The sequence below is a fragment of the Xiphophorus maculatus genome, chromosome 1 (genome assembly GCF_002775205.1).
Source record: "Xiphophorus maculatus strain JP 163 A chromosome 1, X_maculatus-5.0-male, whole genome shotgun sequence".
NCBI lineage: Eukaryota > Metazoa > Chordata > Actinopteri > Cyprinodontiformes > Poeciliidae > Xiphophorus > Xiphophorus maculatus.
In genome coordinates, this window is record NC_036443.1 from 27,234,595 (window position 1) to 27,378,773 (window position 144,179).

At 37.3% G+C, this 144,179-nt stretch overlaps 5 protein-coding genes across 6 annotated transcripts in view; 4 read left to right on the forward strand and 1 right to left on the reverse strand.

Moving 5' to 3' along the window:
- The first annotated feature begins 3,752 nt into the window (after positions 1-3,752).
- On the forward strand, positions 3,753-66,642 carry acap3 (ArfGAP with coiled-coil, ankyrin repeat and PH domains 3). Its single transcript, XM_005798926.3, has 25 exons — positions 3,753-3,950; positions 31,564-31,621; positions 34,977-35,096; positions 35,676-35,729; positions 46,984-47,042; positions 47,407-47,590; positions 48,232-48,276; positions 48,353-48,448; positions 48,963-49,037; positions 51,081-51,092; positions 55,307-55,419; positions 55,509-55,560; positions 55,905-56,005; positions 56,994-57,105; positions 57,345-57,553; positions 58,774-58,843; positions 58,922-59,016; positions 59,103-59,320; positions 59,861-59,950; positions 60,067-60,159; positions 60,237-60,451; positions 60,609-60,718; positions 61,416-61,526; positions 61,614-61,675; positions 65,845-66,642. The coding sequence occupies exons 1-25, from the start codon at positions 3,904-3,906 to the stop codon at positions 65,949-65,951; spliced, it is 2,508 nt and encodes an 835-aa protein (XP_005798983.1). The 5' UTR covers positions 3,753-3,903; the 3' UTR covers positions 65,952-66,642.
- A 1,172-nt stretch (positions 66,643-67,814) lies between these two features.
- On the forward strand, positions 67,815-81,694 carry LOC102236059 (homeodomain-interacting protein kinase 1-like). Of its 2 annotated transcripts, none has more exons than XM_023336178.1 (16): positions 67,815-68,161; positions 70,275-71,014; positions 71,742-72,115; positions 72,207-72,330; positions 74,025-74,144; positions 74,224-74,310; positions 74,399-74,580; positions 74,667-74,817; positions 75,536-75,740; positions 76,251-76,369; positions 76,460-76,608; positions 76,990-77,142; positions 77,897-78,052; positions 78,511-78,707; positions 79,476-79,606; positions 80,409-81,694. In XM_023336178.1, exons 1-16 carry the CDS (start codon positions 68,122-68,124, stop codon positions 80,784-80,786), a joined length of 3,306 nt encoding a protein of 1,101 aa, XP_023191946.1. In that variant the 5' UTR covers positions 67,815-68,121; the 3' UTR covers positions 80,787-81,694. The 2 variants fall into 2 exon arrangements, with proteins under 2 accessions (XP_023191946.1, XP_014324206.2); XM_014468720.2 differs by having other exon boundaries at positions 67,816-68,161; positions 76,457-76,608.
- An 823-nt stretch (positions 81,695-82,517) lies between these two features.
- sdf4 (stromal cell derived factor 4) lies at positions 82,518-90,135 on the reverse strand. Its single transcript, XM_005798928.3, has 7 exons — positions 89,932-90,135; positions 87,608-87,923; positions 85,397-85,533; positions 85,209-85,322; positions 84,964-85,122; positions 84,063-84,238; positions 82,518-83,777 (listed from the first exon to the last, which is right to left on the reverse strand). The coding sequence occupies exons 2-7, from the start codon at positions 87,913-87,915 to the stop codon at positions 83,601-83,603; spliced, it is 1,071 nt and encodes a 356-aa protein (XP_005798985.1). The 5' UTR covers positions 87,916-87,923; positions 89,932-90,135; the 3' UTR covers positions 82,518-83,600.
- Positions 90,136-91,871: 1,736 nt separating this feature from the next.
- c1qtnf12 (C1q and TNF related 12) lies at positions 91,872-119,176 on the forward strand. The gene is made up of 8 exons (XM_014468746.2): positions 91,872-92,890; positions 109,046-109,150; positions 109,268-109,379; positions 110,319-110,503; positions 112,236-112,344; positions 114,425-114,518; positions 116,495-116,573; positions 116,653-119,176. The coding sequence occupies exons 1-8, from the start codon at positions 92,711-92,713 to the stop codon at positions 116,749-116,751; spliced, it is 963 nt and encodes a 320-aa protein (XP_014324232.1). The 5' UTR covers positions 91,872-92,710; the 3' UTR covers positions 116,752-119,176.
- A 23,920-nt stretch (positions 119,177-143,096) lies between these two features.
- Positions 143,097-144,179, forward strand: part of LOC102226381 (olfactomedin-like protein 3B) — a 10,212-nt gene continuing 9,129 nt past the window's right edge. The window contains exon 1 of the mRNA XM_005798975.2: positions 143,097-143,408. Within this exon, the coding sequence (XP_005799032.1) occupies positions 143,298-143,408 (111 nt within the window). The 5' untranslated portion in view covers positions 143,097-143,297. The remainder of the gene's footprint in view (positions 143,409-144,179) is intronic.

Below are 144,179 nucleotides of genomic sequence, written 5' to 3' on the forward strand. Positions count from 1 at the left end.
TCAACTGCCTTCGGGGTGTGACCCAGTATGCAGAATGTATCTTATTTAAATAAGTAATATCAAGACATTAGACCGGGGTTGCTGTGCTCGTTTAGTGGTTAATGAGGTCTACTGCCTTAAAAGGGTACTTCATTCATTCTTCATGGGCTTGGTGCAGTTTTTTCAGATGTAAAATGAAAAATCCCCCTGTTATACAAGACCAGAGGAATTACGGAAAGTGTGGAGATGTTTTCTATTTGTCTTCAAAGTCAAAAAATGGGATCTGGGAAAGTTTGTTAAATCTAAATTAACAGAGCTCCAGTTGCAAGTCAGACAACATGTGGGTTGTTCATTAGAAGAGGCTGTATAGAACAATGTGTGACCGATTTAAAGTGCAAAAACATGTATTACTGTTACTTTGTCAGTAAGGTTTCAAAAATAAACTTTATATGCACTTATGAAATCAGTCAAAAGCAGAACTTCACAACTTGTAACTACATTCCCTTCATATCTGAATGCTTGAAAAACAGAGCAGTATTTTTTTTTCTTATAGTAATTAGCCTGCCTGCAGATCATAGGGAAATGACTGAAGCAAGACCAGACAGTCACATATTTGCTATGCTACTGTTTTTATATTTACTGTTTGATTTACACACAAGACAACTGCGATCGTTTTTCCTTCCTGTCCAACTAATTAGTCTTTCCAACCAGCACCACACAAAAGCTATTGGGAACACCATGGCGAGAGATCAACATAAATTTTTAAGACTATTTCAGGTATGTTGTTTTAAAAGGGAGAGGGAATGCATGCATAATGCATACTACTTATCTGTCGTTTGTACAAGCTTAATTTGTGGCTTGTACTGTCTTGCACCTTCAGTCAGAAGGGATAACATTACATGCTGCACACCCAGCAGTTTGACTTGCAGCTCTCTCCAGCAGACTAAAGAAGGGAACAAAAGTAGGTCACCATCCAAGAGCCCATGTTTTTCTCAGTGATTCAGTGCTGCAGTGGTGCTTGGGATGGCTATAGGAGGCAGGATTCTGATGGAAGCATATTTGACATCCAAAGGCTTTCTTCTTCATGTACTAAGGCACACAGCACATTTTCAATAGTGGTGGACACCAATAGTACCACAGATATAATCTTAGGGGTTTTTCACACCTGATAGTCCATAAACTCGGTTTGATTGGGGACCATAGTTGCAACATTTGTTACATTTTTAATTAGTGCTATTCGCTTTCACACTGCATTGTCAACCAATACAAACTAATAAGAAAACCTGTTTCTCCCCTCGGCTGTGGAGGCGCTGCACCAAGAACCACAGAAGGATACAATAAGAAAACCTCAGAAGAAGACATTAGTGAAGGTTCCTTCTTCACAAAATGTAAACAAAAATGTATAGTAGCATCACATTTTAGTGGTTATAGGAGTTCTCTTTTGTCTTTGGTAAAAGACAATGAGCAATATCTCAAGCTAGCGCTAGACTCGCATTTATTGTACTTACCCAGAATGCCCTGCACTGTAGTCCGCTTTTTGCTATTGGAGAGCTGTCCGGTCTGCTCTGCATTCACATATGCGTTCTAACTGTGCCAGAGTTCACTTCAACCAAATGGAGACCTGATGTTTAGACGGACCAGAGTTCTATTACACATTCACACCTCCTCAAACAAACTATTAAAGTGGTGAAAGATCGAATTTGTACAACCCACTGGACTCATCCAGTTACTTAAAATGGATCTGAAATTAGATAAATATTTACTTTGACGCCAAAATCACTTGAGCGCATCCTCAAAACATGTCCCATATTTTGGGACAAAGGAAAACATTTAAAGGAAAACTGTTCCTTTTGTTGTCAGTAGTTTGAATCGTGGCAATTTATACATAGACTCTGTTGCAATACTTTTCTGTAGCATCACAGAGTTCCTGTGTGTTACATCCATAGATCATGTACTGTGTTAATAAAATCCATAACAGAGTTGATTAAATGCTTACAACCAACTTTGCCACTAAGTTTATTTTTTCTGCTGCAGCTTGCACTTTAGCTTCAGCCAACCGCTGACTCAACAGATTTCTAAAGAGGCTTTGATCTCAGATTTGTAAAAGTAGCTGAGGGTCGTTAAAAGGAAGTATAATGGTTTAACAGTTGAATTAACTAAAGAACTACAAACATAATACATGTGGCAAAATAGATTTGTAGTAAAGGAAATATTACAAGTATTTTAAAAATTATTTTATGATTGAAATATACCAGTTTTCTGAGCTTTTTTTTTATCTTTTCAGAATGAAAAAATACAATATGGATAGCTTAGATTCTTATTTTGTTTATTTAGTGCTTGATGGATTCATTTGACTAATTTGTAATTAGTGTACAAATAATCTCAGGAAGATTTTTGCAAAAAGAAACCCAACTGTTCTTCTTCTTTTGTCTTTTAAGAAACTAGCACAGGCCACTAATGTCTAAGAAGACATCTATTGTGATGTTTGGCACAGAAGGGAAATCCTTGTACAAGTGGGTCACTTAAAATAGCTTAAATAACTGTGGAGACAATATACAATAGGTTCAACACCAAAAAAGAAACTGAGAATTGCAATACTGTATTCCTTTCCAAGAGAACAAAAAAAAAAATTCTGTTTTTTTAAATTAATGCCAAAAGATTTGTTTCAGGATCCATCAAAAGGTTTAAGCAATATAATTGAATTCATAATAATAATTTGTAGTTTGAACAAAACATCATTGCCTATGAAAGTCATGTTATTTGTCATAAACATGGTTGTGCAAGTGGAGACATTGGTCATGATAAATCTGTCTAAAAGTCAATGAAATCTTTTCCCTTCATGACCTCCAAACAGGCGCAGGAAGGAAAAATGACGCCAGCGACCCATTCTGTAAAATCCCAAGCTCCTGCACTTCCGCTTGGCTGTCCTCCTTCCTGTTAAATAAAGGTAATCTTTCCAGGGAAAAGGATTCACTGTAACAGCTCTGCACAGCTGCATGGGAAAGTACAGAGGGAAAGAAAGTTCATATGAAGTGCTCTTTGACCTGCCAGTGAGTGAAAGAAAAGATTTCTCAGGCAGTAAAAAAGGACATGAGCCCAAATTCTTTGTTTACTGGAGATGTTGAACTGCCAAAGCATAAATTTACTGTCTGATTTTTAAAAAATATAATAATAATAACAAAAAGAAGAAGAAGAGGTGTGGGAAATCAAAACTGCTATTATTCAAATGAGTTTGACGTCAGTGTTCTAAAAATGTTGCTTTCAAATGCAATCCGAAACCTTTCTTCTAACATAATATGTGTTCACGTTGCAGTTTTATTAAATCAGTTTTATTTTAAGACAAAACTAGAGCAAGATTTTGAAAACCTCATAGTCTACATGCAACCTTGAATTTAGTCAAATCGGATATCTGTATACCGACAGTCTGATAATTTACATTTATTTTATTTATTATTTCATATTTTACTTTTATTTGTAATATTTTGAAATAAGTTGGTATTTGTATCAACTGACACTATTTCCTCTACAACTTTAATTTAGCAATATATATATAGAATAAAATATAGGCTATTGCTAATATATATATATATATATATATATATATATATATATATATATATATATATATATATATATATATATATATATATATATATATATATATATATATATATATATATATATATATATATGTCGTGGTTTAAGATTGGAGTTATAAAATACGAGTTTATCATGAACGCAGCAGAGTGTGCTGTACTGAGTGGAGTCGCTTCGGATCATCAGAGTGGCGCTCAGTGAGTAAACCGCCGCTGCAGGGGTAGGAGGATCGCTCTCTGTCGGATACTTACCATCTGTGTACTTCAACCCACTCGGGAGATGCAATCCGTGTTTTAAATCGTGTGGAAACTCCTCACCAAATCCAAGATGACGGTTGATTTTGAAGACTGCATCAAGGATTCTCCCCGATTTAGGTAAGAATGGAGGGGTAAAAACCGCGCCAGACCGATTGTGTTTTTGTGGTTTGAACTGTTGAACGCCTCAGTCTGCTTGGTCTGGATGACATTATTCTCCTCGGAGCTGTGAGCGACCGGAACTGGGACACATGGCTCGATCGGGGATCGGGGACACAATGTGAATTTAGTGGAGCAGGAAAGTTTGGATTGGAGGATCATCAGTCACATTTTAGTCGCGGCTCTTGTCTCCTAACAGTTCACTGCGTTATTGATGAGCAGTCACATGGACAAAACACATGACACTAATTCATCCAAACCTATATGAGTTCAGTTATTTATGCAGATAATGACTTCATCTCTTTAAACTCTCTGATTTCTGTTTTATTTTTGGTCAAACCCATTGAAAATATAAGCTTTCAAGCTGCTAAAGCTTTCACAAATAGAAGAGAAATGTTCTACACCCATTCATCCCATTATGAACCTGTTTGTACAAGATCTTTTTATTCTGTACACTTTGCTTGAAGGAGAAGGGAAAATCTGTCAAATCTGCAATTTTACTGCAGGGGTGTCCAGACTTTCTTCTTTTTATACCAGATCTGATTTCCAATTTTTCTAAAAAAAAAAAAAAAATCATATAGAGATGCAGATAAAGATGCAATTTTACCAGAAAAAAACATATTAAAATTAATAGAAAAACATTGTTTTAATGACTGGAAAAATAACTTCTGTAGTTATATAGTAATCTTTTTTGGAATAGACTCAGTTGTTTCAAAGTCCTGCTACTGATAATAATTTGATGCTGATGTGTTGAAATATTAAGTATTTCTATTAAGTATTAAGTAATCTGTCAAAGTCATACCAAAGCGTAACTTGACAAGATGGTCAGCATTCCTCATTTTATTTTTTCATTTTTTTGTGTTAGAGATCTCATAAAATTACTACTTATTTCTCCAAATATTGCGACAGTATTCCTGTAATATTATCACTTATAACTTCTATTTAAAAAAATAAAAAATTAATAATCTGGCCCAAATATTCAATCTTAGAGTTGACTTAACATTAAAGTCTACAGTAACAGAGGCTGTAAAATATGCCTGTCAAACAAAATGTTAATCCTTGGGTGTGGTGACATCACTCTGAACTTTGGAAAGCAAAGGTGAAAAATAATCCAGATTTTCCAAAAATGAAATCTTTAAAAATCACCGATTATTAAATTTAGACACGTGTTATTCCTACGACTAAACTTGTTCTCGCTAAATAAATAAAAAATAAAAGCATAAAAAATATAAACAAAATGAATCCCCAGTTTTGATGAAAAACTGGGGATTCAACATCAAACGAACAAGTTCAATTAGTCTTATTTACAAGAATTAAGATTTTAGTTCAATTTTTTGAAGGTGATCAATGATCCACTGGTTCATCTATGTTTCGGCCCTCACCTACAGTCATGAGATGTGGATCGAGACCAAAAGCATGTGAACCTTGATATGAGAGGCCAAAATAACCTAATTATGTTGGGTGATCGAGTTTATCTACAGAGATAAGGTGAAGAGTTTGGAGCATCTTATCAGGATGCTTCCTCTGCGCCTCGCGTTTTTCTGGGCATATCGTTCTAGAAGGAAGACCTGGGACCGGCTCATTTCATCTCAAATAGACTTAAGATGATAGGCTGATAGATGGATTGCCTTGATTTAAAAAGTCAAGTACTCTTTGAAACATTTTTTGAAAGAAAAAAATAGAAATATGTTAGCACAGATTTTCCTCTTGATCTCTCAGGTGATCATCATGAAGGTAGAGAAAATTAACAGTATGAATTCATCCACTGTTAACGTGATTAAAGACGATATTAATGAAGGTTTCCACTTAGAGCCAATAGAAAAATATAGGCAAATAAAAGTAAGCTTTAAGAATAAAATTAAGATTTTATTAATTAATTGAATTAAATTAAATTCTTTGATTAATTTGTTATAATTCAGCAACAGGGGTCAAATACTGGTGTGGGGTTGTTTTTCACTTTTTCACTGTTCTTTCTGGGTACTCTTGGTTAATTTCTCTCTTTAAGTTGTAGGGCTGCAACTAACAATTAATTTAGTAATCAATTAATCTATCAGTTATTCAGACGATTGAATAAAAAAATTGGTACATTTGGCAGATTTTTCATTTAACCAATTAAGCCTTTTTTATATATACACTATTAGAAACACGATAAAAGATGCAAGTAAACAAATATTTAATAAGAAAATAAACATTTTATTACCTAAAATGCAATAACAAAGCATTTCTATAGTGAAGACTTTATCATTAGTTGCAAAGGATGTATATACAGTTATAAAACACTGTATATACATGTCAGCCCTTCACATGTCAAGGCTGACATAAAGTTCAGCCCTTTTTGCTTGACTTAATTTCAATACAGTGTAAGGCTGATTTATTGACTTTTTAAAAAATTAAATCAATTAATAATTGGATAGCAAAACAAGCTAGATAGAAGTTTTTTTTAAAACACAATCTTAACCAGGTGAAACTAAAACTCTGCCACATGATGAGTTGCGGCTCAACATTTTCTAACCAAAAAGATTTGTTTTTCATCTTGATGAAAAATGTCTATGTTTTTGCACAGTTTTGGCTTAATTACTGTCGTAAGTGTGTTGTTCTTTCAGCAAATAGCCTTTTTTGAGTCCGAATACTTAACTATTAATCGATTACTAAATTACCTAATAATTATTTCAACAATCAATTCAACATGATTAATCATTTCATCCCTATGCAAAATGCAAACCTTTAAATCTCAGCAACTGCAGTGACTAAAAATGTAACATTTGTGAAACAATGAGGTTCTGAAAGTTCAGAGTTGTGGATCATTTCTTTGCTTTCCAACGGAGCACATGTTTCCTCCTGCAGATAAAGTCTGCTTGGAAATCAAAGACTTCCACACTTGGCAGCAGCACCTTAATCACAGCCATCTGCAGTTGGAGAGAGGCTCATAACCCCAACCGACTCTTTCGTTGTCTCACATGTTCAGCAGAGCAGCAAAGGGCGTTCATGCTCAGGAGACGCCTAACTCATTATTTAAAGCGCTGAGATCCTTCTTCGTGTCATCAGAGAATGGATGGAGCTATCTTATCTTTCTCCTTAGATGTTGCATAGATTTTTCATAATACCCCGCCTGTCAGAGAGATATGCTGTCATGCTTGAACTTTATCCTTCTGCTAATACAAAGTTGAGAGGTTTTTTTTATCTAAGAGAAGCTGAAAGAGACGGCTGCAACTAATGATTATTGTAACATTAGAAATTCATTAAAAGATGCAAACAACTAAATAATTTGATTGCTTTTACAAGTAAGAAAATAAAAATGTTATTGGAAAAATGTTAAGTGCAATTACATAGCATTCCTTTAGTGAACACATGATCATTTGTAGCAAAGCATCGGGAGCTAAAAAATACTGTCTAGTAATCTTTTGATTATTTTTTGGAATAATTAATTATTAATTACATAAATGGATAACAAAAGGTGCTTAAGAGGTTTTTTTTTTTTGTTTTTTTTTTTTTTACAGAATTTTAACCAATTGAAGCTAAAAATAAATGCCCAGGAGTTCTGGGTAGAATATATTTACAGATTATTAATGTTTTTTCGTCTTAAATGCGAAATGTGTATATTTTTTGTACAGTTTTGACTTATTTACTTCTCTAAGTGTGTTGTTTTTTCAGCAAATTGCCATTTTCAGAGTCTGTATACTCCAGGTAATGATTAATTGAGTCCTAGATTAGTTAGCAATTATTTCTATAATCAATTAATTACTATTAATCCGATAAAATAAACAGGCATCCAAGCCTGTAACACGGTTTTCCTAAGGCTTCTTATGGAGCTAAATGCTCTGCTGCAGCAGGCTGTGGAAGGAGGTGGAAGGCTAGAAGGAAGCAGGTTGAAAAAAAAAATCTGGTTTATTTAGCCGTTGGGATTGACACACCACCATTTCCCACGCATGTTGGGAATCAGGTCTGAGCAGTTGTGTCTGGTGCTATTTAGTTTCCAGCTGCTGGAGCATAAAGCACTTAATGCTGGAGCAGAACAACAGGGTTTGGTTTTCTTTAGCTGCTCTTGATTATATTGATTATATTTTAACAGGTAGCATGTCAGATAAACCTTCAAAGGGACGAGTTTCATAAAAGACTGTATCTGGAATTATTATAGTTCAAATATAACAATTTTCCCAACATTGCATTGTGTATTAGTCATGATGCACAACCAATAACTACTACTTTGATGTGTTTTTAAGAGGGCATTTTTATGTGATAGACCAACACTATGGAGTGCATATTTATTATGAGGCTCTGAACCCTCTTTCTCTGGGATTACACCAATATTGAAGCTACAGTAATTCTGGTTTAAAAAATAGTTCAAGCTCAATCAGGTTGGATGGAAAGTCTATGAACATTGATTTCCAAGTCTTGTGACAAATTCCTAATTGGATTTAGGTCTGGACTTTGACTGGGGACATTTGCAACACACGTTTTACAAACGGCTCAGATTTGATCTGAACAAGTGGTTTGCAATCTTTACAATTCAAAGAGCCAATTTTACCTTCAGTCCAGCTGAATAAAACCAGTTTAGAGCCTCAAATGTTAAATAATCTTTTTGACAAAAAGATCAGGCATACTTTTTGATAAGTATCTACTCTAGGAAATGTGTTTTCATTTTGAAAGAACTACTGTTATTGATATTTTAAGGTTATTTTTCATTTGCGTGATGTGAAAAATGTAAAAAAAAAAAAATGTAAAAAACATTCTTTTTTTTTCATCCATGTGTGGAAATTTTCCAGCCCATTGTCAAAAAAATAGATCTAAAAATATATTACTGGTACTTTTAGCATTATTCTGTTTAAATTTAAGGACATTATCTCATGAAAAGACTAAAAAAGCAATAAAAAGCGGAAAAATTAAACATATATTACACTTCTGAATATTTTGCATTCTTTTATTTCATTGTTGAGATTATTCCACTTCTGACACACATCCTACTTTAACATTTCTCCTCACTGGAAGCTTTTTGAATATAATTTGTCCTGAAAGGTTGTACATATTCTCTCTTATTTATTTATTTTTGTAAAGTAAATATTACATTAAAGTTCTTTTACGCCCCCACAGAACAGCAGGATATTGGATTAAATCACATGAAAGTGGACTCTTTGTACTGATTAGGTGATTTCTGAGGGTATTTGTTTGAGTAAAAGCTGAACACAAACATTTACCAAACTTCTCTAGTTTTATCTGTTAAAAAAAAACTTGAAATCCATGTCTCCCACTCCTTTAATTTTATGTGGGGATTTTTAAATCCCAATAAAATACACTGAGGTTTTTCTGGTTCTGTGAAAAAATGTGGAAAGGTTCAATAGATATGTTTACAACTCTCCAGTATCTGTTCCATGTACGTGTTTCTTTTTGCAACCGTTTTGGTTCTCAGCCAGCTTCAACAGAGTTTCTTTAAGTCATTTTTACTTTCACTTTTGGCTCAGGACTAGTTGGACGTGTGTCAGCCGTGTCTCTGCTTGATGTTACCCCAGGAAAGTTTCTCCACCGTTTGTCTCTCTGTGTTTTTATTTTATTTGGAAAAATATATTTGTTGTCGTTTTGGGGATTAGACAGAACATATTTTCTTACTTAACCTGCTTTCTAGAAGAGCTGTTGGTTTACAGTAAAACTGACAGAAGTGTTACCTGCGTGACGAGTGAGCTTCACTGAGTTCCCCAGGCAGGAAAGTGAAAGAAGTTCGATTGTGAAACTGCGGACACGAGTTTTCAAATGATGAGGTAGTTTTATGAGATTTGATTGTATCCCCCTTGTTTTGTGAAGGGGATTCTCATTGCCTACTTCTGTTTCTGTTGATTAGATCTTAGAAACTTACACACAATCACATAAACACTACAGAAACTTCAACCTACTGATCGACAGTGGACCATAACTTCCCACTAAAAGCTGAGACCCCCTCTAAAAATGCGTACAAATGCCTATTTTAATAGTCCAAACACAAAATATAGCAGCTTGAATGATCAACTGATATGTTTTATTGAGAAAACAGTTTCCTTGTAAATGGCGTCTTCTAATTTTAATTTTGAACGCTGCGGATGATAAAAATGTCTGATTTGAGTCAACTTCCTTCAGTAACACCATCACACGCACTGCCTTAGATTACTGTTAAGGCAGTAATCAGATACTGAAATATCTGAATCGAAGCTGTATTTTATAACTTTCATTGTTCAGTGTGGCACACTGACCCAACTCATCAAAGCCAGATGTGTCACTGGAACCAATAGGGCTCATCTGTGCTGAACAGACTCCTGGGTTTGTGTTTAATGTGGCACAACACTGAGAACAGGCAGTTGTTTTCTCTGTGCAAACATACTAATTAGAGGTCACACTCTGAGGAAGATAAAAACAAACAGACATAAACAACATTAGGTTATGTTCACATGTTCTGCTTCTTCTAATCAGAACTTCTCCCAATTTCTCCATATGTTGAGCTACTTCATTCTGGCGGGAGTTTCAGCTCCATTCCCACTGAGCTTCCCAGCCTCCAGCTGAATATAAGTATTGTCCGGTGAGTTTGTAACTTCCGCTGGGAGACACTCCAGTCTCTGTGTGAATAGCCCAGGGCAGGGAGTCCTCCCATGTGGGGGCAGCAGAGATGATGCCGTCATGACGAAGGGCCACACAATGAGTCACGGAGCAGAGCCGAATCCGAGGCCAGTGACCTGTGGCGCTTACTGCCTTTGATTTCTCATTCTCTGAGAGAAAAACGGCTGGACACATAAATTCTTGACCCAAATTCAGATTAAAGGCTGAAGGAAGGTTGCATATTTTAGATGGTTGGACTAATGAGCATGCTTAGTAATTGATCCATTGTTCAAGGAGAAATAAGATTGAGGCCAAATATGTAATCTGGGCTTTTCACTTATCAGAATTAAATAATGAAAAAGGAAAAATGGTCTCTACCAGGTTCAAACATGATTTAACTCTAAACAGAGTCATCTCTGTCTTCGCTAGTTGTTCTGGGCTTAACTCGGACACCCCAATAAAGTGAACCCCCATCTTTTCATGGCTCAGTGTTTGTGGTGTGAATTCACCTATTCACACATTTTTCTGTGGAACATCAAAATTATTTGCAGAAAATCTGCATATTTGTGGATTTTTTCTTAGAGCATTTCTTAAACATCTGAAAGAAAAGCTGAAATACCTGGACGAAACGCCACACACTATTGACTAGTGTTTGAGAAGCAGCCAATCCAGTAGTGCCATTAATTTTCTTTGGGGCTGATTGGATGTAAGATGATAAGGTAGACTGTCGATATTAACGTCTGCGGCAGTGCGAAGACAGTTTCCAGTTTGTATATTAATGCATATTAAAGAATTTTTGGTCTTTCGCGGAGGATCTGCCTCTCCAGCTGCAGGAGGCTGGAAGGGATTTTAACTATGAGATCTTGTTGTTTCTGCTCTAGTTCAGACTGACCTCCTTCTAACTTGAATCTGTGTTAGTGGGCCTTCTGTTCGGTCAAGGGTGCTTTACCCACGACTGTGACTCCATCACTATCATTATTCATCATTATTACATCTGATAAAATAAGTTGCCTCTGACGCTTTTATTCACAAATCAGTATAATGCTTCACATTGAGATGTTTACCATTAATCTAGATGAACAGTAAATACCTGAGTAATTATCTTGGCTTTCCTTCTGCAGCAGAGAAAACAATTTATTCTGTTGTCACAAATCAGATTTTATCCAGCACACTTGCATCTGTCTCCTTGGAAATTTGGTTAAAAAAAAAAAGCAGCCAAGTCCAAAGCTTTTGAGGAGAAAGATAAAACTCGCCATCTGGAACTGATTAGTGATCACTGAGCTATTCTTTGGTTTTGCTTTGTTCAGTAAGGATCAGAGGAGCTTTCTAATGACGGAATGGAGATCAAGAGTGACAACTTTCACTTTTAATCTTTTCCTGCTTAAACAAGGTTTTTGTGAGGGTCTTAAAAAGTTTTAAAAAGTCTTAGATATATGTAGTATTTTAATAAAAGGCATTAAAATACATTTACCTTAGGGCTGCAACTAACGATTATTATGGTAATGTAATAGCTTATTCTATTGATTATTTTGATGATTAATCGGATTTTTTTAAAAGACACATTCTACAGAGACTTCATTTAACCACTTAAGCCTTTTTATACAATATTAGCAATACATTGAAATATGCAAATAAACAATTCAACTCCTCTTTTAAATAAGAAAATAAATGCTATGCGATAACATAGCATTCCTTTACTAAATCTTGACCGAGTGAAGCTAAAACTATTCCTCTCAAGGAGTTTTAAGTAGAACATATTTACAGTCAAAGCTGTTTTTATGTTAGAAACAACATGTATATATATTTTGTACAGATTTGGCTTAATTGCTGCTCTGAATATGTTTTTCTTTTTTCAGCAAAGGGCCTTTTTGGAAACTTTATACTCCAATTAACAATTAATCGATAACTAAATTAGTGAATCGCCAATGAATCGCTTCAGGTATAATTGAGTTACATCTCTAAGTGTTATGTTTATGCAAAAGAGTAAAAAGAATGATGCAGTAAAACTACTCCCAGAAGTGCATATATTTCCAAAAGTTACTCATGTAAATGTAATTAAATGCCACTTACCTCTGGGTGTAGAACTGGCAGAGAAATGTGAGTGTTACAAAGTGACAAAGCACATGATGGAAGCTAATAACCCCGTCCAAAGTACTTTATTACAGAACATTCTGCCTTTCAGTGAAGAGTTCAGCTGGCAAAGACTATTTTAATAGTTGTTTTTAACCAGTTGGGCTCATAACAGACATGACTCTGACAGCTTACCAATTGTGGCATTAAATTCAATTGCTTTATTTTATCCAAATGTAAATAAAATGTTGTCATAACTCATAATATTCAAGTTTCTCCTGTATTAAATGAGATTTACTGAAGTTTTAATACCCAGTACTGTAGAGCCTAAAGTTAAAATCATAGTGGTCATGAAATGGGATCTTAAAAAATGTTTTAATGGCCTGTAATTTGCACCTCCAGTGGGTGTCATTGTTATGTTCAGGTTAAATGTTCACTAAGAGTGAAAGAACATTCTGCTCCTTTAGCTTTTTCCTGCTTGGTTGATTTAATGTCGGTGGAAGCTCAGTGAACTTATTGTTGAGCTTTTCCAGAATGTCTTTTTTTTAAAGGACTTGGGTGAACTCATTGAACTGCAGGTAATGAAAGTGATGGTATTAAGCACAGTGCATGTGAGCGGCGACGTGTTTTAATCAGGGATTGGCCTACATTAGCTCTCTCAGTCCTGTGCACGATAAAGTGCACCACCTGGAGGGTGAACATCTCGTTGTCATACTAATCTATTGATCCCCAAAACAATGGCTTCTTGATTACAGTGTTTCTGCTCTATTGGCATGCAACAAATACAACATCAGTAACTTAATACCAGCTTAGATGAAGGGCTTTTTCCTATTTGCAGCATATGAGCTCAGTATAGGCTGCAAAGCAATTGGGCTCAACTCTAATACAATCTGTGATTTTTCCAAAATTACGTACAACGCAACATTTCATCTGCTTGAAACACAGAACACAACTCTTTTCCTTAACTCAAGATGTACTTCTTTGATCTTATGAGTCATAACATTTTATTTAGGAAGTTACCAAACATGGCAGCAGATCTTTTTTCTTCTTAAAGAAAAAAGTTCTAAAGTCCCTACACTGGCTTCCTGTAGCTCAAAGAATAGACTTTAAAATACTGTTGTTAGTTTATTAATCACTGAATGACTTAGCACCACAATACATTAAAGATCTGCTGTTGTTGCATCAACCTTCCAGACCTCTCAGGTTTTCTGGTTCTGGTCTGCTCTGCATCCCCAGAACCAGAACCAAACGAGGAGAAGCAGCACTCAGCTTCTATGCACCACAAATCTGGAAGAAACTTCCAGAAAACTGTAAAACAGCTGAAACACTGACATTCTTTTAATCTTGAATAAAAATCCCACCTGTTTAGAGTTCTATTTGAAACTTAATCAATTCCGAATTTAATGATGGCATTTGACTTAATGTAATGTTTTGATTGTTGATTCTATGTTGCATGACTTTGTGTTATTGTGTTTGTTATGATGTAAAGCACTTTGAAATGCCTTGATGCTGAAATGTGCTATACAAATAAAATGTAATTGATTGATTAAAGGTAATGAAAGAAAACAAAAAATATCTCAATTATTCACCTCTGATTAGGAAGTAATGCCTTATAGAACAGGTGCTGTAAGATTGGATTTTATTGCTGAAGAAGATATATATCTCCTTTATAAAACCGGTAATAGCTGCTTAATCATTTTTAGAAATTTAAACATTCACAAAAAATGCTCTATTACATAGTAAGTTTTATTTACTCTATAAAACAGCAGTTTTGTAAATCAAAATGATTAATTACATTACACAACAGAATAATGAGCAAAATGGGCATGAATTATAATTATCAAAATAAATGTAAAAACTTTATATGATTAAAATGTAGCATAAACATTAGATTTGTAACAAAATTTTAAAAAAGTAAAATAACGTTATATAAAACATGAAACAATAGAAAAACAGAGTTTATGTCAAGCAGATTATAAAAGTAAATTAAAAGAATAAAATTTATAGTTAGAGTTAATAAAAATAAATATAAGTATAAAAAGTTGAAAAATACAGAATAATTACAGTATAGATTTTTTAAGCCAGCCTTGTCACAGATGGTGGAATATAAAGTTATATACTTGAATTTTAGATCATTAGAATATTGTTTATGCTGAATAGTCAGTGCATCTGTAATCATACTTTTCTAAACTGTTCAAAAAATTACTGATCAGGAATTAGACCCACATAACTTTATATAGTTTTTTTGTTATTTTTTTAGCCTTTATTTATTTGCAGTATTCAGTTGGCAGTGAGAAAAGGGGTTAAGAGATGCAGAGGAGATCCAATTTGGGAATCGATCCCCGGACGCCCCATAATTTTATGTAGAGTTTTTAACTTCTCCAGTTGTTCAGGTAAATTTGTGACCCTAAGGTGACCACATCGCTATTTAATTCATCTGTACTGTGTAAAAATAAAGTAGGTCTATTTATTCATCCTGTCTGCTGCTAAGTCTGCTGCTAAAAAAAAACTTTGGGTTCAGAGATGATGTCACCCTTTTGTGTTGTTTTTGTGTAAAAGGAGGCGATTCCCTGCTGGGGCTCTGGCTGTCCCGATCCTTTCACATTCATGAATAGGAAGACGTTTTCCAGACGGGATACACAAAGATCCATGAAAAAACTTGGCCCTACAGTCTTGGACCTCTTAAGGGGTTGGAGCTGCTTTCAGTGCGTAAACATGTTCAGAATATTGAATATATTAGTTTCTGTTAGCAAAACTTTACAGTTTCCATTCATTCAGGTGTCTTTCTGTCGATTGCTATTACCGGAGTTTGAGTTTGCAGATCTGAATCAGCTCTGTAGCAACATCTTAATGTCTAAATGATGAAAATGTTGGAGCAAATTTAAATTAGTATTCCTTGCAATGGCCATTGTGAAAGAAAACGGCAGTGACTTTTGTGAGGAGCGCACACGTTCTTTGAGTTCCTTTCTCTTTTTCCAACCTTTGGTCTCTTTTCAAAGAAAATTCCTCCCAGCTTGGTTTTACTTTTTCCTTGCAGATTAAATTACGGTAATGGAAGCTGAACATATGATTTCAATTTTTTCCCCTAGAAATCAAATGTCTTACGCTGTTCAAAGATGAAAATCAACTTTTCTTGTAATGCATGGCAGAATGCTCGCAATTAGCTCAGGACATGTTGCATTATGTGTCTGTCAAAAAGAGCAACAAGTGCAGGTTTTTGTAAGTATAAAGAAGCTGCTAAATCTCCTTTTTATAAATCCAGAATGTAATTTTTTTTATTGATTGCATCCTCAAAACGTAGAAATAAACAGAAAATAAAATAATCAACCTTTCATTTAGTAAACTTCGATTATGGCCAACACAATATTTAACTTTTTTTGTATTTGCATGGATATATGGCTTGATTGTTGATTTTATTGTAAAATGTTCCTGTTTATATGTTCAAATGTGATTTTGGTTTGGTTTCTGTTTCCAATCTCTGATTTTGTGAAGGTTTGATTTGCCAATTCTGATTTCTTTTTTTAGGATCCACAGTGGAGTCCCACCAATTCGTGGTTTAGTATTTGTGCATCATCTATTCACAGATATTTTTAAACTTGTACTATGAATAGCCAGCATTGAACATATTTTCTTTTGTAAAAACAGAAGATTGTTTTCTGTTAGCTCTGTAGGACATCTTCAGTTTCCAACTGGCCTGTCAACAGTATCTAATTTTAATTTCAATTTTCTCACATCTTTTTCACTACATCACATCTGAATTGTGACTCATCTTTTAGTAATATCTTTCAACCAAACTGTATTATTTTTCAAACGTTTTCCCTCGTGTGTAAAACAGCATACATCTGAGGTGTCGTTTTCTTGGCTTGGCTCTGTGTCATTTCTCTTCAGAGTCACGTTAACCTGTGTTTGCACTCACACTTTGAATAAGCTTTGCAGCATACTGTATCTGACTAATAGTAAGTTATGACTACCAGATTTCTTTGTTTAGCGTCATATCTGGGAAATGACTTCTCCGAAGAACAAGCTGCCTGGAAAGCCTCTGCCTTTAAGGGAATATGGTTGGGTATTCCGCTGCTGTGGCACTTTGGATCAAGAAATGGGGTAAAAAGTTGTGGATCGGTGTTGAGATTTCATCTCCTCAGCTGTGGCCCTTTGTGGCCACCTGGGGAATAAAGAATGACTTTAAGTCCAGCCACTGAGTCTCCTCCTCTGCTGAGATTTGAAATGCTGAATCACACGTGGTTGAGCATCTGTTTTTGATTACTTCCATCCCTCTCTCCCCAGCCTCACACTCTCTTTGTCTCTTCTCCTTTTTCCTTTTCCCTTTTCCTTACGCTCCTCTGGATGTGCGGGGGCAGATTTCTGGTCATGGTTCGGCTAGAAACGAGTCTAGGGATGGGCCAGGAAATGCGTCACTTTGCTCCAGTATTGAAAGCAGATTCAGACTAAGGAGCTCACATGTCGCTGGGAGACGACGGAAGTGGCTGGCTCTCCTGTTGTAACACCCAGCTCTGAGTCACAAGATCAATCCTTTTGACCTCTTCAAGCACTGATAACATTAAGACAACAGACCACCTCTACACACAAGGGGGGTAATCTACTTTGCATTAGTTGTTTTTTTCCCAATTAGTTAATTTTTGTGTGTTTTTTTTACTTGTTGAGCCATTTTTAACCCTCTATTGATCATATCCTGTACATGTCAAATGCACACTGAAATACTTTAGGGACAAAAAGCTCCCAAATATAAACTAATAAGTTGTTGAGGCACCTGTTGTTTTCATATCTGCTCTCAGTGCTTACCTTTGTAAAAACACCTTCTTCACATCACATTTCAGAGTTTTAGTCATATTCAGGTACGGGCTCTGACTGGGCAACTCCCAAACCTGGTGAAACAGTTCTTTATCTGTATCAGAAAAAGGTTTGGTACCAAGAAGTTCATCAAATACTTTAGGCAGACATCAAATCTGTTTTTGAAAAAACAGATTTCCACATGGAAGATTGAGGTCTTTGACCAAAACCTGGTTCACCTCCTGTTGTTTTCCTTGTGAAACCAGATTTTTTTGCTTTCTTCTGAGGCTGTAATTCTCTAGACGACCATTTTTCTGCTCTGGTGACTGACACCAAGCAGTTATCTCACGGCATGCTTGACCCCACTTTGCCAGTTTAAGCATCTAAAGCTGCAGGCTGTGTTTGGAACACTTTTTTGTTGTGCTTTCCTGCTGGCAGTGTCGCGATACGGTCAGGCCTTTGCTGGTTCACGGTATGAAGGGAGAGGGTTAGAGGTCATGGAGAGGAATCAGAAGTGATATGACGACCAAGGGGAATGCTGCGAACCTCAGATCAGAGGAAACACTTGGAGGAAGTGACCACACCTCCATTGTCTGTTACTGAGTTGATCAGACATGATGACACTCATGTGATGGCCTACTGTTTAACACAGTTTGGGACCTTTGGGCTAAAAAACACAAACGATGCGATACCATCCAGTTAAGGTTATCTAAAAGTTGCGTAAAAGCTGCACATTGCTTACACTTCTGTTTCTAAAGCTCTTGTTTTTCCAAAGCTGCGAGACAGGAAGGAGCTGAATGCTTCACAGGTCTGGTATGTCTTTTTAGTGCAAGCCAAGCTGCATGTTTAACCCACAAAAATGCCGGGAAGACTCCCAGCTCTCGCCGCTGCAACACATCACGTCTGCTCAGGGATTTTCAGTGGGGGGAATTCAACTATTTCACCAAAATGTCAGTATTTCACTGTAGGATTGGCTTACTTTAGCTATTCTGTGCTGCTTTCTTCCACAGTCAGCCCTGGTGTTGTGCCCAGAAATAAGGCAATAAGACGCTCCATGTCTGTGCGCTTTATTGTCTTGCTCTCTTCAATGGAACATTGTGCAGGCTGGTTCTCACAGTCCAGGCCTCCTCTTGTGTGTTCTTTCTTTCGTCTCCATCGCACCGGGCGTCTTCTTTGACATTTTTGTGCATTGCAGTCATCTCAGAGTTGGACCACCCTGTCTTAATATAAACCGTCACCGCCAGCAAAGACCCCTAATACTCTGACCTGTCGTTGCCCTGTCAGCCTGGTGATCAACAGTGGGGCCTCCTCCGCACCCAAGCCTACAGTGGCTGTTGAGACGTCGCCTACATCCTATGCAATAACAAACACACGGACTGACGCTGTAGTTCAGTCTGCTTCCTTTGCAAAGGAAACTCTAACCCATCTCATGGTATAAATAATACACGTCGGTTGTGTTGAAAGGGTTAATCTATGTCACACTTCCTCTATATGACCCTTTTGTTATTGTTCACCCACTGCCTGTGGTGACCTAATTGTGCAAGCAACCCCCCTCCTGCACCCCTTGAATTACTGGAACTGTAACTGCCATTTGTAATGTGTTAAACTCATTACAGACACGATTTAAAGGGAACCTATTGTACAAAATTCACATTTTACAATTTTTTTTTTACTTCCACTTGGGTCTCGACTGCTTCTAAAAACAATACAAGCACTTAAGAAAGCCGCCCATGTGTTTTGTCAATAATGTGTTGACTTACCATTCAGAAATCACTTGCTGAATTCTTGTTGGTTGTGCAGGAGGCTCTGCTTCTGCTTTTCAAAGATGTATGGTTGTATAAATTGCGCATCTATTTGCAGCCATTTTCATGTGGCTGCAAATAGATGCAGCCACATGCAATGTGGTCCCCCAACATTTGGGGGGCATTTCAACGCCCCCCAAACGTTGAAATGGGGGGCGTGGTATGTTCACTGACTGGAAAAATATAACATTTTTTAGTTTTGTTCAGGCCAAAGTCAGATTACTTACAAGTAGATTTTTAAGCCCTTCATTGTCATATGTTCTACTGGAAGCCTTATGCTGAATTGATCTGACATGTATTTAGAATTATTTAGCTTAGTAAAATTGTGTTGGTTTAATCTATGTTAGATGTTTTCATATTGCATTGTTGACACTGTGTATATATATCAATAAATTATATCATCTCATACTTTATAAACAAAAAATATTCCTGATGTCTCATGTTTTACCCTAAAGAATTTAATTGCACTAATGTATGTTTAGTAGCTGTCAGCTTGCTTTTTTTTTTGCTTATGTCTGGTATTACCAAACCGCTGCTCACCACAGAAGACATAGTAGTGTGGTTAGAACAATATTTACAGCATGAAATTTGTCCAAATGTAGTTACAGGCTGTTGCATCAGTGGCTCTGCTCTCCTTGTTAATCGCTTTGCTCCACTGGCTTGCACACTGATCTTTCATCGAGCAAACGGTGATGAGACTTAGAGTGAGAGCTGGATGTTTGTGTCCTGCTGTTTTCGAGATGCCCTAAAGGACTTCACCGCTGACCCACAACATCTCAAGGTCCCTCAGGATTTGCTGACCAAGTTCCCTTTCATTGTCTTTTTGCATTTTTTTCTCCAAAGTGCAGCAGTGTCAGCAGGAAGTTTAGCCATGTATTTCACTAAATTCAGTCCAGACACTAAATCCTGAAAATGTAATTTATGAACTGGTCTCATGGGATCCTTTTGAGTCTGTCTTCTATGTTAAAGCAAATTGAGCTGTTCTGTTATCTGTGCTGTTATTTGTCGTGCTCTTGCAAGAGAAAAAATTGTCTTCTTAATACTCTGAGTATGGAAAAATGTAAGAAGGAACACAGAAGAAGACTAATGTGTAATGGGAGCGTCGGGCTGTTTATACAATTTAATTTAATCTCCATCGCAGCTCTTTTGGAAAAAGGGCATTTTACATATTTTTATTTAACTATAATTAAATTTAGAAAGAACAAACTAAGACTGTTTTACAGCTCTAAAATAGTTTTAGCAGAACATATATTTGATATGTGCGGTCAACTCCCGCCTTTTAGTTCAGTGTTCGCAGATTTTTCAGTGAAACATACAGAGCTCCAAAATATTCATGTGTATTTCCATAGAGCATATTTAAGAAAGAAATTACAGCTTGGAAAGCTGAATACCTGCTCAGAATGTTACCTGACATGCTTTTTGCTTGTGTTTGCAAAGCAGCCAATCCAGGAGCGACACTCATTTTGCTTGACACTGATTGGCTGTACCCCCAAGAGTTTAGATAAGGACTTCTGTGATGGTGCTAAGATGCTTTCTGCTGTGCGTATTAATGTTATGCTTGCTGACCTTTTGAACTATTAAAATAGACTGTTAGAAGCTTTCTTTAGAGGAGGAAAATAGCGGCAGGCTTGCTATTTCAAGCGATTGTGGTAGTCCCGTATTGTTTTTTTGAAGCTGGGTAGTTAAAGCTCTTGTTTTTACCCATATCCATGTGGCATCCAAATAAAGGTTAGGTGCCATATTTGCCAAATTTGCCTACCATATATTTAAAAGAGCTGCTTTATCCTCTTGTAATTATTCTTCTGACCCTGTTTGACACATGTGTAGCTAATTATTTTCTGTAGTCCACATGATGTGAATGATGTCTGTGTAAGCAATGCTTTAAATTTGAATTGACTTTGAGAATTACATTAGAGCTGACAATTTCACTAAGTTTAAGTTTAATTTGACTTAAAATTAAGTCAAATTAAGTCAACATTCTTCAAGTAACATCACTATCAAAGTATGTACAGAAAACAGCTTTCAGGTTATTAAGACTTAATGAGTAGGCTAATATCTAAATATATAAAAATGTCTCCTCCTCCCCCTCCAGTGTGATGATTAGCTCCTATTTTAAATGAGGAGTAAAGACAAAGATCTTGACCACTTAGTTTTATTCATAAGTGTGATTGTTTTTCACTATGTGAACACTATTTGAAGAAAAATGTGAGCAGTCATGTGTGTTTTCTTCATCAATACTGATGGACATATGTCAAACGTATGCCAAAAAGGACATTTTCTTGATCGAAAATGACATATTTTGGACATATTCTGTCAGTTTTGGACTCAAGCTCCAAAACTGACAGATTTCCCTCAGTTTCCTCGCATATATCAGAGAAAGTTCTTGCCAGGAACAACTGTTGGACTAAACTTGGCTGTAAGGTTTTGGTTTGATTTACAATGTTTCTGCTTGAAAATGTCTCTGTTCCAGTTTGCTTTGTTTGCATGTTGAGTGAATTGGACTCATCTTCTCATTCTAAGTGGGAATGTTATCCTCAGCTCGGGGACTGACTGACTGACTGGCTGCCCGCTGGCCGGTATGCTTACTTTACCACATGTGAAACGCTTGTATGATGGACAGCGGCACAACTAATGTCTCGCAGAGGGAAATTCAGAAAATATGTGCACATGTTGCTCAAGGCCCGGCATGATACAGCCTGATCCTGCAGTGGGAGAAAGCATAAAATTCCAATTTTGGCACACTTAGTGTGGGAAGTTGTTGAACATTTCTCCAGGGAAGTTTTGAATACAACCATAAGTGTTTCTTTTCATTCTTCTCCCTCTCAGTTGGGAAAATCAAATGTTTTTTCGAACTATAACATCTCAGGATTGCAGTTTGTGTTTGTACTTAAAGGATACTTCAAAAGTACTTTAGCATTCGTGCAGGTAGCTTAGAAACACGTCTTCACTTTAAATCTGAAGTTTCCAGGAAGTTGCCCAACATTTCCAAATCCAGCATGTTTCATGACAAACAGAAGTTGAGAACAGAAAGGATAAAACTGAGAAACTTACCTGCTCTCTGTTCTCTCTCATTTTGTTGCAGCTTGAATGAACTGCAGACATGCCTCAACATGTTAGATATCTATTTTTTTCTTTTTTAAATAGTATGTTTCATCTCAATTTTGAAAATAAGAGACACTGACTTTTCTTCCCTCAGTAACGGTGTCCGTTAAAGATGGTGTTGTTGACATGGCATGGTTACATTTAGAATGATGCATTCTCCTACAAAAATAATGTTTTTGAGTTTCAGTACTAGCCAAACATAAATTATCAAGTATTTGTGTTGAAAGATCAACTGGATTTCCCATTTGATTTACTAATATCATTTTAAAATGAAATCCGTAGTATTTTCATGCAAGTTATTGCCACAAAATTATTACATTTTTCTATTTTTATGTAGTAACTTGTAACAATCACTGAATTGAAGCTTTGTTTTTCGGCCTATATTTGGTTAATTTGTTTTTGTTCTTGATAATAATATAGGGTGCTGAGCCATCTGTTCTTCTGGTAAAAATATAAATCATCTAATCCCGACCAAATTTAAACCAGATTTTAAGCTGAAACTCAATGAAACATATTTGTTTCTTAATTATTAGTTTTCTTTGCTTAATTAAACTGTAATTTACTACTCCATATGAAAGTTTAGAGTAAATAATTCTCAGAGAGCTTGAACTTTTAAAGATGACACACATACTGATGTTAATCAATCTCTTACAGTCGGCATTTAAGCAATTCATATGTTCTATAACTTTTAATGTTAATTTGAGGTTTTAAATTCTGCTACAAGATTATTGATGCACTTCCTAAAATATTATTTAGATGCCCAGGCTCCTTCTTTCCTTTGTGGTTTATGAGCTGTGGTCTGTGGCTTTTTAAGAGATTCACCACACAGCTAACATATAAGATAATTAAAGGGATAAGTGGCAGGGGTGTGGCAGCGTGTGAGAAGGAAGAAGTGATAGCGGTGTAAAGAGCAGACGGGCAAAAGTTCATCCTCAGCAGGCAGGCAGGCCATCCGAGGCACAGCACTTAACACGCTGACAAACCAGATATGCACTTCAAACTTCAAAAAAAAAAAAATCCAGTGTTGATTTTGGAAAAGCTCTGTGGAATCACAAAAGACGAATATTTACTGTCAGCCAACTCCGGTTTACCTTTCTCCTCTACTTTCCCGTTTCCCGCAGAAGAACAGAGGTTGTTTTCAGGATGGATGGCAGACGGAGTGATTGAGCAACTTTTTCTTTTTGGCTCGTAAGTTTCCTGTGCTGCTCTGACAGTGAAGAGGTTGGAAATCACAAGCAGCTCAGTTCACTAGTTGCTGACATGATGAAACTTGGTTATTGGAACAGCAAGAAGTGTTTAACACTCATGTACATAATCACAAAATTAAAAAAAGACACACCTGAATATGAAGTATATCGTCATTGTATATTGTCATGAATAGAAATGCATCCATGACTGTTTTTTCTGACAGTGGAGGCTCCTTGTAGAAAATCCTGTGGTGGTCTCTGTATTTAACCCACTGGAAGAGTGTGTGGGCTTGTAGAAACGAAACTTGCCAGTCAGCTGTTCGGCCACACACACAGCAAACTGGCAGAGCAGACGTCCATTGGCGGGCTTTTTATCTAATCCAGGGATCTGCAAGCTTTCCATTTTTTCACTTAGTTCAGCTAAACAGCTAAAACAGGTTTAGAAGCCACAAATATTACCTGACATTTTGAAAAAAAATCCATCTTATAATTTTTGATAAATATCTTTTACAGGAAATCTCTTATCTTTAAAGAACAACAATTGTACTCCTATTTTTAGGGGGGGAAATGGTTAAACAAAAAAATCAAGATTTTTTTTTAAATGGCTGGTATGTTTATATTTGCACATAGTTTACAGGCTTACAACAAGAAAAATAGATCTAAATAAAAAAAGATTGAATGATTTCCTACTTTGTTTTTTTCTCTCACTTTTTTATTTTTAAAAAAGCGAGTTTATAAATTACAAATGACAGAGAATACTTGTAAAGTCTAAATGAATAGTAGCTATAAAACACGTTTCTCAAACGAGAAAGTAGACTTTGGGCGTGCTGACGTCAATCTGCACTATGATGAATGGGTTAGTGACAAACTAAATCTTCAAAAACATAACATTTAATAAATTTAAAAAAAAATTATTTATTGCCCATCCATAATTAGCAATGTCATTCTGTTGTGGGGACAAAATGCAATTGTTTAATAAAAAAAATTAAGATAAGTATAACCTGCCTTTGTATATATCTATTTTTAAAACTTCAACTGTTTATAATTTGTAGTCAAAGTTTTTACGAGCCATTGTGGAAGGTCCCAAGAGGTGCAGGTTGCAGATCCCTGGTCTAACATCTTCTCCTCTAGAAAAGCTTATCTGAATAAAGTTATTTTGTTTTACATGGACTTAGACATGTGTGGTAACACAGTAATGCTTTTCTGCAATTTTCCAAACAAAGAATGCATATTTTTGTCTTCAAGATGAATATTTATCATTTCGCAAAGCTATTAATAATGCAGATGTTACTTCATGTTGGACTTAGTCGGAACCAGAAATATGAGATTCCCATTCCCAGACAGAAATCCAAAGCAGTTTTATTATGAAGGGCATGTTTGAGCTTTCGAGCTGAAATAAAAGCTCAGGAACAATAGTAAGAGGGTGTCGAGGAAATTTAAAACCCATCCATCTTAAACGTATTATGATTGGGTTAGTTCAAAGTAGAGTGCAGGGTGAGTGCACAGTATTACAAGGTGAGGTAATGTGACGCCAACTGCTTGAGTGCATAGATTTCTTTTAAGGTCATTAGTTTAAGGCTAGCAATATTTTTTGGTAATAATAATGTGGTAGTAATGTGTAAGATTCAAGAAAACCAGGGGGAATTGCAATGGCAGCATGAAGTAAAATACACCTACTGCTTGATTTGCCAAGAAGTTACTGATGGAATAACTTTCACAAATGACCTGAAGGAAAAATATTAAGTGCAAAGTTAGTCCTCTATGTAGTCCTGTTTAATCTCTGTCTGTCTAGTGCTCTACACGGAGAAAACGAGCATGAAGAGGGTCAGAAGGCATTAGCAAACAGCAGACTAAGAATAACTCAAGCCTCAAGGTGAATATTGAGTTCTTCCACCCACCTGCTCCAGTGAGCCATCCAGCTCTCTATTCCACCCTCATTTAAGGTACAAAAACATCAGATATCCCTCTCAACATTCTCCAGCCCCTCATGGACCCCAAAGTGTTTATATTTGGTCCCTCAGGGAGGTTGTTGGTCCTCCCTGGGGTCTAACTCCTATAGATAAGAGTGCCACCTATATGCCAAGCTTTATTATACCCTAATGGCTGAAAAGCCAAATTCATCCCCTTATTTTAACGGGTCATAGTTAGGGATGCACTAGTCCATTTGTTTCACTTCCGATACCGATATCTGAGATTTAGTATCAGCCGATAACGATCCGATACAGAAAAACAGTTCTAAATTGAATTAAATTTTAATTTTTTTCAAACACAGACATGAATGTAATAAATTACAAATTTATTTCATAACTCTGCACCAATACCACACACTTAAATATACCAATAGCTTCACAAACTTGGTCAAACATGTAAAACCCGTAACTGGGCCGTTCAAATTGCTGTGAAAGAGTTGGATATGGTCTGGTGTCGCATACAGGCAAAAAACGCATTTGCTTGCTGATTGAATGTAGCCCAACAGAAATACATCATCTGCAAAAAAAGTAAGACAGTTTATTCAGTTTATTCACTCACACAATTTAATACATTCTATGATGAGCTTACAACATACTGTTTTACCAGATAATACAGATCACAGATTAACAGATCATAACTCGTGTTGACAGACTCGTGAAGTTCCAAAGCAGACGCTTGAGATTCTGTCGATGAACACCACAAACAGGACCTGGCACCAGGATTGGCACTGGTGGAGTCCAACCCACATTGGGAACAAACTTGACTTGAATTCAAAAAACAAATCATGTTTTGATTGCACAAGGACTGCCAAAACATCCCCTGCACCACATACTCACTCGGCAACCCATGTTAACCTCCGCTTACCAGTAAACGGTCGTAAGACATTCCTGGATCCACAAACCGCATGTAGACAACAACAGAACTTGTTCAACCTTTTTTGTATTCATTATATTATGTTTTTCCTCCTTCCTTCTGCAGGGAAAAAGGGGGGGAAAGCAGAATGATGATGAAATTCTGGAATTGTTAAACTTTTAACCCATTACGGCTTTAACCCATTACGACCCATTAAGGCTCTATTTTCCATCCTTACTGTTATCCTGGCCTACCCTGCAGCATCTCTCATCTGTTGCTAATTTGATTTGAATGGCAGCTTACGGCTACAGAAATCTACAGAATGTTTTTGGGGTCCTAATTTTTTTTTGGAGGCACATCCTGGACCTGGTGTCTGCTTGCTGCTCAGAATCCCATCACCAAATCACCAGGCAGACAGATTTGCTAAGACATCTGCTTCACATACAGCATAAACTCATGCAAAAACGTTAGAGTTTTAGCTTCTTTTTAAAAACAGTTCTTTCTGTTTCTACTCCAATATCTGTATTTTCTGCTGGTTGCTGCAAAGAAATGCTCCTGTTGTTTACTTAAGGTATCGCAGATCAGAAGACTTGAGGACTCCAGGCTTTTCTTTGGATTCCCAGTCAGCATGTCGCCGGCCAGAAACCACCAGAGCTGCCGCTTGCTCAGCAAATCTATTTTTATTATGCTGTTCATGCACTGCCTAACTTCGCTGCTTTCACACATGCAGGCCTGTTTGGCCACTTCTGCTTTTAATGCCATCTGTTAAGTCCTAATCATCCATTAAGGACAGGGTGTGCAGGAGTAGATGTGTGAAAGACAGGAGGATGTACAGCAGTGTAACAGGCTTTAACTAGCCACCTGCCACAGGAGCCCTGTTGATCGTCTTGTCGTTGCCTGTGCAGTTTGTGTGAACGGGGTTCAGCTCGCTTGCACGGCTGGGAGATCTCCGTCCCACTTAGGAGGCGGTTGCCATAGCTACGGGCCCAGGGCAGCATGTGCATCCATTATGGGAGGCGTGTGCAGTGAGACAGAGGACACAGCCTGAGGGCAGCAGCTGTCCTGTGAGTCAGAGAGCACACATCTGCTGCACCGCTCCGGCCGAACCGAGTGTCGTCCACTGAACGCCCCGACTGCTAACAGGTGGGATCCTTGTTTGCCACTGCTGGAAAAACTAATGCTGTCCACAGTCTTGTTCTTTTTCTTTTACAGTATAAAATGATAATCTTGGAATTCAGATTGTCTTGCAAAAGAGAAAAGTATGAAGAGGATTAGAGCCACTTAAAAAAAGAGAATTTGGACTTTAATCTAAGATCTCAGATTTTTTTGTCAGAATTTTGACTACAATCTTCTGAATAAGTAAAAAAATCTGAGATTAAAGTCATAATTCTAAGAAAAAAAGTCCAAATTATTTTTTTTCCAGCTGCCCTAATCCTCTTCCGTAGAAAAGAGACTCCTATGTAGTTCAACTTCCCAAGCTACCTATTCTTTTGAACACATTAGTTGTACTTTCCAAAAAAAAAGAGCAAATTGAAAAATAAGCAAAGAAAACTTTGTGACTCCATAAATTGGCAGATGTCCATGCTTGTAGACGTCTGTCTGACAAAGGCAGAAACAACTTCTTGTGACTTTAAGAACCTTTTTCAGTGCAAATCTTGAGATGAAGTCAAAAGGTTCTCACAACCCTTTTTAAAAATATCTACTATATCTGAAAATAATATGCCTTCTGATTAAATACAGGAGTTTTTCATGCATAATTGAACTTCAACTACTGGATGATATGGCTACTGAGAGGCAATATTAAGCAGCCTCTGACAAACTGCTGATCATCTGAAAATAGTAAAGCTTCTGAAAGCCAGTGTTGACATTTGGAAAATAAAATCTGACATTTCAGAATCAGCTGGCAGCAGTTGAGAGGCATGAGGACAACGGGTCCAAAGAAAAGCCAGTGGCTGCTAAGGTTTCCATTATCACATAAAAGCAGTAGTTTCACAAAAAAAATTGCTTCAGCAGTGAAAACGGCCTTACACACTGTGACCATACCCCAAGCTGTGGTTGGTTCAAAGCTGTTCAGTGGGGATCAGTCCAGTTTATAATAACAAGCATCCACATGTGGAATAATATGGGATTGGTTATTTAAGTAATGCATATCTCCAGTCTTTTTGAGTTACGACTTTTGACATGGATTTCCTCTCTGGACGATTCCTCCTTCCTCTCTCTCGGTTCATGTAAAAGGAGATGGAGGGCGGTGGAAGCTGTGGGGGTGGACAACACGTGCCAGCCTTTGTCCCCTGAGCCGGCCTGAGCGGGCTAATCCAGCCGGAGAGGGAAGAGATGAGGTCCAAGTTATGTCTGGTGCCAGCCGTGGCCGAAATACGCCACAAATGCTCTCATCAGGAGACTGCTACATGATTCGCAGCATAACCTCAGGATCAAATGAAGTCAAGTGTGTGAAGGAGTGCAGCTGAAGGAGTTGCCAGAAATAGTCACCCTTTTCCTTCCAGATGAAGATTTAGGAAGAATTTCTGAATCAGTTAATCAGGAATTAGGTCATTAATTATTGCTCTGTTGAGCTCCATGAACATTTATGCAGGTGTCAGCAGATTCCTGCCCCGATCACAGATTTAGCCCGCGCAGCTGACCATCGCTTTAGTCTGGGCTTAAAGTTGGTGCAAAAAAATGGAAAGATAAGAATGAACGCAATGACAGGTGTATTTAGAATGGGGCTGGAACTTACAATTATTTTAGTTATTGACAATTAATCAATTAATCAGATTTTAAAATTGGTCACATTCTGCATATTTTTCATTTCAGACTCTTTTATGCAACATTGGAAATACATTAAAAGATTCAAATAAATAATTCAATTCCTTTTTAAAGAAGAAAATAAACATTGTATTGCCTAAGAGGCAGTAACAAGGCATGCTTGATCATTTGCAGCAAAAAAAAATAAAAAAATTCTTCTGTCAGTAAGTGAATATTGAGTTCTTTCTGCTTTTACTTACTATCAGTACGGAGGGCTGATATGTTGATAATTTCTTGGATTAACCCATTACTAACTGGACAGCAAAAAAAATGCTTAAGAGATTTTGTTTTTATGTATTTATATTTATATCTCCTCGTTAGTATAGTGGTGAGTATCCCCGCCTGTCAGGGAGAGGCCAGCCGCGAATAGGTGTAATACGCCGACACCATGCAAAACAGGACATGCCTGCAGACCCGAGTTCGATTCCCAGTTCCGGCAGAAGCTTATGTTACTTTACCCAATCTTTTCTATTTTTAAGTGTTTATATTCTAAAAAATAAATATTTATAATCAATAATCAATGCCAGTCATGCAAAATTATAAACCATTACTTCCACCCACTCATGGAAAAACCACATAACTCTTATGAAAAATGTATAAACAAATTTATACATTGTTTCGTTATTTATTTATTTATTTATTTGTTTCCTTTTTTTATATTGGTTTATTACCAATATATGGTTCCATTTCTGGAACTGATCTTGTTTTCGAAGACCAGTTCCAAAACAATGCATTATTTTGGAACTGATCTTAAATCTTGTATAAATGTACATTGACAGTCAATAAATTATATTCTATATGCATAGTGTAAATTGATCTCACATCATGTGTAATTTAGTAAAAAAAAAAAAAAGAAGCACATTTGTTGACATATTTATATTTACTTTGTATTAACAGAGGCAAACAACAGTTTAAATATTTACATATTCAACTTTTTACAATATAAAATCTTGCCATATTTACAGCATATTTAGATTTTTTTTATCTATATAAATATATGGAATATAGAATAATAATAGAATACCTAAACATCTCAATAGAACCATGTAATATTTATTTTTTCTTTTCAGCCACCCATCTTTGTCGCTCTGCCTCATAAAAAGGTGATTTGCAGAATTCCTTCCAAGTCATCTCCTTAGCCATACCCTGAGACTTGTACATGGACAGAACCTTTGCAGGACAATATATGTATTTCCCTGCCACACCAGGGAACCCAGAGTGGATGTGTGGGCTGTTGGGACCTTGTTTGAGGTCCATGTGGCAGAACCTGCAAACCCGGCCAGTTGGCTGAGGTTCTGTTCTTTTTCTTTTCTTTTCAGCCCTCTCATCCACCCGCTTCTTGGTTTCCAGGAGTTCCTTTTGGAAAAAAGTGGTGGGGAAGGAGGAGGGGGGCGTGTCACTCCCGGACATGAGATTGGACAGCGCCACCACGGCATAGTGGTCAAAAATATATTGCGTCCGTAGTGGTTTAGGACTACCATTGGAAATGAATGGGAAACGGTTTAGGGCCGTTTAGCTAAACAATTCTCAGCTGCGCGCGGGAGACCGGGGTTCAATTCCCCGACGGGGAGTGAAGTTTGTTTCAGGTCCCTCTTGAAAACGAGATCTAGATCTCAACGGGGTTTACCTGATTAAATAAAGGAATATTTTTTTTGTTTTTACAGAATTTGAACCGGGTGCCACTTGAGAAGTTCTGAACATCTTCACAGATTAAAGCTTTCACTTAATTACTGCTCTTAGTGTGTTTTCTTCAGCAAAATGTCTTTTTTTGAATCTGTATGGTCCTGTTAGCAATTACCGGTAATCGATTACTAAATTAGTTGATGATTATTTAAATAATTGATTATCTGACTAATCACGATAAATCTGATTAATCATTTCAGAGGTTATTCTGAATATTGTAAAAGTGAATCCATATGGTTTCTCTGCACGTCAGCTGCTAGTTCCCCCACTCTGACGTCAGCAGTGTTTTGTAAGGGCTGCATCATGGAGCAGCATGTGTTCATAAATCACATCTTTCTCTCTCTCAGGGGCTGGGGTGGGTTCTCCAGATGCGGTTGGGCGTGGATTCGGTGGTGGCGGTGGTTTCAGCAGTGTGTAGGTGGTTTGTGTCATGAAACCGCCGTAGACATGTTTCACCTCGCTGTCCCGAGACCACGTCTGTCACTGTGTTTTGACAGATCCTCGCTGCTCCCCAAACGGCGTCTCGCCCCAACTCTCTCAGCGGGTGCAGCTCAAACACGTCTGGCTGCTGCTCCACAAAAAGCCGATCTGTCACTGGCAGATTTATGGAGTGTCGCAGAACTCTGTGAGAATGTGGGAAAACACTAAACTGACTGGAAAACGGCTGTTTTACTTTGAGATGAATGACCTTCGTGGAGTTGTGCGGTAAAACATTGCTTTTCAGGCACTGAGTGATTCACGTCTCTGTTTCCTTTTCAGGGCAAATATTGATGAAGTGGAGACAGAAGTTGTGGAGATCGAAGCAAAACTAGATAAGGTAAAAAAAAAAAAACACTGTCATTACTGCTAAATCACTTCATTAAGCAAAAAAAAAAAAAAGGAAATGTGAGATGTGCTTTTGTTTTCAACATTTGTTACATTTTCAGATGCTGCAGTTCACTTTCACAATGCAGTATATCAAGCAAACCAAACCCTTTGAAAAACTTGTTCCTTCTACCCCTCACCTGTGGTGATGCTGCACCAAGAACCACTGAAGGAAACGACACAAAAGTTCCTGAAAAGTACACTGAGCGCAACTTCTTTTTTTAAAATTAGTAAGCAAAAAATGGAGTAGCATCATAATTTAATGGTTGTAGGATTTCTCTTTTGGTTTTGGTAAAAAAGCCATTTCTCCCGCTATCACTAGACTCTCATGTTTGTTTTGGTTGTATTTACCCAGAATGCCCTGTGCTATGGTCCACTGACTGTTTTGGAGTGGCAGAATTCATCTCAACCAAACCGAGACTGCTGCTTTTAGGCAGTCCAGAGATCACCTTTTCAGTCCACATCAGAGTTTGATTACACATTCACACCTCCCCAAACGGACTGGATTTCCAGGAAAACAAATTAGAGTTCAATTAAAGCTGTCTAAACAGGGCTGGTGTGAATGCACCCTTGGAGAACATTAGTGAACACACGTCTTGGCACATACATCAGCCGCAAGCCACAAGGGAAGTTATGATGAACTTACTAGCATGACGTCTGTGTTAACATAACTTGTGTTGTGGCTTTTGTTGTTTTGTTGTGGCTTCTATTACTATTTGTTCTTGGGACTTTTTGTTGTTGTTTTTGTTTGTCTTATTTCATTTCCCTTTGGGATTAATAAATCTCTATTAATTGAATTGTTGCAGTCTGCAAAGGCAGCTTTTACATTTTGTTGACCCGTCAGGATCCACATAAAAACACTTTTATACAGGAGAAAAAAGTTACAAACAGTTGAAGCAGCAGCCTCAAATCTGCTGTTTACAACGTTAGGTGATCAGGGCTGCTGCATCAATCAGATTAAAATAATTCTCTTTCAGTCTTGGCTTCATTTGCTGTATAAGAAAGATCATCCAAATTCTGTACACATGATTGATTTCACATGCTCTGAAGGTTACATGTAGCCCTCTGTCCCTTTTTATGGAAAGGGAAGAATTCCTGCAACATATAGACTTTGTGTTTTGTTGGATTTTTTTTACAATGTTGCATTGATCAGAAGTAAAGCAGCATGGTAGTAATCAAGAATACCAAAAAGGGAGATAAAGGTAGAAGGAGAAAAAAGCCATTTTTTTCATGCTACAGCATGTTGCAGCATACATCAGATACAGTGATCCTGTTAGACTCAGAACTTCCATCCAAGAAGTACCTAATCCCTTACGCCTAACAGTAATCAGTTTCGCCGCTGGCTGCCTTGTTTCTGCTTAATTGACATCAAATGTCACTCTGTCCTTTTAAACAGTTCAGTGAGAGGTCATCAAATTGTGTCTTGGCTTTCAGAGCCTCCAGTTGCCCTTTAATGAGGAAGCCAGATGCTTTTCCTGTAATGCTTGTGTCAGGAGTCCATCTGGTCCTGTCCTGACCCTGACCTTGACTTTGAATCACAGTATGTCGGATGGAGACTGGATTAGTCAGGCTGGCCTTTTAATGCCATCAATACTGGAAACCTCTGTGATTTTTTATCTTCTAATCTTCCATCCATCATTTCCAGTCTTCAAACCCAGGAACATCTTTACATGTAAAATAACTTAAACCTCTGGGGATATATTGTAGAAGGAAAACAGGTTCATGTGTTTGCTACTACTTGGCTGGACAATTTTCATTTTTTGCTATTAGGATCTCCCAAATTCGTAGCTCTGTAAAAATCCTTCAGCTGATCCCAAATGCTGCAGCAATATTAAAATTAAAAGGAGAGATCATCCATCCATCATCTATGCCTGCTTATCCATTCGGGGTCGCAGGTCAGCTGCTGCGGTCTCTTGCGGTCATCAGGCGAAAGGCTTGTTATACCCTGGAGAGATCAGCAGTTCATCAGAGGGCAGAATTCATATTTCTTCATTTTTAGCTTCTATTCATTAGCTATCATGATAATTTTTACATGTGAAGCTCTGAATGACCCAGTTCTATCCTGTTTTATATCCTATTTATACATACAACAGAGCACTGCTATTGGACTGTATGAGTGAATTATATTGGATTGAACTGGATCTCAGCGGGATTTTATATAATTGGATGTGAATTGAAGATTTTTTTTCTAAAAGTAGAATTTGAAGCTGATCTTTTATTCATTTGGCTCCTTTCCTGTGGAACCATCTGCTAGTTTCTTTACATAAAGTCTGCTCCCTGTTTTCTTTTGAGACCATACACTGTAAAACATTTGGAAAGTGGTTTAACTTGAAAATGAAGGTTCACATTCTGCCTTGAGAATGCAAGTAAAGTCAATAACAACATCATTTTGGATTTAAGAAAGTTGATTTAACAGCCAGAGACAAGTTTCTAAACATTGTTTTTTAGATTCTAATTTCTGTGAGACATTTAGACTTTTTAGTGTAGTTTAAACCAAATATTCTTTTCACAAAATGCAAGAAAACTGCAGTCACCAAGTTGAACAAGCACACATTTCTGTATTATTTTCATTCACATTTTCAAGTTAAAATAGCTACTTATTTTAAGTTAGAAGAACTTAAATTGAGCAAAATATCTGACCTGGATTGGGAGAAATGACTTGTGGGCTTTTAACAATGACAAAAGAGAAATGCTATAACTAGCAAAATCTGACGCCACTCTATTTTTGTTTACAATTTGTGAAAAGGGAAGTTGCGTTCATTGTCTTCTTCAGCGGTTTTTGTGTAATTTCCTTCAGTGGTTCCTGGTGCAGCGCCACCACAGCTGAAGAAGGGAACTGGTTTTTCAAAGGGTTTGGCTCATTTGAAAGGGAACCACACCAGCTGAAAATGTAACAAATGTTACAACCTTGTTCCTCAGTTGAACCAAGTCTGCTGGACAATGAGGTGACGGTAAAAAACTTCCTTAGCTTCTTCTGTAGAAAGTACTCCAGGTCGACTGTTTCTGCGTGTATATGTTTCTACCTTCTGCCCTTTCCACACCCAGCTGGTTGCAGTACAGGGACGGAATGATCTGAAGCTGATTTTGGAATATATTTGGGCAAAACCAGTTTCATTTGGACTTAAATAGATTTGAATTCAGCCTCTTCTTGTTGTAGGATTCCCCCTTATGATGACATTTACTTGCAAAGTATTCCAGACTCAAACAACAAAAACTGAATCATCAAAAATACAACTTTGTTTGGACTCCATGAATTATTCATTTGTCGTTTGATTGAACCATCTGGGTGACTTTTCCTCCCCCTCCAGCTGGTGAAGCTATGCAGCGGGATGATCGAGGCTGGGAAGGCGTACATCAGTGCCAACAAACTGTTTGTCAACGGCATCCGGGATCTGTCTCAGCAGTGCAAAAAGGATGAGATGATCTCGGTGAGGTTCTGACAAGTTCACTTCCATTCCACCTGCAACATACAAAACTGTGTCTTTTATTTAGTACTTGATCTTTAAAGTGTTGTCAGGGAAAGAGAAATCCCCTAATGTTTTGGGTGTTGGCCTTGTAGCTCTGTATTTATGTGAACAAATGTTATTACTAACAGATTAGTCAGTGAGAATCAGATCAGGCCTGGAAAATGTGGCTGGACTTTCAGATTGTTTTAATGGTTGAAGACAAAAGCTCTAAGAAAAGTCTCCATGGCTTCTGCCTTGTGATTAATTGTTATTTTCCTATTAAATTCTTGTTCTTGTTTTCACTTTCCATAATAAAGTAAGGAATGATTCAGGAAAAGACGTGAATCAGCTTCAGTAATAGCTATTTCCAGTAGGTTGTTAAAAAACACTTCTGTTACATTCCTCCGCTGTGACGTCCAGATCACTTTCCTACAGCTGGAAGTCAAATAAATAATGTTTTTTTGTGACAGCTTTTATTTGCGTATTTATTTCTCAAAAGGTTAATAATGGTAGAAGAAAAATTTTTGTGTGCAATTTGTATTTTTATTTTATTTTTTTCAGGAGTGCCTGGAAAAGTGCGGGGAAAGCCTGCAAGAGATCATAAACTACCACATGGTAAGTTTATAATGGACTGCTGATACAGTACAGCAACACAATGCGAGTACTATCTGGTGCTCACAGCAAGCATGTTTTCCAATTAGTGCAATGTGATGGCCACATTTTAACTAACTCCACTCACTATCAGTATCATATTCCACACAACAAACATTTAATTTTTTCATAAAAACATACCAGTTTAATAAGAGCAAATAAGTATGTTACTTTATAAATTAATAAAAACAAATGTAATCAATGAAAGATTGTGATGGACTCTCATCTGCTTTTCCAAATAATAAAAAAATAGTCAAACCATAATTTTTATGTTGAATATTATTATTGTGTAATTTGTTCCCGTTTTGGCTTTTCATACATCTACAGTAGTTCTCACTCTGTACTGCTGTAAATTACTGGTAACTAAAACATTTTTACAATGCTGATTTTAAAAAAAACAACAATCTGGTCTTGAAACTCATGTGCATCAATATCCCAGTCACTTGTGCATTGTTTTGGCATGGAGTGCTTTATGTAGAATCTTTCAGTAATTTTTTTTGTTTGCATTCCTTAAAATGTAGTATGCCATATCACAAGATGTTCATCCAATATAAATAACAGTGTCGGGAGGACACAATTTCTGATTTACTGTTATGTGTTGATTTGCAAATCATCAAGTTATTTACTTTAACTGTAGAGGAGGCTGTTGTGAGTGATCCAAAGTGGACGTCACGCTGTGAACTTTACACAGCTTGGCAGATAAGGAGGATTTGTGTAATATTTCTAAGCAAAAGCAATTTGGTGACAGATAGGCTTTGCATCTTATATTTGTGGTTATTCAGTAAAATATTATGTAGACTATAGTGTCAGTAAGTTCATGTTTTTTGGTGTCTGGGAAATGAGCCATTTCAAAAACCTTCCAAATGTAATGCAACAAATCTGCAAGCATTGCCCTTCTAGTAGCAACCCCAGCAAAGCGCAGCCTGTTACCTAGCAACCCATGCTGAGAGCCAGGACATTTGGTGAGCTGGTTTCACTGCTGCAAGCGCTTTACAACGGCTGCTGGAAAAGACAACTGTTTTGTTATAGATTTACCATCCAAAAACTTGCTACATTCTTGCTAGTTATGCAGGAATCTCTACTTATACTTTTCAAAGATGTACAGTTGTATAATTGTGCACATGTTTGCAGCCATTTTTATGTGTGAGCGTAAATGTTGAGTTGGGAGGCGTGGCCAGCAGCAGCTTATTTGGATTTAAAGTGACATGAGGCCCTAAAACAGCTCGTTCTGAAAGAAGTTCAAAATAGACAGAACTGAGCAGACTAAAATCTCATAATGTAAGAACGATTTTGTGCAAAAAATGAATTGAAGATGTTTTGTATTGCCCATAAACCTATCCTACTCTGTTTATTTTTAACAGTGAGATTTTACAGAATCAACCATGATTTATGGCAGACAAAATTGAACTCTTTTAAAAGATGTAACTGAGCAGCTTTTTTTGTCGTGCATTTAGCTTCCTGCTCTCTGCTGAAGTCTCATGACCAGTTTGAAAATAGCAGCATGAAGGAACAACAAATTTGAGTTTGTGCACGCAAACAAGAAAATTGACTTCAGTTCGACATTACTCTCCATAAAGACATTTTAAATATTAACTTAGAGGAAGTGAATTTGAAAAGATGTTAATTTTTTTCTAGAAGCTTCTTACTGTGCTGTCAGTGCAACCTGGTAGTGTTTAGGTATAATGTAGTTACTGCTAAAATAAATTAATAAATAAAAAATAAGAACACACACACACTAAAGATTGTGATTTCAGACTGACCAATCACTGACAAAGGCTGTGTCAAATTCTGGTCAACTCATTTTTTAGTGTTTGGTTGCAGAAAATTTACTTTTTATAGGTTTTTACATTATTTACTTGTTTTTAAAGATATTTTAATATTTTTATGTTTAAACATTGTTCTAGTTTTTGCATCAGCTGGTATAGCTGCTTTAATCTGATAGTTTAAGTTAACCAAGGAAAGCATCGTTAAAAATTTAGCTTTTGAGCTACGTTAAAGCTGTATATTTTTCAATTCTGTTTTAATTTTAACTTTGCTTCAGTGTTTGTTCGAAAGAAATGCTAAGTGTGGAGTCTTCTTATTTCTGGCTTTTGTGTTTTATTTTTACACAAAACAGAGCATGTGCTTCACTGCTGTGTTGTTCCCCCTCCTCACTTTTAAGGCTCCTGACCTCCTTCACCTCTGTGGGTCTTTGTGGTCCTTCGAAGTCCTCCTTGCTTGTGTGTACAGTCTCTGACATTCCTCTCTGAAGCTGCAACGATTGGGAGTCCAAATCAGCTACTCCTTTCTTTCCTTTTGCTCCCAATCTATTGATGTGGAGAGAGGCCAGACTTTTGAACAGCAATTGGAGCTTTAATTGTTCAGGTCATGTTGGGAGGCATAGATTAGATTTAGCTGCTGAATAATAGTAACTTTGCACAACTTTGACATTTTGCAGACTGCATTACAAAAACTGCATGCATGGATGTTGTAGGGACCCCATGAGCTCCTCTGTGGGTTCAAGTTTCTGCTTTAAAAGACCTACGGGGCTTTGGAAAGTATTTTAAAGACTTCAGCTTCATTTCAAATTTTCCTTGGCTGCTGCATGACAGTAAAGTCAGTCATAAAATGTTCCTGAATGAGACTGCAGATTGTTATAACCTTGTACACTAGACTTTGGACACTATCCCTAGTTCAGAATTGTGGATTTATTAGTTTTTTTGGGGGGTTCAAGTCTCACCAATTCAATGTTTTTTATTGTCATGAAATGTAATGTAACTGTAATGAATATAATTCTGGAAACAAGTTGTTGCCACTTATAGATTTCCCCCATTTTCACTTTTTTTATTACTCTTAAATGTTTAAATTCTCCAAACTTTAAAAAAAGATACAAAAAGCTAAATTTCAAACTATGATTATATTTATTAAGAAACAAAAAACTATTCAAACCAAGCAGTTTGCACGGTTTCAATCTCTGCTGCAAATGAGGAAATTGGAGCAACTTGCCAAGAAAAAGTCTTACAGACAAGCTCCTGTAAAAACACAAACTGGTGTGAACGTTTAGGCGGAGAAGAGATTTTTTAGGGGAGGAGGGTGGAAAATGCATGGTCAGCAGTGAGTGGATGTTACAGTGGAGAATGGTTTGACAGAGGTACTGTTTCTCTGCGACACTGGTGATATTTCTTCTTTTTAAACACGGTGACCACAAGAACTTTTGCGTCTGAACCAGTAAAAATATTCATCAAACTGGTGCAAAAGTCTTTCTAGCATGCCAAAAATATAAATGGTGATGTCGAATTTGCATGCACAGCCCTCAAAATGTAATATTTTTACAAAAATTACATCCCAGGAGTTCTTCTCTCAATAATATTGCATTAACAATTGAGGTTTGGCACAATATGAGGCTCTACAAAACCATCCTGGTACCCTTGAAATAAATCTTAACTTAAGAGAAAGAAGGGATGAGTTGGGCTTGGGCCACATGGGTGGTCTTATTATTGAGCTAATTGAACAACAATTATTATTTTCAAATCATTTGTGTGAGCTTTGTAACCACAAACAAGAGTTTTATGCCACTGCTGTGATGACCACTACATAAAATGTGCTTTTATATACCAGTTCTTAACCTATTTTTTTTCCAGAACCTTTTTATCCACCAAAGTTGTTTCGTTTTCCAAAACCAGGCTTTTTACATAGATTAAGTACTCAGACTGTGAGCAGTGAAGGAGTGTTGCATTGAACTAGGAACACAGATTTCCACCAACCACTACAGCGGAGTCCAGAATACCATTCAAATCTGTAAGATCCAGTCAAAACAGCCAAAGTGCAGTTATGGTTTGAAAGCCACAAAGTTCAATACCAAAGCTGTGTGGAAAATAACTAGATTGAATTATAATTGAACTGCACTGAGACAACTCCTGACTATTTATGGGAGAGAGAAGAGGACAGCGGAGCTCAGATAAGGAAAATAAACTCGCTATAAAAAGATATAATTTAGGAAACTTACGTTGTGGTTAAGCACTGAAGCTGAATTAAAATCACTTGTAGCTCAGAAGAGAGCCAAGATGTGGCTTTTAGGAAAATAAGCCACACACGCAGACACAAATGATGACTTTGAAGAACTAAAGCAAAAATCCACCACAGAAAATTAAATAATTTGTTAAACACTGACAAAATCACTGTCTCGTTTCACATTTCAACCAAAAGTCATACAAATGACACCATATACCATTTTCTGTTAGTCAGGTATTGTTCTGTTGTTGTGGCTGATACATGAACAGCAGCACTTCCTAACATTTCCTGACAATAGCATGATCTCTACATCCTTGTCATATTCTGAACTGATAAAACATTTATACTGCTCATTTATCTTGGTCAAGGGAAGCCATTATTCTTTTCTGTTTACTTCTTAACTTGTGTTCCCTATGATACACTGTCCCTCCTTTTAATTAACTTTTTCACGCATTCTGCTGATTTTGTATTTGTTTTCTCGTCTTTTTTTCCCCTTCAAAACCAACACACTAACGGTTCAACAAGTCAATACAATTATATTCTTCACACAATCACACTGAAAAGAGTGAGATAAGTGGTGAGATAAGGCCCTTAAGAAGAACTTTTTTATTTAACCTGCATTACTTCCTTAACTAAGAACAATGCATTAAATCAGGGGTCTCAAACTCCAGTCCTCCAGTCGCTGTCCTGCAGTTTTTAAATGTGCCACAGGTACTAAACGCTGGAATGAGATGGTTTAATTACCATTTCATTTAACGGTAATGAAATGGTACCGATCAGTGAAAATGGTAATGTGTAGATCAGTTCTACACAAGGTAGAAGAACTGGAGAACTGATCTACACCTTGTGTAGATCAGTTCTCCAGCGTCTTGCTAATGACCTAATTATTTTATTCAGGTGTAGTGCAGCAGAGGCACAACTAAAAGTTGCAGGACAGCGGCCCTTGAGGACTGGAGTTTGAGACCCCTGCTTTAAATGAACAGTAAAAAACAACAACAAAAAAAAACATTTAAAACAGAGGTGACTTTTTTTCACAGAAGGAAAATGGGCTTGTTGTGGTGGTAAAGGGGCAAACGAGTAACAGTTGAGCCTAATGCTAATCAGCACTACTAATGTTTGTGCTAATGTTAATGACCTGAGAGACCTGAGAGAAAAAGATAGTAAAAGCTAATATTAGACAATAATAGAGCGCAGTTGCTGGTCCACCCCGTCGCAACCCTTAAATACATAAGTAAATTAGTATAAATACCCAGGAGTCTGCCATCACATGAAGCAGTAACCATGGCAACGTCCCTGTTTGTAGCAGTATGAGTATTTATAATAACAACAATTCTATATTTCACATAAAATGTGCTTTCAGAGCACAAAACAAAAATGATGCATTTTAAAGAAAAACAAATCCAAATTAAAAATAAATAAAGAGATCGTGCAAATGCCTGTTAGAACAGTATCGCGTCCAGCAGGATTTAAAGAATGACAGCGTGTCAGAGAGTCCTTTGAGTGGGATTGTGGACGTTTATTCTAAATAGTAGAATCATGTGCATAAGTTGTACATTTACTGAATAGAGATGCTTTCTGTCCATAAAGGCACATTCACAAAGCGGGCGGCTCGACTAAAGGATGGCTGCAGCTGGACCCGTACCGGTACCGCACGGCTTCTTCTTTAAGTTTTGCTTGGAGCTCCAGGATGATCAGTCCAGGCCATCTAAACGCGAATAAACCATCATCAACATTTCCCAGCAGATCAATATGATCTCTGATCAGTCGCTCCCTCTGAATCCTTCCATTGGCGATGTTCTCCGTCAGAGCCGAAGCGCTGTGACACAATTACAATGTGCAGCTACTTATGTACATGTGATTGTATACACACCTTGATCACCTTAAAATAATCAAACTTGTTTGGATTTAATCTGTTGATCCAACCCTGTTTTCTTTTTTTAGTGAGAAGGAAATGACTCGATAGATGCATTTCATGCACTTCGATGCACGGACCAATGCGTTACATTTGTCACGCATTGTTGCCTCCACCACCACCACTCACCGCAACTCATGACAAATCCACCCATATGGCCCAATGTGTCCCCATATGTATTGCAGGAACCCCACAAACACAGAGGGTTGACCACCCCTCTTGAAAAGTCAATAAAATGCTCCCCCTATCAAAAATCCACCCATATGGCCAAATGTGTCTGTGAAAGAGGTGTATGGAGCCTTGTGCCAGAACCCCATTAAGATGCTGTCTACATCGTTTTAAACTGTGTGATTGTGAGCGTGAGTTTGAATAAAAATAGCAATAGGTATTTTGTTCCATTTAACACAGTAGGAGTGTAACAGGTAAACCTTCTATGGATTCAAACTCGACTAAAAACCCACCTGTTTAGGATTGTATGTGAAACGTAATCAATTACAAATTTATTGATGGAACCTGACTTAATGTCGAGTTTTGATTGTTGATTCTTTGTTGCGTTGTGTTTCTGTGTTTGATATGATGAAAAGCACTTTGAAATGCCTTGCTGCTGAAATGTGCTATACAAGTAAAATTTGATTGATTGATTGATATGTCCTGCAGGACCCCCTCACCCCACCCATTTAACACAACGGAGTTGGGTTACAAGTTTGACACCGCATGCTGTGTTAGGTTTTGAGCTAACATGTCATTTTAACGCAAGCTAGGATTGAATTCAGCAGAAATCCAACAGATCCAACAAGCATTTCTAAATAAGTCATGTATGGGTTAAAAAGAATGATTCATCTTCTGTATAAGCTTTCACTACAGGGTGAAAAACATCTAGAGGCCATTTAAAGTGGAGAATTCACTAGTTCCTGTAGTTTTACTAGTTATTGTGATCAAGTGGAGAAAATGCAAAGTTCATGTCAGCTGATACAACTGTTTTCTGACTTTATTAAATTCAGGTAAAGTTAGGAATGTAGCAATAAAGGGGGGAGAACCATCCATAAAAAGATAATCATCATTTCTTTCTGTGAAGTGCTTTAAAGTTTTTCTTGAGGCTATCTGGTGTCTTGTTGTATTGAACAAGTAGAAGTGTCTTTTGATTTCCTAGTACTCCGTAAGTTTATTATATGAGGGCTTTGAAACTTTAATGTTAAAAAAATGCTTCTTTTTTTTGTTTTCACCGCTTCCCACCTCGTATGAATTGTAGATGTTTGGTCTCCATCCGTCTGTCAGTGACTCTGTCAGGCCGACAGATCTTCTGTTTTGTCTGGTTTGGTGTGTGCGGCTTGGCCTGGGATCAGCTGGCGTCCTCCACCGTTGGCTCAGCTGGGCTTTCAGCCTCTCGTTTTTCCCTCTTCTTCCCCTCAAATCTATCAGAGCTGACAGTCTTAGTGGACAATAATATAATTCATCAAAGGTTTTCTTTGTTTCTCTGATGTAAAGTAGAACAGGGAGGGTGCATGCGAGTGCAGCAGGACGAGGGGATTCCCTCGAGATGAATCAGCGATGTGGAGGAACATTTTTGCCCTCTTCTTCATGCTCGTTTTTCAGTCAGAAAGCGCAGCATCCGTATTTAACTGTGTTGCACTCCAGCCGCGCCTCAATGAATAAGAAATGATGATGGTTATATTTGCCATTGGAGAAGGATTTCCCTCTTTGTGCACGCTCTGCTGCCCTTTTGCAGCACACTCTCAAGAATATTAAATGGCAGTGTGCGCATGGGAGCTCTCAGTGCCAGCCATGCTTGTCGCACCCACGCTTAAATGGCTCTAAAACCCTGGGAAGACAAACAAAAAGCGCATCTGGTTGAGCATAAACGTGCAAAGACATCAGCACTGATCTATGAGAAGTGCTAAAGAGTCTTGGCCCATGCTTGCCTCAATTTCCTGGTGGCTTTTGCCAGTCCAGCACTACGCTCCAGGACAAACATTCTCTGTTGGTGTGTTGGTAGAGAGAAAGCCAAGTCTAGCTCCTTCCTCCTCCAGAGATTTTTTCGTTCGCATGGACAGAAGAGACGGTGTGACCTGAGCAACAGTCAAGGTTCCTACACAGTTAATGACTTGATTTACAGCCACATTGTCTATATGATAAATAACTGAATTTTATTAAATATGTTTTTCAGTACTGATTTTTAGATAAAAGAGGCACGTAGTAGTTTTATTGTCAGGACTACCTAACACAAGAGTCAAAACTAAGACCTCCAGTGGGTCAAGAGATTTTCAAGACCTAAAGTATAACACATGATTCAAGATTAAAGTGGCTGCAAAGGTTCAAACACCCATTTAATTAAAATATACAGCTTCTCACCTTTGGTATGTTGGGACACAACCAAGAAAATCCTTCCTTCCCTCCATCCATCTTTGTTCACAATTTAAGCAGGTTCCATGTTTAAAGTTGCAGTATGTAACTTTTATAAACAATATGTTATTTTAACATATTGTGACGCTAGTATGAGAGCTAATCTGTGAACAAATTAGGATTCTAAACCTCCACCAAGTGCTACTATTGCTGTCTGAACAATTGCAACACTCTGGGTCAGAAACAACTAATAAGAGCCAGGAGAAAGCTTAGCGCTGTCAGTCATGCTCGTGTATGCACTGTTGAATGTCCTGATAGTGGGAAAACAACTTAGCATTACAGGAAAACTATTTGCACAGTGTTGATGGTGGGCCTGCTAATTAGCCTGAGCATTCACTGCAGGGTTTGATGTGGAAAGCTAGCTGTAGCCTAGCAGAGAGCAAGGGGGAGGGTTTGAGCAGCGCGTACACAATCTGGTTGGTTGTTTCTGATCTAGTGGTGTTTTTTTGCAGATGGTAGTAGAACCACAGGGAGAAGGCAGAGCAGCTAAATTTTTTCACAGATTATTTGCCTCTTGTCACAACATAGTCACAGTTTTAACAAATGTTACTTTAAAAAACATTGTTTATAAAAGTTACATACTGCAGCTTTAAAGCCTAAGCTCTATAATTGTCAGAGATCTCTGGAAATATACTGCTCAAAAAAATAAAGGTAACACTTTAAGTGTTAAACACCTGTTTAAGTGTTCCCTTTATTTTTTTGAGCAGTGTATCTTGTAACTTTTTTTTCATTAATTTTAGCTTACTTTGAGTTTGATTAATTATAGATTTATGTTTGACTCTTTCACATGCATTAGTAATGAGGGAGACTGACTCTAATATTCAAATAAAGACTTCCATATGAGCCGCCATCACTTATTCTTGAAAAGCATGGATGTGCAAAGAAAATCCTCATCATTCATTCTTGAATTTCCTTTTAAAAACAATCTTATCTTTTGCTAACAATGTAATTGTTGATAAGACATATATCATAACTGGGCTTTTCAATCTATAAAGTCCATCATGGCTCCACAGTACTTTTCCTTGATCTGAGGACTTTTCTACTCATGTCCCATATTTTTCTTGTATTTTTCTTTTAAACCATTATCTGAGAGCAAAGATATGATTATCTTATTTGTTGACAAAACAGTTTGATGGATAAAAAAAACATTTCTCTAAACTTGCCAGAGTTTAACATAACTTGACAGGCAGGGTGTCTGCCCATCCTTAAAAAGTCTTAAATTCGTGTATCTAAAATTAAGGCCTTAAAATTTCCTAAATTAATTTTTAAAAGTAAGTCGGCCTTAAATAATCACAAGTCTTAAATGTTGTCTTACCATGAGTATTGTATGTTTTTTTTGTTGTTGTTTGTGTTTGCTTCATCTTGACCTAAGATAGTGGAGACTATTGGTAACTAGATTCTAATATATCTTTGCTAGCTAGCTATCTAGATTTTTGTGTCCATCATAAGCCATTTCAAATTTACCGACAATTGGCTGGACGACAGTCATACATTTCTGTGGAGACCCAGATATAAAAGTCCATTCATAATGGTCTTCAAAAGTCTTAAGTTTGAGCTGGTGAAACCTAGAGAAATCCTGTAAAGCACAGGCGTCAAACTCCAGTCCTGAAGGGCCACTACCCTGCAACTTTTAGATGTGCCTCTGCTGCACCACCTGAATAGAATAATTAGGTCATTAGCAAGGCTCTGGAGAACTGATCTACACAAGAAAGAGATAATTAAGCCATTTCATTCCAGTGTTTTGTACCTGTGGCACATTTAAAAACTGCAGGACACCAGCCCTTGAGGACTGAAGTTTGACACCCCTGCTGTAAAGGCAACCTGTTTTCTCTCCATTCTGTGAAACTTTGGTGACAGTTGCCACAAGCAGTCTAAGAATGCAACAAGCTGCAAATTTAGCATAGCCAAGAAGTCTTTTAACACACAAACACCATAGACTGTGGAATGCTGGGTTAGCCGACAGCTCTTAGTGTGTGGTTAACATAGTGCCACCATCTACCTCAGACTCACCACCTCCGTGCTCAAACTAACCTGATGCTGTGCTGTGCTGTTCATTACTGCTGTGCTGCTTGTTTTGCTTTCAGTCACCATGCATTGGGTGGCTTGCATCAGCACCTCCAAGCCATATTTCTTTTTAAAGAGTCTGTTAAACCTCATTTTCCGTAAGAGGCCCATTCTAGTGCTAAGGAATGTAGTTGGAATCTACAATCTCAGTGCTGAATACTTATTTTAATCCAGTTGTTTTACAGGGCAGTACAAGCCAAAATCATCACAAAAATGACACCCTTGGTGGTTTCTGGGAATCTACTAAAACTCACCACTTCCATATTATATATAGAGTTTAAATCTGTCCTGTAGATTGAGGCTGGAGCAGTATGGCGTGCTCATGTTTGGGCTGGATCTTCTGTTCTGCATTGGATGTGACTGCTGAGCGACATTGAACCAAAAGCCTCTCCTCCTCCCCTCCCTCTCTGCCCGAATGACCTATTTAACAGCAGCAGCAGACGATGCGTTAAAGGGGTGCAGGAGACGTTGAAGGGGGCCTGAACTTAAATCCGAAAGCAGCCTGTTATTGTATTAGAGTAGATATGTTTAAATTAGAGAAGCATTCCCCCATTCACTGGTTTCTTCAGGCAGTCTTGATCAATTATGAATCACTTGTATGCATCATGTCAAACCAAACACAAATTATGTTCTTTGGCGCCCCCTATTGGAGAAAACATACAGAAGTGGTCTCCCTTCTAAGTGACTAAATTCGAAATACTTTTGTGCTTTGCTCTTCAGATAGATTTAAGATAAACTAATTTAACAATCCTTTAGTTTTGTTTGATGCAAATTGTAATCAGTCTATTTTTTTCCTCCACAATTCTTTAACAAGTGATTAAAACTTATTGTGTTTTTTTTTTCTTCTTTCAGATACTGTTTGATCAAGCCCAGCATTCTGTGAAGCAGCAGCTGCACAACTTTGTGAAAGAGTGAGAAAATCAGCAAACATTTTAAAACCTAGCCTAATTTTTCTTTCACTTCACATTAATGCACTACTATTGGTTGTTTTAAAATATAAAATCGCAATAAAATGTGTCAAAATTTGTATTTTTAGCTTGATAAAATATAAAGAAGTTTAAGGATATAAATACTTTTTCAAGGCACATGTCTTTTTTACTCTGCAACTGATTTTATTGTGCTCAAAATACTAATCTGGGAACAACTTATGCATCAGAAACATCTGAAATGATCAGCAATGACTTAATATACCCAGAATTTAGAATTTTAGGATAAAGTTTAGTCTGAAGGAATTGTCTGGTTTTATCTATATTTTTTTGTGTCTACTTTTGACAGGGATGTTCGGAAATTCAAGGAGACCAAGAAGCACTTCGACCGGGTGCGGGAGGATATGGAAATAGCGCAGGTAAAGAACGCTCAGGCGCCCAGGAACAAGCCACATGAGGTTGAAGAAGCCACCAGCGCGCTCAGCATCACCCGAAAGTGCTTCCGACACCTTGCTCTGGACTACGTCCTGCAGGTTAGAAAAATGAGCAGTGCAGATCCTCAGACACTTGGATGAAAATTGACCAGTTACATCAACAAAAAATATGGTTTAGTCTGTTTGAAACCAACAACAACTGTACTTCCCTTCAGTTGTTTGTTTCATTTTATTTTAACCCCAGAAATGACAGCCGGCGGGGCATAATGGAGACAGATTCAGAGTGGTCCCACGGGTTGTTCTGCTCATGTTTTTCTGCTTCAGTTTGTCTCCTGGCATCCTTCTCATGCAGCTCTTAGACATCTGACCCTTTTGAACCCCTCATTTAATGTGTCTCTATGCAGAGAAGGTCAAAGCTGCAGGGCATTTCACTGAACATCTAAGTGACAGATTAAATGTAGCACAAAATATATTTTAGGTTTGCATCGGTACGACATGCAGTGCAAAGCTTTTAACTCTGGAAATCCCCCTGGGGCTGTGTTCGCCACCGCAGTGTGAAGGGAAAAAAGTCAATGTGGACATGTGCAAGAGGGCACGTTGAGGATTGTCTTTGTCAAAGTTAACTCCAGTCAGGCTTTATGGTGTTCCTGCACTTTTTGAAAAGGGAAACAAAGGGCTTCCGCTAGAGGGAGTCATCTCAGTAGCTGGATTTCACTAATGTATTTTGTTTTACTCTGCAGATTAACGTCCTTCAGGCAAAGAAGAAGTTTGAGATCTTAGATGCGGTACGTCAGAAGAAATTTGCAGACACACATTTGAGATTTGAGACTTCAACAAGACCTCTAATGTTTTCCCATGCAGATGCTGTCCTTCATGAACGCCCAGTTCTCGTTGTTCCAGCAGGGCTATAACCTCCTTGATGAGCTAGACCCGTACATGAAGAAACTTGCTGCTGAGGTGAGCAAAGTTAATGCGAGTCCCAACCCTCTGCCTTCACAGATGCTAACAGGGGGCATAATGTTATGTTCTCCAAACATAACATTTATAGCATTTAAAGTTAGATTTAGGTTTCTTCACTGCAAATAATTTTGTTCAAGAGCTTTTGATGTTTGTTTCTGTGCTCTTTGGTTTAGTCATAGCTTTATCTGGGGAATCAACCATGGAGCCCGTATTTCTTAAAGTGTCCCCATTTGTAAATCTTGTACAACTGGATTAAAAGCTGTATCAAGATTCAGCTTCACCACTTTTTTCTTGGTTCAGTTGGCCAGCTGAATTTATTAGGCTTAAATTAAACATGATTTCTTATTTTCCACTTCTTCATTAGAGTTTGAAGAACTTTTAATTGGATTTACTAATTCCTTTTTTTTTACATCAATACCTGTGTATATAAACTTTTAAGGACAACTGTTTAAGCAGCATAAATATAGGATGTACTTTGTGTTCACATTTGCCATTTTGAACTGACTTTCAGCTCGATCAGCTGGTCATTGATTCTGCCATGGAAAAGAGGGAAATGGAACATAAACATGCAACTATTCAGCAAAGGGTGAGTTCCTGTTTCATCCTGTTTTCCTCTTGAATATTTGAATAAGTCTGTGTTGAAAATAATAAATTGTCTTTAGTTAATTGTCCTTATCAACTGCCTACAGAATTTCATGCTATGCTGATGATGGTAGCCTGTTTGTACCCAGTATTTTAATCTTTGCATGTCTTCTGTATGTTGTGATGTTTCTGCCACAGGTTTGTATCTTTAAATAGGTGGACAGGTTGCTGCTGAGCTCCTCCTTTTGAGTTTCAGTTGTGACTTGTTCCTTAGCATCTGTTGTGACCGGGAAGGGATTAGACCTGTGCAGCTGGGAGGTGTTTAATTAATCTGCCAAACAAAGTACGCCACATTGATTTAAGCTTCAAATCAGGTGGAACTAAGTGTTTTACGATGTTTTAATCCTACTGTTGTCGTCTGTAGATGGTTGGCAACTGTCAGCACATATGTGTGCCGATCCATAAGCCAGAGCTTAAAAGCAATTTTAGTCTTGTAAGCTACAGACTGCAAAGTTTATTTGTATTTTGATAAAGGTGACCCTATAATAGCACTGACAAACCCAGATTGGATTGAATTAGAAATGACATTAACTTGGTGGTAATTACAAATTGTTTAAATTTTTCATGGACCATTTCTGCTATTTGGGTATGATTTAGGAAGATAATTAGTTTTCAGTGCTGGTGTTGCTGTGGATGTTTTTTTTTTTTTTTGATAGTGCCAATTAATAGCCACCAGAATAATAGGGACACAGAGTTACATCTTGCCAATTGGTGCACCATTTATGATGTTGTCGGGTCTCAGGAAGACATTGTCAGACATCAGACTAAGCAGCTTTCAATATCAAACTGAAGACCTACTACAGACTTTGAACTCCATCAGTCCAAACCCCATCAGACCAAACTCCATCAAGCCAAACCATCTTAAACCAAACCCATTAAGTCTGACCCTCGCAAGTCCAAATCCCACTCGTCTGAACCTCATAAATCCAAACCTTTCAGTCCATCCCCAACAGACCAAACTTCTTCAGACCAAACCACCTCAAACCGAACCCCAACAATCCAAACCTCATCAATCCAAACCTTACAAGTCTAAGCCTCATCAGTTCAACCTGCCTCAGACCAAACATCAGACCTGAGAAGGTACTATATTGTGTCTAATGCTGACCAGACTCCTTTGGGCCAAATATCCTCAGGTAAAAGGCCATCAAAACAAACACCAAACCCAAGGAAATGTCTCCTATAGCAAAGCCATGAAAGTTGAAAGCAGTTCCAATGTTTTATGTTGTATGTTATAATATAAAGTGTAAAATATCGATGCCATTGCGTTGAAAATACTGGACTTGACCTTCCACTACGATGCCCTTATTGGTTGAGGTTTAATGACATTCATGTTGACACTATTTTAGCTACAACACTTATTTTGCATTATAGCAGAGACCAATGTATTGAATAAGATATTGAATAAGGATGTAAATACCGGTAGTTTATTTAGTAATACCAAAACCAGGTGGTTTCAGAAAAGTTTCTAGCACAACTTAATTGAATCCACAAAGGAGGTCCTCATTGTCTGGCATCTCCATCTTAAATAATGTGCAAAGTGTTATTTTCAGCAGGCCGATGTGTGTTGGATGTACACCCAGGATCAGTGGCCATCTGGCAGACAGCTCTGCTATGTTCCCCCTCCAGGCGTTGTAGTCTCTGATATGGACAGACCCAGTGGGAAGGGTTGGGGTTCAGATGTTTAGCCAGTTATTGATGCATTTCTGTCTGAGCTGTTAGGCACCTCACCAGCACCCTTCAAATGGAGACATGTGGACATGTGAAATAGGTAAACTTTGAATGAAGATGTTATTGAGTCTGATGGGTGATGTTTTCTGCTGCTGAAGCGTGATTGAGGCTCGGTAATGAGGATAATAAGCAGTGTGCTGAACCTGAAAGATTATCCCATTATCCCAGTTTAAACCATTCTTCTGCTTCTGGACTCTAATTCTCTGTTATCTTTTCTGTCTCTTCCATCTCCCTAATGGCACCATGTTCATCACCTCAGACCCTCATGCAGGTGAGTAGGCCTCCTTTTGTTTTTCTATCTGGATTTTGCTGGGTTTTCACTGGAAACTTTGGTTTAGCTCATGCGGACTTTTGTCTTAACTTGAAGTCTGCAAACATTTACTGCTTACTCTGTGCTTTATCAAACTGTATTTGAACTTTAGAAGATTTGAGGGCAGGCTAAAGTGGGTCCTGAATAATTTACAATGCACAATCAGAAACCAAACTTAGTTTGAGTGGCCTACATACAGTCAGAAAGTTAGATCTGCCAATTCAAAGAGCAATATAACCAAGGATTAGCTCAAAATGAATTATTCTTATATGGATGTTCATTTAGTGACAGACAGAAATAGTTCTTAAAAGGACTTTTTTCCCCTGTTTTTATACTTTCATCCCCTTCAGCCATGCACAGTAAGACCTAAGTAAACCTACAAAGGAGAAAGAGCATTAAGAAATAAGGAAAGCAGAAAGTAAGATTAGCTCTAAAACAAAAGATTGTTACTGCTGCTGGGTAGGCACGCAGAGAAGCAAAAGGTCCCAAATGTCAGAACCATTTATTTTTAATCTGTGCTTTAATGGAGAAGTCATGTTGGAGAGCGTCTTTGCTTCTGCTACCTGCTGCTCCTGCGCAACCTGGGTTTATTTTTACTGCCTGAAGCTGCATGTTGATGTTGGAATGAAATAATGACAGAATATTTTAGCTTTTATGTTGTGTCCTTTGTTTTATTTATTCATTACCTAGGACAACTTAGTTCTAGTATTGAGTACAAAACTGTCACCGATGATGTAAAAAGGTGAAACGGAAATGTTTCACCTTTGTGAAATGTGGCAACTTTGAAAATCTTCTAAATGATCAGATTTTTTATGTTTGTGTTTAATTGCCTTTAAAATGAGTTTGGAGAATTGGAAAATGGAGGAAATGGGGATACTTTATCTGCCAAGTTCATATATTATGACCAGGTGCCCTTCACAAGATCCCGAGGCATTTGTGAATTTCCCATTAAATGTTGCATTCATCCATTTAAACATCCAAACATTTATCCATTTCAATCTCTTTCCCCTGTGTCTCCTGTAAATTTATGGAGAACTCATATATTTAAACTTTTAAAATATGTCAAAATTTGATTGAAGACTCTTGAAATATGAGCCTGGATGAGTAAAAATGATAGATCCTTTATTGTCCCTCAATGGGAAATTTCTGTACAACAGCAGCAAAGTGACAGCCAATCAAAGCAAGAAGACTCACACAAATGCACAATATAAACTAAATCAAAACATAACATTAAACAAAATAAATTTTTTACTGTTTGATTTAGTCATGGGCTGCACAGTGGTGCAGTTGGTAGCACTGTTGCCTTGCACAAGAAGGTCCTGGGTTTGATTCCCAGCCCGGGGTCTTTCTGCACGGAGTTTGCATGTTCTCCCTGTGCATGCATGGGTACTCTCTGAGTACTCTGGCTTCTGTGTTGCCCTGCGACAGACTGGCGATCTGTCCAGGGTGATCCCGCCTCTCGCCCGGAATGTTAGCTGGTGATAGGCACCAGCACCTCCCGATCTAACTAGGGACAAGGGTGTAAGAAAATAAATGGATGATCTAGTCATGAGAAACAATTTTCAAATCGTAATTAATGATACTTAGAATGGGGTGCTGTGGTGGCGTAGGGGTTAAGCACCACTCACATAAGGAGACCATAGTCTCCTTATGTGACACGGTCGTCGCAGGTTCATTTCCTGGCCTGGTGACATTTGTCGCATGTCTTCCATCTTTCTCATTACCCACCTTCCTGTCTGAGCACTTTCAAATAACGGCCACTAGAGCCAACAAAACCTTGAAAAAACAATTCTTGGAATAATTGTTGTATTTTGGTGATCATTTAGCCTAATTTACATGGAAAGCCATATAAGGTAGCTGTCAGGTTTGGTTAAGTTTTGATAAATTCTTTGATTACCTTTAAATTACATGACAGATATATAAATTAAGTACATAAGCAAAAGCAGAGTATCCGTTATCTTAACTCAGAACAACTCCAAAAGCAGTTGTATGAAAGATGAGGGAAAATAGAGAGCTGAAACTATTCCCAGTAGGATGTGGGAATCAATGAATTCCTAAATCTGAAGCTTTGAATCCAGGGAAATGCGTTCTGATGAAAGTTGTGCTTGCTCTTTAGGCACGTAAAGGAGATGCCAGTAATCCATTTACATCTAAGGGCTTTCATACAATCTCATTTTCCAATTTAAGTATTAACCTAAGCTTGATGATTTTGACTTACTTTTGCATAATGATTTGAAGGTTGTGGATGCTTATATGATCAATATGGGATCTGATATTGCATATTTTAGTTGAGGAGCAGATGTCACAGTGACACATGATATCTGCAGTGATAATGAGGTCCAGGGTGATCCTGCAGGTGATTCACACATGTTGCCAACTGGGCAGCATGAGGTGTTCCAGGCATGGTCTGTAGGCTGGCAGGAGCAGCAGGTGGATGACGCATCGCAGCGCGTTTCACTGCATCGTTCCATGTTCCTGCTTGTTCCCGCCTGCTGCTCAACAATTTTACGTGTTTTGCCCATAACGTTCAGAAGTCTCCTGCTTGTTTAATAATTCACTCGTGCTCTTTTTGGTCTGTGTGACGTTGGGCCGTTAAAAATAGATGATCTTTGTTGTAGAAGTAGAGAGTTTTCAGAGCAGCACAGCAGTGCGTTTTCTGTTTCTGATGTCCTGCTCTTCATTTAAGACAGTGAAGGTAAGTTGTTTGTTTTTTACGTGATCTATTGGAGTCTGAAGCAAGCAGAGTCTCTGTAGATGTTAAATGTAGCTTACTGAGGTTTTTGTTTGGTAGTCTTGGCTGCCGTCCAGGGTGGATTCCTGCTGGGTCACCATGGGGTTGAACATCTAACCTTCAGCAAGAGAGGCACACTGAAACAGCTGCAACTAATGCAAACCAAGCAGATCTGCTACTAGTTTCTGGGTCAAGAGCAGCTGAAGTGTTGCGGTGTAAATTAAAATATTTGCGGTCATGGATACGGTGGCAGCTGTATGGTAATTAGCTGTAATCCCAAGGCTCAGACTGCAGTGCGCAGGGGTCAGAACGTGAGTGTTGGAAATACTCTCCAGAGTCCGGTAGCTTAGAGGTCCTGCAGTTAGAAAGTGGGGAAAGACATGATCCTACTCTCAGACTTCGGCTCCACAGACTCTGGTTTATAGTTGTGGAGGTTTTTGAAGATTTTTTCCATGTTGCTGAAACATATCCAGTGTTTAAAAATGAAGATATTTTGTCGGTGGAATCGCAGCTTGGTAGGTTGACTTGTGTTTCTAAACATTTTCATGTTTCTAGAAGACATCTGATAGTATTCTTGCCTTTTTTCATGCATATTTATTTGATTCCGCTGTTAGTTCAGATTAAACTTTATTTTTTCACTGAAATATTGTTCTTGATTTGTTTTTCAACTTCTGTTCAAAAATATTTTGCTGGAAATTAACAGGAGGTCGTGGGAAATAAAAACAAGAGGACTCTGAGACAGACATACATAATACGGTGCTTTGCGTGAGACGTTTATACTTCTTTAACTTTATCTCATTGCCACATCAAGCCATTAACATCACTGTTTTGTTTAGGATTTTATATATGACAGACCAGCTCTAATTAGTGCATTACCATGAACCAGAAAGTTTTTAAATTTCTTGATAAGTACAGATCTGAAAAGTGTACCCACACTGTGGAGAAAAATAAAAAATAAACAAGTCACTTTCTCTTTGTAGATGTTCTTGTCAAAAGTCACAATTTGCATATATAAAAAAATTTGAGTAAATGTTTTTCTACTGCATATCTGCCTTTTATGACTTTACAACCATAATTTAGGCTTCTGAAACTTTTTAGGACTTTGCATATCCCTCATAGCATTTTGCTAAGTCTATAGCTCAGTGTTGTGGTGCTTGCAGAGGAAATGGGCAATTTTTACAGCAATCTGGAATCAGATAGTCAGGATCAAGTCTACTCATCTGCTACGTTATATCATGCCACCTGTATGAACAAAGAAAAAAAACATCTTTCTTTTTACACATGATTACAAAGTTTAAAATTATTCAGTTTGTCTAATGTGTATAATGCTCAGCAAACAGAGGTCTGCTGGTCTTCTAGGAATCCACCTGCAGCCTCTTCACAGGGTTTTCTGTCCTTTGTTGAGTGTTTAACATCCAGAATTAAAATCCTTTCCCTTCTGCAGGATTTTTCATATGACGACTCGAAAGTGGAGTTCAACGTGGATGCCCCTAGTGGCGTGGTGATGGAGGGCTACTTGTTCAAAAGGGCTAGTAACGCCTTCAAGACCTGGAACAGGTAACCGCCATGGCGAATCATTTATTCAGCAAGTCAAATATTTACAATCATTCAAATCAGAGAGCTTTCCCTCTCTGTTTCTGTTACAGACGGTGGTTCTCCATTCAGAACAATCAGCTAGTCTATCAGAAGAAGTTGAAGGCAAGTCCATTTATCTTTAAACCATCAGCTTAAGATTATAGCAGTAATATATTTTGATGTTGCGGTGATCTTTTCTGACATCTGTGTGTTTGAATTCGAGGAGATAAGTGAAAAATATTTCTGCAGAAAGATTTGAGATACTAGCAGATATCTGATGACACTTTGCTGGTGGGAATTTGTGGATCCCAGTAGAGCTGTTTGTTCTCTCTTATAACTCATTTCAATAGATGGAGAACTTGTAGAGATTTCCTTTTGCAGGAAGCATATCAGGGATAGAAAAGCTGTTCTCCTCTGCTGTTACTGTTCCATGTTAAGAAATATAACGAGTCATTTTGTGTGAACAGGATGTTCTGACGGTGGTAGTGGAAGACCTCCGATTGTGTTCTGTTAAACCATATGAAGATATCGAGAGGAGGTTCTGCTTCGAGGTCGTCTCCCCGTTCAAGTAAGGAATACTTGAAAGGGGTATGCTTGGATTTGTTTTGGGGAAGGACCATCAAGAAAAGAAATTCCCTAGATAATGGTTCAGGGTGACTTTTCTGCAAACATATATTTTTGCCTTTTCTTGGCCTGTTTCTTTCTGGGGAAATCCTTATAATAAAAAGAAATTAAGATCTTCAAATGTCTTAAATTCATTTTAAAAAATTTAAGTTGGCCTTAAATTTGTTAACAACAGGTCTTAAATTTTGTCATGGTAGTACCACTTAATTAAGTTTTTTTCTCGTGAGTCTTTTTGAATCACACCCAAACATCTTCATTGTATTCTGTGATTAAATGCGATTGAAGCACCCAGCAACTAGCTGTTAGCATATTCTTGCAATCTAGCTTTCATGCCTCTATCATGGGATTGTAATGCAGCAAGTTCCCCCAACCATCCCATATATTTCTAGTTTTTTTGCCCTTAAATTTCATTCAAGTTGGTTTTAAGAACTTGGTCAAGGTTTTAAATTTGACTTGCTGAAACCTGCAAATACTTTCTCTTAGCCGTCTAAGAGAACATCTAACAACCCAACCAACAATGAAATCATCCAGCAAAATCAAACAGACCAACCATCTAAGAATCCAACCACCCAAGCTATGTAGTGATAGCTGTTCACTAGATTAACCCATGAACAGCTATCTATTCAATATATCTAACTAAATAAACATCCAAAAGACCAACCAACCACATATTGCTCCTACAATCCACTCAACTAACCATATAGCACCTAACAGAAAAGCCAATATATCAACTAGCCATCTAACAATCCAACCAGCCAACAAATAGTCCAATTAGTCCTCAGACCAAACTCCCATCAAACCATCCATCCCCCTCGCTATCTAATTGAAATCATCATACCAATAATCTAATACTCTTGCAACCCAACCAACCATCAAATTTCAGCACACCAACCTATACACATTCAAAACAGAACAATCAATTTGTGTTGCAGGAGCTGCATGCTTCAAGCTGAGTCTGAGAAGCTAAGACAGGCTTGGATTCAGGCGGTTCAAGCCAGCATTGCTTCAGCGTACAGAGAGAGCCCAGACACTTTCTACATAGAGGTGAGTCATCACTTGGTCATGAATAATTTGAGGGCAACGTTTACAAGTTGTTTATGAGATTCACCACATGTTTGTTTTTCAGGGCTGTTAAACACATGACTCTAATTATTGTAATTAGATACAGTTTTACTCAGATTTTCCTTTTCGTTCTGTTTTAAATGTAACGATTTTCGGGTCACTTTTGGGGTACATCTGAAACATATTTTGCCGCCCTAATGGATTTTCATGTCTAATTTCAGCATCTGGACAGAACTGCCTCTCCGTCCACCAGCAGCATCGATTCAGCCAGCGAGCCGCGGGAGCGCAGCGCCCGGGGTGAGACCATCCTGCAGCGTATCCAGAGCCTGCCAGGGAACGAGCAGTGCTGCGACTGCGGTCAGGGCGACCCGCGCTGGGCCTCCATCAACCTGGGCGTCCTGCTGTGCATCGAGTGCTCCGGCATCCACAGGTGGGAAACAGAGGAACATGCGAGCAGTAGCTAACTCAAACTGTCTTATTAGAACAAAAACAAAACAAAAAAACAGGCTGAGGTTGACTAATGCTGAAAATATTCACTTAGTCATAAACCTGCCGAAGGAAGTTTTCCAGTGTTTTTCTGGAAAATAAAGGAATTCGATTTTAGGGGGTTTATTAGGTTTGGATGATTTATAAGATTGAAAGAAGAAACTTAGAGAATGGGGAAAAAACATTAGGTTAAAACATCCATCAGTCCATCTGTCCATCCATTGAACTGTTCATCCATCCATCCATCCATCCATCCATCCATCCATCCATCCATCCATCCATCCATCCATCCATCCATCCATCCATCCAATGTTGGATTTGTACTTCGAAAGTAGGAGAATTTTCGGTTTTGTGTCTGAAAAATGTAAATTCAAATAAAAATTTTTAGGAATACTATCCTAAAGAAAGTATAAATATAATTTCAAAGTGATTACCTTCAATACTTGGAAGGTAAATAAAAAATGGCACAGCCTAAAAATAAAAAAGACAAAAAATAATAATCCTTACAAAATTTGAAATGCAACTTTTTTTTTGTTCACCAGACTAGAATAATATACAAAAGCGTATGTTTCCAATTGTAGGCAATTAGAAACATAGTTAGGGTTCAGGAAACATAATAAAAGATATACAAGTATTTAGAAAAACCAAGGTTATTATATCACAGGATTACCCTGAAAGCATATCCTCATGTGCTGATTTTAACAGTGTAGCATGGCTGCAAAAAGCAAATTTATGCTCTCTAAATCAGCTTGTTTTTTCTTTTTTTACAAAGAAAAGAGACCTTTTGTTACATTAATTCAGTGTCAGAATTAAAAAAACAAAAACGATCTGCAGGATTTGCATGTTTTCCTTTGAAGTAAACCCATTTTCTTTTTACTCCCACCTGTTGAATATGCATGCGCCCTCTCCAAGCTCGTCCTCTCACAGTTGGGATCAGACGTGCTCTTTTGTCACAATACAGTTTTCTTTCTAACATGCCACTGTTGCCCAGATACTAGACAGTAATTTGCATCACATTAGGCGTCTGGAATAACAGAATATGTGACTGATCTGTTTACCTTCCTTCCTCCACATCCGCACAAAAGAGGAACAACGGCTGCATTTCTTTTCTTGAATCAACGACCATCTCCTGCTTTAACTTATCATGAAATGTTTTTATTCCAGGAGTCTTGGGGTCCACTGTTCAAAAGTGCGTTCCTTGACGCTTGACTCATGGGAACCAGAGTTATTAAAGGTATGGTTAATTCTTTGGATACCTTGACATTTTGTGTTCTTACAGATTATCAATAATATTTATTTTATTTGCTTGCAGCTGATGTGTGAGCTTGGAAACAGCGCCATCAACCACATATATGAAGGCTCATACCAAGAACAGGGTCTGAAGAAACCATTACCATCCAGCTCAAGGTAAATATGTGTAAAAATGCAGCAAGCTTATATTTGAAGTATTATTTCTGAGGCAGTAAAATTAATTGAAACCTGTTTTGGTGCAGGCAGGAAAAAGAGGCATGGATTAGAGCGAAGTATGTGGAGAAGAAATTCCTGAAGAAGCTGGGCTCCACTGAGGCCCTCGTCAATGGGGAGAGGAAGTCGGAGAGGCACTGGAGTGTGAAGAAATGCCGGAGGCACAACAGCGCCACTACTGTTCCCAAAACACAGAGAAGATACAGACAAGAGCCTGGCAGCACGTCCCCTTCTGCTCTCTCAATTGGCAAGTCCAATAATCCAGTTGTTTTTATTTGTAATCATTACAGAATTTAGAAACATTGACGCAGTCTCTGTAAAAAGAAAGTACACCTTTCATCAGCCCTGGAGTCTTATTGTAAGGATATAGTAACAATTATGTAGTTTTTACAAGTCATAAAAAACATAAAAATATATTTGAAAGTAGGGCTGAAACAATTAATCAGATTAATCGTGAACTCCTCAAGTGTCATAGTTTTGGCTTCAGCTGGTTCAAATTCTGTAAAAGAAAAAATCTCCTATTAAACACTTTTTCTATCCAACAATTAGTCAAAAAAATCAATTGATCAACCTTTCTCTATATTGATGTTAAGTTGAGCAAAAAGGGCCGAGCTTTTAATATGTTGATGTTAAGAAAAAGTTGAACATTTTAAAACTCAGACAATTTAAAACTGTTTGTATTCTAAAAGTGGGTGTACTTTGTTTTTACTGTATTGTGGAGAATGGACCACAGAATCATCGGGATGTATAACACTTAACTTGCGTTGTTCATTTGTCTCTATCACAGCAGCGGCCAAATTCAGACGAGAATCTTTGTTTTGTCCTGATGAGCTGGATTCTCTCTTCTCTTACTTTGATAATGGATCTGGCCCTCGAAGTGAGTTTGTTGCTTTTTATACTCCAACATTCAATCATAGACCCACATGGGAACATTGTGAGAATAACCAGAAATCTTGAGAAAGCGGATGCATTAAATTAACTTTGTTTCTGCAGGTTTGAGTAGCGACAGTGGCTTGGGAGGCAGCACAGACGGAAGTACGGACATCCTGGTGTTTGGCTCGGTGGTGGACAGCGTCACAGAGGAGGGTAGGTCTTGTTTGAGAAGGTTGATGTAACAGCTACGGGGTTTGATGAGCAGCTCCATATACTTATATGATCTGCAGAGTGTGAAGTGTCTGAAGAGTCAAGCGGTGAGACTGAGGCTGAGACTTCAGACCCGGAGGACGCGAGGGAGATGGATCCTGGAACGCTGCTCTATAAAGCCTCTAAAGCTCGCAACCTGCCCGTCATGGCGGAAGCTCTAGCCCATGGCGCCGACGTTAATTTGGTTAACGACGAGGATGAAGGAAAGACGCCTCTTATACAAGCTGTTACTGGGGTGAGTTAGTCTAGACAAACTGTTCCTATAATCAACTCTTATTGGTGATAATTTATTTTAAAATGTGACTGAAATTGTCCCTAACTGTAAATATGTTCTGCTATTTTTGCTCTATTGTCTTTAGCAATAAATTTCTTAACTTCTAACTTTGTTTTAGGGTTCTCTGGTGGCCTGCGAGTTCCTGCTGCAGAACGCTGCTGATGTGAACCAAAGAGATGCAAGAGGGAGGGGGCCCTTGTACCACGCTACTTATCTGGGTCACACAGGGTGAGTCAAAATAAACCATTTCCCATCTCTGCTCTAAAATGTGTGTGGACAAGTTTATAACTAGTCTTAACACGGTTTATACAAGATTTAAATAATGTGCCTCATGTGACTCCTTAGCACTTTAATATCAAAACAGCTTTAAGAGATGTTTTTTATATAGATGATAACATAAAGTATAATTAATTGAATATTGAGGTGATGTTTTGATCATTTTGATTTAGTTACAAGTTCTGAGTACTCCACTTTGCACCAAAAAGCTACTTGATTGATAAACTGGAAAAGCAGGAGGGATTCTGACGAGGTCCTCTCAACCGATCACATGTTTATTGGGAGACTGTTGGGCTACTTTGTATAAATTGCCAATAAGCTTCTAAATTAAGAAAAATCACATATGGGGTTCCCCTAGGCTCCCTTGTCAGGATACTTTTAATTACTATCTGCATGTTCTACATAGCTTTTATTTGATAGTTTTTACTTAATCTCTTACAATATCTCTTACATCTTTTACAGACACTGTTCACTCATTTAATGTTAGCTCTTGTCTGTGTAAGGTGTTTGCCTTGTGTATGAACGGTGCTATACAAATAAGCTTAATTTGCCTTAGAAAAATTGTAAGTTTCACCAAAACTAAATATCTAATCTTATTCGCTCAGTTATTGTTTGCTGCTTTTGACTCCAGTTTTTTGTGTATTTCCAGGCAGGTTTGTTTGTTCCTCAAAAGAGGAGCTGCACAGAATGATGGAGATGAAGACGGCCAGGACCCTTTGAGCATAGCCGTGCAGCAAGCCAATGCAGATATAGTCACGCTGTATGTTAATGGACTAAAACACTTCAGATCCAGTTTTGGTGTAAAATTCAGAGTCGGCTCATCCTGTTGTTTTTTTGTTTATATCAGGCTGCGACTGGCAAGGATGAACGATGAAATGCGGGAGTCAGAGGGGCCCTTCGGACAGCCAGGTCAATACCCGATCAGCAGCCCCACTGAGCAGCAGTATAAGAAGTGCATTCAGGAGTTTATCTGCATCCATATAGCAGACTGCTAATCAGGTTCAGTCAGGGTCATTTGGCATTTAGGGTTTTCTGTACTCATCTGAATATCCTTGCCATGCTGTGTCTGAGAGATTTCTATACCTTAAACCGTTCCACAGTCATTTCCTCTCTCACACTTCAGCTGGAACTTAGTGTTGATCTCCAACATTGAAGTCAATCTTGACCAACTAATTGAAAAAATAAAAATTTCAACGCAGATGATTTTTGAGCACAAATAGATTCTGTTCAAGTTCTCAGATTTAAGTCCTTAAGTGGCCACAGAAATTCACTAATGCTTTTAATCAGTCAACAAATGTCAGGTTCATTCAACCAATCTCAGGCTGAATGAAACTCCCTGAAGTTGTGAAGTTCATGTGAAGATCTTAGTTTTTCCTTTCATGCTGTCTTTGAGTAAAGCTTTGTCATCCCTGCAGTCAGAAGACCTGTAAAACCTGATCCTAACTGTGACCAAATGATTCTCAGAGTTGTTTCTATGTATTGATCAGCAAACTGATCAAGTGAAGCTTTTATGATGCACTTTTGTGACAAACAGGGATTTCATTTTCTCTAATTTTATTCTTGTCAAAACGTTCTGAGCAATGGTGCAATAACTTTTTTAGTACTTTTTGTATTGTTAAATAATGTGTCAGGGGAAGTATTTTCTTTTTTTTTTTTTTTTACACAGGGTAGATTTTGTTAGATGAGCACTTACCCACACAGTATTCTGTTTTCATTAGAAAATTTAATTTATTCACTTGTTGGTGGATTTATTTTGCTTATTAAGCTGCACTGGAAGATGGGATTTTTAAAACAATAAATGGATTTTGGAGAAAATCCATTGTATAAAATGTAATCTGTAAAATATTTGTTTCAATGCTTTATTACAACTATACCACAAATGAAGTTGTATTTATTTCCAATGCATGAGAAGATGTTGACTCTGTCCTCCAAATTCTCATTGCTTCCCAGTTAATGCATTTAGTATTGCTAAATAATGTTGGTATTTACATTATTTTTGCCAAAATATAGTGGAGCATGTTTTAAATATTTGTTCCATATAGGATTCTTTTTCCTGCTATTACTGCCTGGATAGTAAATTATTTGGGTTTAGTTTTGACCAAAGAAAAAGAAAAGCCAGCAATTTTTAAACACCTTTTTCTTATTTCTAGTAAGACATGAATGTGTTTTCTTTTAACTGTACAAAAATTGGATGGGGGCTACAATTTGGAGTTATGCTACATTTATTGATTCCATGTTTCATGACACATTGGTACAATCATAACTGAGGTGCAAAATTTGCACATATGGAAACTGAAATGCATGTTTTGGTTTTGTTATTATAAAACAGATCACTGGAACTTTAAGATGGAACTGTTTCAACACTGCATTGTTGCTTTATATTGGATTACCAATTGTCTCTAAGTTTCACATCAAAAACGAACACTAAAGTTGTTTCATCATCTTTAGAGATAATATCCTGCCCTTAGACCGTCGCATTGTACAATGATCATATAATGTTTGCCATTTTGTTTAAAGTTAAATAGTTTACCAGTCGGAATCTTGCTAATAGTTAGCTAGGTTTCTAGTTTTCCAGTTACAGCTTCTTACCATTGGAGAAATTAAAAATATAAAGAGTTTCATCAAATGAAATATGTGGCCAATCATCTCAAAATTGTTTATTATATATGAACTTTATTGTGGCCATCTAATGTATAGAAAAACCAAAAGAAAAGAGCTTTGTGCTGCACAATTAACAGTAGTGATGTTGCTTTTGGATGCTCCAGCTCTAATTTAGCCAAAAAACACACAAATTTTAAAGATTTCATGCTAACGGAAATTAATAAATAATTACACTAACATAAACTGATTTCTAGTTTTCAAATTGTATTTTTCATAAACTGAACTGTTACAACAGCAAATCTGTTAACCAATCTTAAAGGTAGTTAGAATAATCAGGCTAATGCTAATATGTTTATGTTGCATACAAAGCTCACAAGTCTGCTGATTTTCACCTTTTAGCTTTAAAGGCAATTTATGTTTTCCGGTGAGCTTCACTTTTTTTTTTTTTTAGTGCACATTAGAAAAATGCCATTTTCTTATGAAAAGAGTCAACCTAGATCTGCAAAGCTCCCATAGCTAGTCTCTCAGTTTTGGTTTACATAGTTTGCTAGCTGTCAAAAGTAAAGTTCAAAACTGTGAAAAATTGAGGAAAGATCTTCCTTTTATTCGACTGACATTTCTTATTACTTTCTGTTCAAGATGGGGAATATATATTTTTGTAAACCACATCCATATTTTTTTGCACAGTCGCTAGTTTGTATTTACCACCACTAAATATTTTTGCAGGCGTTTGTGGTGACGAGAGGAGCAGCCCACTCATTTTCTCTTCTTTCTCGTTATTGATAGACCAGAAGCACTTTTTCATGCAGCCTTTTTCTAATTTGTCGGCAGTATCTCACAACAAAATTCATAGTTTTCAAGTGAAAAATGTTGTGACTAACAGTCATTTCCATTAAGCCAATGAACGATTATGTGTTGTATACATTGTGGTGTGTGTACAGTGACTGTAGTGAATACTAAATCCTATTAACACATCCTTCTTTTGGCATCTCGATTTCTAACTTCCTTATAGATTTTTTTAACTTTCTGTCTGTTATCTGTAAAACTTATTTGAATAGTGCAAGAAATGTTTCTCTAAATATTCTGTACTTGTGCTTATTAACACTATATATGTATTCCTTCTGTTTCCTTTGAAATGATACTGGAAATAAACAATGTGTGTCTAAACACTAACCTCTTTGTGTTGTGGCTAACCTTATTACTATTTCTTTGCTAAAAGTTGAACAACTATCTTCAAGTGCATGACATAGTGACTATGCACAATTAACATAAAACCTATCTGTCAAAGCCTCCACAAGAAAGTTTTGATAAAGTATTAATTTTCCTTGTAGTTTTCCACATATTGCCATCTTAATTAAAACTACAAACATGTATTTTATTGTGATTTATGTGACAGATCATCATAAAGCATCAGCGTCCCTGTTTCTGCAGGAAAAATCAGACCCACGATATGATGCCTTAACACAATGATTAGTGGCACTGGATTTTATTTAGAGACATCAGATCAAGGAACAACTGTATGCCACACTTTTCAGATTTCATTCGTAAATATAAGTTGAAAACCATGTCACAGCTTCCTGCCATTTTACAAAAGTGCTCCGCTCTTTTTCTCAATCACAAGAAAGTTCTAATAAAATAGTTTGAAGTTTGTGAATGTCTTGTAGGAAAATATGAAAAAGTTCCAAGGTAGAATAATACTGACTCTGTGTCATTTCAACTTAATTCAAGTTCTTTATATTGCACCATTTTACAAAAAGTGTTTCAAAACCAGCATACTTAGTTACAGCAATCCTGTAATAAACTGTAATATAGGCAAACATCATATAAACTTTTTATTACAAGCTTGTAGCTTTTAATATACTTTCTTCAATCCAAACGGGAACCTAAAACAATAACTTAGTATGGAAAAAGCATTAATTATAAAACTATGAATAAAGTTAAATCAAACACCTGATATTTTTTTTGGAGTTTAAGATAAAAGTTTGACTAAAAATAACAAAGAAGTGGGTGGAAGAGTGAAGCCTTGAGTAGCTGAGGTCAAGCATCCAAAATGAGGGAAAATTTAAAAGAAACGGATAATGTGTGCTAAAAATAGGGAGCGGTAAATAAGTAGTAATAGTAAAATCGCAAATACGTTCCTTCTGAGCACCAAGTTTGAAACTTGATAAAAATTTAAAGTTTGTTTCCCTTTCACATTGCAACTCCTGGAAGCTTTTCCAGACACAGACACGGCTGCTTTTGTTGTATGTGTATATATATTCAATGGTTACTGTAGCAACGAGAGGCATGAATGCCAGGTATTTGGGAAGCTGAATGAGGGGAAGCTTCAGGGTGCCTCAAAGCCTTCTTTTCTGTGTTTTCTCTTCATTTTCCTGTTGTATTTTATTTTGTGGCCATTCAAAGATAAAAAATAGAAAGATCCTGGTCTCATGAGATGATTTTTCATTGATGTTTCTTTGTTGTTTGTATCCTACTAGGAGACACAACATACATTGACATCTTCAGGGAGTTTTCCCATATGGCCTCCCACAACCCGGAGAAGCTGAAGCGTAGGAGTTTGCACTTCCGACACTCCTTCAGGTAGTCCTCTGAATATCTGGAGAGGAAGGCTGCCTCCCCTTCATACTTGAGATTCAATAACAAGTGACCTGGAGGAAGAATCTGAAGCTATTCATCATTCATCATAGGGTGCCACTTCCTGTCCCGCCTTAAAAATGTGCTTAAGGTAGATAGATTATGTCTCAGAAAAGACTTTATTTTGGTAGGACAATGTTTTTTTTTTTGAGGATTTGCTGGTCTTCTCCTTTTCAATATAACTATAAAAACATTATTATTCCTTCAAAAGGTTAGATAATTACTTGTTTTTTCTGTAGTATATACGGTATTTACCAATTTATTCTGTCTGGATCATTGAAGGAATCTCATTATTACCTTATTTTTCTACATGCATGCATTACATTTCATACTTAAACTTTCAAATACAGCTAGGAAGTGTTACATTACCCATCATCATCATCATCATCATCATCATCATCATCATCATCATCATCATATTCTTGCAGTGTTATTTAATGTGCCGTCTATTTTTATGAGAAATATCTTCTGTTTTGCATCGACTACGCTGGTCTAGTCCTTGTAAAATTTTGGTTTGAATGTAACTTGCTTTACCACTATGAGATGAGGTCTTTTTTGTCCTGTAAGCATGCTGGAGAAGCAAAATAAAATGTTAATATATCTTGAATGAGAGACGAGTGCAAATAAAAGCTTTTCTTTTACATTCTTGTGCGTTTTTCTTATTTGGTGAACAGCAGCGCCCCTCAGTGGTCATATTGGTCATTCCTACAACACAGATTCAACAGATTTTGAAGTATTGTTTCAAGAACACCCCGCCTCTCGCCCGAAACGTTCGCTGGAGATAGGCTCCAGCACCGGTCCCAACCCCACTATGGACAAGGGTGTACAGAAAATGGATGGATGGGTTTCAAGAACATTTTACAGATGTCATTAAACAATAACCACCTGAACCTGTTGTGTGTCTGTGTGTCAATGTCAAGATGGAAATACATTAATAATGAACTTCAAGAACAAATTAATGGTGTCAGATGGTTTAAACTTTACATGATTATTTCTGGTAAATCCGAAGTCCACAGTGTGAAAGGCTATGTGCGCGGTTCAAAAAAGTAGAAGGTTATTTTTTGTCACTCGTTTCAGAAAGTGAAACTGATGTTGTTTAGTTTCACTAATTATTTTGATGATTAAGGGTTACACATTTTGAAAAGAAACCCAAAATTCAGTATGCATGTATACTTCGCTCTCTCTCTTATTTCCTGCTGCTTTATTGCATAATAAGGCCAGTAGATGCCATAAAAACAATCTCAAAATAAATAAATAAAACAAAACAAACTTTGTTACATTTGTTAAATCAATTAGATAATTCAAATGAAACTTAAAATGTATCAATTCTGTAATAATTTCTTATATTTAAATTAATTAATAAATTGTTTAATAAACTGGAACAAAAAGAGGTGCCAAGCGTTTACGTTACATTCCTAAAAAGTCTTAAAAGAGGTAGAATTTGGTTTGATTATTTTCCAAGTCTCCAGAAAAATAGGCTAATAATGACATACAAAAAATATTTGAATTTCCATATTTCAGAAATTATTAATTCAAGCAAAATGTTGAATTTTTGTTTGAAATAATGAGTTGGACAAATCCTTGTGAAGATTACAACACTTTCGCCTGAATGATTACGACGGATAGGCCAAACTAAGAAAAAATAAATAAAATTACGAGAATCATACGCGAACAATATTAGACTGTATGTTTGATTTGACTGAAGAAGAGACGAGGAAGATGTATGGCTCCAATAGACGATCTTTGGCAGTTTTACTCCCTTCACTTTGCAATGAAGTTCGAGCGCTAAGAAGTGACTGATATGGCTGAAATAGACAATCTTTGGTTACTTCCAGTGCGACTTGCAGTTGGTTTCGTCCGCAAGACAGGAAGCAGGCCGACGATTTGTGAAGATGGTGCTCGGTCCAGGCTCCGCTGCTTATCGTAAAAATATGTGACATCTTCACTGTCACCGTGGAGGTTTTGCTCGCTGGATGCACGATGCGCCTGTGGACTCGGGTCAGGTATGACTCGTAGCCGGCTGTTATTAGCTTAGCTAGTCGCTGCTTTGCTCGCTGCGCAGGGCTCAGCTGATTCGCTACAGCGGCGCAGACTCCGGCTGAAAGATGTTGAGGCCTTAGATGTCAGATTGGCGACGGTGTGCTCGTTCAACAAACCCAGGTAATGTCATCCACTGTTGGTGCTTTATTTTATTCTGGTTCAGTAGACGCTGGAGGCGGAAATTTGTGTAGGTTCATGTGATATTGGTTGAACTTGACACAATGTTTTGGTGTGCATCTCTTTTCTTTGTAAGTATCTTTTACATTTGCTTTGAGCATAGCAACATTTTTTATATAATATATTTATTTGTGTGCATTACTGTTGAATAGCAATAACATAAGTATTTTACTATTTTTGGTTTGTCTCTTGTGGGTTACTGAGGCAAAAATGCAGAGGGTTGCAGAGCATGACTCTTGTGTCTTTTGACATAAATGGCTTATAGCTTATTAAAACATACACTCAGGAAGTTAGCATGCCAATATAAAAAAACTGGAGATTCCCTGCATGATAAAGTCTAAAAGGGATACTGTGGGCTACTTCATTTTATGTGTACAAACACAAACACACAGTAACAACATACGTTAACCAGTTAACCAGAACGTGGAAATTAAATCTGCAGTAGTAAATCAAAGTTTTTTTCTGGTTAGTTCACAACTATTAACAGAAAAAAGTCACCATAACCTGATCTTGCTGTTAGGAGAGGAATGATTTACATAAACACCAATTGAAAGATGGGGGGAAGTGAGACAATTTGGTCATTGTATACATTTAATTGAAGAAACATTATGTTCAACACCTTAGAAAACCAAAAGGTAGTAAACCGATAATATATAGTATTTTAGAAGGACGTATTTCTAATTTTAACTCCGTGGGCCTCAGCTCAGATCTTTTCATCAACCACATCACCTCAAAAGATTTCAGCAGTAATATTTCAACAGGTATTCTGTGCAGACATTTGCAAAATCTACAACAGTCATTTGTTTCTATTACAAATACTACTACACCTCTAGATTTGATTGAACTTGGGTGACAAAACACTTTATATATTGTTCAGTATGGCACTAGAGGTATTCAAAGTTTAATGTAATATGAAAATAAGTTTGAAATGTTAACTTTACAATGTAAGCATATTAGATAATAGTACCTAACACTGTCTGCAATGCTGAAAGTCTAAATTATTTAGACTAATATGTGTATGTCAGCATTTTAGCTCTCAATAATGGGCATCATATGCAATTTTAAAGATTCCGATGCTAGTATTAGTTGATGTGATTTTAATTGCATATCATTATGTTATTTAACAGTAACTAACAATATCTGCTATGTAACCAGCAGATTATTGTCCTTTATACATTGTTTAATTGTTAGAACTCACTCAGGTTTAGAGATTTCTTCTTGCAAGTCAGGTAACAGTGGGGTTTGGTATTTGTTTTCTTGCTTCCTGCTATTGGCAACAACAATATTATTCTTTCCAACTGATATTTACAGTACTACTATGTGCATGAGAAAGAAACCATCAGAAGTCCAGATAAATAGTTTATGTCTGCAATCCGTGCTACATTCTGTGGACATGACTGGCAGCCATATTGGATACAAAACTCAGGGCTGTTCAGGGCTATGCTAAAGTTAGCTTTGGCTACTACAATGCTATCAATAGCTAAAGTGCTACTAATAGGAATTATAACTCCATTTAATAGTATTTATTACACTAACAATAATAATTGGAAACTATATGCTATAAGCAGTTCCTTCTCTCATTCACTTAAATTCTAAAATGCTAACATAAGATTGTTTGCTTTCAATAGTGAACAGTAAGTATTATGCTAGCATTAGCATAAAACTAGTATAATACTTAAAACTTAAAATTTTGTAATATTTTTGCTTTTCCTTGTCCCTACTAGGTAAAATAATATAACAAGATATTAACGATAATAAATGATGTCATATAATAGTGAATCGAAACTGTCTCCTTTAGTTCATTTGTATTGGTTTTTTCTCCAAAGTGTGCTGCTGAAAACATTTGATAAAATGCTGCAAGTACTTGAATTTTACTGTGTGAAAAATATACAAACTCTAGGCAAACTCCTAAGCCCCGGTGCCACTAGCTATCTTGTAGTTAGCTGTATTTTCAATGTACTTGTAGTTCATTAAAAATACAATAATTCTGGCCTTTTTCTGACATTTAAACTGAGTTTTTTCAAAAGTATCCACTTTGTCTCAATCCCATCTGCAGATATGTCCTCGCAGCTCCAGGTGTTCTCCTCCCCCTCTGTTTCCTCCAGTGCCTACTCTCGCCCAAAGAGGCTCAAAGTGGAGAACCCCACTTGGGATGTCTCCAACCGGTTGGCGGACAGCGGCTACTATCAACAGAGCCCTTCGCAGGCAGCTGCCCCCTCCACTTCTGGCTCTAACCTTGACCTGGTGTACAACTCCAATCAGGTCCATCCCCCTACAGCTGGCTCCAGGGAGCAGACGGTGGTGCGAGCTGCAGACAGCACAGGAAGCGTTCGTGGACCTGCTTCCTCCTCCTCCTCTTCCTCTTCCACCTCTTCCAGCCGGCACATTAAGGATGCAGGGTCCTCCTCCCAACACTGCGAGCTTTACCAAAAGCAGTACAGCTTGAAGAGGAAGAGTGAGGAGGTGGACAGCAGCGACAGCGTACAGATACTAGAGGAGCTTTCGGCGCCTGTGGCATCGAACCGCACCGGCGGCGGAGGGGGAACCACCACGGCTCAGTCCATAGCTCACTCCACCTCCACCACCAAAAGTAGCAACTCCCACAGCGAGGGCGATTACCAGTTGGTCCAGCATGAGATCCTGTGCTCCATGTCCAACAGCTATGAGGTGCTTGAGTTTCTGGGGCGGGGCACCTTTGGGCAGGTGGCAAAATGCTGGAAGCGGGGCACCAATGAGATAGTGGCCATTAAAATACTGAAGAACCACCCGTCTTATGCACGACAGGGGCAAATAGAGGTGAGTTTGTTGTGCTGAATATCTCAAATTTGGCAGTGTTGATAGATCGCTTGATCAAATATTTGGTTTTTGAAGATTTAATTTTTGGAAAATTTAGATTTTTCCACCACTGCTCTCATTGGATTTCTATAGTTTAGAGTGATGTCAGCCTTAAGGGCAGCATTAAAACATCACAAGCACCTTTTAAAGCTTCTATTTATTTGGACTTTTAATTCAGGTCAACTCTATATTAAGTACAGGCTATGTTTTTTTATTTTAGTTATGAGAATAAAGTAATAGAAAATAATCTAAATAATGCAAGGAGTAGTAATTTTATGAGAACTACGACATGGAATATAGCAAGTATTTTAAATGAGGATTGTTGCGCATTGTGCTTTGGTATAAGTTTTACAGATAATACTTAATAGAAATACTTAGTCTTTTACACATTGACATAGAAATTATGGAAATAATTTGAACAATCTGACAATACTTTCATAACTGATAATAAATAGAAACAGAAAATTTTCATTTTGTAGAAAGAACCACACTGACTGAGCTGCTTTTGTCAGATCTTGACATGAGCTTTTTCTTATTAAAACAACTTTTTTCTCTTTAGACTTTTTAAGCTAATAACATGACTATATTCTCATAATTAAACTAAACTTCTCACAGCCTGGTCCTAGTAATTATTTTGTAGTCAAGACCTTCTATGAATCTCTTATCCCCATCTTTCCTCCACCGACAGGTGAGCATCCTCAGCAGACTGAGCACAGAGAACGCAGACGAGTTCAACTTTGTCCGCTCGTACGAGTGTTTCCAACACAAGAACCACACGTGCCTGGTGTTCGAGATGCTGGAGCAGAACCTTTACGACTTCCTGAAGCACAGCAAGTTCAGCCCTCTGATGCTGAAGTGCATTAGGCCCATCCTGCAGCAGGTCGCCACAGCACTGATGAAGCTGAAGAGCCTGGGGCTGATCCACGCCGACCTTAAACCAGAGAACATCATGCTGGTTGACCCTCTGAGGCAGCCGTACAGGGTGAAGGTGATCGATTTCGGCTCTGCCAGCCATGTTTCCAAAGCAGTGTGCTCCACCTACCTCCAGTCCAGATATTACAGGTCAGGAATCTGATCCACACCAAAGGTTTCTTTAAGTTCTGAGTTAATTCAGTCTGTGTGTGAATAACTTGGTGTAATTGTGTATATGCAGAGCTCCAGAGATTATTCTAGGTCTCCCTTTCTGTGAAGCGATCGACATGTGGTCTTTGGGGTGCGTCATTGCTGAGCTGTTTCTGGGATGGCCCCTTTATCCCGGTGCATCAGAGTACGACCAGGTCGTCTGCACCACCTGCACATGCTATGCACTGTAAAGGAGTTTTCATGTGATCCTGACCCATTCAGATCATTCAGGTTACATATTCTTTCAGACTGAGGAAGATTGGGACAAATCAATTTGTAATCAACAGAAAAAAATAGATGTTTTTTTGTTGACAGAGGGAATTGTATTAAAGATGACCTATTATGCTTCCTTGAACAGGTTAAGTTGACTCTGTTTTAGGACCTCTTGTCACTTTGATTCCAAATAAGTTCCCCTGCAAACAGAGGCATAATTGTACAAATTTGTATCTTTGAAAAGCAGAAGTAGAGCTTCCTACACAACCAACAAGAATGCAGCAAGTGGTTTCTGGATGATAAATCATCAATAAAACACTCGTCTTTTCCATGACATACAGTGGAAAAACCAGCTGACCACATGTCCTGGAGCTCAGCTTGGGTTGCTAAGTAACGGTGCAGTGCCCGTCAGTTGTGACCTAAGAATTGGGAGGTTTTTGAAAGGGCTTGTTTTCCAGACACAAAAAAAAACACACCAAAAAATTGATTGGTCTGTTTTTAGAAGGAGTTGAGACCCAACTAGAAGTATAACATGCAAAATGTGAATTTTGCATAATAATTCTCCTTTAAACCTGTGGGTTGGGCTTTACTGTTTGTTCTGCAGATCTGAATGGGTCAGTTGCACAGTGTAAAAATGTACTATGCCTGGAAATATTTCCACCCTGGAAAGTTTTCCACATTTTATGTACTTGGGGTGGTTTTGCATGACAAACAAACACAAAGTAGAGCCTAATTGATGTGGGGGAAAACTTGTAATGTGTTTCTAAAATCATTTTGTTGCATGCATTTGTATTTAATGCCCCTGAGGAATGGAATAGTACTACCCTTGACTATGCTAGCGTATTGTTTTATGCTGTTATCCAACTTTAACCGTATTCTTCACTGTTTCTTAGTCATTATTATGCTGTTTTTCAGTAAGATTCGTTAACAAATCTTACTAACAAAACAGCTGTTTTTGTGCTGAGATTGAATTACACCTTGTTGATTTCTGCTTACTAGTAGTTACGTGACTTTTGAAGACAGATTGTTTCCCAGGATATCAGAGTAAAGGGGCCTAAATTCAATGCACGCCACACTTTTCAGACATTTGACAATTTATAGCTGTAACTTGACTTTTCACATTTAAAGTTTGTGGTTGTAATGCAACAAAATGTGAAAAACTTCAATGGGCACAAATATTTTCACAGGGCATTTAAACTTTTCACACAAGCATCTTCTACATTTTTAAAAAATCTTCCTGTCACCTCAGTTGTTTTACATTTTGTTTCTCCATAGTATAATATTTGACAAATTAACTTAAAAGTACATTGTAAAAACACAAACTCTTAATTAATAAGAAAAAAATAACTTGCGTGTAACTTTTCAGCAAGAAATATGAGCTTGTTTTAAGTGAATAATTTCTTAAAATTGATTTTAGTTCCACTGGCAGATTTTTATTCACTTATTGCAAGAATTATTTCTCATGTTATAAAAGAAAAAATGTGCAACTAAAACTATTAATGTACTAAGATATTAGCACTTGAAATTAGACCAAAAATACCTTGTAAGTCTTTGTGTTTTTGCAGTGTGAGCGGCTTTTAATGTAAAAAATGAGACTGCATGTGTGTAAAGCTTCCTTGCACTGCTCTCGCCCCAGATCCGGTATATTTCCCAGACTCAGGGTCTCCCAGCAGAGTATCTGCTGAGTGCAGGAACCAAGACGAGCCGTTTTTTCAACCGAGGCCCCGATGCAAGTTACCCTCTCTGGAGACTCAAAGTCAGTGCTTCCACTGAGTTTTTTCGGCACAGTTTAGATTTGTTTACAATATTTAGGAGTTCTTCTTCTTCCCCTGCAGACACCTGCTGAGCATGAGGCAGAGATGGGCATCAAGTCTAAGGAGGCAAGGAAATACATTTTCAATTGCCTGGATGATATGATGCAGGTATAAATGTAAATATATGATGTGGTCATTGAGCTTCGGGTTGCCAGGATTGCTGTGGGATATTTTACAAATATTGACTTTCCTGCAGGTGAACATGACCAGCCTGGAGGGCACGGACATCCTGGCGGAGAAGGCCGACAGACGGGAGTTCATTGACCTGCTGAAAAAGATGCTTACTCTCGACGCAGACAAGAGGATCACACCCATGAAGACGCTGAACCATCCTTTTGTTACCATGACTCACCTGCTGCACTTTCCCCACAGCTCACAGTAAAGAGATATATCAATTTGGATATATTATAAACTTGTTTTGCTTGCGGATTTTTACAACTATATTTTTCCTTTTCATTTACCAGTGTCAAGTCTTGTTTCCAAAACATGGACATATGCAAACGCAGATGCAGCGCATTTGAAAACGGGAAGAACATGTTTGCCAGTAGCAGCACTCCGAGCGCAGCCGCCAACCTAACTGTCACATTCAGCAGTCAGCTTAACCAACACAATCAGGTGGGAATGTCCGAGCTTTTAATCTGCATCATGTTCTCACACAATAATGCCATTTTGTTCCCACAATCTTAGAAGTACAGCTAAAGACAACTTGTCTAGAGTTGGAAGTGTTACATGACCTTTTAAATAAAGACAAGTTATAGTTTCTGATCAATATCTCCTATAGGAAATTTGTCAATTTTAATCAACCATTTTTTAAATTCATATTTTTATAATTTTAAATAAAGAAATATATGATTTTCTTCAATGGGATGTTGGTATGTCTGAATATTAGTTTCCAACCTAATGACAAGAAAAGTACATATGTAGCAGTTTAATTATGTTGTGGAAATTAAATCCAATTATTTCATTTAAAAATAGAACATCTACTAAAACCAGCTATTGTTATTATATCTTTATTTAAAAACATTAGTTTTTTAAAATTATTTTAAGAACCACAGAACTCTTGCTCATTCACAGGGAAAGCATCCCCATAGCATCATGCTGCCACCACCATCTTGCAGTGTTGATGGGATTATTTATATTATGTTTAAACATTTAATTTGAGCAGGAAGACCATTTACCTAAACATAAGCCAACTTGATGAATATTTATTATTATTATTTTGCAAGGCGCTATATATTTTGTCCTCATCCATCTATGCAGTAATATTTATTTCTCTGTGTTGCTGTGCAGTGCCAGCTGATGTTTGGGAACATTTTTCTGTCGTGTCTTTCAGATGGCGTCCACAGGGGGACAGTCTCTGTCCCTCAGCAGCAACGTCCCGCTGCTCAACTATCAGCCGGGTCTCTACCAGCAGGCCACCATCAACATCCCGGGCCTGACCCAGCAGAGCGTTCCTCTGCAGACCCGACCCACGCAGCTCTGCGCCCAGACAGAACCGTTCCAGCAGACACTCATCGTCTGCCCTCCGACCATCCAGGGTGAGAGAATTTTTGGGTTTTGAAGATTAAAATATTTTTCTTCACCATTGCGCTCTAGCTCAGAAATAATTTGTTTAGCAAATTATTTTTATTAAAAGTGAAAACACAGTTTATATTCCTCTGACAATTATTCTACACCTGAAAAACTGAAGTACAATTGTTTGTAATATTCATCCTAACATTTAGTTTTATAAACAACAATATATCTTTATTCATAGTTTGTTTCTTTAACTTTTGAATCACTTCTGTATGCACTTTTGAACTCTAGAAGCTTTTTTCTTCACAATTTGAAGATGTTCTCCTTTTAAAATTTGTTTCTATATTCTGCTATTTTTATAACTATATTCTTGTAATTACTCAAACATTCTAGTAGCTTGACTAATACTCCTTCGTACAACTCAGAAAGGGTGACTGAAAATCCACTTTTTGAAAGTATTTTAGGTCATTTGTAATTTCCTTTTTAGAAAAGAAAGTGAGAAATGCTGGGATATACTTATTTTCTCCACCTAGGTCTCCAAACCACCAATAAGCCTTCTGGTTACCCAGTAAGAATGGACAGCTCGGTACCATTGGTCGCTCAGAACCAGTCCTCCCAGTCTCTCCACCTCCAGCCCAGCATGCTGACACAGGTAAGTCACCCTGCCTTTCAGAACCGATGTGAACTTCTGTGTTTAACTAAATGTTTTTTTTTTTGGTTTTTTTATGTGAATGAACAGCAGGGCTGGCCGGCAGGAACGCAGCAGATCCTCATCCCTTCTACCTGGCAGCAGATGCCTGGCATGTCCATCCACAACCCGGGCCAGGCCGTGGTGCCCGACTCGCCCGTAGGCGCTCCGGTGCCTGAAGGCCAACAGGCTGCTGGGTGGAGGTAGGTTCAGCTGAAGACTCTGCGATGTACGAGCACATATAGACACGTTGCAATGTGACGTCACGTGCACAAAGTCCCGCAAAAAAACTTGTCGCCGACAATGACTGTCAACAAAACATGCTAAATCTTAAATGCATTCGTGATATAGAAAAGAAAAGGGGATGCAGTGCTTTGCTTCTAACTGCAATACTTACATCTACACTTTTCTTTTTGTTAATGTTCTACTGAGGTAGTGCAATAGTAAAATGGAAAGTGAAATAATCGTCTTTTAGCCTTCCAACGTTGTACGCATGTGGCAAATTTTCCAGATCTAAACAATAATATGCAACTTGTCTATAAAAAAAGTTGTTTATACATGTTTTTTTTTCTTTTCCCCCCCAGGGGTCGTCATGGTAACCAGTACGATGGCGTCAGCCAGCAGGACTCTGGCGTCAACCGTCATGCCGGCGTGCAGAACCACAGCTCAGGGGCTGCTCACGCCAGATCTCAGCAGGGCAAGAGGTCAAAGGGCCGACATGCAGAAAACAGAGCCAGGTGTCTGAGTAGAATGAGAATTTTACTGGATTTAAACTCACAAATATATACAAATCTTACCAATAAATCAGAATAGTATTGATCAGTAGATATAGATTAATTACACACAGATGGATGTTTTCAATCCTTAGTTATGAAGATTTTCTGTTTACAGATAAAAAAACCAAAACATTTACGAATATTACATGAGACCAATAGTGGTGGTTTATGATGTGGGCTTAAAGTTTTATCACCATATTTTGTGCTGCTATTGTCATGACGATAAAAGCTACAATACAATCTCTTTATTACCTAGTTGTGGCTGCGTGACACAGCAATCATACACAAGTCTCATAAAGAAGTTTGACTTAAATTACTAAACTGCACCTTATTCCTTTTGGAATAAAGTATTTTTAAAAATTACATTTTAATAAATAATTTGGGGCACATTTGCAACTAAATATTCATGTTTTCAATCACAATTTATGTAAAATCGGTAGACGTGTGCTTTATCCATTAATTTAGTGCTTTAAAGTGCTTTTTTCCAAATATTTTTGATCCTTTAAGATTTTATGGCTCCCACAGTCCAAAAGCATAATTTTTTAGAAAGTAGACAGGCAATGTTTATACTCTATACAACTGATTTTTCAAGAAAATACCAAAGAGGTCCAAGGGACAGAACAACTGCATTGTGGGTAACAAGAACAGCTTTAGTCCTTGTATCTGAAAAGTTTTCTTGTTGACAACGCGTCATTCTCTTTATCCTCCCCTTCAGGCTGCATTCAGCTTCCACAGTCGTCCACAGCGCTTCTTTCCCCGGTGACCAGTCTCAGCCCATTGTCATCTCTGACACGCCGAGTCCCGCCGTCAGCATCATCACCATCCACAGCGACTCGGAGGACGAGGGCGAGACGAAGGTCATGGCTGCCTGGTGAGCTGAACTTGAGACGTAACCTTCATAAATATGCTTTTCAAGATCCATGTTTTACATGAACTCTCAAATATCCAGAGACAGTTTTGTTTATTTTGAGTTTAGGACTCCAAAGCCAAATGATGTGAAAAGTAAATGCAGGGAATTGGAAAGTGTTATTTTCGATTGAAACCAGGTATTATCATACATCTACTTACATTTCTGGCAAAAAAACTTTGAGTTTTTTCCTAGTTTTTTTTTTTCCAGAAATTTCAAGCTCAGAAATTTCCTTGTTTTATTTCTAGAAAATTTCTGAGATTAATTTCAAAATTTCAGTTTTTTGCCAGAAGTGTACTTCTACTTTAGTTTTTTTTTCTATCTACGATGACCCAAAAAACGCTTCAGAATGTTTGAAAAGTGCTTGAATTCTCCTGTGAGAAAAATATACGAATCTTGTAAATGGTGCTTCACTCTTGCAGCTCCGGAACGAGCCAGAGAACAAACGTGATTAGCTGTGTGACGGTGCACGACTCCCACGACTCCGACTCTTCCAGCACCAGCAGCCCTCTGAGCCCTGAGACCAACTCCCAGCCCTCCAAGTCTCTGGCCGTCGTCGTGCCCTCTGTGAAGCCTCAGCCTGCTGAGAACGCAACCACCAAGCCAGCAGCAGCCCCAGGTCCAGATCACCCTCATATTTCTGTTATTTATTAAGAATACACCCTTTATTTTAAATCTTCTAGCTACAGCTGGCACCAGCTTAGGGATGGGTGACAAATAGATTTGATCAATTAATCAAATTTTTTGATTTTTGGAAAATCTGGATTTCTTTTTTCTCATCTTTTTTCACATACTATTTTTTTTTGACGAGCATATTTTACAGCTTCTGTTTATTTGGATTTTGAATTTAAGTCAACTCCATGACAAAGTATTAGATTTATTTAATTGAAATACGAGGATAAAGTTGTAATATTTGGAAAATATAGAAAGGCATTTTTTGTTTACAACACAAAAAATAACAAAAAACTAAAATGTTATTCTGGTATAAGTTTTACAGATAATACTTAATATTTTAAAACACTAACATCAAATTATTATCTGTAGAAGGACTTTGAAATGATTATGCAAACAACTGAGTCTATTTCACACAAACTGCAATAGTCACGTCAGATCCTGATAACTAAGCTTTTTCTCATTTATAATGTTTTCCCAGATAAAATTCTGCCATTTTCTGCTAATATTGTGTCCATATTGTCATAGATAAACAACCTCATCTCTGTACTCTATCTCACAACTCACACAAAGGATGATTGAAATGAAAGACAATTTTGAAAATATTTTTGCTGACCCTGAAAAATTGATTAAATCGGATCTGGTATAAATAAGATTTTATTTTTAAGCCATATTGCCCAGCCTCTCAGTTTCCTCTCTGGCTCTGCACCAACAGATCCTGCAGTCGGAGCCTCCGCCAAGTCCAAGAAGGCGTCGGCTCAGTCGTCATGCCGAACAGGAGATTCCAGCACCGATCGGCATCAGCGCGCAGCATCCAGCAGAGCTCAACCTCTTAACCTCAGTCAGGTACCAGCGATTACAATACCATCATCACAATTACAAAAATATGCACAACCCTCAAGCTTTGTCATGTTAAGTAAATTATTTTGGGAAGATTTTATGTGATCCACAACACAAGATAGTCCATAATCTTAAAAAGGAAAAAATGCCATCCATTTGCACTTTAAAACACCTAAATAAAATTGAATTAGGCTAATTAAGAAATAGGCCTGTCATAATAACAAATTTTGGTGGATGATAAATTGTCCCAGAAGTTATTGCGATAAGCAGCATGCTTGTTTTAAGACCATTTTCAAGATGTGCAATTATAACGCAAGCACAACCTCTCAAAGAGCAATAAACTTTCATTTCGAAAGAAATTTTAACACCGTAACTGGAAGACATTTTAAATACTCCAAATAAATAAAACAACAGATGCAACAAGTAAAATGGATTATAAAGTCGCTGTAAACAAAATTGTCTTAAAAAAATTGAAACCAAAGCACCAGTCAAAAGGCTTTATTTGTGTTTATTTGTGTAGCACTTTTCAGCCACAAGGCAGTTCAAAGTGCTTTACATCATAAAAAGCACTTTGAAAATAAAAACAATATAGTCACCGCTTGAGAAACCAGTAACAAACATTAAATTTGTCATCTACTTCTTGGTAGAAAGAGCTAAAGAAAAAAATTAACAGTAAATCACACAAGTAAATCAATAAATCATGCAATTGGAAATTATTGAGCTTGTTTTTAATTTATGTATTGCGTATTGTGACAGGCCTACTGAGAGAAGCAGCTTCCCATCTAAATCAGTTCGTTATGAATTTCAGGTGCAGCAGTCCGTGATGCCGTCTTCCCACAGTCACACAGGAAACGGTGGCTCCCTACGCCATCAGCCCACATACCCGCCGCCGGTTTCCTCTCACTCCTCCTACCGCCTTCAAGACGCCGCCCTTTTCAGCTCCACACCGAACCTGTACACCTACCCGGCCTCAGCCGCCCTGGCCTCCGTGTCCCAGGCCGTAGACCAAATGCAGGGCGGCCGGCCGAGCGGCGCCTACTCCTCCCTGGCTCTACTGCAAAAGAACGTGGGTTTGGCGCTCAGTGGGTCTGCAGCCGGACAGTACAGCAACCCTCAACCCCAGCCTTTCCACCGTTCCAGTGCTGCTTACCAGAGAAAGCTTAACCAGTTCCCCCCGTACCTGTGATGGCTACAGCAGCACTCTCCCATAATCAAACTGTGGCTGGAGAGCACAGACCTCGTTTCTGTGCTCTTAGTTTAAACATGACTCCATTTTTATTTTAATCTGCTCCACTTTATTTCTGCTGCATCACTGTGACGAGCGGCTCAGCCCAACCGAAAGTTATCCAACATCCTGAGTTGCAACATTTCATTGAGTAAGAGGTCTATGTTGTAGAGAAACTGATGCTGCCTTTTTTTTTTTTTACAGTATTTTATTCACAAACTCAGCTGCCTTATAAGGGCAGCTTCCCTTATTTTTTAAAAAAATATGTAACGTCTGCACATTGTGGTAAGTTGGATTAAGATGTTCCAGTAATGAATGTAGTGTGTATGTATTTTAACTTTTAATCGAAAACAAAAAAAGTTAACATACTGTGCTGTGTACTGATGTGTCAGTGTTTTATATGTGACTGAATACAACCCTTGGGGTCAAAGGTTAATTGTATTGAAAGATGCCATGTGTTATGGATGAATTCAGGACTTAAACATCCTGTAGAGGCCACATTATGGGAGTAGATCTCAACAGAAATTTGTAACCGGTTCTTCAGTCAGATTTGAAATTTATATAACACAAGTGTTCATTTTTTTGGAAAAATGTTCGTTTTGTTTTGTGAAGTGGTGTCTGTGAAGTAAACTGTCCAAACGTCTTAATTGGGTAGAAGTCTGTGGGGGAAAAAATTTACTGCATTTGATTTGACGCAAACCTGACGATGACAATTAGCTAAAAGATAAATTAATGTTCAGATGTTGCTGTTTCAAAGTGAAGCATCAGTTTGTTAACGTGATGGCTGTCTGTTCATTAATGTGCAACATTAGAGAGAAACACAGTGATCCTGGACCTGTATGTATGCAATAAAATCTCAAAAATATAAATCGGCCTCTGTGATTTTATACTTTAAGGAACAGTTCAACATTTTTTTCATATAGTTAGGTTCTGCAGTAAATATCTTACCTGTGGCTGTCATCTAAGTCAGATATATCTGCTGCAGCTCTTCACTGGTGTATTTTTCTAAACATTTCTTTAAAGTTAACACGTTGAAAATTTTTTCTCTGTAATTGGTCATTCATTTCCATACTGAATTGAAGACTGGGAAGTTTGTGCATTTTGTTTCTACAAAGAATTTTACGTGAATTTGGAGTAAGTATGAATCTGTACAATGGCGTATTAGGAGCATTGAATATTTTTTTTAAAAAAAGTAAATTTCCTCCAAAAATAGAAGTTTTGAGCTTAGATGTTCCTAGAAAAAAACTTGGAAATTTCTGAGTTTGAACAGAAACTTTTGGCAAAAATCAACAGTGATTTCAAAAGGGCATTAATGAAAGTGTGTAAAAATAAGTATTGAACAACTACAATAAAGCCTCACTTAAAAAAACTAACACATTTAACAGAGTGAGTTTACAAATATGGTTTCACTGATTTTCAATTAAAATTGTTACAATTGTTTTTGGGAGAAGTCAGTTAATGGTAGAAAAAAACCAATAAATTTAAACTTGTATTTAATACACAAAAAAATGCATGTGTATCAGTGTATACAGAGTAAATCTAGAATGTTGTCAGTTTTATAACAGAACAAAAGATTCAGATTTCATAAAAAAATGCACTAATTTTTAACTTAACATGTTAACTACAGGATTAATGCAGATTTCTAAAGCTTCATTTAGCAGTTTGCTTCTTTACACAAAGAAAACAAAGCCATTACAAATATTCAGTTGTGTTTTGGTTGATAAATGTTTATTTGTTGTACATTTTAAAAAGCCGAAACATTCTGTTATTATAAATCTTATTTTACAATCGAATCGAGGACAGCACAACCAGCAGCAGGATCCCAAACGCTCCATGTGGACTTCTTTTTTTTCTTCATGCTTTTAAAAATAATAATAATTAAAAAAAAATACCCAGAGAATTTCACAGAAACCTGAATAGTTATGAGGAACCAACACAAGGACACCCACAGTAAATAAGTGCAAGGCATTAAAACATTCAAAATTAAACAGGTCAATAAATAAAATCCATCTTCATCCACATGAATAAAAGTATAAAGAAGTTAAGCTGCTGTTAGAAAAGTCAGAGCTTTAATCATTATGAAAGAAAATAGACATGTTGCATTCAGATGCAATTTATTTTTCTGTTCATCAAAGTAACAACCACTGGTAATATATTAATTTCTTTCTTAATTCTTTTTGTAATTAGCTAGTTTGGATGAAGAGCTATGTGATATATATATCTATTTGCATATATATATATATATATTTTACTGATGCAGCTTTTAGGAACATTAACAGGTTTTCAATCAATCCAATTATTCCTACTGTAGGAATAATTACAGAAGAGCATCAGAAATCAATTTTAGAAAAAAACTCAAAGCAATGACTTATTAATGAGACTAACTGTCTATATTACATCCAAGCAGCTCTGTTCTCTCCAACAAGCATATGGCTATGCAACAAATGTCAATATTTACACTGTATACAGACATGCTGGTGAAATGACTGCACCAGCCAACACAAACAGTACCTTCTGGGCTAAAATACATCATATACACACATTTCACAATTTAAGAAATTTATTCGGAAAAGACAAAATCCCCAAATTACCGTTTGATGTTGCACAGAAAGTACATCGTGTTAACTTTCAATGTTTGGGGGAAAAAAGCCAGTGATGGGATAAAACAAACAACAGATCCAGACTTGTCCCTGAATCAGATTTAGGAGGTGTGTGTAGGCGTGTGCGGATGCGTGTGTGTGTGTGGAGGTGGGAAGGCGTCTGTAAGCTCTGTGCTCAGAATTCCTCGTGCACGTTTCTGGCGTAATCCATGAGCTTGCTGCCGGTGAAGTATTCGCTGTACCTCAGGATTTCTTCCAGCTCCAAGCGGTGGTTCTGGTTCTCGTCTGCAACTGCAATCATCTGCTTGGCCTCGTTCAGAGCGTTGTGCTCGTTCATCGGGTCCATGTACTCCTGGGAGACAGAGACGGGAACATTTAGAACACCATTTTTCAATTTTGAGCTATTTGAGCAAAATTATAGAAAATGAATTTTGAAAACATTGTCTGTGGTGACCACCATGCCCTAAAATTATAGTTATGCTAACCCTGAAACATTAGTGATAAACATTAATTGCACCAATACTAAAGTGCTATAGGAACATAGTAATCAGTGGTAGATAATGTTAAAGCGCTAGTGTGAGTTACTGCAGATAAAAGCATTTTATCTGCAGCACAGGGCTGCCCTTCTGTGACTTGCCTCCAGCTCATTCATGGTTACGATGCCGTCACGGTCCGAGTCGATGACTTCCTCAAACTCCTTCTTTCTCTCTTTGACCCAGTCGTCGTCGATGTCCTGCCCCTGCTGGTTCTCCACGGTGCCCACGGGTAAAGAGATGAACTCCGACAGGGTCAGCTTCCAGTCTCTGTCCTGGTCTGCAGGAGAAACACAGGACACCTTTAAATTACACTCAGCATAGCTTAAATCAGGGATGCACTGATTCACTTGGTTCACTTCTGATGCCAATATCTAAGGCTTAGTATCGGCCGATACCGATCCGATACAGAAAAAAAAGCTGAATTGACAAAAACAAAAACAATAGATTGACTACCTTGGTCAAACAAGTAAAAATAAATTGCAACAAACCTTTCAAATGGTTCAGAAAGTGCAAATAGGAATTCTAAATATAATGTAAAATATCTAATAAAACACAACATCGCTCAGAGCATAATTCATAGAATTAGCCTGAATACTTCTGCACATCGTCACTGACATCTGAGCTAGATTTTTTTCCGATATTGGGACCGATACAGATATTAGTATCAGATTGGTGCATCTCTAGCTTAAATTATCCTTCATTATACAGTAATTATTAAAACCAGATCGCATTTCAACATTTAATATTTTAACTTGATTTATTTATAAAAACTGAACCAGTCAGTCCTTTACTAGTGGTTCGAGGTTCGAGCCAATCAGCACTTAAAGTAGAAAATAAAACATCTAAAAACATTAAAAATGAGAATTTTTAAAGATTGCACAAGTCTGGTTCCTTGATACCAAAACAAAACAGCCTTTTACATTTAATTTCCCCAACAGTGTTAGCTCCAATGATGACTTACAGCAAGTTTATGTAACAAAGATTTAGAAAATGTTAACATACCCAAGTCTCGCACTATTTCCTTCACCATGTATCTGAGCATGCCTTTGCTGTGCTCAGGGTGGAGGAAGGAGAGGAACTCCTCTTCATCCAGCCGCTGGTCAGCAGGAGGATTATCGGCTTGAAACCAGCGGTCCTTTAGGCTCTCCAACACCTCCTGAGCTGCAGGGATAAAAACAAGAAAAACAGTTTATAACAAAGATTTAAAGCCTTTCATCATTTAACACCAACGCATTAAATCTACTTACTTTCCTCGTCCAGTTTCAGCTCTTCCTTCTTCTTTATTTTATCAGTAACTTCTGTTTCATTAAAACCTTTGCTGGCAAGAAACTTGACTTTGTACTCATTCCATGTTACGTAACCTAAAAACAGCAAAAACAAACAACTATTTAGCTCATGAATATATTTTAAATATTTATCAATCTGAGACTCTCACCGTCCCCATCTGGATCAACGGCCCGGAAACTGTTCTTGTTCTCCTCCATGGCCTCCTTGAAGTGCTCCTTCGTCTTCTCCACGATCCAGTGCTGCATCTCCTTGGCACTCACACTCCGATCCTTGTTGACGTCGACTCTGGAACGAGAGAATTCACAAAAGAAAAATCTTAAGTCTTAACTTTTTCTTAAGCTTATAAAACAAAAATAGCAACAATGGGAACAAAATGCCCTTCCTGGTTCAGAGGTATAAGAGTTTCATATCAGTTTGTATCGATAATATCTGAAATACTGCCAAACTGGTGGTATGACCTTTGCTGTTTTATCCACAGTTTTCACTCTACACTGTTTATTTTTAAGCAGCTATGAGGCACAGTGGCGAAACCTTAAACTGCTGCTGTGCCAGTTACTCAAAAGGTTGTTACTAAGTAACCAAATAGTGAGTGAGTTGTTAGGTAACCAAAGAATGAGTAAGTGAGTTAGTTAATGTCACTAACCTGGCCATTAGAGGTTGCGCTATTAAAGTTTTCCCTCTGCCTACATCTCCCAGAATGCTATGTGGCTTTCGATCAGAGTTCAATGACTATTCTATTGACATCACCATATGTTTATATCAATATATATTGTTATTGATTTATTATCCAGTCGTAGGCAGATGAATAAAACTTTGCAGGGTTTGTATACTTTAATCATCAGAATAAAATCGAATTAGTTGCCGCCCTCGCTTGATTGCACCTTTTTACATCATCACTGCAATTTGTCGCTGTTTCTTGCCATGCTGGTCATTTTACTACCTCAAATATTTGACGTTAATGTGGACGCTCCACTGTCAGCAATTAACTGTGTTTGCCTGCTTCTATAAACCTGTTTAGTCTGTCGAAATGGAAAACATAAAAATTTAAAGTATAGGACATGAAAACCAAGCAAGACAGAGGAGCAGTGCCTATCTATTTTATATCTCTTCTTTCTGTTGCTCGTTCCACCGTCTTCCCTGTTTAAGACACTCTTAAATTCACTAAAAGTTCTCCTCACAACTCCAAACTTTTTGTCATATTAGGATTTCTCTTAAAGCCTAAGATGCTTTGTGAATAAATTTTATCTTACCGAGGTAAAACTCCAAGAAAATTTGTCAAGTTTATTTGTTCAGCACATTTCATGAACAAGACAGTTCAAAGTGCTTTACATGATAAAAACATAACACAAGCAATTATGAGACACACAACATCGCATTTTGTCAAATGCCATCATCAAAATCCCTACGAATAGTTAAATTTAGATTATTACAATTTAGAAAATTCAAATAACTGTCCTTAAAAGAGGCCAGTAGAAGCTACTTTTAGTATTTTTGAGAATACAGGTCCTAAACTAAAGTTTCTTTGGTTCAAGATTTCATCACTTAACTGTGTCATAACTGTGTCAGTTTTGCAGAGGTGTAACACACTAAGAAAACAAGACAACTCACACTGTAGAGGTTTGAAATGCTAGTAGTTATTAGAAGTGAAACATTACTTTGTTTGTTTGCTCTGCAGGTCATTCTTGGACTCCAACAAAACAATTCTTTCTTCTGAAAAAATGCACAAATCTCATTTAATGGCGTCATCTGTTAGAAATCCATGGAATCCATTTAGGTTCAAGATGCCATCAAGTTTCAAAAATGTGTCTTTTTTTCTATCTTTGCTAGACTGATTTCAGCTGAATTTAAGAGAAAGTTACACATTTTTTTTGTTTCTAAGTTGCCACGTTAATTAAACATGAACCAACACAGCAGGTTTACCTGGAATGCAGACGTACGTGTGTGGTTACTGAGCTTGCTCTTTAAATTTTTCTCCACCATCATCTTCTGTGCAACATAAAGAAGGCCTGAAGCGAGCATAACTGTGACTCTGCATTTACAAAACCACAGTATTTCTGCAGTATTCCAATATTGCAACACACCCTTAACTAGATTCCTCCTTGCAGCATTTTTGGCTGTATTACAGTTTTTATGTTGTATAACTGACCTTTCTGCTGTTTTTATCTTATTGGTTATCTTTCAGCTTCCATCACTGATTACCACCATGAGGGACAGTAAAGGACACTCTTTTGTTTCAGTGTTGAAATATTTAGCAATTTCAGCCTTGACCTTCAGCGTTACAGCAAACTGATCTTATCACGTCTAGCTCAGGAATGCAGACTCCAAGCTGACTAGAGAGTGCCAGAAATACATTTCTTACTTGGTAAAAATCTCAATGAGCTTCTTCCTGTTCTGCTTTGGCTCTGAATCCTCTTCAAAGTCGTCCATCTCTTTCCCCAGGAACACTTCCTGATGGAAGTCCTTGTTAAGGTGGCCATCCATTTCCATCTTTAACCCATTCAGGTGGTCCGGTGGAAGGATCTCGTTCTCGTCCTTAGTGGCCGGAGACTTATCCTTGGAGGATGACATGTTGGCGGGACGCGCGTGTACATCCAAAGTTAGCAGGAAGTAGAAGAGCAGAGAGAGAGCCAGGAGGTTCCTGGACCACAGATCTCGGCAAAGAGCCATGATCGCTTCTGGAAAAACATGAAGGCAAAAGCTTAACCAGATCAGCTTTGAGAAATTGAACAAAAAATATATACAGTTTTTAGAAAAAAAAATAGAATCATCTCTAGACATGCCTCAGAAATTTAAATAAACTATGGGTTAAACAGAATAATTGTGATTAATCAATTACTGAAATAATTGTCAACTCATTTTGTAAATTGGAGCTTATAGACATAAAAAGGGCCATTTGCTGAAAGAACATCATACTCAGAGCAGCAGTTAGGCCAAAACTGGACAAAAATATAAAGATTTGCTGCTTTTACCAGAAAAAAATCTAGATATGTTCTAACTAGAACTCCTAAAATGGACTGGTTTTAGGTTCACCACATTCAAATGCTGTAAAAAGAAAACAAACCAACAAAAAAAAATTTTTAACAATAATTAATATTTGCCATCCAATTATTGATCCAAAAATAGTCAACAGATCAGCCTTGAACTCTATTACTAAGGCAAGCAAAAAAGGGGCTTATATTTTCACGTTAGAAGTATATATATATTTTTTTGCTACAGATGTATCCTTTGTTACAAAAGGTACAACTGTAAAGTAAAGCTGTTATTGAGTTTTAGGCAATAAAATGTTTATTTTCTTATTTAAAAACAGTTTAATTATTTGTTTATTTGCATGTTTTGTGTATTTCAAACACTGGAAGGATCCACATCTGCATTTATCTGGTTAATCGTCAGAATAATCAATAACTAAACTAATCGTTAGTAGCAGCCCTAAAATAAATATCCCTTTTATTCCAGATCAATATTTGAAAAAAAATAATAATAATTTGCTTTTATTTCAAAACCTCTCCTCCTGTGAGTTGATGTGAATTCAGAGTCTAAGTAAATTGTAAAACTAGATGGTAGACTCTAGGCGGGCTGACATCACTCTTAACTGCGGACACCAATTTTTCCAAAATTTAATCATCAAACAGCTAAATCAATAAATTTTCAGTCATTAACAACAAACAAGAGTTCAGGAATACGGGTAGGACAGGTTATTATTTCTAAAATGTCTCTGTCTAGTTGCAGATAGACATTGAAATAGTATTAATTCAATTTCTCCAAAGTTTATAGTTTTTATTAATTATTATTATTTTCCTTCAGAAAGCTGGAAAATAATTCATATCTAATTCAATTTAAAATCTACGGATGTAAAACTGAAAGTGCTTTAATACATTCAAAAAGCTATATGTGCAAAAAAAAAGTATTTAAGTTTTCTTTTTGGTTCCCTTAAATCTTTTAGTCATTTATGTTGTTCATGACAGCAATATATTATTATTACTACTCTTATGGTGTTTTACACAGTTAGTGTTCAGCTTTTCATAAAATAGTTATTTATATAATTAAATTTTTGTAAATTGTACATTCATCATTGATCAAACTGTTGCCTCAACTTTAATGCCGCATTCACGTCTGTTCGGAGTTTTCTGTACCTCAACACGCCCACTGGAAAATCCCACTTGTGAACCCTTATTCAGACTGTCTTAGAGACAGGAAAAAACTTAAACAAACAAACAAAAAAAGCAAAAAACAACAACAACCATGAAAATAAATTTTAAAACCTAAATACTCCGACCGTATAGGTTTTAACTAAGTAAAGACGCCTTTAATGTCTTGTTTGTGGTCTAATTTACAATCAATAATTGATTTTGAACATTCGAGATGTGACGGGTTTTCAGCCCAATTCACAAGGTCAAAACTTAAACTTTTCCTCCTACTGTTTATACAGTACTGCAGTAATAAACAAGCACAAAAAGAAAAAATAATTGTAGCACGCAGTTCGAATTAGTTTCACCCGTAAGTGAAGTACAATCGTGGTCACTAGCTACTACATTAGCGCCTTCTCTGTCAGAAAATAGTCTCAAATATCCACCTGGCACTAAAATGCCATTTGCAATGATAGTAAAAGTGACTTTCAACGACTCTACGGAAGACTGGAAACACATCAGCAGCTAGCTAGCGTTAATGTTTGATAGTTCCACAGACCTGCGGTAAGTCAGTCAAGATGTCACTCTGCGATCCCGGAGTTAATTGATCCTCCGACACAAACCCTCTAAAAAGTGTGGTGCAGTTCTGTCCACGTCAACAGAAAAGACACACAAGAGGAAGCGTGAAAAATGGTGTCGATTTCCCGATAATTTCCCAGGTCACTCAGTTGAACTGGTTAGCCGCTAACACTGTTCTAATGAATTATGTAACCACTCGCATTCTGAGCTACCACTTCCGGAACAGCATTTCAAAACAAAATAATGGTAAATTTGAGTTCAACAATTTGTAAATGGTAGTATAAATGTTAATATGATAAAAACTAACTATGTGCCAATGAAAAAAATTTGCGAGACATCCTTTACGTAAGAATTTGATGATAGTTTTAGCTCACATGGTTGTTTACGGGCCCAGGAGGCAAAAATCTCAGACAACTGTCATCTGGCCTCAAGTTACGGTGGGTATTTATGTTTTCAGTTTTGTCGAGCAGTAAGAATTTTGATTTGTCGTTCTCATGACAAATTCAAATTATTGAGGTTTTAAAAAAAGACAAAACAAACTGGCAGCATTGTTGGAGTCATTCTATTTTCTTACATGAAAGCATCAATAAATATTAATAAATTCAAAAATATGGTTAATACAGTTAGTTTGTGCACTTTAGTGATACAATTCTCACTTATTTATGTGACTGGTGCAACTGATGTTGTTTTTCATTATTTTTATCATAAATAGTTCAACAAAATATTGTCATATCGTCCAACCCTATTTCAAATTTTTAAAAATAATAAAAATAATATATTTGTGTTTTGTTAATGAATCATAAAATGAATGAAAATAAGTACCAAATTTAAACATCTTTGAAATCAACATTTTCGTTCTCCGTACGTCTGTAGAAAATAAACTTTGTCCAATTCATGTTCCTTTTTTTCAGTAAAAGAAATGAAAGACTGCAGTTTTTTAGTACTTTAGAATGTGGCTGTTCTTATTTTCTTTTTTTTTTTTTTTGCCAGTTTGTTGATTCTTGCGTTGTGTGTGAATTGTGAGACAGTTATTTTTTGTTTTTGGGCATGTGCACCGACTGATGGCACCCTTTGAATTTCATTGTCCTTGTGACAATGACAATAAAGATTTATCTTATCTCTCTATCTTATCTATCTACTCTTATTTTATAATATAAAACTACTTCCGGTTTTCTGTTGCATAGGCGAAACTTGAAACTGTACTTTGTACAGCTTCCTACTACGTTTACCCAGCTGTGCCAGCGAATACAGGAAGAGATGACGCAAAGTGTGGCCGGACTGTACTTCCATTGGCTTCCTCTAGATGTCACTATTTTCAAATTTAATGCCATAGGAGCAAACAGACAAGCTGTCTGAAATTACACGTTAGAAAGTGAAAACCAATACACAAATTATTCCAGAAGCATTTCATTTATGCAAAAATAAAAGATTATTGTATCTGAAAAACACACATAATTTCCTAAGATTAGAATTATATTCAGAGAAATTTATAAACTGTGTGTATTTTCTAGAGAAAGGTCAATGAGCACCATTAGGGATTAAACATAAGGGCTCAGGATGGAATATGCTCCCATGTGGATCTCTTTGGAAGTTTTTCTGAACTTGTGGTCACTTAAAACTTTATGTTTGTTTCTATTTCCATCCCAGATCTAAACACAAGAGTTTGAAAGAGTAAGCTAATACTGAGCCAAAATGACAGATACAATAATTCATACAAGCAACACACATAACTTTATTGTCTGCCAAAGAGCCTTCTCAACTCGACCATTTCATCTATGAGATAAAGCAGAGCAGAATAAGCTTATATGGTTGCCAGCAGAGAGAGGCAAAGCAAAAAGAGAGAGAGAGCGAGAGAGACTAGGGCAGGGGGTGGGAGGGAGAAAGGGAGATGATAAAACGCCACAGTGAGCCCTCCTGCAGGCTCAGAGCAAAGGAGCGACTTAGACCAGACTGAAAAAAGGGCAGAGAGTGCAGTGGAGCAGGCAGAAAGCAGCCGGGCAGACTCTGGGGCAGACTCTCTGCACATTGACTAGTTGGAGCAGTGAGCAGCACCTGAGCGGCGTCAGGCATCTGCTACCTGTTGAGTTTATTGTGGAAGCAGACAGGAGTGACTAATTCTTCAAGGAGAAGTATCAAAAGAGCAGTTCTGGACCTTAGACTAATTGATTTAAGTGCTGTCCCTGCAGCTTTTTGAAACATTTTTTTAAAGGAAACTGATTTCTTTGGATCTTGCACCACTTTGTTGCATCCTGGAACTTCTCCTCAGTGTCAAAACCAGCAGGAGGGAAAAAAAGAGAACTTAACTATCCATCTCCAGCGGCTCTCACAGCCCACCCTCTTGGCTTTGGACACCCCTCCTCTCTCTTTCTCTTTCTCACTTTCTTCTCCTCTTTTGCCCCCTTTGCCCTCCCTCAATCACCTCACCTCCCCCCCAACAGAGCAGAAAGCGTGAAAAATCTCACTAATGGCTTTATTTGCTGTCAGTTCTGTGCCTCTCTGTCATTCCCCTGGACCATTCTGCTTCACACATTTCATAGTTGAGTAAGCCTCCTCGACTGTCTGGCTAGACTTAGCAGTGCCCCTGCAAAGGCTGTGCTGGCTTGGAGCTCATCAAGAGGGGAGGAAACACAGCAGCACCACTCAGTCTGAGAACTTTGTGGACAAGGACATTCAGATACTTAATTCCTCACGTGTTTTTTTTTTAGCCTTTAGCATCTTTAGCATCACCAGGCGCCTTGGTGCTGATTTGAAGTGTGAAGATGAGGTGTGGATGTGGCCCTCTGGCAGTGGTGGCTGCCGTGTTTTGGACTCAGTGCATTCTTCTGGATGGGGTGGAAGCCAGGAAGGAGCGAAAGAGGCCAAAGGAGGCTGCGCCGCAACACACAGAGTCGTACAATGTGACTCTGTCCAACAGTGAGGAGGTCGGCGGAGGCATCAAGGTAGGGAGCAGAGTTTCACACTGCTAGTCTTAAATCTGCACACTGTAAAACATTTTATTTGGATGGTACACTGCAAAACACAAAATCTCAAGTATTTTTGGTCTAGTTTCTGGTGCAAATATCTTAGTGGACTTAAAATAATTCAAAACTAACATACAAGTGAATTTTCAACAAGATGTGGTTTGTTTTAACTCAACACTTTTTTAACCACATTATTTGACTTTTTTTCAAAAGCATAAACTTTTGGAAAAAGTTTTCCCTTGTTTCACGTGCAACAAGGGAAAAATATCTGCCGAAGGAATTACTACTTTTTCATCAATATTAAGAAATTATTGACTCAAAATGAGATCATGTTTCTTGCTGAAAAGATCCTTGTAATTTAGTTTTGTTTTATTTCAAGTCTACCAAGATATTTGCACTAGAAACTAGTTCAAAAGTACTTGGTACGATTTTGTGTTTTTGCAGTATATTTGATTCACCAAGAAAGTTGCAGATATTTGTGATGTGAAACAGAAAAACCCATGTTTACAATTTTCTTCCTTTTTTTTTTTACTAAGAACCTAAGAAAAGTTTGGGTTGTACTTGAATTCAGTCCCTGCTCCTGAATAAAATCACCTCGGACACCCCTGCTCTAATTCAAACGAGAGTCTAAGGTTAATCCGCAGATGTGAAGGTCTGGTTAGAGGAAGTAAAGTGCGACAAAAGGCTGAAGCATCACAGGACAGGTGTGCCCCTACAGGTCAAGCTTCAGGATGTGTGACAGACGAAAAAAACGTGTGAATCCCTGAATGGATGACTACCGTAGGCATGCTAGGAATGTGGACATCCAAAGGCTGATCTGTGCATCAATTAGTACACGCTGTGGGTGTCTTCATCCAATTTTCCAGCCCAAGTAAACAAATAAAGATGCTATTACTTGCAAGATAATTTATGCATTAGAATGAGGAATTGAAAATAGCTAATGTTTTCATTAGATACAGGAACTACCAAAGGTATTTACACCAGCGCTACAAACTATGTATTTCATTGGGATTTTATTTGATGGTTGAGCACAACCATCAAATAAAATGAACAAGTTTGTACTCAGACCCTCCTTTAATCTAGTCCCCGCAAAAATAAATTCCAGTTTCACCAAATGCCTTTAAAAAGTTCCCTAAGCAGAGTCTAACTTTTTGTAATTTAATCTCAGTTTAAATCCAGCTCTTCTGTAAAGTCTCTGAGGTTTATTAGAGAACTTTAGTGAACATACAGCATCGTGAAGACCGAGTAGCACAGGTGAGAGGTCAGGGGTAAAGTTGTGGAAAATATTAACGCACGGTTATTTTTAATAGAAACTATTAAAAAATTTACATATCTTAAGGAAATCTGTTGAGTCATCCAAAGATAGAAACAGAATGACATAGCTCCAAACATACTAAGACATGGATAAGTCTGGGTGAGCTGAAAAGATGTACAACTCAGGTGGGAGAATCTGTTGACTGGACAACTGTTCCAAACATAGAGGTGATGGGAGCATCAGGCTGTGGAAAAGCTTTTCTTCAAGAACTGGGAAGCCAATCCGACTAAAAGGGAAGGTGGATGGAGCTTAATGCAGCACAAGCCCAAAGACTGGAGACTGTGAAAGTTCTGAGACTTTGGCAGAAATTCACTTTCTAGCAACAAAATAACCCAGAAAATATATCTAGAAAATAATAGAATGGTTTAGGTCACAGCATGTTTATAAACTTAAATGTAAGTTTGCAGGCACCTTCAAATGTGATTGAGCTTGAGCTATTTTCCAAAGCAAAGTAGGCAAGAATTAAAGAAGACATTTCTTTAATTCATTTCTGAAATTACAAGACATTTCAGAAATGTCTTGTAATTGCTGCAGAAGGCAGAATATGAATGTACTCCGTACTTTCCAGATATTTAATTGTAAAGTAAAAGAAAACAGAAAACTGTTTTGTTTTACATTTTGTTCGTCTATTGCACAAAAAATCCATTAAAATACTTTGAAGTTTGTGGTTGTAACTTCAGTGAAAAAAGAAGAGCAACGGTTGCCCAACGACTTTATATTTTTGTTTTTCTTGTTGGTGTTGCATATTTCTGATGGTTTCCAACGTTTATTTATTTTGCTTTCAGCCCACCCATTATGTTGGCATTCTCATGTAGCTCTCACTGCCCTATATACCAGTCGTCACGTCTCGTGGTAACCCCTCCTCCCGTCCTGAAACCACACAGTCAGGTCTCCTTTGTATCTTTAAGAACACTTTGTAGGTGGCTGTGGCCTGCCCCTGTTTATTTGACTTGGTTAGCCCTGTAAAAGCAGCAGCTATGAAGGATGACCTTATGTCAGACCCTGCAGCCTGTTGAAGATTGAGCCTCCGCGATGTCTCACCTCTGTGCTACGTCCTGCACGGTGTCTTTGCAAACCCCCCTATCACCATGGTGCCTCACAGGATGTGGCAAGGCTAGGAAAAGCTAGGTGGGAAGATATTAAAAATGACATTTTATTAAAAATTCACATTTTGAATGCTTTTGTATTTCCATTTGGGTCTCTGCTACTTCTAAAAACAGCCCAAGAACTTAAAAAACCCACCCAGTTGCTTTTTGTTACTAAGTTAATATTTTTGTGTCTGGAAAAAACCTTCTAAGTATAACATCATAAATCAACAGGCACTAACCCTCAACTAGCAACCCCAGCAAAGCCCAGCCCGTCACCTAGCAACCTACTCAAGCACAGTTAGCCAGTTGTGTTTTTTTCTTTTTCTTTTGAAACAAGCTTGTTCTTCATTTTGTGAAGTTAGAGTACCCAAAACTGTACTCAAGTAACAGTAGAACTACTTTACTCAAAAAAAAAAAAGTAGTCATCCAAGATTACTCAAGTAAGAACAAAAAAGTATCATCACACAGACCAAAATATAAAATTTTGCTATTTTGGTATTGGTATTTTATAGACCAAAATGAAAATAATTCATATTAATAACATAATTACAAAATAACAAAATAAGACAAAGGAAACATATTTCAAACTTCTGAAACTTTACTATGAAAGTGGTGAATGCTTGGTGAAAACAATGGTGTTCTTCATTCAGTGAAGATACTCAAGGAAGAGTAGTGATGCTTCATAGTCAAATTACTCAAACAAAATTAAAATGTACAGCATAATAAATATACACCTAAAAGTACACTTTTCCCAAAATGTTATTCAAGTAAATGTAACAATAAATCTTACGACCAAACTGTGGGTGGTAAGAGTTGGGAATTGCTGTACAATATTGTACAGCAATATTGTACTGCTGTACAATAGCTGCTGGAAAAGACAAGTGTTTTGTTGATGACTTAGCATTCAGAAAGCTCTTGCTGCATTCTTGTTGGTTGTGCAGGAGGCTCTACTTCTGCTTTTCAAAGATGTATGATTGTATAATTGCACATCTGTTTGCAGGCATTTTCAAGTGTGCTGGGGGGCCTTGACCAGCAGCAGTTTATTGGGTTTGAATTGACAAGAAGCCCTTAAACAGCTTGTTCTGAAAGGCACTCAAAATAGGCAGAACCGGGCAAACTAAAATCTCATTAGCTTGATTTTGTGCAAAAATGTTATGAACATGTTTTGCATAACTCATAGACCTATCCTAACCTGTTCAAGGAAGCACAATAGGTCACCTTTAAGAGACCCAGAGCAATGTTGTTCTCAGCACATCGATTCTGTCATGCATGGACCCAGTCTGCCTCCACTGTGTCTGGGACATCCGATAGGAGCGGCATGGTCCTGAAAACTCGGGCAGCATGCCATGTAAGCCCCTCACAAAGCCCCGTAGAAAAGGCCCTGAAAGGGAACACCTGAGTGAGGATTAGGCCCGGGTGCCTCCCCCTTTTCTTTTCATCTCATTTTCCGCAATCAGACGTTAATGACATAATCACTCTTTGGGCAAACTGACAGCACCTTGAAATAGTTCTCAGACAATTTTTCATATTTTGCTGTTAGAGAACCTCTACCACAACATATTTTATCAGAATTTTATGAGACAGACCAAAGCAAAACGTAAATAACCGTGTAAAGGAAAGAAAATGATTTACTTTTAATTATTTACAAGTAAAAATCAAAAGTGCAGGGTTGTCCAAAGAGTGGCCCTTGGAACAATTTTGTGGGGCCCGACTTGACTGCTGTTCAAGAATGGCCCTCCAGTGAGCACTTCTGTTAATTTTTAGCATGAAAATTTGAATGACAAATTGAATTCTTCTTCCAGTTCAATTCAGTTCAGTTCAGGTTTATTTGAATCCCAATAATCTTACATCAAGAAATAAAGGAAAGACATAAAGTCATAAAAATGACCAACAAAACATAATCAGTACAACACTTTTCTTTCTTTAAAACATTATTCTTTTAATAAACATGTATTTTTATTTGAATTTAATAGTATATAGGACTATAAACATCCAGTTACTTTTTACTGAAAAACAAAATAATATGAGCACATTAATTCTTCTATTAAACTTGGTTAATCCCTGCTTTTCCCCCCAAAAGTAGGGAAACTGTCTGCTTTTTATTGAGACAAAAATAATTCTACTTTGATTCATTAAAATATTGCATGTTTGACTTATTGCTGAAACCTGAGTCACAACAAAATTATTTTGCATTTCAAGTTGGAAAAACAATGTGACTCCTGAGTACTTTCAACTTTGGGATTCTGGCCATTGTTGCAAACAGTTTGGACTCTGCTGATCAAAAGATTAACATGAATTCTTTGCAAAATAGCTAAGGATCAGTCAAATTAAACAGACAGCATCTCTGAACTCATATTTTAGAGCCTTAGCATAGATTTTCAACTGGATGTAGGTTTAAACTTTGACTGAGCCATTTTAAGAGTTAAATATTCTTTTGTTTAAGCTATTAGCTTGTTGCTTGGCTCTACAGACATTTGCTAATAACCCATTTGATTCATGTGTGCATGTAAGCATCTTTTCCCAAATTTACAGTATCCAGTATGGCAAAAGCAAACTTTAAATGCAGTAACTCTCCTGTCAGAATCTCCCACCAGAGATGTGGATCTCTGCAGCTCCTCCAGAGGAAGCATGTATTTACTTCCTCCCATTCACAATTACAGATCACTTTGTACCGGTCTGTCTTTTAAAATCCTACTAAACCAATATGAAACTTGTGGTTGTAAAGTGGCTGAATGTCAGCAAGGATGCATTGTTATTTGTGAAGGAATATAAAAAGTTAAGCACCATGCAATAGTATTATTTTGGTGAAATAAATTGTTGCACACATTATTAAAATATGACAAACTTTGTTTTAATGGTAGTTTGTATGTTTATTCTCTCACGCTTCTGTTAGGTCTCGGAGAAGAAGCTCATCCAGTTGCGGCTGTCTTGGCGTGTCATGTTCTCTGACCAGCCAAACATTTACACCCGCATTTACATTTTTTCCCCTTTGTGGCCAGTGGAAACCGTTCTAATGATGGCATGTCTATCTGACCAATCCTGTGTGTGGGCTGCTAGCAGCGTCCAGTTGGATGCAGCATTCTTCTGGAGATTTTCCGTCTGAAACGGGTCCCAGTAGTCGTCTTTGTAACAAGAGGGATTCTTTCGTGCAGAGAATGAACATTTTAGACAAGTCTGACCTTTGTAACCCGTCGTATTCCACAATTTTAGAGCACAATGTCAAATATTTAGGCCTTATAGAGATCCCTCCTTAAGATGAGTAGAATCTGTCACTGCTTCAGAGCAGCCAGGGATCTATGAGGGCTGTAATGGAGAGACTCAAGTCAAACATCACGCCTGGCGTGTTGAGTAATAGCAGGGTTTAGCCTGAAGCAAAGGTTTTTGTTTCCTTTCTCTCATCCCTGGTGATGATTAATGCCGCGGCATGTGGGACCTTCAGAATCAGCCCACACATAGGAGACAGGGCCAAGTCCCACAGGAAGCAAGACCACTGCGCGAGCACGTGCTGCTCTTATCCTAGGCCTAACAGAAACTGTCCCCAGTCTGCATGGCATTGTGTTGGCGTGTCAGAAAACAACAAAGGTGACGCTTATTTAACGCTGAGAAAATGACCCCATGAAGTCATCTGCAAAAGAAACAAGTCGTAAACAGTCTTTTTGTCACCACATCTGGGATTTGCAAGCAAAATAAACCAAAAGGTTTTGTCTTTCCCTTGCAGACACAGTGCAGTCGTTCTGTTTGGATTGATGTCAGATTTATGGAAATCTCTTAATCTTTCCTGATTCTGCTCATGCATCAGTCACTGCACCAAGATTTATTTTTTCATGGCTTTATAGATTAATACATGTGCACATGTATCTGAAAAAAAGACAGAGCTACATTTCAACTTTATCCTGCACGTACATTGAATGTGCATTTGGACATTTTGTTGTTCAGAAAATGTGCATTTGACATTAAGTCAGGTATGTGGCATTGTAAAGATGAGAGTGTAATTTATGAGTAGTGATTCATAATCAAAAACTAATAATTGAGGAGGAATAGAGGAATGCATAAACAAAACTAGTAGATTTTGCATATGCATGGGAAAAATGGTGAGATTTTCAAAAATATTTTTCTGTGTGCTAAGTTATTGTTAGCAACATTGTTAATAATATTAGAAGATTGGCCAGGATTGTTTCTGTAAGCAAAAATTTGTAAATTTAAAATGTAAAAATATTATTGCATTCTGTAAATTTCACAGTAGATTTTATGATATCCAATTGGTTATGATATTCATTAAATTTTAAGCAAGAAAGGCCTGCTTTAAAGTGGTACAGAAGAAAGACATACTGTATGTTGTTTATGGATATTTTATGGCACATCCAGTAGGCAGCATAATTATCACAATTAAAATCTTTATTTTCCCAGTCCTAAATTAAAAACAAATCTTGAAAATTTTGCTCTGTATTTCTTGCCAATAGATCCCTTTTAGCGTTGCGTTGGGAAATTTAACGCCCTGCAGGCCCTGTTTGCATCCATCAAGCTCTTACGACTCAGCCCATCCATCAGAGAAAGCTGCAAAAAAGTGAAAAAGGAAAATGCTTTCAAACTCAATTCAGAGCCCCTGATGAGCTTAGATGGATGTTCTGCCTACAGTCAAATCACAGAGTAAACTCTGTTTCTGGGTTGGATCGGGATCCTACTGCGTTTCAACTTCTCATTTTACCTACCACAGGGAAAATGGGCACTCACTCCGGCAATAGAGCTGTAATTTGTACAGACAACAGATGTTAGCCTGCAATCATGTTTCTTTTAATCTTATATTGGCTTTTTTAGAAGGGTAAGGCCAAGGTTTTCTCTGGTGATCAGGCAAGCATACAGTGTCTTTCAATAGTATTCAGAGCCTTAAATTTTCACATTTTGTAATGTTACAACCATAAAATTCAATGAATTTTATTTGTTAATTTTTTTAAAATCCAACTTTAACTGTAATTGCAGATGCAGGTCTTTGGGAATCTCTCTACTTTTACAGCCAGAAACAAAAGTTACTGCTCATTTAATTGAATGGAGATCATCAGAACATCAAAATGTTGGTTTTCACGTATTTCCACAGATTGGATTTAGAGCTTCACTCTGACGAGGCCATTTAAACAGATGAATGTGGTTTCCTCTAAATGATTCAACTGTAAGTCTGGTCGTATATTTAGGAACATTGTCTGTCTTGTTAGGAGGTAAATTTTCCAAAGCAGCCTCAATTTATTTGCAGCCTCTAACAAGAATCCATCTCTACATCATTTCTAACCACAGCATGATGCTGCCACCATCGTGTTTAAGGAAAGTGAAAGTGTGTGATGTTATTCTTTTATGTTTTGCATGTAGACCAGATCCTTCTGGCTTGCGGCAAACTTTAAGTAAGCAGTGGATTTCTTCTTGCTGTTTATTCATAAAGACAAAATTTATGCAGCTAAAGATTAATCTTGGATCTCTGCATTTTCTGTAGGATTATCATGAACTTCTCGAGTGCTTCTCTGATTAATGAGCTCCTTCCCTTTTAGATGGTCTGCCATGTCTTGGTAGTTTGTTGTGCCATACTCTTTCCTTTTTCAGATGACGATGAACAGAGCTCTGTGAGGTGTTTAAAGCCTTAAATTTTGTTTTACATCCAAACTCAGCTTTAGACATTACCATAGTTATTTCCTTGCTCTCTCTGCTGTGTTCCTTGGTCTCCATGATGATGTTTTCTCACTAAAGATGACTCTCTGATGCCTTCACAGAACACAAAAACTGAGATTAGATTCCACTCATGTGTAATTTAATTAGTAATTAAGGGACTTCTGAAGGCAATTGCACATACTATGTTCTTTTTAGAGGTCTCGCATTTAAGGGGTCCAAAATTATATGCAAAGATTTTCCAGTTATAATTTTAAAGGTATCATTTTCCTTGCACCTTGCAACTATTCAGTACTTTATTAGTTGGTTTTAAACATTAAACTTGTAAACAATACATTCACTTCAAAAACACAAAATCTTAGTGTATATTTTTGGTCTAGTTTTTAATGCAAATATCTTAGTACACTTGAAATAAATCAAAACTAATGCACAAGTAAATTTTTAGTAAGATATGGGAGCTTGTTTTATATGTTTTTTAACTACGGTTAGCAGTCCATAAATCTTAATACATAGAAGTTCAAAGTGCTAAAATGGAACGTGTTCATGGATTGTCTATAGTTTTGCAAGCTACTGTTTGTACATTTATTTAATCTCTCACCAACATTCTCAATAACACAGTCGGACCACATTTTGCCCAAACTTTCTAATGTGTTCCTGAAATGTTTATGAAGCCACTGACAGAAACTTTAGTGTGTGTCAGGGTGATTATGTTCTGCAGAGGATGTTTTCACATTGTGTAACAGAATAGTGAAAACAGCACAGAGTCAACATTGCATGCCTATCCTTATTTAGCTCTCCCGCAACAAATCCACAAGGTAATCTGTCTCTTTGAAGAGTAGCGATGGGGAACACGGAGGTGGATGTATGATGGCTGGGATGCACGCAGGTTAACAGGATAAACTCATGCCGGAAAGCCTGGGAATCCCTGCCTGCCGGGGCGGCATCGGCCCCACATTAGGCCCTTCCAACTCATGCATGGATGACTGCATAGGGAGCAGTGCAGCAATGTAAAAACAAGAGATTATAAAAGACTTTCCATCGTCCCGCTCAACCTTAAACCTCCGTGTGCAACATTCTTTATCAGCAGCTAAATGTTTCATGCCGTCTCGTGTGTACATACAGGTAGGAAAACACATAACGCTGACGTGAAAACAAGATAAGTTAAGCAGGAGGAATTCAGGAGCTGCCTGTAGAGGAGTAGAATTGCAGTATCTGGTTGCGGCCCCAGAGACATGTTTTAACAGTTGTGTTTGTGTTTTTGGTGGCACGCTGCCCCAGGGAAATATTTCCCGTTTTATTGGTTCAAATAAATTCTACCTAATTTTCTCCAAACTACATGAAAAACATATTAAAAGCAGTGAACACAGAAGAGCTCTTTTTCTCCGAGTAATAAAATCCCATGGCCCAGTGTGAACAATCTATCATGATAACAACTGTTTCACCAAATAATCCAAAACCTCCAAACCACCCGGCCAGAGAGAAGTATGAAAAATAAAACAATAAAAATATGTTTTATTGTCCGCTATGATTACCAGAACAGTCACTAGTGAAAAGACAAAGCATGCTTATGTGGAAACTTCAAGGCTGCAGCATTGTTGCATTGTCTCTTGATTTATTTGACTGCCAGAAACATCTATGATTAAGATTTTACAGAAAAGATCCAAAAGTTCATGAAGTACAACAGTTGTTTTTTAACATTTTGCAGAGCATGGAGAAGAAAAGGAAAAGAAAAACACAGTTTTTGCAACAAATCTGTCAACATAAATTCAACCACAGACAATATGAATAAACTGAAGTCTAAATTTTGTTTGCAGAACTTGTTGTAATCGTTGGATAAATTCATTTGTTTCCCTTTGAAAGGCCCCAAAGCACAAAACAGAAAAATCCATGTTGTTTTCTGTGTTTAGAGAGTTCCCAGTAAACAAACTTAAAGCTTGATTCCCTTCCATGTTGGGGTCACAGCTTGATAACAAAAGTCTCAAAATTATGCAGTAAGATTATAATCAACAACCTTGGAAATTAACCCTGCAGAGTTAGGCTCAGATTTCACAATTAGCATTTCAGAAAAACCTGCTTAGTACATGCACGGTTGTAGGGATTTCTTTTGTTTTTGGTTTAATATAAATTTTAATGTCTAATGATGATTAAGAGCAGGGCCACTTCCAGGAACCAGTGTGGCTTCCTGGGATGATTTTTCTACTCCCATCATTTGCAAGGCAGAAACCAGAGTCAAATCAGCGTATCATTAGAGAAATCTACTAAAGAAAACATACCCTGAACATTGTGGGTGTTTTTGCAATTAGCAGAATACTAAACAAATCTCATTGGTTGAATATTCTTAAACTTTTCTTCATTGCTTGTTTATACCTAACTTTAATATGGACAGAGCTCTCCTCTTGTTTCCTCAGTCGTGCTATAAAGCAGACAGAGGAAACCACATCCCTGCATTTGATTCAAACAGCACGGATTCATTTTCTCCACAGTATAACTGTCTTTTCAATAAATTTCATATTGAAAACTGATTTATTTTTGGTTATTTACAATATTAAATTGAAATTCCTAAAAGTTTATTTGTAGTTCAGAATGTTTCAAGTACTTTCAGTCACTTTTGCCTTGTCAGTCCTGATATTTATTTCCATACTGTCTGGATCACACAGTGATGGCGTTATATAGCAACTTCTTTATTTTTTTTAAATGCATTTTTGAACTATTGGATTGGGAGTCAGTATCAACCCATCCTCAAATCAAAATGAAATTACTTAGACTCTTACTCAGGAGCAGAAAAACCTGATCAAGACATTGCTAATTTATTTTCCTTGCCACTGAATATTTACCCCCCTGAGAGTAAATATTAACTTCCGTGTTAGCCCTAAGATGGTTTAAAGTTTAAACTGTACATATTTTTTTCTTCAACCTTTATTTAATCAGAATAAAACTCCTTAAGATCAAAGCTCTCAAAGGTGTCTTGACAGCAACATAGTTAAACAATTAGTCAATGCATTTTAAGGTATAGTTGGTGTTTGAATTTTTTGCTGTAAGTATTTCTAGAGGAGATAAAATGCATTTAGATTTTCTTAGATGTGGTGTTCATATTTAATCAAGTAGATATTTTTCTGTTCAAAGGCGATCCATTCCATTAGAGAAATTGAAATAATAATATTCAGGATTGGTTAACTAATAACTTATTATGAAAAGACACTTTTTATACCGATTTTAAAATATTGTATATTTCCCGTTCACTTTTGTCAAGCTTCGTCTTCACCGTTTGCTAAATGCTGGCTGGATTTAACATTTTATCAAACAAGATGAAAAGTGCCATCAAGGATCTTTCACCAGGGTTCCTTCTTTAAAAGAGGATTACAGCAGAATTGTTGAACTCAGGCTTTTTGTGAGGTAAAAGTAAGATTACTGTCCCACCAGAGAACACAGTGCTCCCCATTCTTTAGCAACCCCCTCAACAAGGATAACAACTGTCTGGAGGACTTGACATTTCTCACCTTTACGCATGATAACGGACACATTCTCATGCACCGTGCTGGGAGGGCGTGCGCTTGAAACTGCTGATAGATGAGACAAGTTTAAGGCCCTCACACATCAACGGTGATCAAAGACAGAGCACCTCTGTTCTTCATCAACTCTGAGCTCTCATACCTGCGTTCGCTCCCTCACTTGTTAACGGCTTGCTCGAGCAGATGCAAAGAAATGTCGGGGGAATCCGTGGTTCACTTCACACCCTAGTCAAAAGCAGCCAATGAGAAATGGAAAGCATCTGACAGCAAGCAGTAGAAAGTTTTTTTTTCTCCTTTTTTTTTTGGATCTGCATGTGCACACTCTTTGAAGTTCTTACTCCCACCTGCATACAATAAATCAGACTTTTTTTTTTTGGCATGGTGTATGTGTGATCCCAGCCATCACTACAGCTTATTGTTTCTTTGATAGTATGTAGAAACGAGACCAAAAAAACAAAAAACAAAAGCGAGACAGGAACATGGTGTGGAAAAAACTGAACATTCCTTCATTTGATGATTCAATCATTTATGCAGTGATTTGCTGTTATTCCATAGCTCAAAAATGAAGGTAATAATTACCTTAGTTATAGTCTTTCTTCTCTGAGCACAGAATATCCCTGAGGGGAATAGTTTAATGGTTTAATTATAATGTTGTGTTTCATACATTTGAAGAGAATGACTGATATCTTGGCAAGGATTCTCCTTTTTTCTAATGTAGCATGTGTGGGGCAACTCTCAAAGTGTTGAAACTCAAAAGGAACACAGTGCGATTTCACGGTGCTTCAATAAATAAAATGAGTAGATAAAGTTTTCTGGATGTCAAAAAGGCTATTTTTTATTGAGAGTTAAAGAACTCTGTGGTAAATTATTATATGAATTGTTAATATAAGCTTTTTCAAGGCTCATTTCAGAGCCTTGAGATTGGCAGAAAAATGTTCACATATAATTTAGTCTGGGAGCTCTCGGTTTATTTTTAATGTCTAGGGGCCGTTGCAAACACATGGTGGCTGACTTGTCTGATGACACAATTGGAAAAAGCAACAATCAGTCTAAGCATGCCATATTTTATTATAGGAGCAGAAGAAAATATCTAACAGGATTTTTTTCTTAAAGTGAACCTCATAGTGTTTTGCTGATTGAACCAATATCCTTGAAATAGCTTTTATTGCAATATTATAGTAGCATGGTAGTAAAATTCTAGAAACATTAAGAAATTATTGCATAGACTTTTGCTTTTCTCTTTAATACACTTCAAAACAGGAACCATGTAATTTAACTGAGGCATATTGATTTTTTTAGCCAAAGAATGGTTCCAAAAAGAACTGACTTATATTTGCTCATTTCTAAAATTGTAAGATTAAACTTTTCAACTAACATACTGCAAAACACCATATGGAAAATGTTGGGTAAGGTGAAGGATCTGTGATACTGTTGACCTGTTTCCCCTCCAAATGCCTTGGGAACCTTGTCAGAGTGTATGGCATCGTGAAGGAAATTTGATAAGTCGAGGCATATGAAAAGTCTTGCCTTTCCCTGGATCTATAACTTTGTAGCTCTATTAGCTTCATGACACCCCAGGTTCCATTAAGGAAACAGTTGAATTTGTTTGTCACACATGACAGAAAAAACATACAAAGGACTCAGAATGGTAAAAGAAATGTGAAAGCCACAACACAATCATAAATACCTCAACGGAAGTTATACTAAAACCCCAGTTTTAGCTTAACGCTAGAATGGAAGCTATGCTTAAAGAAATCTTTGCTAAAACTGAACGTTAGCTTATCGAAATTTATGCTAAAATGAAAGCTATGCTAAAATGGGAAGTTAGCTTAATGAAATGTGTTCTAAAACAGAAGTTGGCTTAGCTTTCATTGTGGGTTTTGGTGGATGCCACTTGGCACCTGACTAAGCAGGCACAACACATAGTTTTCAACCCAGCCGTCCTGAACCTGGGCTGTTTGTTGTGTGCTCTGTCTTAGCCTTCTCTTGTTGCCCTTCTTGCTACCAACCTACCATTGAATAGTAACAAGTGTCACAAAAAAACCTTTCAAAGATATAAAGAAAATTCTTAATTAATATGAAAATTGTATTTCTTAACATCTGATTTTTACAAACACTGAAAAACTAATTCAATGCTTGATTTTTCTAAACTTTAAAATTCATAGAGGCTTTCTGTCCAACTGTACCCCAATACTCAATTTTCTTGACACTTGATCGCTTTTAGTTTTGATCTGTTTCCAAACCTGAAAATAACATCAAATAGCATATACAACAATCTGCCGGCAGCTGGCGCAGAATCTGTTTATTTTGTCTGCTGTCAGTGAGAGACAGGGAGCAAGTGCTGCAAATCCCAAAACATAAAAAAGGGAAGATTTTTCCTGCAGCATATTACAAAGACAAACAAGGAGTTACTTTGTTGCGGTGCAACAAGAGGCATGTCTTCAGCAGAGCAGAAGGGAGCATGTTGGTTTAGTAGATAAGTGATCCGTGTTCTGCTGCCAAACCTAAACAAATTCCATTTCAGACAGCTCACCTCCATGCCTCGTCTGTATCTCCTCTTCTATCTCAACTGAAGGCTCCTGGATGTTCAGGGGAAAGTTGGGGTAACATTTGTGCTCCATTTAATTGGAATTCATTCAGCCTCTCATTTTACCCAAATGAAAACAAACCAGTTGCACCACTGGACATAAAAAATGTTGCTTCCAGAGGCCTTCGTGCTTCCTTATCTCTCCAACAGATCATAGTCTGTTTGCCGCTGTAATTCATAATAAATGAGGTATTCAAGAGTAATAAAAAACTGACTGTTATCTTACCCATATATATCCACGTTCTGCATATATTTGCCATCTTTCTTGTTAGAGCTCAGTTATTTTCATAAGGCTTGAAATCAAGACTAAAAAAAGAAAACCACTGTTCTGACTCAGAGGAAGGAAAAAAAACATTGAGAAATGTTTTTTCCTTATCATAAACTACAGTAAATGAAGTCTGTTGTGTACAGCATTGAGATCACATAGAGCAGCAGGGTGCTTATTGAAATTTTAATGTGGAAAAACTCCACAAACTTTACAATGTATATTTACATTAATCCTCCTTGGCTATTTTGTGCATACAGTCATTTTCCTTGACCTTTTCCAGGAGTTTTATATGATAGAGAAAATGCCAAGTAGTGTTTAATTGTGAAGTGGAAGGAAAATGAAACGTTGTTTTGAACAATTTTTTAACAAATTGAAATCTGAAAAGGATTCTGTGCATTTTGATTTAGCATAACCTCTTCCCTGCAATTATCTATAGACATCTTCAGACTGACATATCTGTACATTTCTGTTTGTAAAACAGGTTAGATGAAGATCGGAGTGCAGTTTCCAAGTCTTGCAACAGATCTTATGCTGACATAGATCTAGACTGACTGAACAACTGAATGTAATTTCTTCCAAATAATTTTTTCTGCTTGTATGTTTAGTGTTACTGTCCTCCTTGAAGGTGAATAACCATCTCTAATTTGTTAATCTTAAATTACGTGAACTCTGAAGAATATTATTTGTGGGTATCTGAGAAAAGAGGCCTGAAAACAAATGTCCAATAGACTATTCAAATTGCTATTTGCAATAAATTGAGAAGCTATTTTCATTTTACGTCACCGCTCTGCACAACTTTGTTTTTCATTTCTGGTAAAATACATTAAAGTTTGGGGTTACAGTGTGAGAGAACATAAAAACATTTGAGATGCAATTATATTTTCATGATTGGCAAAATAAAACGGGGCTCCTGTGTGAATTAATTAAGAAGAAAAAAAGCACATGAGGAGGACAGTGACTAATGCCAGTGTGAAAAGCCTTGATGCTGATGAGTTATGAGAGGAAGAGAGGAGGAGGTTTCCTTGTTTGACCATTCCCTGCTGTCTGGCACCATTTAATTGTGTCTTAGCATGAGCTTTTCCAAAAGTGGTTTTAAAAGAAACAATAATGACTTTGTACTAATCTTTATGGCTCTTCTGCATTACATCCCACTGGGCAGAATTACTTTACTGTAAAATGAATGATTAGTTTGTTGACAACATTTTTATATATTTTTTCTTTAAAAAGCCAAACAACTTATTAGGCTTTAAAGAAAAAAAGTTTAAAATACATTTGCATCACTGAGAAACATAAGGCAGAAGTTGCAGATATTTCTCTTGATCGTGCCTTTAGAGCCTTATTATTTCCATATTGAAGCACTATAGTTGCTTACTAGATAGTACTACTTCCTCATAAGAAGGCTCTGAATCAAATCCCAATTCACATGGTTAACAAAATACCTAAGCCACAACATAACAACATAAAGCTACAGAGGAAATTAAGCTAACATTAGCTTTTGAATAGGTTTTGTGTTAGCATAACTCCGGTTTTAGCGATGGTGGGAAAATTGATGTTCAAAGAGGGCCAGTCCTGAAACACTTTAATCATACTCTGTTGAGTGAACTTACTCATTAACAGGTTGTGAAAATCTCTCACAAAGATGTAGACAGAAGGAAGCATTTGTAGAAAATGGATGGATAAATCTAGCTAATCACTGACAGTCTTCTTCTTTGCTGCAGACTTCTGATCACCAACGGGTGGATCCACTAGGGTCATGGATGGATTTTGTCAAGCGACCAGTTGGAAACCTCCCCAGAAAGTGTCGCAAACGCAGACCAGCTCTGGTAAACCTAAGCTGTCTTTTCAGTCTCTCAAAAGAAATTTTACTGTCACTGATTATCTATACAAAATGATAACTGAATCATTCATTTCAAAGCATGACTGTTTTTCTCTTCCAATAGCCTGGACCACCAGGTCCTCCAGGTCCCCCGGGCCCTCAAGGACCTCCTGGCTTTCCAGGGGCTGAAGTGACCCAGGAAGTTCTTTTGCAGGAGTTCAAAGACATGATTAAAGGTAAGCACATTACTACACAGAAAACCCTGCATTCATAGGATTTAAGAGGAAAGGTAGCTGTCAGGTGCTGATCATCTTTATAAACTAGGATTTTTGTCAGTTTGCTAGCTTGTAGTACAAAATGTTAAAAGTACAGTACATATGATAGCCCAACAGAAACAATTATTGCTCCACATCAATCTATGAAAAGTTATAAGTCTATTTTCAAACAATTGGTTCCTTCCCATGTCAGTCAGACATTTCCTCTGGAGGAATCCCAACGCATTTCCAAGCCAGCCAAAAAGCATAGCCTCTCTAAGGCAGAGCCCACTGTATGGAGAAAACTAATTTTGGGCACTTTTATCTTCAATATCATTCTTTTATTATCTACCTAAAGCTCGTGACCACAAGTAAGGGTAGGAAAGCTGATCGACCAGTAAATCAACTGATTTGTATAGCATCCACATCAAAACAGATGCAGCATCAATCCACCCATTGATCACCTGCTCCATTTATGAACAAGACACCAAGATACTTAAGCTCCTCCATTTGTGGCTCCTCCAGTCCAGAGAAGCCACTCTACCATTTTTTTGGCTCAAGACCATGGTCTCAGATTTGGAGGCACTGATCCTGATGAAGTCAGTAGGACAATAATATTTGCATAAACCGAAATGGATCCCATCAACACGTTGGCAGCACCTAGAAACTCAGTCCTTAAAGGTGATGCACATAATCAGTGACAACTTCAAGTTATTGCTGCTAAAAGTGGTTCTATGTGGATTGTGACTTAACAATTGAGAGTTTTTTGAAACTACTCATTGTCCAGACACCAAAAAACATGAACTTTTTGCCAAAAACCAACTGGGGGGGCTTTTAAAGCGCAGAACATCATGACAGAAAAGTTCAAGTTTTGCTGTGAGGTGACTTTGCAATGTAACAACCAGGCTGTATTCCTCTCAGAGGCTACAGAAAGGAGGGCAGCGGCACTTGACAGGCAAACAAGCCCCAGCCAGCAACCTACAGCCCTCCTGACACTGGAGGGAATGGCCTCCCACCGCCGAATACAAGAAGCTTTCCACTGCAAGCTCAAGGGACCTGTGGTGGTGGACAAGAAGACGCTGGTGGAGCTCCAGAACTTTCAGACAGTGAGTTTGTTTAAAACCAAGTAAATGTTTATGAATCAGTGGAGCTTTGCTCCCCTACTTGAAAAAGTAGAGTTGTGTCTAATCTTCCTCTGAACTGTTATTTGCTTTGTTTTTTTGTCTTAGCTGTGAAAGAGTGAGTGTTTGGTAATTGTTGCTTACTTTGGATGTGGGAGAATTTTGAAAGGATCAGCCCTCACCTCCCCCCTCCCTGGTAAAAGGCATTGGCAACACATGTTGTGCCATTCTGAGACTCAGACTGCCTTTTTGGTAAAAAATATCCCCTTTTTCAATCCTACACATCACTCCCTGGGCAGCACACAAAGGAGACTCTGTCTCAGACTTGGAATAATGTGTGGAGAGGACAGAAATAGAGACTGTTAGAAGAAGCTTGCAGAAGAACTATGGGCTGTTAGGACGGGCTGACATACTGTGGCTTGAGGAGGGATGATTACATGCCAGTCTGTTTAATATAGTAATAAGGCAACATGTTATAACAGCATTAGACAGTTATAGTTCAGGATTTTGCAGAGTCAAAAGAAGAAAGTTTAAAGAAAACATTTGATCAAATTGTGCAGGGTCAGAATTAATCCTCTTTGGTAAAATATAATTTAGTGAAAAGAGATTTTTCGCAAACTCCAGCTATCCTTCTCCAACTTTTAATAGCAGTTAACATAAGCAGAGTAGCAAATCTTTGCATGCCAGACTACTTATGATTGCAAATTCATTGACTTAAGTCTGAGATTTCTAAGTCTGCCAACTCTTCCAAGTCCAGGATGATTAAATGGATGAAACTAAGCGACTTCTTTGTGATCTCTTCAGCTCACCTGTTATCTGCTGAAGTCAGTTCCAGGTCATGTTCTCACTTTGACGAAGAGTCACCAAAGTGGGCATAAAATTGTTGACCACCTGTGAGAGGGAGCTCCTGAAACTTGAAACAATTAGGCCAAAATTGCAAAAGTATAAAATGGTCAAAAAAAACAAAATGCCAATCCCACTCAGGCTTTACTTGCTTGCTCTAATTCAAATGAGGATGTTAACGGCAAAAAAGCAAGAAAAAGGTGGCTTCATTAGCAGCCACAGAGAAATACTGTAGCATTTAAATGTTGTGATGCAGGGAGGAGCACAGATAGAAATTAGGTGGTGCTAGAGCACCTGCACTTCTTCCTCTGGACAAAAACTGCCCTTCTGAAATCGTTGTTTTTTTTGTTTGTTTTTTACAGTGCAGTGTGGACTGTAAAATATCTCACACTACTAAGGCATCCAGCACTTCCAAGTGCCGCACAAGGTGCCATTTTTTAACATTTGAGAACCTGCAACCCAAAATGTCTGTGCACACCTCTGTTGTGAAAACTCTATGCCTTTCCAGGTTCCTGCAAAGCTTGGTGGCAGGAAAATGATTATTCAGCAATTGGATGAAGGTGTCAAGATCATGTCGTATCATGAATTCCAATGTCAGTCCAACTCATTAAACTCTCCTTACTTTTCAAATATTTTTGAGACAATATTTTAAATTGCTATGTTTAGGCAGTGTAACCGATTTATATTCCTCATCCCTGTTGCCAAAGTAATCTTCATAGGCTCAGCTTTGACACATTTAAACAAGCAGTTTGTATTTTATTTCCGAATTTATAAAGAGAGAATAGTCACCAGTGGGGCAGTTGTCCTACAGGGACCAGCATGTCACTATAATAAATCATCCAGATATCAGTTGAGTTGTTTTCTTTGCTTTCAGCCGCCTGCTAAGGGAGCTTTCCTCAGGGGAAAAGGAATGGACCAGTCAACAGGGAGGTTCACAGCCCAAATCACTGGGATATACCAGTTTTCTGCTAATGTCCACATCGGTAAGTCACAGTAACTTTCCTTAATGTAATTTATTACACAGTAAAGCCTTAAAGCCCCCTATACACCCATATACATGTTCAGACTCTTGCAAGCAAATTATAAGGAGACAGCGGTTGTTTACATTGACCTCACCCTGGCACTTATGCGGATTCTGTTGAAAATGTTAAAACATCATCATCCTTATCCACACATGCTTAGAACAACCAAGCAATGGCTTTGATTCAGATTATGTTTACCTGTTCACATACAGAGGTAAAAAAAGAGAGAAAATACACTTGTTTTACTTTTTATTTCTGATATGAATCTGTTACAAACTGTTGTAAAAAGCAGATTAAGTGACATGAGAACTATAACTCCAGTGGCATCTGCACTTTTTTGGATCCCAAGTGAAGATGTTTTAAAAGCTTTAAGATTTATTTCAGCACCATAAATGTTACAAAGTAAGGATTTATGAATCTTGAGGGTAAAACATTTTGTTTGGGAGGCATGCCAGGTAAAAGCTTCCATCGCAAAAGAAAGAAATTTGGAACAGGGTTATGGAAAAGGACGAATATGTGAAAAGTATCTCTCTCTCACTGTTCTCCACACATGGATGACATTTGCGATAGGGCCTGAGAACCTATTTAAAGTGTAAGAGGACCTCTGTGAAAATGCCAGGACATTTAAAATGCAAATCCGGTGTAGTATTTGTGATGCTGTGGGCCTGCTGGTCTATCACCACCCCTGGGAACCTTGCTGGAATCTTAAGCATCACAATATAAAGGTTTGGAAATACTGAGACATTTTAACTAAAGATCTGGGGACTCATTTATGAAGCCTGAAACTTGCATACGTCACTTTCCATGCAAAGTTTGGGATCTATAAAACACACAGATGATGGGAAAATGTGCGGTCCCTAACGCAAACCCTGACTCATGCATACTACACATGCTTGTTTTGGAGACAGTGGCAAAATGTCGACACAAATAAAAAATAACTCAAATACCGTTTTGACAAATGGATGCACTGGGATGTGGAATTCAAAGGTGTGGTTATCCTCGATGTTGGTGCACCTTTTCCAACCACACTTTTTCCTTCCATTCAACTTTCCGTGAATATGCTTGGATATAGTAGTCTGTGAACAACCAGCTTCTTTAGAACTGATTTTTTATGACCTACCCTGTGGAGGGTGAAAGTCTGAACATCTGTTCAGTCAGCAGTTTTACCCATGACTGTGTAGCCTGCAAACCCAGACTGAAAAATCATATAGACGCAGGGGTGCCCAAAGTCGGTCCTCGAGGGTCGGCATCCTGCATGTTTTGGTTCTTTCCCTGGTTTAAGACACCTGGATCAAACGATGGCTCATTAGAAGACCTAAGAAGAACATTGACATGCTGAAAAGGTTGTTGGTACTACCAGGGAGAGAACTAAAACGTGCAGGATTCCGGCCCTCGAGGACCGACTTTGGGGACCCTTTATATAGAGACTCAGAAAACCTTCACTGGTGTTTTCACTTAGTTAGCTGATTAAGGTGTGGCATCATGAGTTTCCAATATGTAGGCCTATTTATATTTTTCACAATAATCAAATTTTCTGAGTCATAAATCCATACATAAATCATCACAATTACAAGAAATTAAGACTCAAAATATTTCACTTTATAATGGATTTCTGCAACATATGAGTTTCACTTTATGAAATTTAACTTTTTCTTGGTATTCTAATTTTTTTCAGATGTATCTGTATTCCATACAAAAGGAATTTGCACAACATTTTAGCAGTTGAGTGCTGTTGAAAGTAACACTTGTGGTTTTGTTAAAAACATTTAATTTCCTTACATGGAACTCTTTTTGCACTGTGAATACAAGTTAAGCTATAATTTTCTAAATTTCTATGAGGTTTGCTAATATTTGTCATTTATGATACATCATTTATAGTTTTTATTTCTAATATTTCTGTAATTTATTTAAAATACAAGGATTTTACACATCTGGATCAGGTGTGCCAGTATATGCAGAGGAGATGTTGGGAGTTTTAAAAGAAAACCAGTGTAAATAAGCTTCTATGATTGTATGATGGTAACTGTTTGCCTATTTGCAGATCACAATGAGGTGAAGAGGAGCAAAAGTCAGCTTAAAGCCAGAGACAACGTCCGTGTGTTGATCTGCATCGAATCACTCTGCCACAGATACACGTAGGTGTCCTGGAAAGCATTTAATCTTATAAAGACTAATTTGATTAATCTGTGAATCTAAATAAAATTTGCAATGCCAGTGTAATTGTATTTTATTTCCATTTAGTATTTGATGGTAAGTAAAACCCAGAAGTTCATAATTTAATTTAACGAAACTTGCAAAACAATTGCACTTTGCATGCTTAACATTCTTGCTCAGACAGTTTGTTTACCTTTGCCTTAAAATGGTGAAATTTAAACAGAGTGTAATGCTGCCTCAACTTTCACTGGAATTTATGAGCTGTTAAAGGTGTGGTCTGTTACACTTTGCATGGGACCAGTGTGGCATTTCCTGCATAAAAGCAGCGCATGTCTTTAAGGGAAATGTCCCCTCATTTAGAAAAGTCGTCCCTGTCGCCAAACTAATCTTTATAGACTCACCTTTGACACTTTTAGGGAGCCTGTTACATACAACAGCTCTCATAGTGAAATGCCCTTATTTGGGATTTGGGAGTCAGAGAAAGAAGAACAAAATACTGTTGGCTGGCGTGGACAAAAAAGCAGAGCAAGTCTTTGTTCTTTCACGTATTTCAAAATGTCTGTTTACACAAAGTCAGAGAAAAAGGTTGAAATGAATTACTCCCCAATGTCTCCCCAGAGCTCTACATCCACTCTTCTAGTGTGGTACAATAAGAGAAAAATATAAATAATACTATTATGATGGGTTGCTTAACCCAAAAGAGTACTTAACTTTTGCTTTTTGAGCCAAAATCCCAGTCTGTCTCCGGCTCCCACACATGAAAATGAGGAGAATGTGAAATGAGGTTCACTGGGATGGCAGTTGGAGCAAAGACCAATAAGATTGATTCGCAATAAAAATTTCACATTTTCCACTTAACACAAGCCAGTTCCTTCACTATGCAGTCAAAGACGGAGAATTACTTTTAACTATCTATGCAGGACAAAGCAAAGTAAGAAACTGGTTTATTTGATTTCTTGCTTATATACTTTAGCAGCTAGGTAACTTGCATTTCATTTTTTACATGCTGTAGATCTTTTTGGAAGAAGCCAGGAGAAGATTAACAAATCAACTTTTGTTATGTTATATTCTGCTGATAATACAAACAGACTGAAAGGCCACAGAAAGTGGATATTTTTGGAAAAGTTCATCCAATGGGAAGATATTTCAGCAGATTTATTTATAGTGATGCTCAACAGACAGGAGAAACCAGACACAAAGTTATTCCCTGTTTGGGAATCTCTGTCAGAGAATGACATAGATTCCCAGATCTCTGAATTTCACCATAACCATGTCCATTTAAGCCTGCAAAGTATAGATGACCTTTTGCCTAGAGAAGATAAAGATTCATACAACAACTAAGTACACCAATTCACTTCTCTCACTGCCCTGCGTCAAAAAATCCAAACCAATTGAAAAACCTGTTCACCCCCTCGCCTGTTGTGGTGGTGCAACAAGAACCACTGCAGGAAATGACACAAAAACCTCTAAAAAAGACGCTGAGCAAACTTCTTTCTTCACGAAATGCAAACAAAGGGGAGTAGCATCAGATTTTGGTGGTTGTAGAATTTCTCTTTTGTCTTTGGCAAAAGACTATGAACCATTTATTGTAGTACATGATATATTTGGGCTTATTTACAGAGTACATCTGAGGTACTTAGGGGTACCTTCTGGATTGAGTTCTTGGTAAATGGTAACTTAATTAAAGTTTGATTACAAGGTACAGAGCTTGGGACTTTTGAAGTTAAACTGTATTGATCGGGTACTCCGAAGGCACTTATAAGGCACTTAATGTTAGGTCATGTTTCAAATAACATTTGCCAGTATATGACCACATTTTAAACATACAATAGATAGAGTGATTTGTTCGACTTTAGCACCTTTTGAATCTACACTAATAATATAAATAAAAAATGTCCCTTCAGCAATAAAACTGTGATTTATTTAAATTGTTTTCTTCTTGCTATTTTTGTTACAGTTCACTTGAAATGATTGTTGGATTAGAAAGCAACAGCAAGATATTCACTGTGAGTGTTCAGGGTCTGCTGGAGCTACAGGTGAGAGAAAAGCCAAACAAGCACATAATAAACCAGCTCAGTCTTTCATTAATGCCAGTTTTTATGCGTTTCTTTGCAGGTTGGCCAATACACTTCCATATATGTGGATAACGCAGCTGGTGCTTCCATTACAATACAAAGCGGTTCGGATTTCATGGGCATACTGCTTGGTGAATAGCCTCACACTGGAAAAGGGCATCCCCAAGCCATCCACTGGTGTCTTATGGTTCTTTGTATCTTTGAATGAACTGCCTCTTAAAACCATGACACAAGACAAAAACCACAAGGGACTTTTGAAGGAAAGATGAATGGCTAATATTGACTTTACTGCCCATCAGATGGTGAAAGGACACTGTGAAGAACTTCAAAGCTGAGTTTGTTTTTCACAATGCACTGCCACTTCCATGGGGAACCTGGATGCATGCTGCCTCACGTATGAAATAACCTGAACATGAAATGGAGATTACGTTTGCATCAATATATTCTTAAGGCTTTTTAAGACCTTTGCAGTAAACCAAACATTATTCTTGTTCACTGTTGTTGGTGGAAAAGCTAAAGAACATGAAATATCACAGTCATCTGTTTAATATATATTAAAATGTAATTGTTTTGTCTACAGTATTTGTCATTTACACACTTGTGAGATGGTATTTTTTTGGATTTAAATTCACAATTTTATATAAATTTATGTATATTATATAGTGCATAGACTCTGTGAGTACACTGGATGATTAATGCTGGATAGGCCTCATAATTTGGCATCATACAGACATGAAAAAAACTAAGTACACCCATATAATTCAATAGCTTGCAGAACCCCATATTTCCTGTAATTGAAAAGCTAGTAGCAGCAATAATTCAGGTTTTTTTTTCATGTATTGCCACTTTGTCCACTCTGCTTTATAACATTTCTTCAGTCTGTTGAGTTTTGTGGCCAATCATTTATTTCTGAAGGCCATGCAGTTTTGATGCCTTGATCACTTTCTTTTTCTGGTCTTCTGTAGTTGTGCTTGAGAGCGTGTTAATGTGTCAGAGAGATGGTTTTACATTTGGCTGCAAAATATTTTGGCATTGAGAAGAGTTCATGGTCAGAGGCTCCTAGTTCATGCAGAAAACGCCCAAAACATCACACTCCCACTACCATGCTTAACAGTTTGAGTAGCCCAGACATTGGCCATTGCAACACATAGTAGCTAAAAAGTTTTCTTAGCAATTCATCAGTCTTTTCCACTTAGCTTAACATAGCCTTGTAGAAATAAATCCCAATATTTATTTCTTTAACAAGTTTTTCCCATGGCAGTGGCTTTTTATAATTTTTTTGCAATCACAGAAAATACTCAGAAACTACTGAAAGGATTATGAGGTTAGCCGCCAGGCAACATTTTCTAAAAAATATTAGTTAGTACTTATACATATATTATGGCATTGTGCATAATATACCTCAGAAGACATGCTATTTAGCGAATAATGACTCATGCTAACATATAAACTTTTACAGTGCTATTGTGTTAGCAAAATTGTGCTTTGCATTTTCATCTGGAAGTTAAAATTTCTGCGTTCCATGTCAGAATAATCAATAGGGTTATTGGTTTCATACTAATTATGAAAATCCATTCTGTGCATACAAAATAAATTATGGTTCCAATTGTACATCACCAAACTTCCTGTCCTCCACTCCAGCTGGACACACAGAACAGCAATAACTAGACACTGCTACTGAAATGGTGTCACGTTTTTTTATGAAACTGGTCTATGGGCTGCTGTGAACAGTTTGAATAAGACACAATTAAATGAGGTGAGGCGATTTACCAGTAATAATCCAAAATAGAGATGTTCAAACAAAGGAATTATCAAAAATAATCTGGTGGGTAATAATACTTTCTCCAATAACTTATTGCTATGGTTACGAGCACTGGTATTCCTACGAAAAAGGCCATGGAGAAGTTTACCCGTGTGCTTATCAAATTCAGCTGACTTTCAGCTCGCAATGGCAAGTGTGGAAGACCAGCTATTTCAACAAAAGAGAAGGAGACGGTGGTGGTGTTTTTATGTGGAATTTTGGGGTAATTTGCTTTCATTCCAAAGATTAAAAAATAACATTGCTGTTGTTTCCAGCCTTTTTTCTGCCTTGGCCTCCATTCTAACTTGCATTGTAAATGTCCATTGTCCAGTTTTTAGAATGAGAAGCCTTGGATGGTTTTTGTCCTTGCCATGTACTGTAGATGTGTTATTATGGCAATGTCCCCATAATTTTTGATTAAATGCCAATAACTTGAAGCAAAACTGAAATTTTGAAGACCAATCAGTAAAAGTTTCAACTAAAATCTTTTGATATCAAAATGCAGTGTTTGTTGATCCTTGTTTTATGTTGCGTTTTATGTTTCTGTGCAACAAAAAGTGTGTTCTGCTAATTATTTCCAACAAAAAAGCAGCAAAAACTTGCCAAAAATGTTATCGACATCAATTGCTGATGATAATATTCATTAAACCATCATTTTATATTCAACCTTTAAATTCTCTTGAATCTCAGTTGTTTCCTTTGCTCACATATACTGTGTCTTAATACACCCAAATTGCCAATAAAGCTGCTCTCATTCATCTACTATTTTTCTGATATTTGTTATTTGTAAAAAAGAATTCAATAATAATACAATCTTGATTTAGAAAGCTATCACACTATCACACTTGTGATGACAAAATAGAAAATGTGCCCTGTGTTTTTGTTTAATTTAGACTGATTTTCTGTTCAGAAAGTCAACAAATTCCCTTGAGACACTTTTTACAAGCTGCAGGAACTCAATAAAATTACCATTCTGTCGAGTCAGCAAAAGCCTGAGGAAAATTACAGCAGTAGTAGACCCCAATAACAATTAAATACAGAACCTGTAGTTAACACATAAAACAAGTTCCTTTTTTAATCAATTACAATTGTCAGAAAATATTTTAGAAGATCTCAAAAGTATACAAAAACCTGTTAAGATATGTTTTTGTAAACTTTGTAAAACTTTGTCCACCTTTTATGTGAAATTCATTCACATTTGTATGTTTTTCTTGAAATCCCCTCCTCCTTCAAAACTTTAAAGCTACCACCAAAATCTATGCATGATGGCTGTTTTTGCAAACAAAAGCCCTGGGAGGACAATAGTCCGTATTTAACTTCTTGTGCTACAACTGATCACCAGCGAAGAAGCGTCAGCTTCTGAAACGATTAACAACGCTGCAGAGAGCAGATCAGGTAAAATTGAAGAAATTAGGGGTAATGTAATTGCATCCCTTAATGATCTGTAATGATTCAGACTACATAATCTCTTGGTTTCCCTGACCGCATTCTCAGTTTACAGCAGAAAACTACCACTTAACCATAGTAAATACACAATTAATGTGTTCTCTGTAATTTAAAGCATGCAAAACACCAAATGAATTCTCAACTAAATTATATTTTTACCTCTGTTCTTGTTTGCTGAGTACATTTTTTCAGGTCACCAGCCTAATCTTTGAGAGACAGAGAGTGTTTTATGATGATACCATGATGTAATGTTGATGTCCCAACATATTTCTTCTGTATTCTACAAGAAACTGTTTGCTTACATGTAAAAATTACATATTACAAACTGGACATACTGATCAAAGATAACAAATCCCTCTGCTTGTCATCTGGATGAAATGTTACACTAATTAAATTAAAACTGGATGGCTGCTGTCCCTCAGACCACACTGCAACCTTGGCCTGTATAGTTGTTCTTGTGGTTGCTAATAGCTACTAATATTGGTTCAGAGTTTCATGGGTGGTCTCAAAAAGCACTACAATGTTTTGACTCTATGGTTTGATCATTAGTACAGCCAGTAAAATAAGCTGTTAGCATCATTGCATGAATGCCTCTGCCGGCTTCTTTGGGAGGCATTACTCAGATGCCAAGTGTCACATACTGTACCAGAGGTCCGACCACAAGAACGTCACACCCACGTGCTATTTCAGCCACCTACTGTAGAGCATTTGTCTGGGTTGGAATGGGTTGCTTGCTAAACGGTCCAGCCATAATTTGTAAAGAAAACATAACATTATTATTCATTATAAGCCGACTAACCAGTGTTTTTAAGGCGCCACTTAAACTATAGCCATATTTTTCACTTATTTTCCACATAACCAAGCAGTAAAAAAAGTGACATGAACATATATAGATGCTAAAGTACATATTTAAAATCTACAGTGTGTTATTGGAGCAGGATTGTCGGAGCGTAGCCACTTTACATTTTTTCATAAGCTGAATCTTTCAACATCTTTAACTGAGCAGGGATGATAGATGATATAATATTTGCCTTTTTACTGCTCCAGGAGTAAGAAAGTGACACACACTTGTGTGTTTTGATTGTCTTAAGTTTTTTTCCCTAAATGTGTTTGATGACAGCTATGTGTGCATGCTGTAACGCATTCGCTGCCCTGCAGTGGAACGTGGAGCCTGCCAAAGTGGTTGTGAAACTACCCTGCGCCACTGACTCTGACAGGAATTTCCCATTGCCCTATTATCAGTATCAGACAAGTTGAGTGATTGCAATTACATCTGCCTGAATGTTAAGAGCGACTGCTTTTTCCCTTTTTTGCCTTAGAGAAGTGAGGTATTATGAAAGGCCCCATTGTGAATCTTTGAGGTTCCTGTCTGCCCGTAAACCAACATAGTTGGGCTGTATGGCTCTAATGAGGCTTTAATTATGAGATTCCTCCACCTTAGCGACTGCCTCATTGGGTGACGGCTTTACGCAAATCCTTCTGTGTGTAGTTTATGAAATCCAGTGGGACCCAATCCCACATATACCAAACAAAGACACAAGTGAAAACTCTGAAGAACCAACCAGTGTAAAAGTAAAAGTCATGGGTAAACGTTCACATATTTATTGAATGACCTCAATCTGTAAGTTGCTCTTTCATTTTTTAAGCTAGCCAACCTTTATGACTGACATTTCATGATTGGCTGTTTGATATCATAAGAGCAGAGTAAGATTAGGCATTAAGTGGGTGTGATTGAGAGATTAACAGTTTAGAATAGGACTATGAGCTATACAAAACATGTTGATTAATTTGTTTTGAACAAAATTATTCTTAGATAATGAGATTTTAGTTTGCTCAAGTTTGCCTATTTAATCTTTCTGTTTTAGAGCCTCTTGTCACTTTAAATCCACTTTAAATCCTGCTGGCTATGCTCTCCAACTCATATGCTTACATTCACACATGAAAATGGATGCAAACCAATGTGCAAGTATACAACCGTACATATTTGAAAAGCAGAAGTAGAGCCTCCTGCACAACGAGCAAGAATGCAGAAAGTGGTTTCTGAATGGTAAGTCAACATCAATCACTTGTCTTCTCCGCTGTACAACACACAGAGACAAAACCACCTGACCAAATGTGCTGGAACTCAACTTGGGAAGGTAGGTAACAGGCTGGGCTTTGCTAGATAATGCCGTAATGCCCGTTGAATGTGACTTAACAATTGGAAGGCTTTTGAAATGGCTCATTTTCCAGACACCAAAAAAACATCACCTTGTTGCCAAAAATAGCTGGTGTTGTTCTGAATGCTTGGGCTGTTTTTTGAAGCAGATCAGATGCAAAATGAAGTACAAAAATTTGCAAAATGTGAATTTTTTATAATAGCTACTCTTTATGAGATTTAATTCATTATTGCAATAATTAGTAGTGATAAAAGGAGAATTATTAGTCACAAAGTCAGAAATTTTAATAAAGACTAAAATATATACATACAGCTCTACAAATAGTTGCATAAATGCCCCTTTTTGCCCTTAGTCACCTCAACATGGCAGAAATGGTAAAGCTTCTGGCTTAACACTTGACCACCCCTTGTGGTAGAATTGCTAAAGTTAATTTAAATTAGCTGTTTCCCTTGGGAAGGCAGAAACTTTAAACACGGTCAACAGATTTTCAATAAGTTAAATGTGGAGCTCTTCCAAAAGCTCAACATGACCCTGTTCTTATCCATTCCAAAACAAGTTTGATTGTGTTCTTGGTCTCTCTGATTGTTGAGCATTGTTGCATGAAGGGTCACAGTCCGTTACGCTTCTGATTTAAAACATCTGGCCAAACGTCAGGAGCAAACTGAAACAAGACCAACGTTTTTAAGCCAAGAATTTATAGTGAAAGGACCAGTGTGTTTTTGTGTCAACTTTGAGGTGCTTATTTCTCACTAACGATGTCGACAGTTGTAGGGATTAAACCTATCACCACGATAAATGTGCGACATAACATCAATAGAGACCCTCTCACGTCTCTCATTTTATTTATTTATTTTTTACATCTAAGGCCTTCTCTCATTAGTTTGATCAGTTGGATTTTGAAATGTTTCTTTGGTGACTGTGTCTGCTTTCTTCTGCTCTTTTGCAAAACCAGCCAAATTCCTGCTTATATTGCTTGAGTTCGCAGTGCTGCTGATTAGACCGGATTGCTTTCACCTGCTGAGAAGTACTGCGGAGTGACACAAATGTTTCTGCACACCCATCTGTTACTAAAAGCAGATCTACGCAACATAGATGTTATTGAGCATCAAACTGTGTCAAAGTTTGAGCCACCTGAACCGAACCATGACCTTGAAATTGGAGAAATTAAGTCAGTGTGCCAAAGACCATTGCTGGAACCACCAAGACCTTTTGCAAACTGGAAGCTGCTCCAAAATTGATAACTTAAAGTTCAAATAAAATGATATTATTTTTTGCTAAAAAATAGCGGTCAAATCACCAATATTATTATTATTATTATTATTATTATTATTATTATTATTATTATTATTATTATTATATGTGCCAGGAACTTGTGAATGACAGTAGATAAAATATGGCTTCCCTGTCAGTTAATAAGAGACCTTTCTGTGTTTATAAGGAAAAAAACAACAATTCATTCAAATATTTATGCTCACTTATCGAGTTTACATTTTTTCTACCTTGTTTTTCAATGATCATTGGATGCTGGTAGAAGAGTGGTGAGGATAGAGAAAGCCCAAAGTAAAAAAATACATTCATGCGCATATTAAATGTACAGACTTCTGACCAGAACTGTAGATCTTTCAGCTCACTAAAGTTTTTCTTTTTCTCCCTCATGTTCAGATTTTATAAAAACATCCTTCATATAGGGTTTTCTGACAGGGAGTTTTCAGTAAACATAACGAGGGCAGTTCTTCCCTGAACTCCATGGCCTCAACACAAAACTTTATATAGAGTCTAAAACCCAACCTAACGAGCTGCCGTGTTTTTTTTGGTTTTTTTATCCACATCATCCAATTGGAAACTTGGTGTCATAGCAACCGGTTTGTAATCATCAACCTTGGTATCAGCAGGGCTTGGGCTGCTTCACTTTGCTTGGTGTATCTTGGGCTGCTGAGAAAAAATCCAAGGCATGCTAAAAACATAATACACAGGAGCCTGGCATCCTTAAGAGAGAGTCTCTGTGTCTGCGACTCTCTGCAGGTAGCCATGTTTGGAAGTGCTGACAAACAGAGAAGAAAGACAGAAAGGATCGGGTTGGACATGTTGCTGTCTGCTAACCCGGGTGTCCTATCTGTTTCACATTTGGCCTCCAACATTTGTCATCCCGCTATTAAAAATAATCTAGAATGTGCTCAATAATTGCATTTTTATGTTTCACAATCATTCTATTCTGGAATAACAGTAGTTAAAGCAAATCAGAAAACAAACCAAAATTGATGCCTGCGAAACTTCATGAAAACTTCTGCAACTTGAAAACGTCTTTCACATTTTGTTGATTTATATTTATTTCACACACTCAAATGTAATTTTTATTACACAAATCCCAGTTTCTATGACAAGATTCGGACATTTAGATGATCATGGATCACCAGATATTACGTATCCGCATCAGCAATAATGGAAAGAATTTGGTCCTTGAAATGCAGAAGTCTGGTGAACATTGAAAATGTTTTTGTAGTTTATTTAATGATCTCCATTAATCTCTAAAGTAGTCCTTTTTATAAATATTTGCACACTTAAAACCAAAAAGAGTTGCATTTTCCCTTTTTAAAATCCAGCATTTTTAGGAAGTTATTATGACATCAGAAAAAAACACATCGTTTCTGAACAACTGGTTGGTCTGCCACTCTTTTCTTTAGGCTGTCTTGTTTTTTAAGATAGGCAAACATGTTTGATCTGCCGTGGAAGTTTAAAAAGCACAGATGCAGTTTAAAAATATACAGTTTTTAAAAGAATCTTGTGGCTTTTGTTTAGCTAGTCTTGGTCATTTAATCACAAATGGGCAATGGATTGAAGAATTAGTCTTCTTCCTATGTAGATTGACTACAGTATTAATTGTGTATGTAGTAGGTTGCTTCTGGAGAACCAAACAGAACATCAGTGTACTGATCTGTTATGATCTGGTACAATTATGAAAGGCTAGAAACGTGAAACACTTTTCTGGAGCTCACTAATATACGGATGGAAGAAGCAAAGCAGAACAAAGATTTATAATCATTCTAAGCTCAGACTGATATTGTCCTGATAAAAGCACTCTGAAACTTTTAATGCTTCTATCACAGGAGTGTAAATTACTTTCACGGGCACTGACCTTTGGCTTTTTTGTTGATAACTGTCTGGATGGTAATTTTCATCTATAACCTAGAGAACCTCATGTAGATTTTGTCCTACAGAAATCCATATTTGCCTGTTTGCAACATACAGTGCTGTGGAAGACAATTTGCAACCTTACACATTTCCTTCTGTTTTTTTCAAATTTTTGTCACACTTGCATATTTCAGATCATCAGATGATTTCAGATCATCAGATGATTTCAATATCAGAACAGGATAACCCGAGTAAAGACAAAATGCATTTTCTTAGTGATGATTTTATTAATTGAGGGAGAAAAAGATATCCAGACCAACACGACCCTATGTGAAATACATAAGTCCAGTTGTGTCACCAGTGGGGGCAAAAACTTCCAGCAAATAATTTTCTGTAATCTTTTACAACTGAGTGTTAAAATTACAGGAATAAAGTCACAATAACATGACAATGAATTTGTACAAGAATAAAGTCTTAATAGCATGATAATAAAGTTGTAAAATGACTTTGTTCTTGTTATATGATTTTATCCACAATATACTATGACTTTAATCTTGTAATTTTATTCTTTTTATATTCTTAGCGTGGGCCTAATCCTCTGTTGTACTTATTTTTATATCACTTTGCAGAAATTTTGTCATTTGTCAATAAATATCATCACATTTTGATATAAACTCTGATGGACTCTAGTGAGAAGCTGAAAATGGATAATTATTGTGTTTCTCAGCAAGAAACACAATAATTGTGTTTCTTGCCAAAACATTTGACCAAATTATTAAAGTCACAGGACATAAAACCAAGCCTCTATGGAATATGAATCCTATAGAAAATATGTAGGTTGAGCCAATGAAAAGATTCATAAGAGAAGATCCAGGACTCTAGTAACCTAAGTACTGCAGGAAAGTATCATTATATACCTGTTTTAAATGCTTGTTGGAAAATTTCCTCTGCAATCCAGAGAATTTTCATGTTTTCCTTTTGCAATAATAACATTGTTGAGAATAGTCTAAATACCCGACCGTGACTATTTTCAGCAATTTATATCTTAAACCTCAGCTGTCATGTTCATTTGCTGTCATCCCTCAGTCCATGCATGGATCCTAATATAAAGAGTCATGTCTAAATCTTGTCTTTCTATGGGCATGCTTATCCTCAGGGGCCATTACACACAGAGCTACATGAGGACACAGCATGCATTATAAACGCTGGTCCTAGTTGATTTTCACTCAGACAGCTACGCTTTACCACAAAAGCAGACAGCAGGAGAATAATCCGTTGTAGCTGGAATGGAGATGATGGAATCTAATGACACCAATAATTGTCTTCTGTCTGACATGAATCTGTCATTAGCGTTTATTGTTTGTTCTGACACCCACCTTCTGGACCATAAACGTGTGTGATTGCACGGTGGGGTTAGCAGACGGGTTGTTCGGATTCCCCTGAGCCGGGCAGGTTGTGTCCAGGAGCCCATGAGAGACCCAAACTGGAGCCACTGGTGAGATTGGTATCGTATTAATGACTCCACAGGCTCCAAGATACATAGCAGCAAAACCATAAGAGGCACTGGAATGTGGAGCTCCCTTGAATCATTGTCATAATTAGGGACAATTGCACTACATACTCTGAACCCGTTGTTCTCATTTGGAAGATGTGTGCTCTGACTTTTCTCATGCCTCAGTATGCTGCTTGATTTTTTAAAACTGTTGCTCAGATGCTACAAATGCAATCTTATTCTATTTTATTTGATAATCAGCTATTTTTACAAATCTAAGTCTAAAGAGGTTTTTCTCTTCAGAGTCTCTAAGTGAATACTTTGTAGAGCCAACTTTCAGTGCAAATAGCTGCAGTTATTTGGGATGCGTCTCTACCAGCTTTACACCTCTGGAGACTGAGCTCTTTGCTCATTATTTATAAAATATTTTACATTATATGAGCTTTTCGTTGGTGGTTGTGGTCCACGTTAAATACCATGGGGTACACTGTGATGAGCTGTTAAAAATCAGATGAATAATTTGATGAATAATGCAGTCCGTCTCCTATAAACTATAAGATGTTTTCAGGCCTTCTTGTGCAGCAAAAAGCTTAGATTTTATGAAACTCATGCCAGACCCATCTGTATAACACATAATTGGACCTTAATAGTACTATTGGCACTAATAAGGGCAAATATCCCTCATTATGTTTTTCCTGAGTGATAACAGTGATGGAGATGGAGGAAGACTTCAGCCGAGCTTCTGGTCTTATCCTGGACCAGTAGCTCATGTCTGAGGGTGTGGCCAGTCTGATAATGATAGAGAGGGACAAGTTGAATCTCTGCCCTGATAAGAGTGAGTCTGAAGACTGGTGAAGCAACTTGATGAAGGATGAGGCTCGTTGTGTGTAATTGCAGACCTACAAGTGACTGAACAGAGTTTCTTCAGTTACAAAGACAGTGCTGTTGGTCAAGAAATCACAGCATCACAGTTTCATTTTATGGTTCTGATGGTTTTATTTCCATATCTAGTGAAATTATAAATACCAACCTGTAGCACTATGACATAATCTATATTTGGAGTAATGCAAACATAGATTGTACATTTAAATAATGGAAGGAAATATGTAAACACGGATATGTTTCAATTGCAAAGTTACACAATAAATATAAACAGCAATATTTTTGTTTATTTAGCCTGTCAGAGAAAAAAAGGGGTTTTCATATTGCAAAGTCATATTTTCACTCCTATATTTATAAATATCATAGTTACAAACTAAATGTACTTTGTTAATTAAAAAATATTTATTTTCCAAAATATATGTCAGATAAATTATTGCTTGAGAATTTAACTGGAATAAATTTATTTAGAGGAAGCTAAGTGGGCTAAACGTTTTCAAAGTTAGCAAAAGCTCTAAGTGAAAAATTAGGTCCACTTTTGGCACATTAGAGGATTTGCAAAAATGAGCCCACCACACTAAGTAGTCATGACCTCAAACAGGTTGTTAGGAGACATTGTCATTAGAAATACACAATCATCTTTAAATAGAAAAGATCAAACATTCACAGAATTATAATGCAAAGAAAAAGTAATTTCGTGAAAACCGATCTGAGATTGAAGGTTTTATGTACCTCCTGGGATTTCAAGTCACCTAAATCTTCTAAATCCCACTACATCACAATTTTGAGAAACTATATAATAAAACAGTAAGTGGGTTGAGGTTTTCGGCAGGATAAACAGCAAACATCAGCTAACTTTCACACAGCTCACAGTCTGCAAACTGTAATCTTCCAAATCCTGTCAAAATCCCATGGATGTATGTTTCACAAGTAATACACACTTGGGCTACATTCTTTTGTGTGTGATTACACCCACATAAGCATTTAAATGAAGAAAAAAAAAACACAGTTTTGGCAGGCTAATCAACCTTTTTAAAAAGTAATATGTGTGCTCTTGGAAGTCTTCTTCCTTTAGACAAGTTTACTATCTGTACTGGCAGGATGAACTCCTGGAATAAACTTTCCAGACCAGGGGAGTGAAAACAACTCCCTCTCTTTTGTGTGGAAGACGAGGCTCAGCTCGATATTCATCAGTGGGGATAACCTCTGACCCCAGAATCATATGACGCTTAGTGCTGGAGATCCCGCTGCAGCCAGACAGTCTGTCTGAAATGCCATTGCTTTCTCCTCCTGACAGTTTTTCTCCTTCTTGACTTGTCTCCCATTCTTTCCCTTTTCTTTACCGCTCCAGCTGTCAGAAGGTCTGTATAATATGGTTTTGATTTGAGAGGATTGCCAAGCCTAAAGTTATATTTTAGGAACTCCCCAGAGTTATTCATATTCTTACTACACCAACCTTCACTGAGCAGGTCGATAGCACTGGACTAGTTCAAAATGTCAATGTCACCCATTAAATAAGTCCTTATGCTCAGGATTTTTCTTCTTATACAATAAATTAAACATTGCTTCGGAAAAGTATTCTTACCACTTCAAGGTTTTACATTTTGTCATGCAACATCTGTTCAAAAATAATATATGTTTTGAAATTATTTTAATAAAAGCAATCTGAACAGGGAAATCCAGATGGGAGTTCTATTATCTCTCTTGCACTTAAAGCTTTCTTCTTGCCACTCATACACTAAGACTGGATCTTACTGTCCATTTTCAAATGAAGGTTTGAACACCGTGTCCTTATTTTCAAAGCCAGCTTTAAACTTCTACACTTTTCCCTTGACAGTCTTTCCAGCATTTTTTTTATGTGAAAACAATACAGAAACTAACATGACAGAATAAATAAAGTTCAGCAGTTTTGCAAGATGATCTCACTGAAAGAGTTTCAGTATGAAATAATTAATAATAGTTAATTTGTATGGTAGTAATGTTCGGAGAACTGCGTAGGTCTAAGGAGTTGCATCAGGTAAAGTATTTTAGAATCATTTCTGAACGGCTGCTCAATCCAAGATACCAACTTGAACAATCTGTCTAGATTATTTAAATGTGTTACTGCTTTGCCATTTTTCTAGCACAAGATCCAAACTTTCACCCTCAAGAAAAAGAAAATTGATTAGAAGTTCAGAAGCAGCTCAGGTGTAAAAATGTAGCATTATTATTGTTAAGCAGCGAAGCCCATTTAGAATTGACATGGACTAAGATGGTGTTGACTCCTTTTGGAGAATGGTCAGACATGAATAATCTACCAACTTCCCAGCATAATGATGATGGTTTCATTACCAGTGAGCCCCACACCAGGACACCAACAGTTTAAATAAATCTTTGACTAATTCAGCCAAGAAGAGCAGTCAGATATCCAGCCAGAATTATGCCAGAATCAATTTGGTTTGTGTTTTTTCTGCAAATTAACCAAATATCAAAGAAAACTAAGTTCTTGTTTGTAAATTATTCAATACTATATTCATTCCAATATTGATAGCAAGTTAACTTCTGACCAGAACAATCCTACATACATACACCAGGCGAAGAGCATTAAAGAAATGTTCTTCAACAGAGATATTTCACGCACCATCAATACACCCATTCCATAAATCACACTGCATTTGCTTAACTACCACTGACGTTGTCTCGGCTGCTAACCCCTGAGATACCAGCCTGCAGACAGGACGGTTGGACTCGCTGCTCCAAACAATTATCATTAGTTAGGCAATGACAGAGCATTTCTTCACCAAGTGACAGCCTGAAACAACTGCTGACAAGCCCACCTCTCCCGAGTCCCTCTCTGATCTGCTGGGATGTTCTGATTGTGACACAACTTCTCAAGGAGTTGCTCTGGAGACATTCCTCAAAGCCTGGCAAAAGAAAAATACCAAATGTTTCTACAAAAAGGTAAGCTTAGTAAAACACAGATTTTTTCTTTGTTTTGCAGTCATGCACTTTGGCTTATCAGTATGATCACAGAATTTCAACTTTATGCAATGCATAGGTGTATCAGAACTTTTTAATAGCAATTATAAAGTAAAAATGTATGACTGTGGGGGCAGAATGAGAATTCACTCATCCAAACATAGTTATTGTAAATGTAATTTATTTTTGACAGACATATGTTTGTTTATCTGTGCTTTAAAAAATTTAGAAGCTGTGATTTTTGCATGATAACTGCCTGGATAGGGATTAATCAGTGTGGAAATGCATTTCACAAAGCCTATATAATTAAGTTGAGCAATTACTCTCACTGTGATCAACTGTTTTGGTCCCTCATTATCTTTTCTCTGCATGGTGTTTACAGTAATTTGAGTGTATGTCCTCATTATGGGTGGTTGCAAAACATTTCTTGATGAAAAATAGGCTTGCAGGTGTGCAACACCTTCATGCAGTATTACCATCCCTCTCCCCACATCACAGGAAAAGGCAACTAAACCCCATGCAAACTTGTTCACTTCAGAATTTGGCAGCGGTAATGTTTGAGGCATTTCACTCAGGTGAGTCATGGATCGAGTGGAGCACTTTGCCAAAGACATGTTGGGTTTGAGCGCTGTGGTCTTCACAATGGGCCGGGCAGCATGAGGTGACATGTTCTGCTGGTGTAGAGGTTCTGGGAGACACTCCCGTAATGAGTGCTTTGTAATAAAATGGTATGCAAACCCACCTCCTGCTATGTTTCCCCTTTCACCTGCAGAGGCAGAAACAGCAACAAGAACAATGCTGAAACATGTCATGTAGGAAAGCTCAGACAAAATGGGTGTGTAGGCAATATAATCTGATTTATAAATGGCACACTTCTATAAAGAGATAAATTGTGCATATTAAAACCCCAAATTCAAAGCAACTAAAAGCCAATTTTCAAAGGTCTCTCCAAATATAACTTGTTTTTATGCGTCAGGCTCATGTAGTCCAGGTGACGCTGATTGTTATGATGAAGCCCATGCTGGAAGTTCGGTGATCCTGAATAAACTAATAACGATGATACAGTTTGACTCAGCGCACTCTTTTTAATAATACGACATCTTTCAAATTATTATTAATTAAAACACCTTCTTTTCTCTGCAAAAGAAATGCAGTGGTTTAGTTTATGTGATACACTCCTTATTTGTAACACTTAAATCTTGATTACGGAAAATTGTTGCTCATGTTGTAAAACTTTAAGTTACACTTAATATTAATATTAATAAAAAAAATATTACTGGTTTCTGGTTTCACCACAGCTCTCACAGCATCGCACAGTTAATAAAAAGTTGTGTGTCATTTGAACGTCTTGAATCCACAGTTCTTCTGTTCTTCTGCAAAGTTGCTGACTACAATTTTCCCAAAACGCTGCAAACGTAGCTAAGTATAAGGAATTTGTTGATCCAACACCTGAAAAAGACACTGACGTCTCGGCTAATGACTGATAGATAAAGCGTGCTAGCCATGGCTGAAATATGAATGTATCTCATGTGATTGTTTACATCTGTCGTTGCCTTGACTTTTAACGACTTATCCGATAAACAACCAGTATGTGATTTTAATTTCACTCCTTACTTAGCGGAAACACTGCAACTGTGAAATTGTGTTTTTTCGACATTAGCAGAATATAGACAAACACTGTAATGGAAACTCAGCTACTTTGCTAAATCTTTTCACTTCACAGGGATAGTGAACATGTTCGATTCGTGGATGCTTCGCCACACAGCCGACAGCAGTGTCTAGACTGTGGAGCAGTATGGCTAACAGCTGTGTGCGTCTATACAGGGACAACTGCCAGTGACAGCATTTCCTTGGGTACTCTCTAACATACTGTGTCTTTATTTTCAGGGGTCAAGCTCCTACACAGCTTCAGCTACGCATAAATGCTGCTTTGTCAAGTGTTTTTCCCCTCAGGGGCAGCTGTCCACAGCCCGTCAGGCACTTGTATGCTCAGCGACCAAAGCAAGTGCTCGCTGGCAGCCACAAATGTTTAAGTCGAGAGTCAGTTTATGTTCATAAATACTTCTTATTTTAGATTGTGCATTTTCAAAAAAAGGCTCACATTGTCAGGAAGCAGCTCTGTGCACCAAATAAAAACCAGACACACCTGTGTTCTGTGAGTACTTGACTTGTGTACATAATGCATACCTCGCTGAAATCTGGCTTGGATACACCTCATACCTCAAACCATTTCACAATTCCTGGTAACTACATGACTCACTGATGCTCTGTGGACGTTCCCAAAGTTGGTTTGTAGTCGCACTAAGCCGCTAACTTTCCAAGATTACGGGGGCCAATAACACAAACAGAGATCTGGCACCACTGACAGAACCTTTATGGGAAATGGAAATTTTTCTTTCTTGAAGAAGAAAAGAAAAAGAAACAGACATGATAGATCCAGGTGTGTTCAGCTAAACATTTTTTTGTTCCTTAGATACCTTCCACTGATCCACCTTCCATTGGTGCAGAGTTAGCAATATGTCTGTGCTGAGTGGAAACTGGGTGTTTAAATTATGAGGCAGGTTCTGATGTTGTTCATTGGTGGGTGGAGGAATAAGATCAGCAGTATAATTTAAAATTACTAATATGGAAACAGTGTAGCCTGGAGGCTTATTTGTTTTCCTAATTAGAATGGGATCATCAACAAAATATGTCTGTGCTACATTTTTCTATTTTGATTTTCCTATCAGTTTTCACCACAGACAGGTGCATCTCTACAATAAAAAATAAATGAATAAATGAAAGTAAGAGAATGAAGTCATATATTTATGATAATAAATATATTATGTATTTATTTTGGTAGTACTGCAACTTTATTTCCGTGAAGTCGTACAAAACATTAATCTGATACAACTTCATCCTCGTAATATTATAACTTTATTCTCATAATACTATGACTTTATTCTCATCATTTTAAATTTTATTTTCTTCTCATAGCCCTAATACTCTGTCATACAACTCTATAAATCTGAATATAATTGAAAACTTTATTTGTTTAGTAATTATATTATTGTAGAAACGCTTATAATTCCCTGTTTTAATAGCTGTAGCACCAAATATACCTTACTGTACATTAACACTCACAGCAAAAACTATTCTGGCTCTGCTGTAGCATATAACATCTTCAGTCCTCCTTTTCTCCATTCTTGGGGTACAGCCAATCAGTTCAGAGGAAAATGAATGGGGTTCCTGATTGGTTGTATGTAAACGCCAGCCAATAGTGTGTTAGGTACCAAAACACCTACTATGTCATCTTCCTCACCTTCTTTCAACTGTCTTAGATATGCTCCACAAAAATAATCTGCAAACAATTAAGAATAATGTTCCTCAGAAAAATCAGTGGATAGGTGAATCTGCATACTGAACTGAATAGACAGGGGGTCCAATACAGTGTAAGACAAGAAAGAGTATTTTTTTACTACAGAAAAGCTAATTTGAGTCACAGAGAGAACACATTGCTTTAAAACCATTCAGCGAGTTAACAAAAATGTTTAGGCAAATCTAATAAATTCCTTGTCTCTCATGTTTGCTCATGTTAGTTTTGGTGAATCAACACGTTAAAAGCTGTTTAACTTTTGCAGTAATAAACAAAGAAAATCTGCTCCTTTAGTGGCGTCTGAATCATCTTTCGACTGTTTTTCTTAGATGATTACAGCGTGGATTAAAAAAAACGTGGCCATTTACCGTCGATATCCAGCTTTTAAAGGTTTGAAGTCTTGCTGTGTTACGGTGTCACTAGTAAGACCGTGACTATTACCTGGAGTGACAGGCAGAGAAAGGGAGGAGAAGGACTGGCTCCACACTGTTCAGTCAGCCAGAAAGGCCCCAAACGGCAGGGCTAACGCAGGTCAAGTGATTTGGCGCCTCGGGTGTATTAAAGCTCTTTACAAGAGACTAAAGGATTTACATGGCCTCACCCTCTTGGTCTGGGCTTTTATATGACCTGGGACAGTGCTGGTACGCTTTTCGGACCCTCTCAATCAATACGAAAGGGTAATAAAGAACGTTGCCTTTACGGGTGTTTAGCTTTTTGTTTAGCTGCAGTGGAAGGAGGATTTTATGGTTGTGTTTGACTTCGCACCAAGCATCGGGAGCCAGACAGGGATGCAAGGTTACATAAGATCCTCTGCTGGATGTCACTCCCACACATTGACACAAAGACAAAAACCACACACAGATCTACACCAGTTTAATCACCATAATGGCTAAAGCTTTGGAGCAGTTACAGTAACCTCATTAAAAAGTAATTTTCTATAAATAGTTTATGTTCTAAGCTTTTTTATCCAATTATTGCAGGTGTAATTGTGGTCCAAAGTTTGCATAAACCCACTCAAAGTCTTATTAATGACTCCGAATTCCAGGATCATCAGTTCAGACTACTGTAGACCTAATGTGTCTTCTTTTTCCAACCACTTGCCATGGTTGGAATAAATGGCTGAAACTGTCTACATGAAAAGAAACCAACAAACTGACCTGAATACTGAATACTGAAAGCTACTGTACCTTTACTTTTTAATGAACTTAAAGAGCATTGACCATAAATGTTGAGGCTTCAAAACTGACTCCATCAACTTCAACTGAAAGGTCAGACGAGACGATTGAGCTTTTTTTTTTTGCCACAATGACAAAAGTATCAAAAAAGTGTGTCAGCATGATGATTTATCACTTTGTCCCAACTGTCAAGTACAGTGACGGCAGTACAATGCTGTGGTGTTGTGCTTAACTTACATTTTAATTTATATTTGAAAAACTAGAATAAATCCTTGTCTTTTTTGTTGTTGTTTTTTTACAGCAACCTTACTTATTTGTCACTTCAGTGTGTTGCATATGTCCCCCCTTTATGATAAATACTGATAACTGAAACAGGAGATAATTCACTGGTTTTCTTGTAAAACTCGTTATTCGTTCTTAGTAATTTTAAAGATGTAGTTGCAGATTAAGACTCTGTGTACTCTGACGTGACTTTACATGTTTTGACAGGGTGTTTTATCTGAGAAAAATGTCTTGTTGTTAAAAGTGAGAAGGAAAATTGATGGTATTTACATTATAACTCAGGTGCTCCTTTAAGGGAGTTTATTTTCAGCATTTCAGCTAAACATCACTGAACTTTAAAAGATTCATTCATCCATCTGTTGTCTATACCTTGCAAGTTTCTGTAAACTATTAGCCATGCAGGGAGGCCCTCATGGGATTTGAACCCAGGACCTTTTTGGTGCAGTACACATTTAAAGATATTATTCTTTTTCCATTACCATAGTGGTAAATAATTTGACAATTTGCTTGCATTATTAAGACAGAAGCCTTGTATTTGGAACAAAACTATATGATTATAATTTTTAATTAAACACCAATCAGGATTTTCTTTAAGCATACTAATTTTCTGTTTTCTTTGAGGTTTTGACATCCCCAGTTTTAACTACTTAACATTTTGTTTTTAAAAAACACATAACACATAAAAGGCAAAAAACGTTGTTGCAAGCAATTTAATAAAATGTCATTTTTATAATACATCAAAAGAATTAAGAAATTGAAAGATAATCCCAACTTTTAATGAAAGCACATCTTCCTACTTTTTATTGCTTTTAATTCATTAGCCTCAAAAAAACTGCATCAAAATATGAAATCTGATTTTTTTGAAACTTGATGTGGAAACCACAGTTCAGAGCCAATCAAGGGAAAATATGTCAATTCCAATCCCTGATCAATTGACTGGTGCATCTCTGGTTATTTTATATGTAAATACAAAGTGAAACATTGAAAAGAAATGCACATTTACTTTTTATTTCAGTCCTTACTATATTTACATTTTATGTCTATATTAAGCCATTACAATGTCTAAATCTTAAATAATGCAAAAGGTGTGGTAGAGTTCCTTAATATAAAATAATTGTTTAACAAACCAGGAAAAAAAGGAGAGAAATTATTCTGACTCTTCCAGTAAAAAAAACTGAAATCTCATTTTTAGACAATGTCTGTCTACAACTCTTATGCAAATTAGCAAAACGGATACCTTTTTTATTCCTAATCAATTTCTTTTTTTTTTTTTCAGTTTTCAGCAAATTAAGGACCCATGATGCTCACTTTGTTTACACTGCAACTCATAATTTGAATTCAGACTCTGTTTGGGCTATTCACAACAAGTGAGATGCTGCCATCTTGTGGTCAAGTTTAAAAAAAAGGTCACAAATGCAACAGCAGGTTTTAAAAAGCCTGCTGCAGGATGTCTCTGTTCCTTTGCGTGAATAAATTCAATCAACAAGACGCTCCCTGAACAAAAGGAACAGCTGCATCCTTCTGTAATTCATTTACCGCGACTCTGAAAAGGTTATGAGAACACAGTTTGCCAATACTTGGAACCTATTGAATCCTAAATGACAGGACACAAAGAGGCAATTAAGCGTGTCATTAAGACTGAGTCCAAGGCTCGCTATGAAGCTTTAAAAATAAATCAATGAACATTATTTAAAAATGAAATTAAGGAAATTTTAACTGTAACTTCTGATGCATTGAACCATGTATGAGTTTTGCAGACTTTCGCGGGTTAATGTCGTCGATCGCCTGCTGCAGACAGGAAGCGTGTTCTAGATTAGATCAAACTCCAGGTTGCCCATTTCGATTCTAAATGCAGCCGTTCTGCACTTTGTTACCATGACGACACCCGCAGTCTGGTCTAATGTCTGGCAGCGTAAAAATAGACAGGGAGTTGTGGTTCAGTTCAGGACTCGCTGGGATGATACTGGGTAACAGACAACAAAATATAAAAAAAACCATGATTGGAGCAGACATCATGCTGTATCTGGCACTGGCCCCCTAATCAAACCCTGATGATGAAGCAATGAGCTGTTTTGTGCTCCCTGAAGTGCGCTCAGCTTAATTGCTCACAGCTTGATGTGCTGTGGCAGTGTCGAAACAGGGCAAAGAAGCTTGGGTGGCCAAAGGTCAATGTTTGGAGACCCCCCCACAGCTGCACAAGAGTCACAATCTGAAAGAACTGGACTACAAACTGGTGCAAAAAACATAAGATTGCACTTTTAAATTCTAACCTTCAGATGTTTTGTATGTATCTGGGGCTTTTGGTGAGGGTAGATTTAATAAATGATGAAATGGAAGAATCTGTGACGTTGCTATGAATACTGCAAGTCAGATTTCAATCACTTTAAAACCCGCAAAGGCCTCATGTACAAAGAATACATAAGAACAAAGATGTACATTCTTTTCCAGAAAAAAATATCTAATATATTTGTAATAGCATGTCTGTGGAAATGTGCAAAGCTCCATGGCAACATCATGACTGGCAAATGCATGTTTCTACAGTTATGGGTCCATTGGCAACACTTAAATACTGTTAATGGTGTGACAACATTTATTGTGCACACTAGAAGCAAATAAACTGTAAATGCAATAAAATAAGTGGAGCTTATTGCATACGCAAAGTGGAAAGAAAATGTTTCATGAGTATTACAAGATATTTCAAATGGAGAAGTTCAAAACAAGATGTTTTTAGAGACCTCTATTTAATTTGTAAAGGTAATCATGTAGGATATGGAGTAAACGGTGTGCAGCCTGAACGTATACATCTGTTTACCTTACTGGGTTTGGTAACAATCGGCACATTTTAGATGGAATGTTCTAGTTAACCCTTAGCTGATAAATCCTGCACTGTTGGATGATGTTATATGATTCTCATGTTAATTAAACTGAAGTTCATTCATTCTTTGAACAGCATGTAGAGGAACAGACTATAAGAAGATAAAGTGTTGGATGGGTGGCTTCTTTGTTAGATTTGTTTTATCTGTAGTAATATTAATGCAAATGTTGCACATCAAGCCTGATGATTTTTCACGTCATCTGGTCTTTGCATCATTTTGACTGGTCATTGGATCAATTGAATGAAATCTCTTCTTTCTACCTGTAGACATGACAGTTGATCATTCAGAAAGACGAATCACATGTGAACAACATACAGTAGGTACATTGATTAAATGTTTAGGATCAGGTGTTTTCATTTACACTCTGTTGGGTTGCCACTAAGTAATTATTGTATTGAACAGTGTAACTATTATTGATATTGTAGTAATTATTAGATATGCATATGCTTGTCGCTATGGTTTCTTGGTTCTGTTTTTTTCTCTCTTTCTGCAGATGTAGAAGCAGATTTCTGTTTTCCTGTTTTCCCTCTATCTTTGTTTCTATCTTCTACGCTTATCTCTTTCTTTCCATTTTAACATTTTCCCTCATCTTTCTCACTTTCTTGCTCCCTTTTTTTTTTCATTTCTTTGATCATTACATTTTAAATAAACCCAAAGCAATTTGGGTTTTGTATATACTTCAAATGGAGCATCGTAGCGAATTTTTTAACGCTTTGCTTTTGAAAGTAAATTTGTTGGGCCTCACACTGCCACAAAGAACACTTTAAAAAATAATAATGAATTAAATAAATTAGGACATATCCGATAATGAGTCCCTTATTATTTCTTCTGAGCTTAATTTCTCTTTGATTGGGATTTGCAATGAATTACACTTGGATAGATGTGTAGGCACAGCGTCGTACATCTGGATTTATTTGTCGTTATGCCAATTTCTTGAGTTAAGTTTACACCATATTTAAATTAAGTCTTTGTAGAGAGATTCCAGTCAGCTACACTGTCAGTGTACCCTAGTGAACTCGAGGATAACAAAAACCCACAAAAAACTATTCAGAAACGATTTCTAACCATAAACGTTTGTCTCTTTTAAATTGACCTTGTGTGTGTAACGTTTTGTCATCAAATACTAAAGCATTTTGTAGACTGTAACAATGTTCTGTGGAAATATATTGAAATCTATTTATTGAATTTAATACTTACGCCGAGAAGCTCCAGCAGCTTGTCTGTAGTCATTCCGTTTGTAATGCGCTAATGCTCCACAAGCGATAATGTATACATTTTGCTCTAGTCGAGGAAAAGCAATCTCCTTCCAAGTAGCAATGCAGCCCTCCTGACTAATTCTGGCTGTGAAACTCAGAGCGAAGCCGCATAATCAGAGCAATAAGGCAGATCAGCCGTGGGAAACCAGTGAGGCCAGAAATATGTGATTCTGGTTTAATGAAGCAAATGATCCACTGAAGACGTTGTTCTTTTTTCAACTTTTACATAACGATAGTTTTAGTACAAACCGAAGACATTGTTTCCATGTCATTCTTTTTCTAGTGGCATAGTTTGTTTTTACACCTCACTTCACATTAAAAAATCCCACTTGTGGTCTCTTCTTATATGTTTCATAGTAATTTATTGCCTTTTCTAGTTTCACTCTATAATTATGACAAAAATTAATAATTCTAGGCTTGTCTTTCCAGTAGAGTTTTTATGTTGCTTTTCTACATCAATAAAACTTAAAGAAAATCGGTAATTTTTCTAAAAGTTTAAAAAGCAAAACTTAAAGATAAAGACAACTACATTAAACATTATTAATGGAGTAAATGATATGTGTGCCTTTAAATTCTGCAAACCTGCATGATTAATGAGAGTGATTGCACATTTTCTTTAATTACAGAGCAGAGATTTATCAAAGATTGATCATCCTCTTAAAATTAAAATATCTCAAGCAAAAAAACAAACAAAAAAATCATCTGACTCATTAGAATTCAAAGTGTCTCAGACATCTGGGCCGTACAAGAAAATAAATTCCAGAGGGAATTTTAGCCTTGCAGGAAGTGTTTGAGTAGATATTACTTAAGATGCAAAATGTGTAAAAGAAGTTTATTGATTGTCATATTGAAATGACATCCATCAGGACAAAACAAAATATCAAGAACATTTCATCATTCAATCATTTCTTCTAGTCTGCAAGTCCTGATAATTGTGATTATGGCAAAGACAAAAAAAACAAAACAAACAAAAAAAAAACCCCACCCCAAACAAAAAGAAGAAAAAAGTCCAGTGAACTTCCAGGGTCTACATAATTCTAAAATATTTATTTTTGTATTTTCTAGAATTCACAAAGCCATGGAGTGTAGCAAGGTTGTCAAAGAGTTTAGAAAATAAATATCCCTCTTATATATATAACACTTAACCCAACTTGAGTAAATGTTGTTAATAGCTAGATCTTCTATAGCTACTCAAAGAGAGATCAGAGATTGAGAAAGATTTCACTCTTACGCTCAATCTCTCTCTCTCCCTGTCTCTCTTTATATTATATATGTCTATAAATCCATAATAAATTTAGGCTTCAGTCATTTTCAACTTTCTTATTGATCTGGCTGCAGGTATGGGAAAGATTAAGCAAGTCTGCCTACTTGCAGTTCTATATTTCAGGATTCACCTATTTGTGGATTCTTCTGTGGAACGTAACTAAATTATTTGCGGAAAATCTGACAATTTGCTAATATTTTGGAACGATTATCCACATATGCTGATGCAGCTTGGGAAGATTAAATACTTTGGTGTAATGCTTCGTGGTGTTGACGTTGGACGTTAGTTTCAGTTATAGTGCTGAGACTCTGCCTATTAATACACATTGAGGCATAATTTGTGTTTGAACTAATAAAATCAGCAGTTATAAACATTCAGAGGGAATCTTAAGTATTTCAGCTACTACCAGGAGTCCACTGTGTCAATATGCAGACATTTCCTTATTTATAAATATCAATTCATTTACCATACTTGATAAGGCTGATTTCTTATCTTGACAATAATGAAGAGCCGCCAACTGCCTGTGTGTCATTTCACATTTTTACCCCATGGAAATACAAGGCTATGAAATACTCCAAGTCCCTAAATAGTCTAATTAAAGTATGTTTTTTAATTAAACTTGAATCAGCCTCTAAAATTAAAGTATAAATAAGAAACATGCTTCAGCTAGATTAGCATTGACTTTTAAATAAAGCGCCAGTAATTTTGACAGGAGAAAGCCCAGCTTTTTTCCCCTACTGCATAAATTTATTCAACTTCAATTTTCCAGTTTGTGATTGCACTAAAATGCAATTTATTTGAAGACCTTTTACACATATTTACCATAGAGTTAAAAAAAAAAGCCAGGAGAGTGCTGCACATGATGCACATGATCACTGAGAGCTTTATTGAGAGCAATATTCTGGGTTGCTTTCCTGTTTCATGCGGTTGATGCTAAATTCAGCATCTAACATCTGCAGCCTCAGTGGAGCTGAATATTCATCAAGCCAGCTAGAAGCACAACTTGCATCCCTGCAGCCTCTCCATCTCCAGGCTTCACATACTGGCCATTATGAGCTGCCCATAAAGTACTTACATTAGTGAGATACAACTTTGTTGTTCCAAGGAGAACCCCGAAGCATTTGACAATATGATACATTCAGTAATATGTAATTCATGTAATTCATTATCATGGGTCATGATAATAATTTGAGCTACTTTTTCTGATTGTAGGTGTGTAGTTTATTACGCCTATATTGAAAGCTAATAAATAATGTAAAAAGAGAGTTAAAGCAAAAAAAACAAGTGAGCCAAGAACACAGTCAATTTGTCCAATGGGAAGGACGACTTTGTTTGGAACATAACAAACCAGCACCCAACACAGCGATTTAAAAGCTTTCTGTAAAAACTTCAGCCTGCTTATAAATTAGTACAGTTGTAAATGAACGCTTGTGACAAAAATTGTAATTCAGAAAATGTAAATTCAGGCAAAATTTGAGTTGTAATTTCTACTCTTCTATTTATTTGACTTTATGTTCACAAACAACACATGGGATGAACCTCATGTTGTGGCCACTGACTCTTCTAAAGTTGCCAATCATCGAAATGGTGAGCATTGTGTGATGCTGAGCATAAGAATGGACAGTCCATCTTTCCTGTTTCCAGTAAGCAGCCACACATTAGTTTCAACACTTTTTTTAAAATCAAAAAACACTTTTTTGTTTGTAAGAAAAAAACACCCAATCATGTTCATCTCTTTCTTTTTTACAGAGCTATTTCTCCAAGGTTCTTTTTGTAATAAAAAGTTTTTAAATTATTTATCTCCCTTGAAAAACAATGGAAATAAAGATTATGATGTTTTTACGTTATATATTTTTAATAATATTCCAGATTTCTGTCTAAATTATGATTTTTGCCCTTAAATTTTCTTCTGCAATCTTCCTGAAATCTCATCTTCATTCTTGACAATGCAATAACAAGGAAAGGTAACTATTTGCATCAGAATAACATTGGTCTTTGTAGGAGACTTATTGCAAAGTCCTGGTAATGTTTATGTTGTGCTATTGTCATAAAGTGACTTGATGGAGCAAAGTTTTTGTCCGCCATATTTGTCACAATATGACAAATAAAATTTCACTTGAAAAATGACGTCAGTTTAGAAAAAAAAAGGAAAAAGTCTCGTCTGTGAAATGAATCAGGAATATATGGCATTCAAGATTGAAAGAACTGAAAGAATGAGCTGTATGTGCCATACATATTTTCTGCATCCTCAAGCCAACTTGTACACCTGAAACAGTACCAGCGCCACATGAAACAAGCTCATATGCACAAAGTGAGTCCACTTTCCTAAGGAAAGAGCAGGCTAAGAGGCACAAAGCTCCTCCCTGAGAGTTTGTGAAAACATTCCAGCAAAGTCAGAGCGGTCAAAGAATCGGAAACCCTCAGAGTGGCCTCCTACTTTCTCTATCATTCTCACCTTTTTGCGCAGTCCTTCTGTTATGGCACATTGTGTTTAGACATTGTGCGACCAGTATAGACTGTTTAGCAGTGGAACACGGCAGAGAGAGAAACCTGAGGAGTCCTCTTCAATCTGTGAAGACAAAGAAACTCAGATGTCCCGCTGATCAGCTCACAATGAAGCTGCTGTTCGTCCTCCTCGTTTCCTGTGCCTGGACTTTAATTGGAGCCCAGAATTACTACCAGGCACTGATGGATTATCTGGAGAACAGATTGTTGGCCATCGAGGTAAGAAACAAGCCCCCTTTTTAAAATGACTTTTGACAAATGACTCTCTTTAAGTGGCAGCACAGATTTCTCTGCAGTCATTAAAAATTAGAGACACCAGTTGATAACCTTCTCCTCCTCCTTTTATTCGAGTTTAATGTCCTAACTCATGCAAACTAATTAATGCAATCTCTGGCAGGCTCATCAACTTCCCTGGAGGCTTTGGGAGAAATAATAGTTCATGCATGCATAGCTCTCCTTCTCATGCAACAAGCAGCTTCTGTCCGGCAGTATTACAACATCTTCCATGTCTAAGACAATGACACAATATTAATGAGTACAATCTCGACCTTTGCTGGTGTTGCATCAAACATGCCAGCAGTCTAATAGAGTCTGCTCTGCCAAGGTAGAATGAAGCTCTGCAACGATGAGCAGCCTCGGGGTGAGGATCCAATTTCAAAGAGTTTAAAAGTGAGGTTCCATGCAGCAGTATGTCAGAAAAAAGAGAAGGCTCAGTTTGTGTGAACGAAGACTTGGCGTGCGCAGAGTGTGATATGAAACACAAGAGGATTATATGTCAGCCACTCTTACAACCCATCGGCTGTTGTATTTTGAGAAAGCCTCTGGGAACATCAGTCAAGTGTTGTGGGGTTTGTGAGGCTAGCCAAAATCTGAAGTATGAATATCCAAGTCCGGCTGTACTGAGCAGAGAGCGGTTCATTGTCTGAATTCAAACCACTCACAAAAACCTCACATTTAAAAAGCAACATTAATGCATTAGATTTTAGTGGG

Bases quoted from the DNA above. Each gene is read 5' to 3' on its own strand.
- c1qtnf12 (XM_014468746.2), top strand. From the start codon at position 92,711: ATGAGGTGTGGATGTGGCCCTCTGGCAGTGGTGGCTGCCGTGTTTTGG. The intron at 110,504-112,235 runs GTGAGTTTGTTT...CTTTGCTTTCAG, and splicing joins AGCTCCAGAACTTTCAGACA to CCGCCTGCTAAGGGAGCTTT. The intron at 116,574-116,652 runs GTGAGAGAAAAG...GTTTCTTTGCAG, and splicing joins AGGGTCTGCTGGAGCTACAG to GTTGGCCAATACACTTCCAT.
- acap3 (XM_005798926.3), top strand. From the start codon at position 3,904: ATGACGGTTGATTTTGAAGACTGCATCAAGGATTCTCCCCGATTTAG. The intron at 55,420-55,508 runs GTAACCGCCATG...TTTCTGTTACAG, and splicing joins GCCTTCAAGACCTGGAACAG to ACGGTGGTTCTCCATTCAGA. The intron at 59,951-60,066 runs GTGAGTTTGTTG...TTGTTTCTGCAG, and splicing joins TAATGGATCTGGCCCTCGAA to GTTTGAGTAGCGACAGTGGC.
- sdf4 (XM_005798928.3), bottom strand. From the start codon at position 87,915: ATGGCTCTTTGCCGAGATCTGTGGTCCAGGAACCTCCTGGCTCTCTCT. The intron at 85,323-85,396 runs GTGAGAGTCTCA...TGCTGTTTTTAG, and splicing joins CGTTGATCCAGATGGGGACG to GTTACGTAACATGGAATGAG. The intron at 85,123-85,208 runs GTAAGTAGATTT...TTATCCCTGCAG, and splicing joins GCTGAAACTGGACGAGGAAA to CTCAGGAGGTGTTGGAGAGC.
- LOC102236059 (XM_014468720.2), top strand. From the start codon at position 68,122: ATGTCAGATTGGCGACGGTGTGCTCGTTCAACAAACCCAG. The intron at 74,581-74,666 runs GTAAAGAGATAT...TTCATTTACCAG, and splicing joins CACTTTCCCCACAGCTCACA to TGTCAAGTCTTGTTTCCAAA. The intron at 78,708-79,475 runs GTCCAGATCACC...CTGCACCAACAG, and splicing joins CAAGCCAGCAGCAGCCCCAG to ATCCTGCAGTCGGAGCCTCC.